We start from the raw sequence: 144,179 nt of genomic DNA on the forward strand, positions 1-144,179 counted from the left end.
CCACCTGGTGTAGTGGTTTTGTTGTTCACCAAGGACTAAACTCCTGTTAGTTCAGTTATATTAGGAGCACTGGTTCTGGCTTAGGTGAGTTTTCTGCTTTCTGCAGTAAGAGAATTTGCAACACATTATCATGCTCTAATATATTCCCCAACATTGAGATAAGAACATTTATAAATATTGTGTTTATTCAAGTGAATTTGTAAAATGAAGGCATCAACACAGCCATACACATTTTTGAATCCTTTATTTACATCATACAGTACATGTGTCTATTTCCTAAATGGAAAGTTTTGGTGAGTTACAAATGTACTTAGCATATTCTAATGTGAATTAGAGTTTACCACAGTGCACTGGGGATCCTATTAAAATGCAGATTCTGTTCAGTTCTGGGATTGGGTGGGTGTCTGCATTTCTAACAAGGCATTAGTCTATGGGCCAAGGGATACATATTTCAATAACAAAGAAGTAGAACTCAAAGACAAGAACTCTTGGAGGACTTGGAACTGAATGGGTTTTATAGCAATTACAAGTTCTTCTAGGATAGCAAGAAAGTTGACAAGCCTTTCCAATCATTTCCTGGTTAGTAGATAACATCTAACAGGTTCTCATAAACTCATGGAAAATAAATAATAATGATCTAAGAGAACAAACACATTATTCTTCCATTTTTACGGAATATTTTGTCAAATATCCAGTACATGGTACAGATCAGGTTTTAACCCAGGTTAACTGACCTAAAGTTGATCTAAAATGACACATAGGTCAATAAACAGAGGGGACCCTAAAGCAATGTTTATAGCAGGTGTCAAGCCTGAGAAGAAGGTATCCACACAAAATTGATCTTTATACATTCCATGCACACATCCATTCTGAAAGTAGTTATATACACATTAAAAGTGATAGAATAGAAAATTATCAGGATGACTAAGAAATATATTTAATGAGGGGTTCGCCAGATGACTCAGTCTGTTAGGTGTCCAACTCTTGATTTTGGCTCAGGTCATGATCTCATGTTTCCTGAGTTTGAGCCCCATCTCAGGCTCTGTGCTGAGAGTGTGGAGCCTGCTTGGGATTTTCTCTCTTTCCTCTCACTCTGCCCCTCCCTCTCTCTCTCTCAAGAAAAAAGAAAGAAAGAAAGAAAGAAAGAAAGAAAGAAAGAAAGAAAGAAAGAGAGAAAGAGAGAAAGAGAGAAAGAGAAAGAAAAACATTTTCAATGCCATGAAACTCATAAATCTAGTTATAGATGATCATGCTTAGGTCTTTCACTCGACTATCAACACAAACACATAGAATTATATAAATAACACAGTATTTGTGAGTCTAGTATGATTAGGGATGCAAGAAGAAAAATGTTCACCTTCAGCACAAAGACTGCATGTTTTTTATTTTTTTAAATGTTTATTTATTTTTGAGAGAGAGAGACAGAACATGAGCAGGGGAGGGGCAGAAAGAGAGAGGGAGACACAGAATCCAGAGCAGGCTCCAGGGTCTGAGCTGTCAGCACAGAGCCCAATGCAGGGCTTGAACTCATGAACCATGAGATCATGACCTGAGCTGAAGTCGGATACCTAACTGACTGAACCACCCAGGCACCCCTAGATAGTTTTGATAAACATCAAATAAAGGCTGGTTCCTCCATTCTGTTTTTCAAGTGTTTATTTATATTGTGAGAGATGCATGGGCTATCAGGGTGTGAAAGGTGGAGGGGCAGCGAGGGAGAGAATCCCAAGCAGGCTCCAGTCTGTGTCTGAGCCACCCAGGGGCCCATGGATGATACATTTTAAAGGGTCTCCTGACTGCCCTTATATCTCACTAATAGTTAATGAGCTGAATCATAAGCACCAAAGAAATCTTGCAGAAGTAGTTTTACAAGTAGAAAGCTAAAGTAACATTTGTAATTGAACTCTCAGTACACCTACCCTTCCCCTTGAACATACATATAAGCTCCAAGCAGCCAAAGTACGGTTCGTTCTGCCCACGGGTCCTGTCCCTGTGCTATTTCAGTAAATTCCCTGTCTTGTACCATACAGTAACTCAAGAATAGCATCTTGACCATAGTACTCAATGATCCCATAACATACTAGTTCTTGGAAAGCTTTTTAAAAATTATTTTTGAAAATTCTTACTTTATTTTTTATTGAGCGAGAAAGACAGAGGGCACAAGTGACTGAAGGTGTGGGGAGGGAGAGAAGGGGAGGGAGGGAGAGGGGGAGGGAGGGAGAGGTGGAGGGAGGGAGGGAGCAGGGCACAAGTTCACCTGAAGTGGGGCATGCGCTCAACTGAAGTAGGTCTTGAGGTCACACCAAATGGGACTCAAATCAACAAACCGTGAGATCCTGACCTTAGCCAAAGTCATATGCTTAAGGGAGTGAGCCACCTAGGTGCCCTGAATTCTTTTTTTCTTTCCTTTAGACATTTACTTATTTTGAGGAAGAATGAGCAGAGAGAGATAATTCCCAAGCATGTTCCAAGCCAAAAGCATACAGCCTGACATGGTCCTCTATCTCATGAACCATGAGATCATGATCTGTACCGACATCAAGAGTTAAGGCTTAACTGAGCAAGCCACCCAGGGGTCCCTCATTGAAAGCTTTTGTTTCAATCATTATTTGTGCTCTATTGTATTTCAGGATTTTAAGACACTCAAACATGCTAATTGTGTGATTTGTCTTTTTCTGAATATCCAAAAAGTAAATACAGGAATATGTCTGTGTCATGACTATGGAGTGAAATAAAAACCTATGGGATGAAGGAGCTCCTGGGTGGCTTAGTCGGTTGAGCGTCTGACTTCCTCTCAGGTCATGATCTCATGGTTTGTGAGTTCAAGCCTCACATCGGGCTCTGTGCTGACAGCTCAGAGCCTGAAGCCTGATTCAGATTCTGTGTCTCCTTCTCTGCTTCTCCCCTGCTCACGCTGTCTCTCTCTCAAATAATAAATAAACATTAAAAAAAAAAACCTATGGGATGAAGGTCTGTTTGATTTAGAACCTCTACTCCCAGAAGTCAATAGCTCTACTACATAAAGGTGAGGGGCTTCGTTGCCCAATGGAAACTGATGTGACATGGGCCAAGAGCAAATGCTCAAAGTATCTTGAGGACTTTTTGCTGAAAGAGACTTTTTATTAAAGCACAGGGATAGGATCCAGGGGAAGAATTGCAATGTGATTGGGAGGAACCACTGATTATATACTTCTAAGGGGGAGGGGGGAGGGAGCTGTGGGGGAAGCCGAGCTATCCCAGTCTGATGGCAAGGCCCAGGCTGTGGACAGATTGGTGACTGCAAGGCGGCCCACCGACAGTGAAGCTTCTTGTACTCCAGGTTTTAGGTAATTTGGCCTTACTAAAAGTACCTGGGGGTATTGTCTGTTGGGGAACTGCCCTCGACAGGCCCCCTGGAAAAAGAACCATTAGGAAATAAAATAAGGTTCTGCAAGAAATTGTGCAGCCCTATATTTAGCCCTTGTCATCCCCTATGGAGACTCCTCTATGTACAGGAAGGATAGCCTCATACATTTGCCAGCAAAGGAGGCCAATAAAGGAGAGACATATGGATTTGAAAGCCTCACTCTGGCAACTAAGGACTGTATCTACAGGCACAAGTCACTCTAACCCTAGTCCCACTTGGCCCCCAGGAGGCATTCCAGATGATGATAATGATTGAACCTAGTAGGTTAAGGTAACAGGATGGTTCATTAGTTCCTAGGTTCATTGTCTCTCTGAGAATCTATGAGGCATGGGTTTCTAAGGCTTTTTTGGCCCCTTCCCCGCACCTCGGATGGAGTCAAACACATTGTTCTTCTGGCTTCAAGTGGTTCAGGAAAAACAACTAGGAGGTCATGTCCCTGTAACTGTTCCACTTGAGGTGTTGAGAGATAGATGACCTTTCATGAAAACAGCAAAGCAAATGCTTTATAGATTATAGATAAACATAGACGCATAATGGAATAATGTAAGAAATTAAACAACAATCAAAGGGTATGAGGGAACATTATGAGAAAATCGCCATGCTATTTCTTAAAGGTTGATCACACATAGGAACATTTTCAAAATTAGGTAATGTTAGAAAAACATAGATGACGTATGCTACAAGGAAATCACTAGCAAATATAATGCCACGTTTGCTACAATAAATCGGTCAGTTCAACACACTGCTGTTGTCCGTGTCCATTTTTATTTTTTGTTTTTATTTTAGTTTTTTATTTTAGTTTTGTTTTATCTTCACTTTCTCCCCAATGCCATTCATCCTTCAGGAACCCTGGTTGCTGGAGCTGGACTCCAGCAGTTGGGGGTGGGAGGGGGAAGGGGTGGAAATAATAGATGTTTCTAAAGGATTTTTATATGTTAAGGACTTACAGGATACTGGAAGTCTGGCTATTGTCAAGCTAAGGTTGCTTTTGCCTCTATAAAAGCATTAACATTAAAGCAGTTGTGAATTCCTTGAGGAATATCTTCCTCTGCCAGCCTCAAGTATTTGTCAATGGGTTGCAAGTTGTAAGAAAACTTATTTTTATCTGCATTTCTTTTGCCTTTGTTTTCCTCATCAGAAACTACAAAGAAGTGGTTCCTGGGTGGCTCAGGCAGCTAAGGGTCTGACTAGATTTCAGCTCAGGTCAAGGTCTCATGGTTTCATGAGTTCCAGCCTTGAGTCTGGGTCTGCACTGACTCTGTAAAGTCTGCTTGTGATTTGCACACTCTCTTTGCAACTCCCCTGCTCCCGCTCTTTCTCAAAATAAACAAACTTTAAAAAAAAAATACAAGGAAAGAGAAACTAGGAGAAAGAAGGTTCCAATTTAAATGTGATGGTGTCTGGAAATCGCTCAGGGAATCTGCCTAAAATCATTACAACAGATAAGAAGGAAAATATGAACGTTACGGGGGGGGGGGGGGGGGGGTAATCTGGCAGAAAGCCGAAAGCCAAGTAAAAACAAAAGGTAACATCAACTGTAAGGAAACAAATTGATATCAGTGCCTATAGCTCTGGACATGGGATCACTGGTATGTTCTTGAGACCCACAAACAGTAAATCAGAATATAAACAACTTCGAGGATACAGTGGATTTATACAGACTTCAATCACATATACTTTCCATTTCCTGTAATATCTAGTATATCTTAAATAGAGTATGTTTTCCACATATTAAAAAGCAAGAATTTCTTTTTATAGAATGTTCCAAGTTATTCTGTGCCTCATATCCATCTTGTGTATTTGTGAGTTTTCATAATCCTACTCTACCCAGAGCAGAGAAAGCATTCAGATTAGACCTAAATGGGAACTGTTTTCCTTGAGTGCTATCCCAGAACCAGCAAAAGGACACTTGGATTCAACACCTTCCCCTCTGGATCCGTCACAAAGGGACTATTTTCAATACTTGCAGGAATTTAATTCTAAGTGACAACTGTTGTTGCCCTACTGGAAGCCATGTCGGAGAGAAGGGAGAGAAGTCTATGGGATATGGGGGAGGAGTGTTCTAAAGACATAACCTAGATTATCATTTCTGAAAGGTTAAGTATTAGGTGAAAACATAAAGCAGAACCATCAGAACTAGAAAGAAAGAAAGAAAGAAAGAAAGAAAGAAAGAAAGAAAGAAAGAAAGAAATCATTGGCTTTTTTTTTTTTAAATTTTCTTTCAGAGAGAGAGTGTATGTGCATGCAAACAGAGGAGAGAAACAGAGAGAGAGAATGGAATCTTAAGCAGGCTCCATGCTCAGCACTAACCCCGATGCAGGGATGGATGGCAGGATCCTGGGATCAGGACCTGAGCTGAAATGAAGAGTCTGATGCTCTCTGAACTGAGCCACAAAGGTGCTTTGCAATTTCTACATGCATGGAATTTCCTGAGAAAAAGAAAACTGGGCCTCTAGCCTGGGAAGCAAGGCTTACCTGAGAACAGGCCATTTCTTCTTTCACCTCCTCCATTAAATTTCTTTCTCAGAAGATCTTTGTGGAGAAATCACGGCTGAATGAGATGTCTTTAAAGCCACCAACACAGCCTCTGCACCTATAAACTGCTCACCTGCAGGCAGCACTTTGAAATGCAAAAAAAAGGCCCAACTTCCAGTCCTTTGTGTCCTGAGCTATTCAGAAACTATGAGCTTCTACTTGGGGACAAATTTCTGAGTTTCCCTTACCTTCTTTCAGGGGGCCTCCCCTCCCACAGATGCCCACAAATTCTGCTTGAGCATAGGAACAGTGTGCTACATGGACCTGACCCTCCCCAACTCCTATGGAGGAGACCCTGTTACCTCCCCTTGAGCAAAAGCCTGCACTCAACTCTCATAAATTAATGGGAAGACTTCCTGCTTAACTCTGGGCCTAAGAATTATGATAGGAAAAGATAGGATTCTGGAAGCAGAAAGGGAAAGATTAGGACATGAGGTCCCTGGGTGGGGAAAAACACATTTTAGAACAAGGCTGGGAGTGTCCAAACACAGCAAACCCCTTCAGGCATAAGGTTTCTTTTAACACTGTAACAAACACTACCTACTCACCCCCAGGTTTCCCTCAAGAGTTTGACTAAAAGACCTAACTAAAAATAAGTAATAGACCCAAGACTTAGAACCCCCAAGAAACACTATGGCCATAAACCACCCCTCATACAATGGAAACACACCAATAAAATGTCCCCTCTCTCTAAACAGAGATTTTCTACCACACTTACTTTCTTATATTCTAATAAATTTTTTCCTGTTGCTCATTTTGTGTCCACCTCTTCATTCTTTGAAGTGAGAAGACCAGGAATCCCGGGTAGTGAGGGAAAAAATCCTGCAACAGAATTCCCTGGAGCACTTCAATAGCACAACACTGTGGTTTCCACCCACTTAGTTGAGGGAATCTGGGGGGGGAGGGCAGCAGCAATGATCCTTCTTGAAACTCCACACGTGATCCTATTGGGAAGCATTTGGGGAAGTGACCACGCAAAAAACGGTCACCAAGTCTGTGGTTGTTATCCAGATTTAAATCCTTTCCCTCTCCACTGATCAGTTTCTGGAGATTTATACATTCTCCCTCTTTCTGCTTCACAGAGGAAGAGACCCTTCTAAATGGCACTTTCCGGCTTTCCCTTATACATGCAAATGTCTCTTACAAAAGGAAACTATACTTTTATAAGTTTCCTTTGTAAGTACAAAGTCGAACGAAAATCAAAATGGCAGCATTAAACCATCAGCGAGGCTTGTTATTAAACGTATAACTTCTTTTTCCCTTTTGGAAAACCCCCCCCCCCTTATGTCTTCTTAGCCTTAAAAAAAAATGTTTTTTAATGTTTATTTATTTGTGTGTGTGAGAGAGAGAAAGAGAGAGAGAGAGAGAGAGAGCGCTGGGAAAGAGCAGAGAGGGAGATATGGCTCCAAAACTGACAGCAGAGAGACTGATGTAGGGCTCGAACTCACTGTGAGATCATGACCTAAACCAAAGTAGGATACTTAACTGAGCCACCCAGGCGCCCCTCTTAGCCTTTTTTTTTTTTTTTTTTTTTAATGAGAAATCGAGGACCACACTGAAAACATGATGAACAAGGCTGGTAGGGCATACACAATTCCTGTCAAAACCGGATGGATCCTTTATTTCCCTACACCCCACTGGCCCCTTCCTGGAGGTGGGCTTGCAGTTCTGAAGGCCCTAACCTGCCTCAGCCTCCTCAGCCCCCCAAAGCAAGAAAGCTACTCTTTCTCTTTATCTTTATCTCTTTATCTCTTATTTTGACTCTGAAGCACCAAGGTCAGTTTTCAATGGAATGAATGTGTAAGAGAGGAACATATTTTTTCTTAATTTGTTTTCTACTCTTTGGCTAGTTTAATAATTCAACTGACAAGACAGTTGCACAAGAGAAAAAGTATTCTTAATTATAGGAACATCAATTATTTGAGGCTCAAAGACAGGGGATTGATGTTTATGTGCCATTGTGACTTAAGGAGAAGGGGGTAGGGATTCAGAATTTCAAAAAGGGTCAAGTACATTCACAAGAAAAAGGAAAGAGTAAATTTTGCCAAACAAATATTTGCCATGCCAGGCCAGTAGCTCTTTATAAAAAGTTCCTCTCTGGTATTAGCTCTTTTCTCAAAAGAGGTCCCTCATCTAATTTATATTTGGTATAGCAGGCTCAGAAATGGAAGACATCTCCCTTTGCTGCAGCAGAATAATCCTAGAGAAAATTCTGTTTTCACACTGGGTTCCTTCCAGCTTGTCTCTTGGCTCAGGAGGGAGACCCTGAGGAGAAAGCAAACCTGAGGGGAACAGGAACTACTCCCTCAAGCCACAAGGACTGCCCTGAACCAGAAAGACCCCACCCCTGATCGAATCCTAGACAATTACATATTTAATCTGCACTGTCTACCTGCAGGTACCCACTCACTTTTGCCCCCGTTTCCCTTATATAAACCTGTGTCTCCAGCACATTGGAGACAATCTGTGAGACATTAGTCAGCCATCTTCCCAGTGTTGACCTCTCTGAAATAACTTCCTTTCTTAACTCACCACTTCTCATCTCTCTGCCTTTGGATTTTATGTATGTCAAGTGGCTGAACTTGATCTGTTTGGGACCCCAGAGACAGGCGCTCTTGCACCCCTTCCTGCACACCAGGTAGCAGAAGAGAGATGAGTGGTGGCAAAACCAGAATAGGATTTTTGTCAGCAAGGCCAATACTGAGAAGGCAGTGGACTAATGTCTCAAACACGGTCTCCAAACTGCTGAACATTCTTCCAGGTTCATACAAAGAAAATGTAGGACAAAGGGTGGTGGTACATGCAGATGGTGAAGGTCAGGCCGATCACTGCATTGTTGTCAGGGATGTGGGGTCTTGCTCTTTCAGGGCAGTCCCTATTGCTGGGGGGAGAGGGGGGGGAGTTTCCTTTCCCATCCTGGGATGCTTTGCCTGCTGGGGCTTCTACAGGAGCTAAAAGATGAGCTGGAAAGGAGTGAATCAGGAAATATAGATGAAGGTCAAAGTGGAGACAGTTGAAGGCACTGCTGGGTCCTCTTTCCATTTCACAACGCCTATGTATATTTATTTTTTAAAACTTGAGTGACCATTAGATGTTCAGAAATGGAAAACAGGGGGCTCAGTGGGTTGGCTCTTGAAGTTACCATGGCATAAATTTGGAGAGTCCACATACACATGGACATTCCAAAGTCAGGCAGGCAAAATGAGGTATAGCTCTCATCCTGAACTAAGGAGAAGGGAGTAGGAGTCTGGGATTTCAAAATAAAGAAATGCATTGACAGACTGAATAGGAGAGGAGCAGGTGTTTGGTGAAGAGGTTCAGGACAGTCACTCCCATCCCCACCCAGAATGTCCCACTTTGGCATGTGGATTATTCTGAGCTGAAAGTACTTGAAAGCCCCCATGGTCTCAGGGGAAAGGTTTGTTCTTCCCTTCACCATACAGAAGAATCTAAATTGAAGGTCCTTTCCAGAATAAAGGTTATTAATGAATAAATTTTCTCTGAGCGACTCATCTCTATGGTAGGGCAAATGTCTCATCACTAAACTTCTACTCTTCCTATCACCCTGTGAAGTACATTCCTTTCCTTGAAATCCCAGGCACCTACCCCCTTCTCCTCAGTTCAGAATACCTGTATACCTCATTTTGCCTGCCTTAAAATGTCCATGTCTAGGTGGATTCCTTGTACACATGCCATTACACTTGATTTTCTCCTGTTAATCTGTCTTCAGTCAATTAGACCCTTGAAGGGGACATAAATTCTTGCCATGTGACATAGGTAATTAGATGTTTGCTCTGCCATACACATGGATCACTCAGATAAAATTTATCCTGGGTAATAATCCTTGTTTTGGAAAGGGCACACAATTTGGAATCCTGCATGTAGTTAAGGAAGGTACCAAAGTTTCTCTGGAGCCCACAGGGTCTTGACTGCCTCCAGCTCCAAATAATCCTAATATGCCAAAGTGGCACATTCTGGTGGGGCCTGTCCCAACCCCTTTCAAAGCATATTATGTAATGAGAAATTATGAGATTAAGGCACCAAAACATACAGCATTTCCTTCAATGTATCTGACTTGGGGTTTCAGCAAAATATTAGCGCCTACCATTGAGACATGGGAGGAGCAGTGAGCCAAACCTCTGACCTCCTTTAATCTGTTCAGTGAGGGGAGAGCCCAGGGTAGGGCCAGACCTGGAAAAGCTTAACAACAGAGGGTTCTGGATGAGCTGTAGAGGCAGAGGGCTCTAGGCTACTAATCTCCCTGCCTGTGGGATATTGTCAGTTTTGTCTCTCTAAATTTGTCTAACAAAAACTTTGTACAATTCTACTCTACTTAAGTCAATCCCCTATTTTATGACATGAAATGATAAGTGATTTAACAAACACTTAGAGGTTTCTGGGACAATACTATAGTTGGCCCTTGAAACACAGGTTTGAAGTGCATGGCTCTTTCTGCATACAGTTTTTGTTTGCATAAACACAGAATACTGTAAATGTATTTCCTTATGATTTCATTAATATTTCTCTACCTTACTTTTATTGCAAGACTGTGTGTGTGTGTGTGTGTGTGTGTGTGTGTGTATAAAATACAAAATGTGTAATTGACTATGTTATCTGTAAGGTTTCCAGTCAACAGTTGTCGGTTAAGAATTATGTTTTTGAAGTGTCATAAGTGATACAGGGATTTTTCACCTGTATAGCGGTGTTGGTGCCTCTAACCACTACATCGTTTAAGGGTCAACTACATTTTATTCTTTACAAGGTAAACAAATACAAGTATTACTACTACTAACAACTAGTTTCTTTGTGGATGGCCTTCAGGGGCCACCTTTGTACTCACAAAACCACAGAGAAATGAAGTCATAACCCCCCATAAATCATCCCTTCCTTGCAGTTACCCCAAAACCTTAAATTCAACCATTTAACGTTTATTTATTTATTTTTGAGACAGAGAGAGACAGAGCATGAATGGGGGAGGGTCAGAGAGAGGGAGACACAGAATCTGAAACAGGCTCCGGGCTCTGAGCTGTCAGCACAGGGGCCCGATGCGGGGCTCGAACTCACGGACCGCGAGATCGTGACCTGAGCCGAAGTCGGCGCTCAACCGACTGAGCCACCCAGGCGCCCCAAATTCAACCATTTAAACATTTGCTCTGTGAGACTGGAAGTCTCTCAATTATAGAGGTCATGGCACTTCATCTGTTTTTCTAATAACCATATTAAATATAAACCATCACTTTCTCTATCAGTTTGCATCTCCAAACCTCCTCAGAGTTTGTCACGGTACCTATAAACACATTTTAATCCTGACAAAAACATCAAATTCCATATTACAGATTAAAAAAACAAAAAACAAAATAAAACAAAACAAACAAACAAAAAACCCCACCAAACCAGGGTTTCTCAAACCTGAATTGTATAAAACTTGGGAAAGAATGAAAAACTGATACAGAGCAAAGGATATTGCAGGGAGATAATGATTATAAATTGCTATTTTGGATAACATCCTTGTGGAGGAAAAAAAAAATAATTGACATTAGTGAAATAATAATTCTGTAATTCTATAATATTAAGGTGCCTTGTTAGTTGTATGTTTTGTCAAAAGTACCAGAGCAATGTCCGACGTCAAGAACAGGGAACAGGATGAGGAGTATATGAGAACTGTGTTCTCTCTGCCACACTTCTGCAATATTAATTTCTTACATTAAAAAAATTCACATTAAAATTATAACTTTATAGGGTCCCCTGGACTGCCCAGTCTATTAAGCCCCCGACTCTCTTTTTCAGCTCACTTCATGATTTCACAGTTCAAGAAACAGAGCCCACCCTGGGCTTAAAGGCTTTGTCATAGTCTCTGCACTTGCTGGGTTTCAACCCAAGGATATACACTCTGATGTGAAGGAAAGTCTGAGCAATGGTTAAAGGCTTCAGCAAATTCTTTACGTTTCCAAGGTTTCTTCCCAGTATGAATTATCTGATACCCATGAAGGCATCAACTCCAGGTATAGACTTTGCCACATTCTTTACATTTGTAAGGTTTTTCTCCAGTATAAACTCTATGATGTGAAAAAAATGTAAGTACTGGTGAAGGGCTTTGCCACATTCTTTACATATGTAAGGTTTTTTCTCAGGTTGGAAACTTTTTTTTTAATGTTTATTTATTTTTGAAGGAGTGAGAGACAGAGTGTGCGTGGGGGAGGGGCAGAGAGAGACACAGAATCTGAAGCAGGCCCCAGGCTCTGAGCTGTCAGCACAGAGCCCAAAGTGGGGCTCCAGCTCACAGACTGCGAGATCATGACCTGAGAAGAAGACGGACTCTCAACTGACTGAGCCACCCAGGTGCCCCTCAGGTTGAAAACTCTTGAGCAAGTTGTGAAGGCTGCTTAAAAACTTTGCCACATTTACTACATTTCTAAGTGTTCTCTCCAGTCAGGAAACAATGACATTTAATAAAGTTTGAGCTTTGATGGAAGACTTCCCCAGATTTATTTATTTTATACTCATTCTCTAGAAACCGAATGCTCTGTTTATTAGGATTTGATGCACAGTTAACCTTTTTCCCAGATTCATTTCATTAAGTTGTCTCCATGGTAAACACCTTGGTAGTTATTGAAGACAGAGTCCTCACTAAAGATCTTCCCTAATTCACAACATGTGAAAAGTTGTTCCAAACTCAGTATTATGTGATCTTATTGAACAGCAATGCTTGGATAAAGACCTTCTCATAATTATCAAAATTAGAGACTTTGGAACAAAGAGGTATTATTTATTGGTGAAACAATAAAAAACCCTCAAAAAGAATACCTCAAACTGATCATATTTAGAAATTTTATCTTCACTTTTAATTTTCGAGAAATCAGAAATGTCGGAATAATTGATCCAATCCTATATTTGAAATGGTTGCAATGGTTACTTTTGGCATGCACTTGGTGACTTTCTAGATTTTTCAAATTTCCTGTCAGAGCATATACATGTTTAGAAAATGGACTTGGGTCTTTGTATTCATAAAGACATTGTTCCACAAAGATAGCTGTCTTAAAGTGGAATTCCCCCAAATGTTTTATATCTTCAAACTTTTTTTAATGTGTGTGTGTGTTTGTTTGTTTGTTTGTGTATGTATGTATGTATGTATGTATTTAGGAAGCTAAGGCATAAAGAGAGGAAGAGAGAGAATCCAAGGAGGCTCCACACTTTCAGTGCACAGCTTAACACAGGGTTCGAATCATAAACCATGAGATCATGACCTGAGTCAAAACCAAGAGCGATACTTAACTGACTGATCCCACCAGGTGCCCCTCATCAATCTCTTTAGGCAGTAAGGATTTCATTGTGGGTAAATGCCCAGTTTGGTTCTATCCATCATGATACTCCTTCTGCTCTTCCTTCTCCCCTTCACCTTCCCAATCTTTCATTAACTGTGAATTCTCAAAAGTCACATATCTTCCCAATAGCACCTCATGGAAAGAATCTCCTTTGCCTGTCTTTGTCAACAAGCCCAAGGCATAACTGAAAGATACCAAATAAATGATCCCACAACTGCACTTGCATCAATATACGGTAAGGTGCTAATGCAAAAACTTAATACACATCACCAGACAGCAGACATGAGAAATAGGAGGCACAGAGACTTTGCTCCCCCAAGGAGAAACAGACTGACCAAATTGCCTTTTCAAGTGCCCCAGAATCCAGTTGGGAGAACAAAGCACTTCCAGGCAAGGACAAACTGAAAAAGACTCACATCAAAGAGGAAAGAAAAGTTAGTGACACTTTCCCCCAATAGCTCTTCTAGTACTCTACCTAGTACTCCATGGCAAGATTATGAGAAAATGCTCAACTCTGTGCAAGAAATAAGACATGAGTGACCTGTGTAAAGATCTGGCTCTTTTGTAGCTACCTGAGGGGACTGGATCCTGTCATACAGGACACTGAGGGCTCAAGGAATGGAAGCATATTATGAAAGCATTATGCTGGCTGCTCAGAAAAAAAGCTGAGTATTTCTTCAAACACCAGAGACTGCAGAACTTAAACCAAACAACAGGAGAGAGAGGTGAATCATGTGCTCTAAATAAGACCCAACACACACTTTCTTAACTGGGTAATTACAAAAGCTCATACTTTATACATCCTCAGAATATGTTTCATAGGACCCAGGATTTACTAGCACAGCTTTTATTTGTGTTCTCCTTTACAAGGCAAGTTCATAAAGCCTGGGACCAGAGGCTGGGTTTTAAATTCCCAATTCTCAGTGAAAGATCATAAGGCATAGCAAGAAACAGAAAAATGTGTTCCAATTGAAGGAATGAAGAAAAGCTCCAAAACTTACCATAAATTTATACATAACTATTCATTACCTGACAAAGAACTCAAATTAATCATCATAACCATGCATATGGAGAATGAAGAGAGAACAAATGGGGAACTAAATGATATCAGAAAAACTATGTATGGCCAAAATAAAATTCAAACTAACAGAAAGTATGCAAAACAATGAAACAAAATTAGGAGCTAAAGAGTCCAGTAAATACATTTTAAAGACCAGTAAAAAGGGGGTGCACGACTGGTTCAGTTGGTACAGCATGCAACGTTTGATCTCAGGGTTCTGGGTTTGAGCCCCATGTTGGGTATAGAGATTACTTTAAAAAATTATATGTTAAAAAAAAAATAGTAGGGGCACCTGGGTGGCTCAGTCGGTTAAGCGGCTGACCTCTGCTCAGGTCATGATCTCCTGGTCCATGAGTTTGAGTCCCACATCGGGCCCTGTGCTGACAGCTCAGAGCCTGGAGCCTGTTTCAGATTGTGTGTCTCCCTCTCTCTCTGCCTCTCCCCCGTTCATGCTCTGTGTCTCTCTGTCTCAAAAATAAATAAACATTATTTTTTTAAAATAGTAAAGGGTTAACAAAAGTCTTAATCAGAAAAAAAAAAATCAGAGAACTTAAAGGTCACTTGTTTTAAATTGTCCACTGAAGGACCAAAGCAAAAACAAACACACAAAAATTAACAAAGGACAGAGTCCAATGAACTTTTGGAACACTAACAAGTGAACCAATATACATATTAAGACGACCCCATATGAGAGGACAGTGAAATGGAACAGAGAGCTTACATGAAAAACTAATGGCTCATAATTCCCATATTTGTGGAAAGAAAAAAGCCAGAAGCTCAGTGAATTTTTATGCAGGATAAATGCCAAGTCTTAAATTTATATCTTAAATTATAGTGACACACTATAATTAACTTATCATAAATCAGAGGTGAACAGAAAACTTTGAAACACTATGAGGAAAGCAACTGATCTTGTCCAACAGATCCAGTGTAAGATACTAGCAGTTTCCCCACATACCTTGTAGGAAGCAGTGCATAGGATAATATATTCAAGTACTGAAATATCAAAAAATATCAACCAAGGGGTGCCTTGGTGGCTCAGTCAGGTAAGTGTCCAGCTACAGCTCAGGCCATTATATCAAGGTTCCCAAGATTGAGCTCCATTGTCAGACTCTGTGCTGACAGCTCAGAGCCTGGAGCCTGCTTCAGATTCTGTGTCCCCCTCTCTGTCTGCCCCTCCCCCACTCATGCTCTGTCTCTCTCTCTCTCTCTCAAAAATAAATAAACGTTAAAAAAAAAAAAAGAAAGAAATGGAGAAAGGAAGACTTTCTCAGGAAAAACCACTAGAAGTTTAGCAGTAAACTGGCTCTATAAGAAACATTAAAGGGAGAGTCTTGTTAAAATACGATTCTAAAAGTAACTGAAGTGTAATGAACATATAAAACTCTGCTCAATATATTTAAACCAATATAGAAACCTGGAGTTCGTAATGAGGAACCAAAAATAAGTTTTATTTCTGTGACAGAGTATTTTAAACAAATAATAAAAGCATAAAAATCACAAACCCATGTCATAGAGTATACAACATAAAAAGCAGAATTTAGGATATTGGTAAGACAAAGTAGGTGCAGTGGTGAACATGATATGTCTGAGAGATTTTAAGTCCTTCTCATGGTAACCACAAAGAAAATTCCTATAGAATACAGAAAGCAGATGAGAATGTCATTAAAGCATATTATTACAAACATCAAAGAAACAAAATGGGATACAGGAAGAGAAGAAAAGTGTCATAAAATAGCCACAACAAGTACAGAAAACTATTTAAAAAATGGCAATAGTAGTGGTTCCCTTTCAGTAATACTTTGATTGTAAATACATGAAAGTGTCCCAATGAAAAGATATAGATTGGCTGACAGTAACAACAAACTCCTACAATCTCTTGTCTATAAGAGATTCACCATAGATCTAAGATCACACACAGGATTCAAGTAAAAGTATGTAAAAAGACATTGCGTGCTAATGGGAGCCAAAAGACAGCATTGGTGTGTCTATACCAATACCAAATGACTAATGCCAAACAAATACACATTAAAGGTTAAAAATTTTCATGACAGAGGCTCCTGTGTGGCACAGTTGGGTAAGTGTCCATCTCTTGGTTTCTGTTCAGGTCATGATCTCATGGTTCGTGGGTTTGAGCCCTGCCTAGGGTTCCACACTAACAGTGTAGAACCTGCTCAGGATTCTGTCTCTCTTCTGCTCTCTGCCCCTCCCCCGTTCTCTTCCTCTCTCCTTTTCTCTCAAAATAAATAAACTTAAAAAAATATTTTAAAAAGTATTTAAAAAAATTTTTAAATGTCATGACAGAAAAAGGACATAATATAAAGACTTGAAATTACAGGACACTATAACAATTATAATTATGTGGGAACCTAACATCAAGATCCCATACAGGTGAAGTACAAATGACAGAATTGAAGCAAGAAATAAACAGCATCATAAGAGTAGCAGAGGTCAACACTCCAGTTTAACTGGATAGAAGGACCACATTCAACTTCAGTAAGAAGCACCCTGAAGCAACATTACAGACCAATTTCATATAACAAACATAAACAGATTGCTCCACCAAGGAAGAATATATTACACAATAATCTCCATTGAACATTGATCATCCTGTATAGATGATAGTATACAAAACCAGTGTTAAGAAATTTGGAAAGATTAAAATCATACAAGCATGTTTTTTGGCCACCATGGAATGAAACTAAGTTTTAAGAACAGATGGAAAATTGGAAATTCTACAAACATTTAGAAACTGAACAATATGCTCTTAAACAATCAATGAGTCAAAAGATATTGAAGAAAAGGACCAGAAAATGCCTTGAGCCAAGTGAAATGACACACAATATACTCAAACATATGGAATTGAAAGAAAGTAATTCTAAGGAAATAGTGGAGTGAATAGACAACCTGTGAAATGGAAGGAAAGTTTTTACAGAGCATTTAGAGCATAAGGAGTTAATATCCAGAATATAGAAAGAACTTGTGCACCAACAACCAAAAAGCAAATAACACGATTTAAATTTGGAGGGAGGATAGAATGAGCACCATCCAGTGATGATATACAAGTGGCCAACCATATGAAAGAGACTCAAAACCATTATTCCTTAGAGAAATACAAATCTGACCACAGTGGGTTATCACATTACACCACTTCACATCCCACTATTAAACAAATAAAAACAACACATGTTGGAAAAGATGTGGAGAAATTGGAACCTTTATGCACTGCTAGAGGAAATGGAAATGATGCAACCACAATGGAAAACAAGATGAGAGTTTGAGAAAAAAAATTTCAATGGTATTATCATAAAATCCAGCATCCCACTTGTGGGAATATAACCAGAAGAATTCAAAGTTGGGTCTCCAAGAGAGGTCTTATTCAGAAAAGCCAGTAACAGGAGAAAGCAACAGAAATGTCCATGGGTGCATGAATAAAGAAAATGTAGCATATACACACAATGAAATAATATTCAGCTTTGAAAGAAAGAACACATCTCGTCACATTATACAACATGGCTAAAATGTGATGACATTACACTAAGTGAAATAAATGAGTCAAAGAGACAGATACACTGATTTCACTTACTTAATGTAATGTAGTGAATCTCATGAAGAAAGAAAGGAAGGAAAGGACAGAAGGAGAAAGGAAGAAGATGCACTTGGGGCTTAGAATACATACAAATGTGGAAGTGGCTGTTTAACAGGTACTGAGTTTCAGTTTTGCAAGATGAGAAAATTCCAGAGACTGGTTTTGCAACAACATAAATATACTTAACACTACATTTTAAAATGGCCAAAATGGTAAATTTCATGGCATATGTTTCAACCACAATTAAGAGTAAACCATAAAACTTAAAGTTGATACAAAATTATGAGTTTAAAAAAATTACCTTCAATGGGGCACCTGGTTGGCTCAATTAAGTGTCCGACTTTAGCTCAGGTCATGATCTCTCAGTTTGTGAGTTTAAGCCACTCATCACGCTCTGTGCTGACAGCTCAGAGCCTAGAACCTTCTTCAGATTCTGTGTCTCCCTCTCGCTCTCTGATCCTCCCCCACTCATACTCTTGTCTCTGTGTCTCTCTCAAGAATAAATCAACATTAAAACAAAATTAAAATATTACCTTCAAGAGGTATTTCTCTCACAAAGGGCATACACATTCATCCATAAATAGATTATGACCTTAATTTTGTTGTAACAACTCACCAAGATAGGAAAAAACCACTGACCACTAACCAAGAAAAGAAACAAGGTAAGTCATGACCAAAGAATGTATGGGTAATATTTATACAGACAAATACAGAAGTAATTTTATTAGGAATCTGCCATATGTCAATTGCCATTTGAATTAAACCCTAAACTGTCTTCAAACGTATTCAGTTGAAAATTGTTATCCACAAACATAAAACATAGATAAGAAACAAAAACAAAATTAAATTAATGTTGTGGAATCTATCATACAGAAGGAAGCATGGTTACAGAATTGTCAGACAAGAATAAGAGAAATTTTAACCATCAAAATCCTGAATATCATAGATATTTATTGATAAAAAGGATCCCACTACAACAAAACAAAAACAAAAACAAAAAAAACCCTTCCACTTCCAAATATTATTGATACAATAACAAGGAGTGGAGATGAGAATTTAAGAAGTAGTCAATACCATTTAATGTCACTATTTAGAGTTGTCACTCATCATCAGTAAAGGATGATGGTACCTTAAGAACGGGGACACTAAATATCAAGATGAAACATCGGGAGGACTTTTATCTCAACATCTACAAATTCCCACTTCTTTCCCCTGCAGCAGGGATCTGAATTCCAGTCATGCAACAAGTAATCTTCCAACAGACGTTCCTCCAAGGAAGGAACAAAACCCCAGGTTTTGGCCAGCATAGAGCAGTTTGAGCTCCAGTATAGTTTCATGTAGAAGATAGACTATGAAGTGTCAGACACTTCCCTGTACCTCAGTATAATGTTAAAATCTCCACCCATAGAGGGGCACAGCCTTCATTAATATAACATAGGACACACGTTTAGGCTTGTTTCCTAAGTACACATGGGCTTGAGCCTGCCTTATTCCTACCTTTACATAGGATGACAAAACTCCCCTTTAAGATATTCATCCTAACCCTAAATAAAAAGAAGCCACTCACCCCTGCTCTTCAATATACAACTTTGAAAGTTATTCCCCTCATCTCCTTATTTGTTGAAAATAAAGTTTCCTTTGAGCGACAATTCCACCTAGTGTAGTCTCAACGTGTAACTCACGATGGAGGAAATTCGCGTTAGTTCAGATACAGGAAGTCAGCCCCACCCAAGAAGAGGAGGTTTCCATATTTTTGTAAGCTCATATCCCTGTACAATTCCCACTGAGGGAAGCTCAGGCATTCCCACTCCCCCTGAGGGAATTCTATGGCCACATCCCTAAATATCAGCAACCCCTGCAATAAATGCTACAATTGCCAACTGGCCACTGGCAGTGTTCATTACGATACCTAAGATGAAAGGAAAGAGCTGGGACAAGTGGTCCTGTCTTAAGTGAGTTTCTTGCCTTACTCAGTAAGATAATTTTTAACACAGCTATATACTTTCATATATTCTCTACCTTTGAGATAAGAAGATGGCATAATATTCACAGAACCACTATAAACACTCTATTTCTCCAAGATCAACTGTAAACTGAAGGCATCAACAGAGGCACATGCATATTTGAGGACTTGCATTTACATCATATAGTATAAGTTGTATACATTTCTTAGATGGAAAGTTTTAGTGGGTCAGAAATATTATCGAATTCTAATGAATTTCACAACAGTGATTTGGAGATGGTATTAAAATGCAGGCTCTGATTCAGGAGTTGGGATGGGAACTGAGTCTGCATCTCTAACAAGGTATTAATTAGTCTATGTGGGAAGGTATTCACTTTTGAATAACAAAGGAGCAGAAGAACCAGGAAAGAATTATCAGAGTACATGAAATGAATGGGTTCTATAGCAATTATAGATTCTACAGGTTAAAGCAAGAAAGGCAACACCAATACATTCTAAGCATTAATAATTACTAGATTCTAAAAGTTTTCATAGATGAACACACACACACACACACACACACACACACAAATAATCTAGGGGATGAAACATTTTTTCCCTTTACAGAATATTTTTTCATACTTCCAGTAAATGTAAAAAACTAGATGTTCTTAAATTAACCATTTTATTTATTTATTTATTTATTTATTTATTTATTTATTTATTTGAGTCAGAGAAAGTGGAAATGAAGAGAAGGGCATACAGAAAAGCTGAGAATCTTTTTTTTTTAATTTTTTTTAAACATTTATTTATTTTTGAGACAGAGAGAGACAGAGCATGAGCAGGGGAGGGTCAGAGAGAGAGGGAGACACAGAATCTGAAACAGGCTGCAGGCTCTGAGCTGTCAGCACAGAGCCCGACGCGGGGCTCGAACTCACAGACCGTGAGATCCTGACCTGAGCTGAAGTCGGCTGCTTAACCGACTGAGCCACCCAGGTGCCCCAGAAAAGCTGAGAATCTTAAGCGGACTCCACACTCAGTACAGAACCCCACGCGGAATTCCATCCTACATCCCTGGGATGACCTGAGCCAAAATCAAGAGTCAGACACTCAACCTACGGAACCACCCACGTATCCCATGAAAGTGAATTTTAACCTGGGTTCCCTGACCTAGAATTTATCTAACAAAAAACATTAATCAATAGACACCAATGTAAAATTACATTCATAGCAGGTTTCAAAACTGAGAATGGTGATAAAAACAAGAAGATATCCACACAAAACTGATCTACCTTTTACATTTTATGCACATATGTAAACTTTCATTTTATCTTCAAAAATTCTGAGGAAAAATATACACCCATGTGTGGCTTGAGCTTACAACCCTGAGATCAAAAGTTTCATGCTCTACTGACTGAGCCAGCCAGGCACCCCTGAACATATCTAAACTTTTCAAAAGGGCAATATACACATTGAAAGTGAGAGCAAAATGTTGTCTTGGTGACTTAAATTAAGAAACATTCTCCCAAAACAATACCTCAATGGCATAAAACTTATAATTCTATTTGTGGATGATTATGTTTCTGTCACTTAATCACACTATGGACACACACGCAGAGTGATATAAAGAAAATAGCTAATATTCCTGAGTCTTGTATTTCTCTGTAATTTTTCATTTCAATCAGCATTTGTGCTATATTGTATCTTAAGATTTTGACACTCTACCCTGTTAACTATGTGATCCTTGTTTTTTTTTTTTTTTTCCTGAAAATACAAAGAAGAAAAGAATGTCTGTCACATGAGTAAGAAATACAATGAAAACTTACAATTTGGAACCTCCCTGACACAGAACCGCCTCTCCCAGAAGTCAGTATCTCTAGTACACAAGAGAGAGAGAGAGAGAGAGAGAGAGAGAGGAAGCCTTCACTTTCCAGTGGAAACTGCAAGCAAAGAGAAACTCAGAAGAAAGGAGTCTCCAGTTTGAATGTGATGGCTTCTGCACATGTCTTAGTAAATCCATCCAATCCATAGGAATGACTAAGAGACATATTCACATTATATAAGAGGAATGTGGCAGAGAGCACCAAGCCAAGTAAAAGAAGTTAACATTTGCTTCAATGAAGCCAATTGTTATCAGTGCCTGAGGCACACGGAAGGACGCATTATCACACCCCTGTTCTTGTTGCTACCCAAAAGTAAATCAGAATAGGAATCTAATTGAGAAAAAACAGTGGGTTTATAAAACTCGCAAGCCACAAATAGGGCCAATTCCCCCTTAATGTTGAGCGTGTTGTAAATACAGCATCTTTTTTTTCTTTTTCCCCTTGCATCCTGGAGAGCAAAGCTGTTTCATTTCCAGAACTTTCGAAGTTATTTTGGGCCACATGTCCATCTTGTTTATTTGTGCATTTGCATAATCCTAGTCCACAAAGAGCTGATAAAGCATCCTAATGTGACTTAAATATGTTCTGTTCTCCTTGACTGATACACCAAAACACAAGCCCATCTACTCTAGGAGTCTCAGATTCAATGCCCTCCCCCACAGACCTCTCCCAAAAGGAACATTTTTAAAAGTTGCAGGACAGTAATTCAAAATGACAGTTTTCATGTCCTATTGGAAGCCAGTTTGGAAAGAATGGCGAGAAGGCTCTAGAATAAAGCAAAGAAATGCTCAAAAGAGATAACATTCAATATCATGTTTTAAAAGTAGGTGAAAAGACTCATAAGACAGTAATATCAGAACTAGAGAAACAAATTTTTGCAATTTTTGAATGCATAGAACTTCAGGAGGAAAAAATGACACATAGCCTCTAACCTGGGAGGCAAGGCTTACCGGAGAACCAGCCATTTCATCCTCTTCCTCCTGTGCCCTAGCTTTCTTTCTCAGGAGATACTTGTGGGGAAGTCACGGCCAGCTGGAACGTGAGCATTTGCTTTTAAGGTAAAGTCTCTTCACCTGTTAACTACTCATCTACAGTCAGGACATTGAAATACTAAAAAGGCCCAACTTCCTATTCTTTTCTGTGTCAGGAGCTATTCAAAAACTATGAGCTCCTACAAGATCAATTCTCCCAGTTTCTCTTTCCTGTCTTCATACAGCCTCCTCTCCAACCGACATCCACACAATCTACTACAGCATAGGAAATCTGTGCTGTGTGGACCTGACCCCTCCAGACTCATGTAGAGGAGACAGTGTTATGTCCCTGTCCCTGTGTTAAGGAGCAAAGCCAGCACTCAACTCTAATAAGTTTCTGAGGGGCCCTCATGTTTTACCATAGCCTCACTTAGAATCACCTGGAGCACTTAATTAAAAGAACCCTGAGGCTCCTATGGAGACCTATTGGTAGAATCTGTGGGCAAGGTTACCAGTGATGATTATATTTAAAACACCATGTTATTCTAATGGAAAGACTGAGCTCAGAATCAAGTAACTAAGGCTCCTTGAGCTTTAGTGTGCATAGAAATTATGTATTCCAGAAATCCACTAGGAAATTATAATGTTGCAAGTTTGGGGTGGGAGCCAAGAAGTAGCATCCTAGAAGTTCCATGCTAGTCGTAGTGTCGCACCACATAGACCCAGAATCAGTAGCACTAAGTGACAGAAAAAAGACCCAGCACACCTGAGCCCAGGGACTCACCATCTTGTCTCCACACAAGCACTCTTGGTTCCCAGTCCTGAAACATCACATTCCTTGCTGGTCGATTGAAAGTTACCAAATGGTAAAGAAGGCAATAATGTCACTCAAACCTGAGTTCAGTTACTCCATGCTAAAAAGACAGTACTCGAGAGACAAGTGTTGGTGATGTTAACCTTAAAAGTAGACACTGACAGTCATTTTATCAGCAAAATATGGGATTATTCAGGAATAAATCAGAATTGTGATCCTGTACAAAAAAGCTACAGCAAACCCTACTTATGCCTGGGGAACAAAGAAGAGACAAAATTTAAAAAAAGAAAAGAAAAGAAAAGAAAAAGAAAGGATAAACAGAGTATGTTGTGAAGGTTGTAATGAACTAAAAGTCCTTTGGAGTAACCTGGTAGTTTGACGTGTGGTGGCTTCATTGTTGGTTCTATTGCCCAGGATGATGAGGAGAGAGTCTCTTTCTGACTGGAGAAGCAGAGTAGTATCTGGGCACAAGGTTTAGCCCATTTCAGGTCAAATCCATTTTTTATTTCTGGGTATACAATTAACCACGAGTGGGAGGCCTTAAGACCTCCCCTTGCCAAAACCACCCAAATCGATTTTGGTGAGGTTTCCCATTACTAAGTTTCACATGCCCCTTTTTGATCAAGATCTTTCCTTGAAAGGATCACTTATCAACAGTCAGGTTCTTTATGTTTCATGGTTTTGTTCCTCAGGGCCAGGAAGGACCTTTCCTGGTTGTCATGTCTCAGGTCACAGGGAAAGTACTCGGCAGCTGGAAACCACTGAAGCCACACATGAGTGATAGGGAGGGTTAGAAGGGAAAAACTCTCCAGTGCTCCCATCTGAAGTTTGTATCTTCTCAAGGCTGAGTATTTAACCAGCATCAACTAATGCAACACATCTTTCTTGTAAAAGATTGATTAACAGCAATTACAGATCAAAAACAAATGACAATTTGCAACTGTATGTTGGATATAAACCAGGATCTTGGGTCTGAAAGTAGCCATCTGAAAATATTTATTAGCACTTATCTGGACTTAGGGAAGAAGCATTTCTTTCTATGAAGGCAAGAATAGTATGGCTCCTGAAAATAACCTTTTAAACTTCTTATGAGGCAAAATAGTGTAATATTATGTGAAGCACTGAATTGAACAATTTAGCATATTTGGGAACATATAATACATGTATAAAGATGAAGCACCAGTTAATGAAAATTTGCAGGATTGCACATGGAACATTCTCCAGAGTAGACCACATACTGGGACACAAATCAGTCCTCAACAAGTACAAAAAGATTGAGATCACACATGCATATTTTCAGACCACAATGCTATGAAACTCGAAATCAACCACAAGAAAAAATTTGGAAAGGTAACAAATACTTGGAGACTGAAGAACATCCTACTAAAGAATGAATGGGCTAACCAAGAGGTTAAAAGGAAATTTAAAAACTTCATGGAAGCCGATGAAAATGATAACACCACAACCCAAAACCTCTGGGATGCAGCAAAGGTGGTCATAAGAGGAAAGTATATAGCAATCCAGGCTTTCCTAAAGAAGGAAGAAAGATCTCAGATACACAACCTAACCTTAAGCTTTAAAGAGCTGGGAAAAGACCATCAAATAAAACCCCAAACCAGCAGAAGACAGGAAATAATAAAGATTAGAGCAGAAATTAATGCTATTGAAACAAAAAAAAAAAAAAAAAAAAAAAAAAAAAAAAAAAAAAAAACAGAACAGATCAATGAAACCAGAAGCTGGTTCTTTGAAAGAATTAACAAAACTGATAAACCACTAGGCCAGTTTGGCCACAAAGAAAAAGGAAAGGGCCCAAATAAATAAAATCAAGAATGAAAGAGGAGAGATCGCAAACAACACAGCAAAAATAAAAACAATAATAAGAGAATATTATGAGCAATTATTTGCCAATGAAATGCGCAATATGGAAGAAATGGACGAATTCCCAGAAACATACACTACCAAAACTGAAACAGGAAGAAATAGAAATTTTGAACAGACCCATAGCCAGTAAAGAAATCAAATTAGTAGTAAAAAATCTGCCAAAAAAACAAGAGTCCAGGGTCCGATGGCTTTCCAGGGGGAATTCTACCAAACATTTAAGAAAGAGTTAACACCCATTCTCTCGAAGCTGTTCCAAAAAAATAGAAATGGAAGGAAAACTTCCAGACTCTTTCTATGAAGCCAGCATTACCTTGATTCCAAAACCAGAGACCGCACTAAAAATGAGAACTACAGACCAATTTCCCTGATGAACATGAATGCAGAAATCCTCAACACAACAAGATATTAGCCACCTAGATCCAACAATACATTAAAAAAAATTACTCACCACGACTAAGTGAGATTTATACCTGGGAGGCAGGGCTGGTTCAATATCCACAAAACAATCAATGTGATTCATCACATCAATAAAAGAAAGGACAAGAACAATATGATCCTCCCAATAACTGCAGAAAAAGCATTTGACAAAATACAGCATCCTTTCTTGATAAAAAACCCTCAAGAAAGTAGGGATAGAAAGATCATACCTCAAGATCATAAAAGCTATATGAAAGACCCAATTCTAATATCATCCTCAATGGAGAAAAACTGAGAGCTTTCTCCTTAAAATCAAGAACAACACAGGGATGTCCACTCTTGCCACTGTTACTCAACATAGTATTGGAAGTCTTAGCCTCTGCAATCAGACAACACAAAAAAATAAAAGGCATCCAAATTGGCCAGGAGGAGGTCAAACTTTCACTCTTCGCTAATGACATGATACTCTATATGGAAAATCCTAAAGATTCCACAAAAAAACTGCCAAAACTGATTCATGAATTCAGCAAAGTTGCAGGATATAAAATCAATGCACAGAAATTGGTTGCATTCCTATACACCAACGGTAAAGCAACAGAAACATAAATCAAGGAATTGATCCCATTTACAATTGCACCAAAACTTATAAAATACCTAGGAATAAATTTAACCAAAGAGGTAAAAAAAATCTATACACTTAAATCTATAGAAAGCTTATGGAGGGGCGCCTGGGTGGCGCAGTCGGTTAAGCGTCCGACTTCAGCCAGGTCACGATCTCGCGGTCTGTGAGTTCGAGCCCCGCGTCGGGCTCTGGGCTGATGGCTCAGAGCCTGGAGCCTGTTTCCGATTCTGTGTCTCCCTCTCTCTGCCCCTCCCCCATTCATGGTCTGTCTCTCTCTGTCCCAAAAATAAATAAAAAAACGTTGAAAAAAAAATTTTTTTAAAAAAGAAAGCTTATGGAAAAAATTGAAGACGACACACAAAAAAAATGGGAAAATAGTCCATGCACCTGGATTGGAAGAACAAATATTGTTAAAATGTCGATACTACCCAAAGCAATCTACATATTCAATGTAATCCCTATCAAAATAACACCAGAATCCTTCTCAGAGCTAGAACAAATAATCCTAAAATTTGTATGGAACCAGAAAAGATGCCGAATAGCCAAAGCAATCTAGAAAAAGAAAACCAAAGCAGGAGGCATCACAATCCCAGACTTCAAGCTATACTACAAAGCTGTAATCAAGACAGTATGGTACTGGCACAAGAACAGACATTCAGATCAATGGAACAGAATAAAGAACCCAGAAATGGACCCACAAACGTATGATCAACTAATCTTTGACAAAGCAGGAAAGAACATCCAATGGAATAAAGACAGTCTCTTCAGCAAGTGGTGCTGGGAAAACTGGACAGTGACATGCAGAAGAATGAACCTGGACCACTTTCTTACACCATACACAAAAATAAACTCAAAATGGATGAAAGACCTAAATGTAAGACAGGAAGCCATCAAAATCCTTGAGGAGAAAACAGGCAAAAATCTTTGATCTTGACCGCAGCAACTTCTTATTCAACACGTCTTTGGAAGCAAGGGAAACAAAAGCAAAAATGAACTACTGGGACCTCATCAAAACAAAAAGCAGAGAAGATTTTTGCAAACGACATATCAAATAAAGGGTTAGTATCCAAAATCTATAAAGAACTTATCAAACTCCACACCCAAAAAAACAAATAATCCAGTGAAGAAATGGGCAAAAGACATGAATAGACACTTCTCCACAGAAGACATCCAGATGGCCAACCAACATCATGATGCTCAACATCACTCATCATCAGAGAAATACAAATCAAAACCACAATGAGATACCAGCTCACACCTGTGAGAATGGCTAACATGAACAACTCGGGCAACAAGAGATGTTGGCAAGGATGTGGAGAGACAGGATCTCTTTTGCATTGTTGGTGGGAATGCAAGCTGGTGCAACCATTCTGGAAAACAGTATGGAGATTCCTCAAAAAACTAAAATAGAACTACCCTAAGACCCAGAAATTGCACTACTAGATAGTTATCCAAGGGATACAGGTGTGCTTTTTTGAAGGGATACATGCACCCTAATGTTTATAGCAGCACTACCAACAGTAGCCAAAGTATGGAAAGAGCCCAAATGTCCATCGATGGATGAATGGATAAAGAAGATGTGGTATATGTATACAACAGAGTATTACTCAGCAATCAAAAATAATGAAATCTTGCCATTTGCAACTACATGGATGGAACTAAAGGATATTGTGCTAAGTGAAATTAGAGAAAGACAAATATGACTTCACTCATATGAGGACTTTAAGACACAGAACAGATGAAAGTAAGGGAAGGGAAGCAAAAATAATATAAAAACAGGGAGGGGGACAAAACAGAAGTACCTCATAAATAGGAGAACAAAGGGTGACTGGAGGGGTTGTGGGAGGAGAGATGGGCTAAATGGGTAAGGGGCGTTAAGAAATCTACTCCTGAAATCATTGTTGCACTATATGCTAACTGATTTGGATGTAAATTAAAAAAAGAAAATTAAAAAAAAAGAAAATTAAAAAAGGAAAGAAAGAAAGAAAGAAAGAAAGAAAGAAAGAAAGAAAAAGAAAGGAAGAAAGAGGAAGAAAGAAAGAAAGAAAGAAAGAAAGAAAGAAAGAAAGAGTTTGTTGGTTATTGGGTAAAATAGAAATGTTGGGCGTTATGCCAATTGGAACTCAGCTTGAGGTATAGCTTTGCTTTGATACTTAACATTTTAGCCTCAGAGTCTGCATCAAGAAAAAAAAAACATTGTGCTGAATTGCTGTTAACTTATAGATATTATTTATATAGTACCTGACACAAAAAAAATTATTGAATAAGAATTATTATAATAATAACATTGGTATTGACAGAGAAAAAATTTTGCAGGATTGGTAAACGTTCAAAGACATTTTAACATGGAATTGTTATCTCAAAATAACTGTGTTGAATCACATGTGTTGTCCATAATACTCTGAAAAGTTTTACATTTACAAACCATGCATTGGGATAAAAATCTATAGTTAGTTAATAGTTTCAGTAAAAGAAAACAGTTTGATTTCTATGACATCTAATCATTCAATAATGCATACTAAATCATCATGAGGCTTTTTCTTAAAAGGTCATAATCCAAAGAGGGTTCCCACTTTTGCAAGAGATTGGGAACTGCAGATCAAAGCCATTTTCTTTCCACACAAGGGACAGAAGAGGCAACTGGGAGAAAAGATATACAGGCCCTGTCCATACATCTTGGGAAAGCTGTCTTCCCAGATGTTGTCTGTTTCAATTCCAGGAAATCCACCCCTTCAGATCACCAGATGGTGTGCAGGCCTAGTTAGGCTTTGGTGTTTTCTTTAGACTTGTCACGTCAAGTCCATTCCCTGGGGTTTGGGAGCACAAGGTTATTCAACAAGACCCCATGATTATTTCTTCAATAGCTTTAACCCGAGGGCAGTGGCAGGAATGGCTCTGGGCCAGGGGGTCCCAAGAAGCCACAGAGTCCAGTTGATGGCTATAATACCCTATGGGGCAATGTCGGCCCCCATGTTTTTGGTTGAGCACTCCAAGGACATTCCCTTCCCTATCATATACAATGAGGATAAAGGGGAGTTGACAATTAGGATGTTCAAGGGTAGAAGCATTTTTTTACTTTACTTTGAAGTCTCAAAGGCTATGTCATCCTCTCCTTTCCAAATAATAGGGTTAGGTTTGTCTATTTTAGTAAAGCATATACAGGCTGAGACCTAAAAGAGAAGTTTGGAATTCAATTTTGGCAATAACCAGCAGAGTCTAAGAAATCCTCACCATGGGTGCTAGGCTTAGGTTTGGAGACATTAAGGATGGTTTGATGTCTACATGGATCCAAATCTAGTCCTTGCTCTGAAAGCAGGTACCCTAAATATCCAACCTGAGCATGAACAAATTGCAATTTTTTTTGAGACTTTGTCTCTTTAAGGGCAATTATTTATTTATTTATTTATTTATTTATTTGAGAGAGGGAGCTTGAGTGAAGGAAGGGCAGAGATAAAGGGGGACAGAGGATATGAAGCAGGCTCTGTGCTGACAGAACAAAGCCCGATACGGGGCTCAAACTCACAAACCATGAGATCATGACCTGAGCCAAAGTCAGATGCTCAAAGTCAGATGCCAGGTGCCCCAATGGCAAAAGTTTTAACAGATAGCTGATGTCTTCATCTGAAGAAGCTTGAGAAGGGAGCAGAGAAGAATATCATCTACACATTGTAACAAAGGAGAACCTACAGAAAACTTTATGTCATTCAAATCAGTCTTTAAGTTTTGTGACAAATAGGACGGACACTCTGTGTAACCCTGAAGATTACTGACCAGGTGTATTGCCATTCCTTCCAGGTAAAACCAAAATGATGCTGGCTTTCCTCGTCAACCGGAATACTTAGAAATGCATTGCATAGGTTAATTTCACCGAAACCTTTGGTTTCAGTGGGAATGGATTTCGCTAGAGAATGAGGGTTGGGAACTCTCTGTTATCTATTGCTCAGACTTTCTGGACAAACCACCCTCCTCAGACATCAGGTTTTCTCACAGCTAAAATACAGGCATTACAGGGAAAGCGTTAGAGCATAAGGAGGCACTTAGCCTTGTAATCCTCTACTATAAGCAAGTGCGCTGAAGAGTTTCTTTGTTTAGAAACCTTTTTTTTTTTTAGGATAGTGATTAAGTCTAGACACAGATTTAGGGGGATCTGTTTGAATCTGGATGGTAGGTGCACTGTGGATTGTGCCAATAACAGGTGAACATTTTCCTCATTAAGAGGATGGTAGCTGATCCAATAGGAATAAATGATCAGTACCACTACCCTCAGCTAAAGTGCCACGAGAGACAAAGCATAGAAAATATGTTGAAGGGTCATTATTTCACCTTGTTTCCACTTGTGGTTCCTACTGTAAAACTCTGATTACAGAGTATGGCACTTTATTTGGCTTGGTATTTGAATAACACAGATGTGTTCCTGTTTACATGTAGATATTGATTTACTTCCTCTGTTCTGGACATTAATTCCACAGCGGTTGTTATGAGTCCTTTGAAGAACGTTAGGCACCTGACCCCAATGTGCACCATTATAGGTCCACGTCCTTCATCTCCTCTGTACTCTCTTCCACATCCTTCCACTATAACGTTAACATACTTTCTCATTTATCATTAAGTACCTTAGGAGTATTTACTGAAAGATGTGCATCAATCATCTCATTGAATGTGGTAAGTCCCTCCTCTGGTTCATGTTGTTCATAGTCTGCTTTGGAAAATAAAGGCTCTGTCCTGTGTTTGCCAGAGATACTGGTATTTGAAGTGGAGACTGTAAGTCAGGGCTCAGTCCTGCAAGTTGCCATTTTAATCTGCATACTCTTCCTTATCACCTCTCTGTTGCTGCAGATAGAGAAAACGTGCATATATATGTTCCACTCCCTTAAAATTGTAAAATATAACTCAGCTCAAAAGTTAAGTGAGACAAAAAAAAATTGAGTGGTAGAGGAGACCACAAACAATAGCTATTTTGGTTACATCACTGAGTGTGTTTGTGTCTGTGGTATGCTACAAGACACAAAAAACCTTTATCTACCAGCAGATATAGAAATTTTATGCCACTGAACACATTTCTTATTTTCAATGATAAAAAAAAGTTACTGTCTCATTTTTATTCTTTTCTAATTTAATGTGTAACTTTTGTGTTTTGTGTTCACCTTCACTTACACGCTTCAGTTGATCAGTTCTGTGGTTTGATCATGTTCTATTAACATTGTCACTTTAAAACGTGCTCTGGGCCTTCTTTTAGGATTATACTCTGTGTGTTCCTCTTAGATGAATTCAAAGTCTGACAATCTGGAAAAAAAAAACACACTAAACTATTACTGAAGTTTTGCCAAGATATTTTTGAAAGAGAGAACAGTTCTATGGTTCTCATAGGTTACTGGGCATTTATGGATGAATTTGAAAATAGTTAGAATGGTATATAGTAGTTAGTAAATGTTCAAGAATTATTTCTTTTCTTGGTGTTAGAGGTTGTAATTTCCACAATATTCTTTAAATTCATAGTCATCCATGATTTTTGCCATTTCATTTTTTTTTATTTTTGGAGTTTAAAAGTGTGGCTTTTTAAAGAACACCCTACTAAAGAATGAGTGGGTCAACCAGGCAATTAGAGAAGAAATTTAAAAAATATATGGAAACAAACAAAAATGAAAATACAACAATCCAAACGCTTTGGGACGCAGCGAAGGCAGTCCTGAGAGGAAAATACATTGCAATCCAGGCCTATCTCAAGAAACAAGAAAAATCCCAAATACAAAATCTAAAAGCACACCTAAAGGAAATAGAAGCAGAACAGCAAAGGCAGCCTAAACCCAGCAGAAGAAGAGAAATAATAAAGATCAGAGCAGAAATAAACAATATAGAATCTAAAAAAACTGTAGAGCAGATCAACGAAACCAAGAGTTGGTTTTTTGAAAAAATAAACAAAATTGACAAACCTCTAGCCAGGCTTCTCAAAAAGAAAAGGGAGATGACCCAAATAGATAAAATCATGAATGAAAATGGAATTATTATAACCAATCCCTCACAGATACAAACAATTATCAGGGAATACTATGAAAAATTATATGCCTACAAATTGGACAACCTAGAAGAAATGGACAAATTCCTAAACACCCATACTCTTCCAAAACTCAATCAGGAGGAAACAGAAAGCTTGAACAGACCCATAACCAGCGAAGAAATTGAATCGGTTACCAAAAATCTCCCAACAAATAAGAGTCCAGGACCAGATGGCTTCCCAGGGGAGTTCTACCAGACGTTTAAAGAAGAGATAATACCGATCTTTCTCAAGCTATTCCAAGAAATAGAAAGGGAAGGAAAACTTCCAGACTCATTCTATGAAGCCAGTATTACTTTGATTCCTAAACCAGACAGAGACCCAGTGAAAAAAGAGAACTACAGGCCAATATCCTTGATGAATATGGATGCAAAAATTCTCAATAAAATACTAGCAAATCAAATTCAACAGCATATAAAAAGAATTATTCACCATGATCAAGTGGGATTCATTCCTGGGATTCAGGGCTGGTTCAACATTCGCAAATCAATCAACGTGATACATCACATTAATAAAAGAAAAGATAAGAACCATATGATCCTGTTAATCGATGCAGAAAAGGCCTTTGACAAAATTCAGTACCCTTTCTTAATAAAAACCCTCGAGAAAGTCGGGATAGAAGGAACATACTTAAAGATCATAAAAGCCATTTATGAAAAGCCCACAGCTAACATCATCTTCAATGGGGAAAAACTGAGAGCTTTATCCCTGAGATCAGGAACACGACAGGGATGCCCACTCTCAACGCTGTTGTTTAACATAGTGTTGGAAGTTCTAGCATCAGCAATCAGACAACAAAAGGAAATCAAAGGCATCAAAATTGACAAACATGAAGTCAAGCTTTCGCTTTTTGCAGATGACATGATATTATACATGGAAAATCCGACAGACTCCACCAAAAGTCTGCTAGAACTGATACATGAATTCAGCAAAGTTGCAGGATACAAAATCAATGTACAGAAATCAGTTGCATTCTTATACACTAACAATGAAGCAACAGAAAGACAAATAAAGAAACTGATCCCATTCACAATTGCACCAAGAAGCATAAAATACCTAGGAATAAATCTAACCAAAGATGTAAAAGATCTGTATGCTGAAAACTATAGAAACCTTATGAAGGTAATTGAAGAAGATATAAAGAAATGGAAAGACATTCCCTGCTCATGGATTGGAAGAATAAATATTGCCAAAATGTCAATACTACCCAAAGCTATCTACACATTCAATGCAATCCCAATCAAAATTGCACCAGCATTCTTCTCGAAACTAGAACAAGCAATCCTAAAATTCATATGGAACCACAAAAGGCCCTGAATAGCCAAAGTAATTTGGAAGAAGAAGACCAAAGCAGGAGGCATCCCAATCCCAGACTTTAGCCTCTACAACAAAGCTGTCATCATCAAGACAGCATGGTATTGGCACAAAAACAGACACATAGACCAATGGAATAGAATAGAAACCCCAGAACTAGACCCACAAACATATGGCCAACTCATCTTTGACAAAGCAGGAAAGAACATCCCATGGAAAAAAGACAGTCTCTTTAACAAACGGTGCTAGGAGAACTGGACAGCAACATGCAGAAGGTTGAAACTAGACCACTCTCTCACACCATTCACAAAAATAAACTCAAAATGGATAAAGGACCTGAATGTGAGACAGGAAACCATCAAAACCCTATAGGAGAAAGCAGGAAAAGACCTCTCTGACCTCAGCCACAGCAATCTCTTACTCGACACATCCCCAAAGGCAAGGGAATTAAAAGCAAAAATGAACTACTGGGACCTTATGAAGATAAAAAGCTTCTGCACAGCAAAGGAAACAACCAACAAAACTAAAAGGCACCCAACGGAATGGGAAAAGATATTTGCAAATGACATATTGGACAAAGGGCTAGTATCCAAAATCTATAAAGAGCTCACCAAACTCCACACCTGAAAAACAAATAACCCAGTGAAGAAATGGGCAGAAAACATGAATAGACTCTTCTCTAAAGAAGACATCCGGATGGCCAACAGGCACATGAAAAGATGCTCAATGTTGCTCCTCATCAGGGAAATACAAATCAAAACCACACTCAGATATCACCTCACGCCAGTCAGAGTGGCCAAAATGAACAAATCAGGAGACTATAGATGCTGGCAAGGATGTGGAGAAACGGGAACCCTCTTGCACTGTTGGTGGGAATGCAAACTGGTGCAGCCACTCTGGAAAACAGTGTGGAGGTTCCTCAGAAAATTAAAAATAGACCTACCCTATGACCCAGCAATAGCACTGCTAGGAATTTACCCAAGGGATACAGGAGTACTGATGCATAGCGGCACTTGTGCCCCAATGTTTATAGCAGCACTCTCAACAATAGCCAAATTATGGAAAGAGCCTAAATGTCCATCAACTGATGAATGGATAAAGAAATTGTGGTTTATATACACAATGGAGTACTACGTGGCAATGTGAAGGAACGAAATATGGCCCTTTGTAGCAATGTGGATGGAACTGGAGAGTGTTATGCTAAGTGAAATAAGCCATACAGAGAAAGACAGATACCATATGGTTTCACTCTTATGTGGATCCTGAGAAACTTAATAGAAACCCATGGGGGAGGGGAAGAAAAAAAAAAGAGGTTAGAGTGGGAGAGAGCCAAAGCATAAGAGACTCTTAAAAACTGAGAACAAACTGAGGGTTGATGAGGGGTGGGAGGGAGGGGAGGGTGGGTGATGGGTATTGAGGAGGGCACCTTTTGGGATGAGCACTGGGTGTTGTATGGAAACCAGTTTGACAATAAATTTCATATATTGAAAAAAAAAAAAGAAGTGTGGCTCTTAAACCAAAGAATGGTATCTAGTACAAGCTTTGGAGAAATGTAGAAACTCAGACCGTTCTGCTTATCAAAATTAGAATATGAATTTTAACAAAATCTTCAGTTCTTTGTCATAACTGGAGAAGTACACATCCAGCTCAACATCTCTTTTCCATAATCCTATGCCTGTCTTTATGTCTGTAGTACATTATCTTGTTATATGGCTTCGTAATATGCTTTAAATCAGGACGTGTGGTACCACCAATATACTCTTCATTTCCAAGATTACTCTAGTTATGTGTTATCCTGTGACATCCATATGAATGTTAGAATGATCTTTCTACCGAGCACAGCATTGGAAATTTGATAGAGATGTATTGCTTTCAATGTTATGTTATTGTTTATTCTGATCTCTATATTATTTATTTCTGATTTTTCTTTGTTATTTTCCTCCTCTACTAAATTTCTGCTATGATTCTTCACTTCCTAGTGACTTGTGGTATAATTTTAACTTTCTTTTTCTTAACTCAAGGTTTTAGAGCATAAAAAAACCTGGAAAATGGAAAGTCCAGTAGGGACAAATAGCAAAAATAAACAATACAAGTGATGACCAAAAATTAAAACAACATAAAAATAAAAATAATGATTCTTTATGGTTTTCTATAAACTACATCATCTGTGAACAGAGATAGTTTTACATTTTCTATTGGATTCCTTTTATGTATTTTTTCTTGCATAACAGTTCTGAGTAGAATATCCAGTACTATTTTGAATGGAAGTGATGAAGTCCTTTCATTACTTTATTTCTGATCATACAGGAGAAGCTTTCAGTCTTTTGCTATTGAATTTGTTTAATTTCAGCTTTTCCTACATATATGGCCTTTACTAGGTTGAGGTAGTTTCCTTTTCTTCCTATTATTCAATGTATATATATATATATATATATATATATATATATATATATATATATAATTGTTTTCAGTTTATTTATAGAGAGGGAGAAGAAATACAAGGGGCAGAGAGAGGGAGAGAGAGAGAGAAACCCCAAGCAGGCTCTGATGCAGGGCTCAAAATCACAAACCACAAGATCGTGACCTGAGCTGACATAGAGTCAGAAGCTTAAGAAACTGAGGCACCCAGGTGCCCCTATTGAGTGTTTTTAATCATGAAACGGTGTCCAATATGCTCAATTCTTGTTCTGCACTTATTAATACAATAATGTCATGTTCGTTTTTCATTCTGTTCATGTGCCATCTTAAATTTATAGATTTCTGTATGTTGAAACACCCTTGAATTCCAGGAAAAATTCCCACTTGATTATGTTGTAAAATAATAAAATGTACTTTTAATTGTTTGCTTTATATTGCTGTGAACTTTGTATACTATTCATCACAGGTAGTAGTCTGTACTCACCTTTGCTTTTAATGTCTTCCTTTGGCTTTGCCAACCGGGTAATGCTGATGTCCCGGAGAACGTTTGATAATTTCTCTTCTCTTCACTCCTTGGAAATGTCTGAGGAGTTGTGAAATACTTTCTCATTAAATGTTTTTTGAATTATTCAGTGAATTCATCTAGCATAGGACTTTCTGTGTTGGGAGTTCATTTATTACTTTTTCACTACAATTACTACAATTTTATTACTACAATTACTTAGTAGTTGTAGATCATTTGAAATTTTTTTTCTCTAATTTCTCCATGATTGAGTCAGGTAGGTTATACCTTTTTTGAAATTTATATACTCCTTTTGATAACTATTTGTAGGCATAAAATTATCCATCGTCACCTCTTATAATTATTTTTCTTTCTAGGGTATTAGTGATACTGTGTCTGCCTTCACTTCTTCACTTCGGCTTTCAGTTGCTTTTCTTTCATTCTTACTTGATTTAAACATAAGTTTTGTTGATCTTTTCTGAAAACCAACTCTTCCTATTGTTGATATTCTCCTGTTTCTGCTGTATCCTACTTTGTTGATTTCTATTTTATGTTACTATTCTTTCCTTCTGCTAATTTTGGGCTCACATGGTACTTTTCCTGATTTTGTGAGGTATAGGAAAGTCATGTGTGCTAGAGCACGTCAACATTATAAAACTGTCTATTGGGCCATGAGGTCAGTACATTGTGTGCAAGTTTATGTGTCCATGGAGGAATGATGTCCTCTTGATTATTTCTCAGCCATATTGCTGAAGTTCTCTGATTTCAGTTTTGTGTATAAGAAATTTTAATATTTATCTGACAGTAAAAAAGTGGAATGAGTTTGCTTTTCTCTTCTTATCTTTCAGTTCTATCTTCAAATGGCATCCAGAGCCTCCTTCCAAAGATGTGCATAGAAACTTCTTTCCAAAGAATGTCAGTGGGTAGATATAAACATAGTACCCCTGAGAACTTACACTTAATGATAGACTGGAACAATGTTGAGATAGAATGGGGGCATCAAAGATATCATAAATCACATATCCAAACAGAGACAACCACCCATAATAAGAATCTCACCGCCCATAATGGTGAAGGATATAAAACATTTTGGAACCCCCCCCCCCCCTTTTAAGTCCGTAACTTCTGCAAAACAGTGTATTTTTATTAGGAAAGGCTCAAATCAAATGGTCAACATACACATTTGCAGAACAAAAACTTGGAAAATCTGGAAAGTGACCTAGTCCATGCTGAAAATAATTACTTGTAACATTTGGACAATAGGATTGCGTTGACCTTTGAAATATTTCTGAAAATCAGAGATTTAAAAATGAAGAAAATAGTGGTAAGTGGGGTCCCCATCCATTTGAGGGGTCCTTCACTGAGCAGTTGACCTTCCAAGATAACCACAGCATTTTCAATGAAAACACAATGGCTCAATGCAGTGAATCTGAAAAAAAAAAAAATTAACCAGGGTTCAAATGTTAATAAACATCTGAGGACTCATTTTCCAGAGAACCATTATGAATGTAATAAACATAGGGAAGTCTTTTATCAAAGCTCCAACCTTGCTATACAGAAGAGTATACATATGGGAGAGAATCCTAATAAATATAAATGGATGTGGGACAATTCTTAACCCATCCTCCAATGTTGGTGATTATCAGAGGATTCATGTGGGAAAAAACCCATTCACATGTAGTGAACCTGAGAACATGTTTAGTCAGACATCAAGACTAAATATAAATACAACACTGGTACTGGAGAGAAAAGGTACATTTGTCAGAAAAGTGTCAAATCCTTTAAGTGTCACTCAAGACTAATTCAACATCAGTGAATGCATACCAGAGGAAAACCTTACAAATGTGAAGAAAGGGGTAAATCTTTAAGTATGGCTCATCACGATATGGACACAGGCGAATTCATCCTGGAGAGAAAAAATACAAATGTAAAAAATGTGGGATGGCATTTACCCAGCACTTAACTCTTACTCAACATCACAGAATTCATACTGGAGAGAAACCTTACCAATGGAAAGAATGTGACAAGGTGTTTAATCACTGTTCAATTTTTACTCAGTATCACAGAATCCATACTGGAGCAAACATTACATATTTAAGGAATGTAAGAAACCTTTTTGGACTGCTCACCCCTTACTTCACATCTGAAAATTTATACTGGAGAATGAACATTGAATTCTAAAGAGTGTGGCAAGGCCTTTAAGCAATGCTAAACCCTGATTCCTGATCAGAGATGGTTTAATCAGGAGGATTCTGCAAATATAAAGAATTTGGCAAGCCCTTTATTCAGACGTCAAGCTTCATTCTACTCTGTCACTCTTCTCTTCATTCACCCTATCACAAAATTCATACTGGACAAAAGACTTACAAAAGAAAGAATAAGGGGCGCCTGGGTGGCGCAGTCGGTTAAGCGTCCGACTTCAGCCAGGTCACGATCTCGCGGTCCGTGAGTTCGAGCCCCGCGTCAGGCTCTGGGCTGATGGCTCGGAGCCTGGAGCCTGTTTCCGATTCTGTGTCTCCCTCTCTCTCTGCCCCTCCCCCGTTCATGCTCTGTCTCTCTCTGTCCCAAAAATAAATAAAAAACGTTGGGAAAAAATTTAAAAAAAAAAAAAAAAAAAAAGAAAGAATAAGGTAAAACTTTTAGAAGTAATCAACCTTACTCAGCACAGCACAGAGTTATACTGATGAGAAACATTACAAACGTAAAGAATGTAGCAAGCCTGTAGCTGGAACTCACAACTTGCTCAATATCATAGCTGTGTTACAGGAGAGAAGTTGTCATGCTTTTAAGTGGAATTGGATCCTTAATAAATATCCCAAAGTGCACAAGAGATGTAAACCCTACAAACATAATGAATGAGGAAAGTCCTTTATGTTAAATGAACACTTTAGCAAACACCAGAGAGGGCATACAAAAAAAAAAAAAAAAAGTAGCTTGAAAGCTATAAATATTTATAAAAGTATTTAATTGAACATCAGATGTCAATAAATGTCACAGATTTCACAGTAGAAAGCAGTGTCATTCACTCTATTCAGACATTACATCAAATACTCATTATAAGGAATAATACCAAGCTAAATACTTACAAAATGTATATGTGATCATGTTTCAGAAGATTAAGTGAATCAATTTTTGCATGGATATAATTAATTTCAATATGTGTTTTTCTTTTTCTCTCATCGACACTATCTGACACTTGTGGCTAGCAAATATTGATGCATTTCTACTCTGTTTACTTTTTTTTTTTAATTTTTTTAGCGTTTATTTATTTTTGAGACAGAGAGAGACAGAGCATGAATGGGGGAGGGGCAGAGAGAGAGGGAGACACAGAATCGGAAGCAGGCTCCAGGCTCTGAGCCATCAACCCAGAGCCCGACATGGGGCTGGAACTCACGGACCGCGAGATCATGACCTGAGCCTAAGTCGGCCGCTTAACCGACTGAGCCACCCAGGCGCCCTCTCAGTTTACTTTCAAAATTCATTCATTTCTAGTGGGTTTGGAAAATCATGTGGCTGATTGTTGCTGCATTAAAGATATGACATGTCTTTCTTCTCTAGGTGGGACTCATGCGTAATTTTCCGTGGAAGATGAAGGAAAACACTACACACAGTATATAAAGAAAATCTAAATGCAGATGCTGTTTGTGGTTATAACATTGATGTGAGTTATCATGAAATAGGTGTTCCAAACATCATTCTTCTCTCTGTATTAAAACTAAAAATCTTCTTGAATATTATATATAAAATAATTTGCCAACTGGTCTTTAGGGAAAAAGGTCGCAGTGCAGTAAAACATACTGGTGTGTATTCATCATAGCAATAGTTAGAAGGAGAAAATGCCAGTTGGTGTGGTTGAAATGAAGAAATCCTCACAGATATCAGAAAGAAGATAGCCAACTCTTCCCCCAAATGGGGTAAAATTGTATATACACGTTAAAAAAATTTTTTTAATGTTTATTTTTGAGAGAGAGAGAAAGACAAAGTGCAAGTGGGGGAGGGGCAGAGAGAGAGGGAGCCACAGAATCAGAAGCAGGTTTCAGGCTCAGAGCTGTCAGCAAAAAGCCCAATGAGGGGCTCAAACTCATGAACCAGGAGATCATGACCTGAGCTGAAGTCAGACACTCAACCGACTGAGCCACCCAGGTGCCCCTGTACACATTGTTAAAGAATGATGTCAGGCCTGAAACTTATGGAAATCCGTATTCTCATATCATGCTATCAACAGACAAATAAATCATTTTGGAAGGCTTGTATTCTGTATTTTGAACAATAATAGAGTGATTTGAAATGCATAACTTAATCTATGTGTGAACGTAATACATTTTAATTAATAAACCATGATGGTTCTTAATGTGTTAACATGGATGTGTACAGAATGAAGTGTTATCCCACCACCAGTGATAACCTACCTCATTTTATTTTGGGTTGTAGGAAAGGGATGGAAAGGAAGAAAATGTGAAGAACTGTTTGGAATGTAGGGAGGGGACCCGAGGTGGCTCCCTTTCCTAGCTCCATCACAGGCAGCTCTTGGTGGCATCAGATAATGAATAAATGTCATGGAGATAAGGAATTGGCAAATGTTTGGGGTTTCTAAGGATTAGGGAAGTCCCATTTCTTCTTCATGATTTAATTGAATTCCTGTGTGTTACTGAGGACAAGATGTCACTGGATGATTACAGTGATTGCCCAGGCCTTGATCAGTGGCAGTTATGGAGGAGGGCATATTGGATGATGCAATCATTGTGGGCACAGCTTCAAAATGTCATATGTTATGGTAGATATTGGAGATGAAGAAGCCTTCTGGACACAGTAATAGGCAGAATCAGCAAGGCATGTGCTGTGGTTCCATTAAGCATTGGTATCCCAGGAACATAACCCCACCATAGGTTGGATCCATCGGAGATGAGTGGCGTTTCAGGGAATGAGGCACTGCTGTGAGGGACCTTCCTTCCTTCAGTCAGGGCCAGAAGACCTCTTCACATTTTCTTTAATAGGTCTCATCTTTCATCTTTCTGAGGACATTGCCATCAGCATGTTTTACTTATATTTCCATCCCACAACACAGGCAAAGAGGTCTGTGATGCCTATGTAGCTGGAATCAAAAATGAGGAAAACTAGAACTGGAGATCTGGAGAGAACTAGGAATTAAAACAAGTAGAAGTTATTTTTCTAGCTCTAGGGAGTCAGTTCTATAACCTGGGACAAGTGTGTCTTGCTCCACATGCAGAATTCATGCCAATTCTTCATCCTGTTTTCTAGGTCTTCCCGGGGGGCTACAATATCACTCCTATTGGAATGTTTCTCCTATTGATGGCGTATCTATTCCACCACCAGCACTGTCACATGTGCATGGTCACTCCATAGAAAAGATCTAAAGGACACCCCCCAGTGATTACTGGGGGCATTTACCTTTAGTAGGGGCCATGGTGGAGTGCTTTAGAGTCCCTGGGCTGAGTCCAGATTGGGCCATTCAAACTAAAACAGGTTTAGGTAAGTTCTGTGGGAGTCTTCTGTAAGGGACGCATGAGGGGGAACGTCATGGGAACCAGGGGAGAAGGTTGATTACAAGGGTGGATTGGGTATGTCATTTCAGAAGTTATATTAACTGGGGCACTGGGTGGCTCAGTAGGTTAAGCATACGATTTCAGCTCAGGTGATGGTCTCACAGGAAGTTTGAGCCCCACCCACACAGGGCTCTGTGCTGACAGCTGAGAGCCTGGAGCCTGCTTCGAATTCTGTGTCTCCCTCTCTCTCTCTCTGCCGCTCCCCTGCTCATGCTCTCTTGCTCTCTCAAAAATAAACATTAAAAGATATTTAAAAAATAATAATTTATATTAACTTGTGACTCTGCATGGTGCTGTCTAGGGAATGCACTAGTGAGAAGGGCTGGTGTCAGTTCAAGGTCCTTTCAAAACTACTGGCTACAAAAAATAGATGCCACGTATCACCATCATGGAGTCCTTGAGCTAAAGGGTCAATAATACCCCTATATAATCTGTAATATATCCATTGTAATATCCCACTATTCCCAAGGATGATACAATAAATAAACTGGGGGAAAAATAATCACAGATTATTTGAACTTTAAGGTATACACTAAGTATATTGTTCTACTCCATTAGAAAAGAGGTGATGGATACCATCCTTTTCCTACAACCTTTAATAAAATGAGATAGGTCGCACTGGTAGTGTGATAACACATCCTTCTGTATACATCTGTGTTAACACTTTAAAAAACATTTTTTTAATTAAAACATATTAAGTTCACACATAGACTAAGTTATCCATTTGAAATCCACTCTATTATCATTGTTCAAAATACAGAAAAAAAGGTCAAAAAGTATTTGTTGATATAATGATGTGGGAATGGTGATTTCCATAATTTTAAGGCCTGAGGTCATTCTTTAAAAACATGAATACACAGGGGTGCCTGGGTGGCTCAGTCGGTTGAGCGTCCGTCTTCGGCTCAGGTAATGATCTCTCGGTCCGTGAGTTTGAGCCCCGTGTCGGGCTCTGTGCTGACAGCTCAGAGCCTGGAGCCTGTTTCAGATTCTGTGTCTCCCTCTCTCTCTGCCCCTCTCCCTTTCATGCTCTGTCTCTCTCAAGACTAAATTTTAAAAAATATTACAAAAAAAGTCAAACGATATGTTGGAAAAACTTCAGTAATAGTATAGTGTGATTTTCCCCCTAGAGTGTCTGACTTTGAATTCGTCTAAGAGGAACACACAGACGACTATCCACAGGCAACCCTAAAAGAAGCTTCAGAGGAGGTTTCAAAGTGATAATCATAATAGAACATGATTAAACCACAGAGCTGATCAACTAAAAGATGTAATTGAGGATAAAACACAAAACACAAATATCAGAAATTAAGTTTAGAAGTATAAATATGATAAGGTAATCTTTTTGTTATCATTGAAAATAAATGTTTTCAGTGGCATAAAATTTCTGTATCTACTTGTGGATGAAGTTTTTGTCTTATCAGCACACCACATAGACACACACAATGATATAAATAAATAGCTCTTGTTTGGGAGTCTCCTCTATCACTGAAAGTTTCTGTATCATTCACCTTTTTTTTTTTTTAATGTTTATTTATTTTTGAGAGAAAGAGACACAGAGTGCCAGCTGGGGAGGGGCAGAGAGAGAGGGAGACACAGAATCTGAAGCAGGTTCCAGGCTCTGAGCTTTCAGCACAAGGCCCAACACGGGACTCAAACTCACGAACCGTGAGATCATTACCTGAGCTGACGTTGGCTGCTTAACCGACTGAGCCACCCAGGCACCCATTCGTTCATCTTTTGTACTGAGTTATACTTTACAATTGTAAGGCAGTGGAACATGTATAGTGTATGTTTTCTTTCTCTGCAGCAACAGAGAGGTGATAAGAAAAAGCATGTCTGTGACAGGAGTGCAGAATAAAATGGAAACTTGTAGGACCAAGGCCTGAATGACTTACAATCTCCACTTCAAACACCAGTATCTCCAGCGAACACAGGACAGAGCCTTTATTTTCCAAAGCAGACTACAAATAACATGAACCAAGAAGGGACTTAGTACATTAAATGAGCTAATAGATGCACATCTTTCAATAAATCCTCCCAAGGTACTTTTTGATGAATGAGAAAATATATTACCATTTAGTGGAAGGGTGTGACAGAAAGCAGAGGAGATAAAGCACACTGGGGTCAGGTGCCTAATGTTCTCCAAAGGACACATAATAATTGCTGTGAAATACATGTCCAGAGCAGAGAAAGTAAATCATAATCTACATGTAAACATGAAAATATCTGTGTTATTCAAATAAAGTGCCCGTGCCCTGTAAGCTCTATTAGTGCATTCCGTCTTTGTCTTTTGCATGTGATCAGAAGCTTCATGGGCTCCTCTTTGCATTTTCATCAGCCCAATCACAAAGACTTGGTACAGAGTCCCTGCCATGGGAGGTTAACTCATGTACAAGAACTGGGGAACTCTGATCTCCAGGTTTTCCCAGAAGAATCCACGTCAACAGAAAGCTTTCATGAGACATGTGGCCATTATTACATACACTTTAATGGTGATGGGAGCACACTGCAGGAAAAACAATTTAAGAAGTTCTCACAGAAATTACTGTTGTTCCATGTATCCTCTGGGCTGCTCAACCTGTGAGGGCTCCAGACTCTGTTCTCCTATTCACTTCTCTACCCTGCTGGGCACACTCTCCTCCCTCCCATACTCTCTCCTTTCTCCAGCAAGTTTATTCCACTGTGTTACAGAGAAATTTATTTTCCTCAATCTATATCCTACTATAAATACCTAGGATGACCTTGATTTGGAGAGTAGGTTAGCTTTCTTTACAGGCAACTTCTTAAGACAGTAGTTGAACCTATACATGTATACGCATATTATATCTATTTTGTAGTCTCTCTTTTCTATTAAAGTATACTTGACATACAATGCTATGTTAGTTTGGGTGTACAATATAGTGATCAACAACTCTGTAGATTCTACCATGCTCACCACAAGTGTGGCTACCATCTGTCACCATACAGGGCTATCATATCATTGAGTGTATTGCCTATGCTGTATCTTTTATCCCTGGACTTATTAATTCCATTTCTGGATGCCTATACTTCCCATTCCCCTTTACCTATTTTGCCTATCCTCCCACCTCATTTATTTCTGGTAAACAGCAGGTTGTTCACTGAATTTATGGGTCTGTTTGTTTTTTATGTTGTTTCTTGCCATTTGGGGCAACGTGGATAGATGCAGAAGGAAATTATGCTGTGTGAAATCAGTCAAAGAAAGACAAATACCATATGAATTCATTTACATGTAAAATCTGAACAACAAAACAAATGAATGAGCAAAAGCAGAAACACACCTAGAAATACCTATTTTGTTTTGAATACAATCTCAAGAACTATGAAAATTCCAAGGTTACACGTTTTATAATGTAACAAGTTAACCTGTAACAATTTTCCAATCCTGTCAGAAGACAGGAGACTCCCAGATCAAAGTCCAAGGATCTTATGGCTCATGACACAGAAAACACCATAAACATCTTGATCACACTAATTTCACTTGCCAGTTCCATACCCATAATTCATACAGAAAGATGCTGCACATACAGTGGGTTTACATCACATCTATGAGACTCCGAGCATAGGAAACCTGATATCTTAAAGGAACATCCAGGATATCTTCCCAAACCTTTGCCATTGGTGGAGACATTATCCAATAAACACATCTGTTCTTTAACCAGGAGCAAGATGCTCTCACAATATTCCAAAGGTTTTTATACACAAATATTAATGGAAACACGATTAGAATAAAAACTTTCTATGTCTCTATCCATAACACATGGAGAAACTGAAACACAGAGAGTCTTCTCACAACAATATCCATCACTCAGTTCGGCCCCAGCTTGATGCCTGCCTAATTTTTCCATGTGTAAACCACCTCTTCAAATAGTCATTCCTCTGACACAGGATGTGGGATAAAATCTGTTCAATTTAGGTCATGAAACATTTTATAAGGCTATGATCATCAGGGTATAGTAGAGTAGCATCAGGTTACCTGTAACATCCACTGCTGCAATTTCTCTATGGGTCTTGCATTCAACCAGGTAAAGAAATCCCAATATCCATGAGGGTATACTTTAAATTTCTATAGTGAGCTTTCTAAGGTAGATGGGTACAGAAACATTTCTGCAAAGGCAGACAATTTACATGTGTCTGATGAGAGGATTTTGTACACTTTTCCCAGACAATGCAGGTCCTCCATATGGTGGAATTGTGGCTCATTACAACAAAAAGTTTGAAAATTTGGAAACGAATGACAGTTGGGCAGAGAATTATGGAAGAGGTGGTCACAAGCCATCAAGGGGAATATTAAAAAGAGCAACATAGGCATAAAAGATGGAGGTGATTATGTCAAGTGAAACAGAGGTGGTCACAAGGAGAAAAATATTTTGGGTGGCTCTGAACTAAGGGGAAAATATGAAGGAAACACTGCTCCTATGAATTAACTTGTTCTACTGCTTGTGCCTGTACTGGATGCGAACTGAAGGAACTTGATCATGAGCTCATGACATGATTTCAAGTGATAACACCAATGCCGTATATAACAAATGTATGATTTTGCTGTGATATCCACAATAGTACCCAAAATACGTTTCTCTTCATGATGTTTTGGCTTCTCATTGGGCAGGGACATACAGAAGAAAATTAAAATCTCAATGTACTTGGAAGGTTTTATTTTAACATTCTTCCAACCACTGTCCATTAGGACTAATGTGAGTGGACTGGAAGATACCCAAGACATACACTGCAACACAACAGACACACCCTACCACTCTGTAAACATACCAAAGAAGTGTATATCAAAACTCATGGCAAAAATCTTTTCACCAAAAGCTGTCACTGTTGGCAAGACTCCTTTAGAGACCCATGACCTATGACTTGACTATACTCATGTGTCTGGCAATGAAATCCGTAGAATTGAAACTACACCCAGTGAAGTAAGATAATGGTAAACAGCTATCAGTTTGCCAAGACTCCAGGCTACATTCTGTAACATGAAGATTATTGCTATTGCCAAGCCCCTGGAGGCCCCTCTGCTATGGGAATAAAGGAATCATCATTCATCTGAACAAATAAGGCCATCGAAGTTCTTTGACATCAAGACACTGAGTGTGTGGTTCTGGGAGAGTGTTAAACATCACTAGAAGCAAGAAAAGATGGAGAGAAATCACAGAAGACTGCTCCATGATTATGATGTTATTAATTCATGTGAAGAAATGACTTGTGCAAGCAACTGAAAATAAATCACAATACAGTATTTTCAGAATATGTTTCACTTTCTAGTAAACTTATTGGGGAAAAAAAAAGAAAAGGAATAGAAAATCTCAGTCACTATACAGACCACACAACACATTGATTTTTAATAGATTTCAAATCGAAATTGTAAGGATAATTAATGATATTTTTAGAAAAACACAGTGGATTCTATCTCTGTTGTCTAAGTATAAGAGAAGACCTCTCAAAATGATAAAAGAGGGTCATCTAGGTGGCCCCAATGGTTGAGCGACTGACTCTTGATTTTGGCTGAGGTCATGATGTTACAGTTCATGAGAATGAGACCGGTGTGGGGAATCTGTTCTGACAGCATGGAGCCTGTAAGGGATTCTCTCTCTCTCTGTCTGCCCACTCCCCACTATGCTCTCTCTCTCTCTCTTCAAATAAATAATCTTAAAAATATATAATAATTCATAATCAAAATGTAAGACACACTAGCCACAATGGGGAAAATGACTAATTGGATTACATTAAAATAAAGTAAGTCTCAACATTAAAAGCTGAAGAGATAGAGGTAGAGTGAGAGGAGACAAAGGTCTCATTCTCAGCATATATATAGAACTACAAAGCCTGACGGAAAGGGTATCACAGCAGAACAAATGGGCACAGTAACTAACTAGATACTTTGAAAAAGAGATTACCTAAAAGTTAAGGCCCAACTCCATAGTAACAGGAAGTAACAAGAAAAAAGATGCTCAACATCACTCATCATCAGGAAATGCAAATGAAAACTATGTTGAGATATCATGTTACACCTGTCAAAATAAAAAACATTAGAGAAACAACATGTGTTGGTGATGATGTGGAGAAAGGGGGGGCTCTCATACACTGTTGGTAGGAATGTAAACTGGTGCAGCCACTCTGGAAAACAGTATAGATGTTCCTCAAAAAATTAAAAATAGAAGTAATTACCCAATGATCCAACAATTGCACTACTAGGTATTTACCCAAAGGATACAAAAGTACAGTTTTGAATGGATACATGCACCCCCAATGATTATGATACATTATCAACAATAGCCAAACTATGGAAAGAACCAAATGTCCACTGGCAGCTGAATGGATAAAGAAGATGTGGTATGGTGTGTGTGTGTGTGTGTGTGTGTGTGTGTGTGTGTGTGTGTGTGTGTATTACTTAGCCATCAAAAAGATGAAATATTGCCATTTGCAATGACATGCATGGAGCTGGAGTCTACTATGCTAAGTGAAATAAGTCAGTCAGAGAAAGACAAATACCATATGATTCCACTCATATGTGGAATTTAAGAAACATAACAGATGAACATAGGAGATGTGGGAAAAAGAAAGAGGGAGACAAACTGTAAGAGACTCTTAATGATAGAAAAAAAACTGAGGGATGATTGAAGGAGGTGGTTGGGACATGGGCTAGATGGGTGATAGGTATTAAGGAGGGCAATTGTAATAAGCAGTGGAGTTGTATGTTAAGTGCTGAATCACTGAATTCTACTCCTGAAAACAACATTGCAGTGTATGTTAACAAATTAGAATTTAATTAAAAATTAAGGGAGTGTGCCTAAGTGGCTAGGTCTATTAAGCATCTGACTTTGGCTCAAGTTAGGATCTCCAGGTTTTTGAGTATGAGCCCCACAATGGGCTCCTCACTGAAACTGCAGAGTCTGCTTATGATTCTCTCTCTCTAGTTCTGTCTGCCTCTCTCTTTCTCTCCTTCTCAAAATAAGTAAAGGTAAAAAAAACTTTACAAAAACTAAAGGAAATAATAAAGAAAAAAATGTACACTTTATTATAGGCAGCAAGTTCTAAGTTTTAAATGTTCTACCTCCCCATGGCATTAATTTATATAGGAATTCTACGATACAAACAGACACATTAAATTATTTCAACATGGAGGAATGGAATACATAGAGGAGGAATTTCTACTTTTAGTTAATACAAGATAAATGAACTTTTGAAGTGAGGTAATAGGTTAGATTTTCTCATTTCAGGGAGGTGCTTTGTTATCTGATGAAATTACTGAGTCGTAATTTTGTGCGATTAAGATTAAAGCCTCCATAACATTGGAAAGCATAAACCAGAAAACACGATATCTGTCTCCAGTGTTCCTGGCATTTCTGCACCAAATCTCAATATGCCCACCACTACTTTGACATAGTTTCCAAGGACACAAAACAGAACTTAGAAAGGGCTTAACATAGAGTTCCTCAGAAATATGGAGATTCCTTCTGAGGCCCTCAAAACATGGAAAAGCTCTCAGATTATGGAGGCTGACCCACTCCAAGGGGAGTCACCTGGCCCTAACTGTAGATGTGATGGACCATCATTGGAGCTGAAGGAGAAGCTGAAGGACAGATGTCCTTCTGTGAGAAGGAGAAAAAGAAAATGAGGCTTCTCAAGCTAACTTCCATTTCAAAGAGACTACTTGAATCACATTTTAAGGTCTATCTTCCCCTTTAATAGTTGGACCTCACCTCTGTCATCTACTTCATTCATGCCCACCTACCTGGGTCTGTGGCCTCTGTCTCCTTTCCCTTTACATCCCGAGGCTCCTTCTTTTACTGCAAAAAGATGACCAGGGCTGGCTTTGACACAACAAGACTTGTTTATTAGAAAAAAGGAACATGAGTATGGTTGGAAACTCCAACTTCTGATATACTATTGTGCTTAGTAGGGAAAAGATGACACTGTAGAATTCTATAAAATTATTTCCCAAATGATGATGCCCAATAGACCCTTTAGAACACGCAGGAGGGATTTCTGATGTTTAGATCTTGATCTCTACTTCCAAAGTATCATCACAATAATGAGTAGAAATTGGAATTTAAGACAGGGGAAATAACATTTTATGCCATTCAATATTTAGAATGGCCATTAATCTACAGAAATAAGATGTTACCTTAAGGAAGTCAAAGCTAAAGCAGAAAAGGAAACATCATGAAGGTATTCGTCTACATCTAACAAACCCCTACTTATTCCCCACAGTGCATGGATGTGAATCCCAGTCATGCAATGAGGAAAGCTTCCAAGAGACAGTCTTCAAAGGAAAGAACAAAACCCTGAGTGTGGTTTGGGACGTCTGGAAGGAGTTACACTCACCCAAGAAGAGGAGGTGTCCTTAGTTCTCTAACATCACATCCCTGTACAGTTCCTGCTGACTGTGGTTTAGGAATCTCCACTCCTTCTGAGAGAATTCTGTGGCCACATCCCTGAATGTCAGCAGTCCCTGCAATAAAAAACACAGTTACCGGGGCGCCTGGGGGGCGCAGTCAGTTAAGCGTCCGACTTCAGCTCAGGTCACGATCTCGTGGTCCGTGAGTTCGAGCCCCGCGTCGGGCTCTGGGCTGATGGCTCAGAGCCTGGAGCCTGCTTCTGATTCTGTGTCTCCCTCTCTCTCTGCCCCTCCCCCGTTCATGCTCTGTCTCTCTCTGTCTCAAAAATAAATAAACGTTAAAAAAAAAAAAAAAACACCACAGTTACCAAGTGGCCAGCAGTAGAGTTCATATTGGTACCTAAGATGAAAGAGGGAGGTAATGTCACCAGCTAGACCTCAAGATGTGATCTTCATACTAATCTCTTATGCCCAATGACATTTGTCCCACATTTTAGTTATCATCTTCTTCCCATCTTATCTTTTACTTCAGGCAAAAGACCCCATGGGCATAGCCTCCTGTAGTAGAAATGGAAACTACATTAAAAAATGTAGTGACTGCCCTGAGGAAAAGCTTGGGCCCATTGGTTTCAGCTTAACCCTTGACTCAAACCTATGGGAATAGACCAAGTTATAACCCAGGGAATGACAGACAGTTACACACACCACATTATAATACTAAACTCTCCACCCAAGGAGGAGAACAAACCTCATTTACATAAGATGCAAAGTATTTAAGTAACTGTTGTCTTAAGGTGCTTTTGCAACCTTGTACCCAACTCTTCATAAATGACAGAACACCTCTTTCTAAATATCCACCCTAACCCCAAGAAAAGGAAACCATCACCCCCTTTCTCTGTGCAATTCTGGTTTGGAAGTTATCCCCTCTGATCTCCTTAATGATTAAAAATCAAGTTTCCTTTCTGTGACGACCCCAGGTGGTATAGTTTCTATCTATGACTATTATATTTCAGGGTTTTAAGACATTCAAACATGTTTCTTTTCCTGAAAATACAAAAAAGTAAACAGAAAGGTTTTTCTCTCTCTGACCTGAGTGTGGAGGAAAATACAAACCTACAGAATGGAGATCTAATTTAGAACCTCCACTCCCAGAAGTCAATATCTCTACTACTCCAAGGTGAGAGGCATCATTGTCCAATAGAAACTGATGTGATGTAGGCTGGGAGCAAAGTGTCAAGAAAGCATTCTTGAGACATTTATGGTGCAAAAAAGATGTATTTATCAAAGCATGGGGACAGGACTTGTGAACAGAAGACCAGAATTGTCCACATGAGAAGCCATCCATTATATACTTTAACATTGGGGAGGGGGGCTGGCAGAGATAAAGTTAGTGAACGGATTTTCATATGTTAAACAAGATACAGGATCCTGAAGGTCTGGCTGTTATCAAGCTAAAGTTGCTTTTTACTTGTAGCAAATATTAACATTAGGGCAGTTGTGAATTCCTTGAGGAATGTCATACTCTGGCTGTCTCAAATATTTTTCACTGGGATGCAATTGAAGAAAATTTACTTTTCTCTAAATATCTTTGGCCCTTGTTCTCAACAGAAACTACAAGCAAAAGAAACTGAGAAGTTCTGTGTAAACATGATAGTTTGTCACATTAGTAATCTACCTAAGATCCTTAGGAATGACAAGAGGGATAATATGAATTTTATAGTGGAGGAATCTAGCAGACAGCATCAAGCCAAGTAAAAGAAGGTAACAACAGCTGCAAGAAAATGAATTGATATCAGTGCCTAAGACACACCGAAGGACACATTATCACTGGTGTGTTCTTATGGCCGCCAAACATCAAATCAGAAGATACATCAAATTATGAGAATACAGTGGATTTATACACCCTTCAAACACATATAGTTTCCATGTCCTGTAATATCTAATATATTTTAGTTTTTTTATTTTAATGTTTATTTTTGAGAGAGAGAGAGAGAGAGACAGAGACAGAGACAGAGCACAAACGAGGGAGGGGCAGAGAAGGAGGGAGACATAGAATCTGAAGCAGGCTCCAAGATCTGAGCTGTCAGCACACAGCCCAATGCAAGGCTCGAACTCACAAACCATGAGACCATGACCTGAGCTGCAGTTGGAAGCTTAACCAACTGAGCCACCCAGGTGCCCATTGAGAATGTATTTTAAACAGACAATCGTTTTAAAATTTGAAAGAGCAGGATACTGCATCCCCCACTCCCACCTTTTTTTTTTTTGAGAATTTTCTGAGTTAGTCTGGCTCTCATACCCATTGTATTTGTGTATTTTCTTAATCTTGTCAACACAGAGCTAATAAAGCATACAGACAGTACCTAATTAAGAACTTATTTCCGTAGCCATCAAAATCCTTGAGGAGAAAGCAGGCAAAAACCTCTTTGATCTTGGCCACAGCAACTTCTTACTCAACACGTCTCCAGAGACAAGGGAAACAAATGCAAAAATGAACTACTGGGACCTCATCAAAACAAAAAGTAGAGAAGATATTTACAAACGACATATCAGATGAAGGGTTAGTATCCAAAATCTATAAAGAACTTACAAACTCAACACCCAAAAAACAAATAATCCAGTGATGAAATGGGCAAAAGACATGAATAGACACTTCTCCAAAGAAGACATCTAGATGCCAACTGACACATGAAAAAAAATGCTCAAAATCACTCATCATCAGGGAAATACAAATCAAAACGACCATGACTTAGTACCTTATATCTGTCAGAATGGCTGGTATAACATCGTTAACAACAGATGCTGACGAGGATGCAGAGAAAGAGGATCTCTTTTGCATCGCTGGTGGGAATGCAAACTGGTGCAGCCACTCTGGAAAACAGTATGGCAGTTCCTCAAAAAATTAAAAATAGAACTACCCTATGACCCAGGAATTGCACTACTAGGCATTTGTCCAAGCGATACAGGTGTGTTGTTTCGAAGGGACACATGCACCCCCATTTTTATAGCAGCACTGTCAACAATAGCCAAAGTATAGAAAGAGCCAAAACGTCCCTCGATGGATGAACGGATAAAGAAGATGTGGTATATATACACAATGGGGTATTACTAGGCAATCAAAAAGAATGAAATCTTGCCATTTGCAACTATGTGGATGGAACTGGAGGGTATTGTGCAAAGTGAGATTAGTCAGTCAGAGAAAGACAAATATCAAAGACTTCACTCATATGACGACTTTAAGACACAGATGAACCCAAGGGAAAGGAGGCAAAAATAATATAAAAACAGGGAGGGAGACAAAACATAAAAGACTCATAAATATGAAGAACAAACAGAGGGTTCCTGAAGGGGGTGTGGGAAGAGGGATGGGCTAAATGGGAAAGGGACACTAAGGAATCTACTCCTGAAATCATTATTGCACTACTAATCATTAGTATGCTAACTAATTTGGATGTGAATTTAAAAAAATAAAAAATAAAACAAGCTAAAATTAAAAAAAAAAAAAAAAAAGAACTTATTTCCTTGACTGAAATCCCAGGAACAGACCCCATCAGCAATAGGAATCCTTGATTCCACAACTTCCCATGTGGATCTGTGACAAAGGCAATGTTTCCAATAAGTGCAAGACTTTAAGTCAAAGTGACAAATGTTGATGGCCTATTGGCAAACAGGTGGGAGACAAGAGAGAGAAAACTCTGGGCCTTTAGAGAGGTGCTCTAAGTGTCATTGAGTATTGCGTATCATTTATAAGAAGACTTTTAAAAATTAGGTGAAAATATGAGACAGAAACATCAGAAGGAATCAACATTTGCAATTTCTAAATGCATGGAATTTCAGGAGAAAAAAATGACAGGGACTTTTACCTGGGACACCAGCCTTATTGTAATAGGTCAACTTATAAGATATCAGAAAGTTTATTGTATATAAGTTTGGCTTAAACTCACCTTTCATGAATAATTGAGATAAAAGGCTTATTGTAGTTCCCTATTAGGGTTATCAGAAATTACCAACCACCCTATCTCGCTTCTGTGACCTCGCCTGCTTGCTAAATAGATAACTTAGGATGCAAAACGCTCCCCCACACCTTCTACCAAGATCTGGCCTAGGCAAGACCAACATATAAAAAGTCACCTACTCACTGCCCCAAGGTATCTCAGGTGGCTAACTATGATTGGTCATTTTAAACCCTTTTAGGACAAAGACCTTTAAACTGATAGGTTCCCACCAAAACTAATGTCTGTGTGTCACAATATAATTGGCTACCATGAAATGTTGTAAATTGTAATTGGTTAACCAAATAATGATGTATTCTGACTTGCTAAAATCCATATAAGCTCACTGCTACCTTTGTTCGGGGCCATTCTCTGCATTTTTCTCCTTAAGATCAGGAGATCAGGTTTGGCCTGGCCGTGAATAAAATCTTGCCTCACTTCTATTAAGCGTCTGGGGGTTTTTTCGACAGCACCCTGTTTCATTACCTGAGAACTGGCCATTTCTTCTTTCACCTTAACTCCTAGATTCCTTTCTCAGAAGGTATTTGTGGAGAAATCACAGCTGCATCAGGAGAAAATGCCTTCAAAGCCACCAGCTGACTCTCCTCACCTGTAAAGTGCTCACCTGCAGACGGGACATTGAAATGCAGAAAACGCCCAACTTCCTAGTCCTTTGTGTCCTGAGCTTTTCAGAAACTGTAAGTCCCTACTTGGAGAACAATGCCTGAGTTTTCCTTCTCTACTTTCAGGGGGCTCCCTTCCACAGAAGTTCACAAATTCAACTAAAGTATAGGAATAGTGTGCTGCATGGACCTGAAGCTCCCAGACTCAAGTAGAGGAGACCCTGCCTGTTACCACTCCTTGGGCCAACGCCTGCACTCAACTCTCACAAATTAATGGGAAGTCTTCCTGCTTAACCCTGGCCTCACTTAGAATCACCCGGAGCACTTAATTAAAACAACAGTGTTGTTTCCACCCAACAAGTTGAGGGAATCTGAGGAGGATGGCAGCAGCAATGATCCTTCTTAGAACTCCACACGTGATAGATCCTATGGGGGAGCATTTGGGGAAGTGACCAAGCAAAGCACAGTAACCGTGGCTATGGTTGTTGTCCAGATTTACATCCATGCCTTCTCCACTGATCAGTTTCTGGAGATTTGCACATTCTCCCTCTTTCCTTTACACAGAAAGAAACACCCTTAAATGGAGTTTTTCCTCATGCTTGCAATGTGTCTTACATAAGAAACTTATACTGGGTTTCTAGCTTTTTTTGGTCTGTTTTTTCCTCAAAATAACAATGTTGGGGGCACCTGGGTGGCTCAGTCGGTTAAGCATCTGCCGCCTTTGGCTTAAGTCATGATCTCAGGGTTCACGGGTTCAAACCCCACATCAGGCTCTGTGCTGATAGCCCAGAACATGGAGACTGCTTCATATTCCGTGTCTCCCTCTCTCTCTCTCTGCCCCTCACCCACTGGTGCTGTCTCTCTCTCATAAATAAATATTTTTTTAAAAAAATTTAAATAACAAGACATATTTTTGGCTGACAAACTGCACCCCTTCAGTATGAATTCTGTGATAATGAGTAAAGGTTGAAGAGTGATTAAAGACCTTACTACATTCTTTACATTGTTAAGGTTTCTGTAAAGTAGAAATTTTGTGATGTCAGGTAAGATGTCAAGGGTCCATTAAAGACCCGGTCACCTTCTTTACATTTGTAACGTTTCAATCCAGTATGAATTCTGTGATGTTTAATCAGGTGTGATTGTTGGCTAAAGGCCTTGTCACATTGTTTACATTGGTAAGATTTCTCTCCAGTATGGATTCTGTGATATCAAGTAAGGTTTGAGTGCTGGGTAAAGGCCTTGCCACATTCCTTACATTTGTAAGGTTTCTCTCCAGTATGAATTCTGTGATGTTCAGTAAGAGGTGAGTGTTGGGTAAGGGCCATACCACATATTTTATGTATGTAAGGATTCTCTCCTGTATGGATTTTCCCATGTCCATTGAGTGATGAGCCATACTTAAAAGTTTTACCACATTCTTCACATTTGTAAGTTCTCTCTCCAGTATGCATTTGCTGATGTTGAATTAGTGTTGAGTGCCAGTTGAAGGCTTTGCCACATTCCTTACAAATGTAACCTTTCTGTCCATCAAGGATTATTGTGTTTATATTTAGTGTTGATGACTGACTAAACATGTTTCCATGTTCATTGCATGTGTATGGTTTTTTTCCCACATGGCTCCTCGGATGATCACCAACATTGGAGGACCGGTTAAGAATTTCCCCACACTCAGTATATTCAGAAGGATTCTCTCCCAAATGTATTCTCTTCTGTCTAATAAGGTTTGAGCTTTGATAAAAGACTTCCGTACATTTAGTACAGTCACATAGGTTCTCTGGCAAATGAGTCCTTAGAAACTTATTAACGTTTGAATTCCTGGTTAAATATTTTCCCAGATTCACTACAATGAGCAATTCTGTTTTCATTGAAAATGCTGTGGTTTTGTTCTAAGGTCGACTGCTCAAGGAAGGACCCCTCAAATGTATACCACTTACCATTTTTGTCTTCCTTTTTCAGTCTCTGGTTTCGGGAATATTTGACTGAAAGGTTAATGCAATCCTATTGTCAAAATAGTACAAATAAGAATTTTCAGCATGGACTAGGTCACTTTCCAGATTTTCCAAATTTTTGTTCTGCAAATATGTCTGACCATTTGAATTGAGCCTTTGATTATAGAAACACACTGCCTTGCAGAAGTAGTGGACTTAGAAAGGGGGGGGGGTTTCCAAAATGTTTTATATCCTTCACTGTTTGGGGCAGTGAGATTCATATAGTGGGCAGTTGTCTCTGTTTGCATATGTGCTCCATGAGATCTTTGATGCCATTGTCTCTCTCCAAAACTGTTCCAGTCTATCATTAAGCGTCCATTCTCAAGGGCACTATGTTTTTCTCGGCACTATGTTTTTCTCTACCCACTGACACTCTTTGGAAAGAAGTTTCTCTGTACATCTTTGGAAGGGGGCTCTGGGTATCATTTGAAGATACAGCTGAAAGGTAATGAATAAAAGTAAAATCATTCCACTTTCTGCCGTCAGATGAATACAATTAATATTTCTTATACACAAAACTGAAATCAGAGAACTCCACTTCAGGAAAAAAGAATCATTAGTTTTTCTACTTCACTCGAATTGTATCTGAATTTAAATCCAAATATTTTTTTTTATAAACTTATTGTTGGCATATTTTACAACTTTGATGATGTTTGTTTATTTAGAAATGAAAGGTTTTAGGGTGTTTGGGTGGCTCAGAGGGTTGAGCATCTGACTCTTGGTTTCAGCTGAGGTCATCATTTCATCCTTTGTGAGTTCCAGCCCCACATCCCGCTCTGCACTGACAGTGTGGGCCCTGCTTGGAATTCTCTCATCTCTCGTTGCCCCTCCTCCATTCTCTCCCTGTCGCTCAAAATACACGGAAGAATAAAAACCATAAATTAAATGAAATGAAAGTCTTTGCTTGTTTGATTTTTTTAAAAATTGTGTGTAATAATGTCTTCTAAGTGCTATATTCATAACGGTTTTCATTTAGAGCATTCCATGGTTGATATTAATGAATATACTTTACAATTTTACTGTCCATGAAGACATGCCAATAATTCAAAATGTTCCTTTTCATGGGTACACAGTCACAGTTTAGTATTATATCTACAGAGGCATCTACGTGGCTCAGTAGGTTCAGCGTCTGATTTCAACTCAGGCCATGAATTCATCATCCGTGAGTTGGAGCCCTGTGTTGGGCTCTGTGCTGACAGCTCAGAGCCTGGAGCCTGCTTCAGATTCTGTGTCTCCCTCTCTCTCTGCCCCTCCCATACTCACACTCTGTCTCTCCCTCTCAAAACTAAATAAAAAAAAGATTAAAATTTTATAAAAAGCAAACAGTTTATAATTATAGCCACAAAAGGGCTCATGGGTGGTGGATTAGTTGGTTAAGAGTCTGACAGTTGATTTCAGCTCAGGTCATGATCTCACATTTCAGGAATTTGAGTCCTGCATGGGGCTCTGCGGTGACAGCGCACAGCATGCTTAGGATTCCCTCTCTCTCTCTCTCTCTCTGTCTCTCTCTCTCTCCTTCTCTCTGTTCCTCCCCTCCTTGTGCTCCCTCTCTCAAAACAAAAAAATAAAGTTATACTAGGTTTCCTTTAAATAATTCACCTTATGTAGAATTTTTTGGGTTATATTTTGTCTTATTTTGGTTTTGCAATTCCATAATAATGTGTTTCCTTTTGTATAGGACTTTACACAGCATTCTTTTTCAACTTCAGCTTGAAGTGTGGTTTTGTTTTTACCTGTGTATTTTGTTACAGGGTGACAATTTTCGACTCATTACATTTTCAGACAATGTCAGTGTAACTCAAAAATGAATCAGCTGTGTGCCCTTTGCCAATAAAATGATCTAAGCATTCATGTGTAGAAATATTACCCATGATACTTTGTGAATCGTCCTGTGCTTTTCTTTCCTGGATTAGTCGTCAGTGAATGTTGTCTCATATCTATGTGAGTTGTCATAATAATAGAATTAATTTCATTATCTATTTATTGGTGGATGTATTTTGTACATATTTTCATTGCAGTTTCTTTAGAGATTACTTAAAACATCTTAAAGGTGTAACAAAACATTATATTCAGCACAGAACTTAACAGAGGGGTTGAACTCACAAACTGTGAGACCATGAAATCAAGAGACAAAATCAATAGCCATACTCTTGACCAACTGAGCACCCTGACATCCTATGTACCCCTAATATTAAACTGTGACTGTGTACCCATGAAAAAAGGAACATTATCAATTATTGGCATGTCTTCATGGATGGTAAAATTGTAAACTATATTCATTAAAATCAACCATGAAACCTCTAAGGAAAACTTGTACAAATTAAGCAGCTAAAAGACATTAAATAGTGTATTATGTTACTATATCCCTCCAATGACACAGAATTTAAGGGTATAATCCATTCTTTAGAATCAAGCATACAAAAATCTTTCCTTTCTTTTAAGTTTTTTCAAGTGTATTGAAAGAGAGAAAGGGAGAGAGAGACAGAGACAGAGACAAAGAGAGAAAGTAGGAGGGGCAGAGAGAGAGGGAGAGAATCCCAAGCAGGCTCCATGCTGTCAGGACAGAGCTTGATACAGGGATAGAACTCACAAAGCATGAGATCATGAGCTGAAGTGAAATGAAGGGTCAAATGCTCAACCCCCTGAGCCACCTAGGTGCCTCAAAACCTTTCATTTCTTCCGTGATCAGACGAGATCGGGTGCGTTCAGGGTGGTATGGCCGTAGACTAAAACCTTTTATTTCTAAATAAACAAACACCATCAATGTGGTAAACAGGCCAACAAGCACTTTACAAAAAAAAAAATCTTTGAGATCAAATTCAGATACATTCTGAGGGAAGTAGAAACACTAATGATTCAGTTTTCCTGATGTAAAATTACATTTATAATTAAAACATTTTTCTCTAAATATAGGAATTTTACTGATAATCTACCTCATTTCTTATAAAGTACATACCCATGTCATATCAGAACTTTTGATCTAGGGATACATGAGTGGCTCAGTCGGTTGGGCATAAGACTTCAGCTCAGGTCATGATGTGAATTGTGGGTTTAAGCCCCATGTCAGGCACTGTGCTGACAGCTCAGAGCCTGGAGGATGCTTCAGATTCTCCCTCTTTCTGCCCTCTACCTCTCATGATCACTTTCTCTCTTTCTCAAATATAAAGTTATTTTTTTTAATTTTGATCTAATAAATCATAAAGTAATCTCATATATTAACTAGTAAGAAAGTGAAAATATATATGACAAAGTCACAGGAACTTCATATTATACAAGGCAAAATTATACAATGACTAAACTATTAAGAAATAATCTAACAATTGAGACTTTATTATAGGCTGTGAGTTTTAAATTCTAAATGTTCTATCTCCTCTATGGCATTAATTTGTGTAGGAATTCTAGGAAAATAATAGGTGCTTTAAATTATTTCACCATTGAGGAACAAAACATATAGAGCGGAAATCTCTTAGTTTAGTTAATACAAAAAAAAATGAACTACTCTTACTTTTTACGTTTATTTTTATTTATTTTGAGAGAGATAAACACCAAGTAGAGGAGAGGTAAAGAGAGAGAGGGAGATGGAATTCCAAGCTTGCTCTGTGCTGTCATCACAGAGGCCTGTGCGGGCCTCAAACTCACTAACTGTGAGATCACGACTTCAGCTGAAATCATATGCTTAACCAACTGATCCAACCATGCGCCCTCAAAACTGAACTTTTGAAATGAAATAAAGGGTTACGTGTTCTCATTTTAGGGAGGTGCTTTATTATTTGATGAAACTAGTGCATCTCAATTTTGTACGATTAAGATTAATGCCTCCATAAATTTGGAAAGCATAAACCAGATAACATGTGGTATCCCAGTGTTCCTGGGATTTCTGTGCCAACCACCAATATGCCCACCACCACCCTGACACACGTCTCACACAAGGCAAATACTCAAAAATGAATTAACATAGACTTCCTCAGAAATGCAGAGATTTCCCCAAACACTCAAAACAATGGAGAATGAGTCAGATTATGGAGGACCTCACTGTGGACGTGAAGGACCTACAGTGGAACTGAAGGAGAATCCTTAGAGAATGTAAGAGCATGATGTGTTGGAAAGCAGAAGTCCACTGTGAGAGGAAGATACATAAAACTAGGTTTTTTCAAACTAATTTCCACTCAAGGAGGGCTGCTCAAACCACATTTTCATGTCTATGTTCCTCCTGGACAATGGCACCTCACCTCTGTCATTGGATTCATTCCCACCTACCTGGGTGTGTAGCTACTGTCTCCTCTCTCTTGATATCCCAGAGCTCCCTCTTTTGTTCCAAAAAGATGACCAGATCTGGCTTTGACACAACAAGACCTGTTTGCTAGAAAAAAGGAATAGGAGTATTGTTGGAGATTTTACTTTTCAACTGGACTCAGTGGAGAAGAGAGGACATTGTACAATTCTGGAAAATGATTTCCCAAATGCTGTTGCCCAATAGCCCCTTTAGAACACCCAGGATGGTTTCCAAGGTTTACATCTTGATCTCCACTTCCAAGTATTACCACTACCATAACGAGTAGAAATTGGTATTGAAGATGGAAATACCATTTTATGGCACTCAATGTTTAGAATTGCCATTAATCTAAGAAATGATGAGGTTAGTCTAAGGAAGGGAAAACTAACTTGAAAGAAACCATCATGAAGGTATTTTTTTACATCTAAAAACTCCTACTTCTTTCCCTTTTATAGAGATCTGAATCCCAGTCATACAAAGGGGAAGCTTCCAAGAGACAGTCTTCAAAGAAAGGAACAAAACCTGAGTGTGGTTTGGGAAATCTGGAGGGAGTTATCCTCACCCAAGAAGAGGAGGTGTCCATAGGTCTCTAACATCACATCCCAGTATAGTTCCTGCTGACTGTGGTTCAGGCATCCCCACTCCTCCTGAGAGAATTCTACGGCCACATCCCTGAAGGTCAGCAGTCCCTGCAATAAATACCAGTTACCAAGCGGACACAGAAGGAGGTCATCAGGATCCCTAAGATGCAAGGGGGAGTTCATGGCACCAGCTGGAAACCACCTTCAGTGCTTACCTGCAGGTGCTCACTGACCTTAGTCCCTCAGTTTACTTAACCTCTTCTTTCCACCTTACCTTTTACTTCAGGCAAAACACCCCATGGGCATACTGTCATGTGGTGGAAACAGAAAGCATCCAACAAAAGGTAATGACTGCCCTGAGGAAGAGTTTGGATTGGCTCAGTTTGAGATTAACTCCTGACTCACACCTAAGCACATGGATAATAGAGTAAACCACGGCAGTGAGTACAGTTACCTTCACCTCATGTATACATATACATATATACGTATACATATACGTATATACATATATGTATACATATATGTACATATATGTATATGTACCAACAAAGGTAATGACTGCCTTGAGGAAGAGCTTCCATTGTCTCAATTTGACCTTAACCCCCGACTCACATCTATGCATATGAACATTAGAGTAAGCATGAAGTGAGAACAGTTACCTTTATCTCATTATATATATATTTTAAGTTTATTTCCTGAGAGAGAGAGCACAAGTATGGGTGGGGCAGAGAGAAGAAATCCCATCAGGCTCCATGCTCAGCATGGAGCTTGACTTGGGGCTTGATCTTAAGACTATGAGATCATGACTAGAGCCTAAATCAAAAGTCAGAAGCTCAAGGGACTGGGACACCCAGGAGCTCCCTTTTACCTCATTATAATGCTAAAATCTCCACCCAAGGAGGAGCACAAACCTCATTTACTATGTAACACACTGAATGTATAGAGCTGTTTTCTTAAGGCTCATGTACAACCTTATCCCCAGGCTCATTTTCTAAATATCCACCCTAACCCTAAATAAAAGGAAACCATTCTGGGGCACCTAGGTGGCTTGGTTGGTTAAGCATGTGACTCTTGTTTTCAGCTCAGGTCATGATCTCACGGTTTTTGAGTTTGAGTCCCACATTAGGCTCTGTGTTGACAGAGCAGACAGTGCAAAGCCTGCCTGAGATTCTCTCTCTCCAACTCTCTCTGGCCCTCCCCTGCTCTCTCTGTCTCTCAGTATAAATAAACTTATTTTTTTTTTTTTAAAGGAAATGATTCCCCGTTCCTCTGTGAGTCCCTGCTTTTGGCATTATTCCCTGTGATCTCCTTATTTCCTGTAAATCAATTTTCCTTTGTCTGACATACCCACTTGGTATAGTTCTTTTGTGATTCACCAAGGACTGTATTCCTGTTTGTTCAGTTGTATTAGGAGAACTGGTTCCTGCTTAGATGAGTTTCTTGCTTTCTGCAGTAAGATAATTTGTAACACAGTATTATGCTCTAATATATTCTTGAATTTGAGGTATGAACCGTTATAAATATTGTGTTTATTCAAGAGAATTTGTAAAATAAAGGCATCAACACAGGCATACACATTTTGGAATCCTGTATTTCCATCATACAGTACATGTGGTGTCTATTTCGTAATGGGAAGTATCAGTGAGTTACAAATATACTTAGTATATCCTAATCTGAATAGAACTCACAACAGTGCCTTGGAGATCTTGTTAAAATGCAGATTCTGTTCAGGAGTTCTGAGATGGGGTAGGTTTTTGCATTTCTAACAAGACATTAGTCTATGGGACAAGGGATACAAATACTTCAATAATGAAGAAGTAGAACTCAAATTTGAAAACTCTTTGAGGACTCGAAGCTGAACAGGTTTTATACCAATTACAAGTTCTTCTAGAATAGCAAGAAAGGCAACAAGGCTTTCCAAGCATTTCCTGGTCAGTAGAGAGCATCTAACAGTTTCTCATAAATTCATGGAAAATAAATAATACTAATCTAAGAGAGGAAACACATTATCCTTTTTAGTGAATATTCTGTCAAGCATCCAGCACTTGGTATGGATCAGATTTTAACCCAGGTTAACTGACCTAGAGTTGATCTAAAAGGACACACAGATCAATATACACAAAGGACCCTAAATCAATGTTCACAGCAGGTGTTAAAACCTGAGATGACTGATGGAAAGAAGAAGGTATGCACACAAAATTGATCCACGTTTATACATTCCATGCACACATCCATACGTTTTGAAAGGAGTTATATAACATTAAACTTGATAGACTAGAAAATTATCAGGATGACTAAAAACCAATTTCAATGAGCAGTGACCGGGTGGCTTAGTCATTTAAGTGTCCAACTCTTGATTTCAGCTCAGGTCATGATCTCAAGGTTCGTGAGTTCATGCCCCACCTCAGGCTCTATGCTGACAGTGTGGAGCCTGCTTGGGATTGTCTCTCTCCCCTCTTTCTCTGCCCCCCCTTGTCTCTCCCAAAATAAATTAAAAAAACAACCAACCAAAAAACATTTTGATGGCATGAAACTCCTCAATCTAGTTGTAGGTGATAATGCTTAGGTCTTTGACTCACACTACGAACACAAACAGAATGATATAAATATAACAGTTTTTTTTTTTTTTTTCTGACTCTACTATGATGAAGGATACAAACAGAAACATGTTCACCTTCACCACAGAAGTCTGACCTAGGGACTGCATAGTTTGGATAAGCATCAAATAAAGACTCGGTAGTGCATTCAATTTTTCTTTTTCCATGTTTATTTATATTGTGAGAGAGAGCATGGTGTAAAAGGGGGAGGGGCAGATAGAGGAAGAGAATCAAAGCAGACTCCAGGCTGTGACTTAGCCACACAGGTGCCTCTGGATGCTGCATTTTTAAGTGTCTCCTGAATGTTGGTATGTCTCACCAATAGTTATTATTGAACTAAATGATAGCCACCAGAGAAATCTTGCAGTAGTTTTGCAAGTATCAATTTAAAGAAAAATTTGCGATTGAACACCCTTTGCAACTACCCTCCCCCATGAACATATAAGCTTCATGCAGCCAAAGTACAATTCTTTCTGCCCACGGGTCCTGTGCCTGTACTATTTTGGTAAATTCCCTGTCTTGTACCATACAGTACCTCAAGAACAGTATCTTGACCATAGTGCTCAGTGATCCCGTAACATAGTATTTCATGGAAACCTTTTTTTTTTTTTTAGATTTTTAATTTATTTATTCTTTACTGAGAGACAGAAGGCATAAGTAAGGAAGGGTGGAAAGAGAGACGGAGAGAGACAGAGAATCCAAGGAGGCGTGGAGAGGGAGAGGGAGAGGGAGAGGGAGAGGGAGAGGGAGAGGGAGAGGGAGAGGGAGAGGGAGAAGGGAAGAGAGAGAGAGTTAGTTAGTTGTGGGACGCGAACTCATGCACTGTGAGATTGGTGACCTGAGTTGAGTCAGATACTTAACCAACTGAGCCACCAGGCACCTCGAAAGCCATTTTTTAATTTAATGTTTATTCATTTTGATAAAGAAAGAGTGAATTCAAGGGAGGGACAGAGACAGAGAGAGAATCCCAGGAGAGCTCCCACTGTCAGCATGTAGCCTAACATGGGGCTCTACCTCACGAACACTGAGATCATGATCTGCACCAAAATCAAGAGTGTAGACTTCATCGACTGAGCCACCCAGACACCCCTCATTGAAAGCTTTTGTTTCAATCATCAATTGTGCTCTATGGTATTTCAGGATTTTAAGACACTCAAACATATTAATTATGTCATTCTTCTCTTTCTGAAAACACAAACAAGTAAATAGAAAAGTAGGTCTGTGTCATGACTATGAAGTGAAATAAAAACCTACAGGATAAAGGTCTGATTGATTTAGAAACTTTGCTCCCATAAGTCATTACATCTACTACACAAGGTGAGGGCCTTCATTGCCCAGTGGAAACTGATGTGAGGTGGGCCAGGAGTAAATAAATGCTCAAGAAACTATTCTTGAGACCTTTTTGGTGAACGAGGCTGATCTTATTAAAGCACAGGGACGGGACATGTGGGAAGAATGAGCTGCAGTGTGATTGTGAGGAGACATTCATTATATACTTTAAGTTGGGGGGGGGGGTTGGAATAAAGATTCTGAAGGGATTTCATAGGTTAAAGAGGACTCACAGGATCCTGGAAGTCTGGCTATTGTTAAGGGAAGCTTGCTTTTCCCCTCTAGAAAAGCATTAACATTAAAACAGTTGTAAATTCCTTGAGGAATATCTTCCTCTTCCAATCTTAAGTATTTCTCAGTGGGTTGTAAGTTGTAAGACAATTTAATTTTACCTACATTTCTTTTGCCTTTGTTTTCCTCATCAGAAACTGCAAGGTAGGGGTGCCTGGGTACTTAGTCAGTTAAGCCTTTGACTCTTCAGCTCAGGTCAAGGTCTCATGGTTTTGTGAGTTTGAGCCCTGAGTCATGCTCTGCACAGACCCTGTGGAGCCTGCTTGGGATTCATGCTTTCTCTGCAACTCCACTGCTCCTGCTCTGTGTCTCTCAAAATACATAAACTTAAAAAAAGAAAGAAACTACAGAGAAAGAGAAACCAGGAGAAAGAAGGTACCGGTTTAAATGCGACGGTGTCTGGAAATCGCTTGGGAACTCTACCTAAAATCATTACAACTGATAAGAAGGAAAATATGAACTTTACTGGGGGGAAATCTGGCAGAGAGCCAAGGCCAAGGAATACAAGGTAACATCAGCTGCAAGTACACCATTCATATCAGTGCCTAAGGCACACCTCAGGACACACGATCACCAGTGTATTCTTGTGACCCCCAAACAGTAAATCAGAATATAAACAACTTTAAGAATACAGTGCATTTATACAGCCTTCAGTCACATATAGTTTCCATGTCCTGTAATGTCTAGACTATTTTAAAGTATATTTTCCACATCCTAATGAGCAGGAATATTCCAGGTTATTCTGTGCCTCATATCCCTCTGGTGTATCTGTGCATTTTCATAAACCTTCTCTACCCAGAGCAGAGAAACCATCCAGATCAGACCTAAATGGGAAGTGTTTTCCTTAAGTGCTATCCCAGAGCAAGCAAAAGGACACTTGGATTCAACATTTTCGCCTCTGGATCTGTCACAAAGGGAATATTTTCAATACTTGCAGGAATTTAATTCAAAGTGAAAACTGTTGATGCCCTACTGGAAGCCAGGTTGAAGAGAAGGGAGCAAAGTCTCTGGGATATAGGGGAGGAGTGTTCTAAAGACATAACCTAGAATATCATTTCTGAGAAGGTTAAAACTTAGGTGAAAACATAAAGCAGAACCATCAGAACTAAAAAAAAAAAAAATCATTGCCTTTTTTTCTTTTTTTTAATTTCTCTTAGAGAGAGAGGATGCATATAAATGGAGGACAGGGAAACAGGGACAGAGAGGAAATCTTAAGTAGGCTCCAAACTCAGAAGGAAGCCTGATGCAAGGCTGAGATCATGACCTGAGCCCAAATCAAGAGTCTGATGCTCTCAAATGGCTGAAACACCCAGGTTCCCTGCAATTTCTACATGCATGGAATTCAGGAGAAAAAGATCACAGGTCCTCCGGCCTGGGACACAAGGCTTGAGAACTGGCCATTTCTTCTTTCACCTCCTCTTCAAGATTTCTTTCTCAGAAGACCTTTGTGGAGAAATTCCAGCTGAAGTAGGAGAAAATGTCTGTAAACACACCAACACAGCCTCTCCACCTGTAACCTGATCTCCTGCAGGCAGGGCTTTGAAATGCAAAAACGGCCCAAATTCCCAGTCCTTTGTGTCAAGAGCTATTCAGAAACTGTCATCTCCCACTTGGGCACCAATCTCTGAGTTTCCCTCCCCTGTTTTCAGGGTGCCTCCCCTCCCCACAGGAGCCCACAAATTCTGCTACAGCATAGGAACAGTGTGCTACATGGACCTGACCCTCCCCAACTCCTGTACAGGAGACCCTGTTACCTCCCTTTGAGGAAAAGCCTAAACTCAACTCATAAATTAATGGGAAACCTTCCTGCTTACTCAGGCCTAACTTACAATTTTGATAGGGAAAGATAGGATTCAGTAAGCAGAAAGGGAAGGATTAGGACCTGAGATCCCTGGGTGGGGAAAACACTTTTTGGAACAATGCTGGGAGTGTCTGACCACAGCAAACCCCCTCAGGTGTAAGGTTCCTCTTAAGGATGTAACAGTTACCACCGACTTCCCCTCAGGTTCCCATCAGTAATTTGAGAAATAATTTTGTATATCTTTTGTAATATGCTGTCTTCTCTGGTAAACATAATGCTTGAGTTGAAATCCTAGATTCCCCAGCAAGACTCATGTTTTTTGCTTTGTTTGTTTTTTTTTTGTTGTTGTTGTTGTTGTTTTTTGTAAATAGGTCTTGCTGTCTCTGGATCTGGTCAAGATTTTTGGAAAAGGAAAGAGCCCTGGCATGTGAAGAGAAAGGAGACAGTACCCACACACACAGGTAAGTGGGAATGAATGCACCAGATGACAGAGGTACGGGCCAAAGATCAAAGGAGAAAACTTGACCTTAAACTGTGGTTCGAAAGCTCTGCTTCAGTGGACTGATTCTGGAAACCTAGGTTTACTTCTGTGGTGTGTTTATTTCTCTGGTGAACAGAGGTGGTCACAGAGGGACCTATCCTGTCTCCCTCTTGTCATGTTCCTACATCCTCTAAAGAATTCCCTTCTGTGCCAATGTCTTCCATGGCATTCACAGTGAAACCCAAATGCCTCTCCATGGCCAGTGAGGGTCTGTGTGATCTGGAGGCTATTCCATTGCTTTTGGGTGGCAGGTGAAAATCTCTACACATAGGCAGTTTCTAAGTGGAGGCCCCAATGTGATTTATTCCTCTCCCACTTTTGGGTACCCTTGTCTGTTGCAGACATGCACAAATACTGGTACATCAGGAATGTGTGGGTAAATTGAATCTCCCATGTCAAATAGTATATAGAGCAGCTTTCCCCATAGAGGTTTCCCTATTGACCAGACCCTGTCCCCCATCCTCAGAAATCTACCTGGGAGCGTGGTGCTTGGGTGGCTCAGTCAGTCAAGCGTCCAACTTCGGCTCAGGTCATGACCTCATGGTTTGTGGGTTCGAGCCTTGCTTGGACTCTCTGCTGACAGCTCAGAGCCTGCAGCCTGCTTCAGGTTCTGTCTCCCTCTCTCTCTCTGCCCCTCCCTGGCTCACTTGCTTGCTCTATCTCTCTCTTAAATAAACATTAAAAAAAAAAAAAGTACCTGGGAGCCTCAGTGTTCACATTGGCCTCACAATGGAATACGTTGGGCCACTTCATTAATACCTAATTGATGCTAGGCCCCATCAAGAACTAAGTGCCAAAATCTTTGGGGTGTGGGACGCTGGAGATGGTAGTGCAAAAAACTACACAGGGTATCCCAACGGGAAGGCAAAGCTGAGAACTTTTCTAAACGTTGCTTGTCAAAATTTCATGTATATACCAATCACTTCAGGTTACCATTAAAAAAGATTCCAGGGCCCCACACTCAGATATCATGACTCCCTAGGACTAGACTAAGGTCATTAGTTTGTACTTTTTTTTTTTTTTTTAATAATATTCTTTTTTTTTTTTATTTTTTAATATATGAAATTTACTGTCAAATTGGTTTCCATACAACACCCAGTGCTCATCCTAGTTTGTACTTTTAACAGTCATTGAGGCTGGTAACCCAAGACTACATTTCCAGTAGCACTAAGCTAGAGAAAGCAGAAGAGCACACCCAAGCCCCTTACACCCAACCATCTTATCTCAACATAAACACTGCTGTTGCCAGTGTGAAGATTAACAGCTTCTGGAAAGATGGCCTTTTCTGCTCATCCCCTGCAAGTTGGAAAGGGACTAGATAAGGCAGGGGTGTCTGAACAAGGCTGTTTGGGGTACATAATAGGTACTCATTCTCGAATGTCTACTGAGCATCTTTTCCATGGTCTAGGTATAGGAGGATGCAGTCTGTCCAAGATACTGTGCAGGGAATCAGACATATATTACGTGGGCTAATCTTTCTAAAACCTTGGGAATTGGGTACTGCACATTCCTTTGTTCCAGGTGGGTTTTGGATGCTCGGTGAGCCTTCCTGGGTTTAGAGATGGCTTCTCTTCTTTTGCATCATCAGTAATCTTGAAACAATGTTGGATTTAATGGCACAAATATAGAGAAAAGATTGGGAAACAGAAAAGAAGGGTGGATTAGAGGGATATTTAATAGGCCAGTAATTTTCCTTACCTATTTGGTTAGTTTTATTAAAGAATTCTTTTAATGTTTATTTATTTTTGAGAGAGAAAGAGACAGAGACAGAGAGAGAGAGAGAGAGAGAGACTGAGAGTGGGGGAGGAGGGGCAGGGGCAGTGAGAGGAGACACAAAATCTGCAGCAGGCTCCAGGTTCTGTCAGCACAGAGCCCAAAGTGGGTCTCCAACCCACCAAATGTGAAATCAAGACCTAAGCAGAAGTCAGCGGCTTAACCATGTGAGCTGAGCCTCCCAGGCATCCCCAGGTGCCCAGTGTTTGGTTAATTCTAAATGTGGACTTTCAAAGGATGTCCCAGGAATGGAAGATGGGATGCTTTGGGTTACCTTGGAAGCACTGTTTTAACCAGCTAGGTGAAAAGGATTCACCAAGTTGTAAGTGCTTGACTCTCCTCTATCTGAGTCTGAGCCTCAAGAAATTTTGAGCATCAACTTGGGCCACCCAGTAGGTGGAGCTGCCGGAAACTCTGTCCTCTGAGCTGTTCTTTGAAAGGAGGATCAGGGACTGACTGTAGAGGCATGGAGGGCAATATCAGGGCCCAACAGGTCATCTTTGACAGAATCTGAAGGGAAAGTTCTCTGTTGGGCTTTGCAAGCTGCATTTAGGCAGAGGGTCTCTTCCCAGTGCAAATTCAGGGGTAGCTGAGCTCTGTGCCCAGTGTTAGGCCCGAAGTATGGATCAGGAATGGGGCTGGGGGTGGTGTGTCAGAAGGGCCACTGGAGGTGGGATTGATGGGTCTGGTTGAGCCAAGATGCAAGGCTGGTGCTGGGGAGCCCTGGGCAGGTGAAAGGAGAAGCCGGTGACTACAGGTTTAGTCCCAAGAGGGGAGGTCTGTGCTACAAGTCCCCTGTGCGCATGTGCCGCACTTGGTGGCAACCTGTCTGCGCAGGCGCGGTGGGGAGCCATTACCAAGAGTGAAGTCTGGGCAAGTGAGGGCAGAGTTTTATTGAGGTCTAAGGTGCACGTGCAAGAGTGAGCAGCGAGGGGCAGGGAAAGAGGTCACACTGACTCTTAGGCCCACGATGCAAGTGGGCAAAATGGAAGGTGATACTGTGTGGTGGTAAATGATGAACTGATGTACATTCACATTTTCAAGGGTTAATTTGACCGTTTAATTGATCTATTCAGATGACTGAGCATGTCCACTTGTAGGAGGTAGTGATAAGGGTTTTACAGAGTAGGTGGAAGCAAAGGAAGGAGAGTGTTTTATTGCATACACCTTAAGCATTTCCTTGATTTTTGGAAAGCCTAGTTGACTGTAATTGCTTGTTCTTAAGTTAATTTTTGTCCTCTCCAGTACAGTGACTGCGAATTACGTCAAGGTTTCCCTACAGAGGCTTTGGTGGCATTAGAACCACCGCAGGCTATGGCTTCCCTATTTCATTTAACTGTGGAAACATGGTTGGTAGGATATTATGTGGTGTTTGTTTTAAATCCATTAGCAAGGGACATTTAGAAATAGTCCATTCAGTATAAGAGTGCAGTCATGATGATGCAACAATCTCCATAACCACCCAGTTAAGTCACATGTTTTCACCTCAAAGATCACATTTCATGATGTGTGTGATAGGAAGAGACAGACACATTCAACTATGTAAGCGTATAAACAAGAAACTGTTGGAACAAGGACGTTTTGTTTATAATTACCGTGGTATATGATGCGTTTTGGTTTTTGTGAAATCAATTTTTACTGGTGTGAAAATACCACCCTCATGTAGCATTAAGAAAAGCAATTTGAGAATAAGTTTGATGTGACAATATTTATAGAAACATTGAACCAAGCACAAGATACTTTAGTGCCTGTGTGTTGCTCAATTTCAAGGGCAATTTCACATACACTCTGAATTTGCCTAAGAGGGAATATCCACCTCTACTTGAAAAATAGTTATCTCCGAAGGTCTAGCTATTTTTGATTGACAGGAATTAATGTTACTTTTTATTTAAATATTTTATAAGCATATACTTTATAATTTTCATATTATAATACATGATATGCCTAAGGTAGTTGTTTTCTATCACTACCATAACCAGTCATCATGATTTTATGAGCGAATGTTAACACAATTGTGTTGTTGTTAAGTGTGAATTTCAGTGGACATGGCTTTGCTTTCTGTTCAGGGTCTTGTGAGGTTAAAAATCAAGGTTTCATGAGGAAAATATCTTCTGGGTCACCACATTCATTCCCTTATCTTTATGTATGCACAACCACTAGTCTGCTTATTTACGTTTTTTTTCCTACTTTTATTCAGAGAGAAGTTGTACACCTTAGTCTAACATAATGTGTCACTTAAGGATTTGATACATGTATATATCGCAAAGTATTTACAATAAACCTAGTTAACATCCATCACCTCACAGTTAGAAATTTCTTGGGTGTGATAAGAAACCCAAGAAAGCTACTCCGTTTAGCATCTTTCAAATAGGCAATACAGTATTGTGAATTAAAGCTAGCATATACCTTATATACATACCACATTATCTACTTTTCTGACAGGGGCCACAAATGGTTTTCAAGTCTTGGCTTTTAGGAATGTTGTGCTTTTTTTGAGTTTTCACACACTTGAGATTTTTACTTTGTTTTGTACTTCTAATTGGCTTTTGGTTTTATGGCATTGTGTTTGAAAGAGATACTTCCTGATTTTTTCTTTTAAGTTTGTTCCTTTGGAGATAAAGAGCACCAGAGTAAGCATATGAGGAGGGGAGGGATGGAAGGAGGGAGTGAGAGAGAATCCCAAGCAGGCTCCACCCTGTGATTGTGGAGTCTGATGGGGGGCTTAAACCCAAGAACTGTGAGATTGTGACCTGACCAAAGTCAAGAGTTGGACACTTTTGAGCCACCCAGGCACCCTGCTTCATAGGATTTCAATCTTAAATTTATTATGATTTTGTGACCCAACATGTAACATATATTAGACAATGTTCCATATGTACATGAGAAGAATGTGTTTCCTGCAACTGTTGGATGGAATGTTGTAATACACCTACTTAATGGCATTGAAGTCTGATATTAATTGATTTTCTGTCTGGATACTCTACTTATTATGGGAACGTGCACAATTGAAGTCCCCTGCTAATATATCTTGTCTTTTTCTCTATTCTTGTCTGTTAATAGTTGCTTTATATTTAGGTGCTTTTGTGTGGGATGGACAAATATTTACCGAAGTTCTATCTTTGTGTTGAATTGATTCTTTTATTTTCTATTAGTTCTTTTAAAAAAAATTATGTTTATTTATTTTTGAGAGCAAGAGAGACAGAGCTTGAATGGGGGAGGGGTTGAGAGAGAGGGAGACACAGAATCTGCAGCAGGCTTCAGGCTGTGATCTGTCAGCACAGAACCCAATGTAGGGCTTGAACTCAGACCACGAGATCATGACCTGAGCCCAAGTCAGCAGCTTACCTCACTAAGCCACCAGGCACCCCTCTATTTATTCTTTTTTTAGGGAAAGCTGGTTATATTTCTTTAAAAAAACTATAAAAGATATATATATATTTAACAAACAAGATTTTAAAAATAAATAATGTACCAAAAGTTGGCCACATCAACACAATAATCGGATGCACAAAAAGATTATTAAGTAGCTCAAGGAGTAAAAAGCAATAAACACAATTAAATGTCTTGTCAATGCAGACACTACATGGATATACAAATCTATTGCTTTAAGGTAACACGGACAAAATCTAAATGCATGCATTAGCTACCTTTCTCCAACATGAAAGGATTCATGTTTTCTATTTGGTGAATACATATATGATGTATAAAACCTTTAGTAACAGGTACGGAGGTCTACAAAGTGTGAGCCAAGTAGAATGTAAGGTTTTCATCTATCATTTCAGAAAGAACCCAACATGAAATAAATCCACCAGCACAAGTATTGCAAAGGTGATCCATAAAAAGTGATGATTGGCAATTTCATACAAAGCAAAGTCCTCAGAATTGAATATTAGGAATTTTACAGAGAGGTATTCTGGTAACCTGCCTGAAAGGACCAATAACTTATTTGGGGGCTTAAAACATGAGATAACAATGTAAAGTAAATGACATGTGAGATGAAAAAAATGCAGTGTTCTTACAGCAAGAGGTTAGCAAATGGAATACTGTGGGAAAGATTTATTAGCCTCTACAAGTTGGTTTTCAGAAACCATTGGTCACTTGTTACAGTACAGTACCCACATTTTCATTGCAACAGTTGTTATTCTACACTCATCAAAACCTGGAAGCAATAGGTGTTTCTCAAAGTGTCATTCAGAGTTCTTTTTTTCCCCCAACCCTCAAATCACAGGAATATGTCTTTGAATATCAACTAGCCATTTAGGAGACTCCTAAGATACAGATGTTCATAAACATTACACAAGCTACAATTCAGATACCTGCACAAACACCACCAACATTAATGGAAAAATGTGTTGGTTTTCAAAGTGTTAAACACTATATGAGTTACACGAACACTCTTGGTGTCCTTCCCAAAAAATGGGTGAACACCTTATTGTCATTCTGCCAAACACCACATAACTAAAAACGCTGCATGAGGTGACCCCTCTATTTTGTAAGGACATGCACTGTGACTTCTTACAGTCTTGGGCTTAAAGTCTGTTTTGTCTGATGTAAGCATGGCTACTCCACATTCTTTTGTTTTCCACTGGCATTGAAGATCTTTTCCACACCTGCGCTTTCAGCCTGAGTGTGTTCCTACAGCTGAAGTGAGTCTCTTGAAGGCAGTACATATCCTTTGTTTGTGTACTTCTTTCCCTTCAGCCAATGTATCTTTTGGTTGGAGAATTTAGTCCCTTTATATTTAAAGTAAGTATTGACACAGGTATGGATGGAGTTACTCTTGTCATTGTTTCCCATGTTTTTAGCTCTTGTAGAATTACTTGCCCCTTTCTTATCCGTTTGGTCTTCTTCTTTGTGATTTGTTGATTTTCTAAAGTGGTGTACTTTGATTCCTTTCGATTTGGGTTTTGTGTGTCTACTACAGGTTTTGCTTTGTGGTTACCAAGAGGCTTTAAGGAGACATCTTTTTAAAATCTATTTTGTTAACACCTTAATCTTGCATACCAGAACCCTTTGAGACCTAAGGTAATTCTTAAACAATGTCAGTGTACAATCCTATGCCATGTCAGGGAAGAGTTAGTTACTCTCTTTCTGATATCTGTGAAGGTTTCTTCCTTTCAACCACATCAACTGGTATTCTCTACTTTTAACTATATCTGTTAAGAAATTGTCTCAGTATGTGCCTGGACTGCACAAAACCAATAAGTAAAACATTTTATTTGTAACATTCAGAAACATTTTTAGTTTTAATAAATGTTCAAGAATGACGTTCTGAAAACCCATTTCATAATAACTTACATCAGTGTTAGAAACATAAACGACACCTCCATTTAAGTTTGTTCATAGATTCTACATCATATTGTCCTTCATCTTCCATGGAAGATCAGGTATGCAGGAGTCCCACCTACGAGGGAAGGGCATCTGATATCTTTGATGCAGGAAGAATCAGCCACATACTTTCAACACCCACTGGGAATCAGTGAATTGTCTGAAGTGATTTGAGGGCACAAATAATTATTACTTGCTAGTCAACATCTTAAAGAGGGCCAAGGTAAAACAAAACCATATTGAAATTACTTACTCCTATGCAAAACACCACCCCCTTCTCTATTTTCCGGCATACCCGCATATTCGTTATCGAAGTGTTCAACTTTGTTTTATCCCATATGGTTAAGTATTTTTATGGAGATAATGTCTGAATAGAGTGGCCAATGTACTTCTTTCTACTGTGAATTCTGTGACGTTGTCGTTCAGGTAATTAGATGACTATATATATATCTTTCAGGTTACTTTCCTCTCGGTATGGTTTTGTTTTCTGAAGTGTATATTTAAAAAGGTCTTTCCTTCTTCATACATTATCCCCAAGTAGGCATTTGGGGATACTGAGTCATGATTGAATTCCAGTTAAAGGTATGGCCACTCCCTTTACATTTTATAGTTTTGCTCTTGTATCATAACTGTGATATTGAGGCAGTTGTGAGATCCAGCTAGAGGTTTGCCACATTCATTACATTTGTAATGTCTCTGTGTAACAGGAACTATGGTAATGAGTAAGGCTTGAGCAGTCTGAAACGTTTTTTACCACATTCTTTGTAAGTTTTCTCTGCAGTATGAGTTCTGTGATGTTGGATGAGACTTGAGTACTGATTAAAAGGCTTGCCAAATTCTTTGTATTGGTAAGATCATCTCCAGTATATGTTCTCTGATGAAGAATCAGGGTTTACTTGTAAAGCATTGCTTTACTATCTTAACAATTTCCAATGGGTATCAATGGGTATCATTACTCTTCAGTATGAATTATCTGATGTGGAATAAGAGTTGAGGAATCCTTAGAAATTCTGTCACAGTCTTAACATTTGGAAGATTTGCTCTAGTATGAATACTATGTTAATAAGTCAAGGATGAACAGTGAAGAAAGGTTTTCCCACATCCTTTACATTGGTAAGGTTTCTCTCTGTTATGGATTCTGTGATGTTCATTAAGATGCGCCTGGTGGGAGAAGGTCTTCCCACAGTCTTGACATTGGTAACCTTTCTCTCCAAGATGGATTCTGTGATGTACATTAAGATGTGCCTCGTGGGGGAAAAGGCCTTTCCACATTCATTACATTGGTAAAGTCAGTCTTCAGCATGAATTCTGTGATGTTTGGTAAGGCTTGACTGTCGTGGATATGCCTTGCCACATTCTTTGCATTGGTAAGGTTTCACTCCAGTATGAATTCTGTGATGTTCTGTAAGGGCTGAGGGCCGGATGAAGGCCTTGCCACATTCTTTGCATTGGTAAGGTTTCTCTCCACTGTGAATTCTGTGATGTGCCTTCAGGGCCGATTGCCAGTTAAAGGCTTTGCCACATTCCTTACATTGGTAAGGTTTCACTCCAGTATGAATTCTGTGATGTACTGTAAGGGCTGAGGGCCGGATGAAAGCCTTGCCACATTCACTGCATTGGTAAGGTTTCTCTCCACTGTGAATTCTGTGATGTGCCTTCAGGGCCGATTGCCAGTTAAAGGCTTTGCCACAATCTTTACATTGGTAAGGTTTCACTCCAGTATGAATTCTATGATGTTTGCTAAGGTTTGAATATCGCGTATAGACCTTGCCACATTCTTTGCATTGGTAAGTGTTCACTCCAGTATGAATTCTGTGATGTTCTGTAAGGGCTGAGAGCCAGCTAAAGGCGATGCCACATTCTTTACATTGGTAAGGTTTCTCTCCACTATGAATTCTGTGATGTGCCTTAAGGGCTGATTGCCAGTTAAAGGTTTTGCCACATTCTTTACATTGGTAAGGTTTCTGCCCAGTATGAATTACTTTATGTTGTTTAAGGTATGATTTCTGGTTAAAGGTCTTGCCACATTCATTACATTTGTAAGGTTTCTCTCCAGTATGGACTCTGTGATGTACATCAAGATGTGATGGGCAGTAAAAGGCCTTGCCACATTCATTACATTGGTAAGGTTTTACTCCACTATGAATTCTGTGATGTATCTTAAGGACTGATGACCAGGTAAAGGCCTTGCCACATTCTTTACATTGGTAAGGTTTCACTCCAGTATGAATTACTTTATGTCGTTTAAAGTTTGATTTCTGGTTAAAGGCCTTGCCACATTCTTTACATTGGTAAGGTTTCTCTCCACTGTGAATTCTCTGATGTAACATAATGGCTGAGTGCCAGTAAAAGGCTTTACCACATTCTTTACATTGGTAATGTTTCCCTCCAGTATGACTTCTGTGATGTACTTTAAGGGCTGAGAGCCAGCTAAAGGCCTTGCCACATTCTTTACATTGGTAAGATTTCTCTCCACTATTAACTCTGTCATGTGTCTTGAGGACTGAGTGCCAGATAAGAGATTTAGCACATTCTTGACATTTGTAAGGTTTGAGTCCAGTATGAATTCTGCGATGTTTCAAGTTTGAGAAGGACCCAAAAGCCTTGCCACATTCTTTACATTGGTAATGTTTCACTCCAGTATGAATTCTGTGATGTTTGGTAAGGCTTGACTGTCGCGTATAGGCCTTGCCAGATTCTTGGCATTGGTAAGGTTTCACTCCAGTATGAATTCTGCGATGTTGTGTCAAGTTTGAGAAGTTTACAAAGGCCTTGCCACATTTTTTACATTGGTAAGTTTTCTCTCCCGTATGGATTCTGTGATGTCTCCTAAGGGCTGTGCGCCAGTTAAAGGCCTTGCCACATTCTTTGCATTGGTAAGGTTTCTCCTCAGCATGAACCGTGTGATGTTCAGAAATTTGTGAATGATGCCGAAAGGTCTTACCATATTGTTGACGTTTGTAAGGTTTCTCTACAGTATGAATTCTTTGATGTCCTGAAAGGGAGGAGAGCCAGATAAAGGACTTGCCACCTTCTTTTTCTTGGTAAGTTTTCTCTCCAGTATGAATTCTTTGATGTCCTGTAAGGGTGGAGAACTGGTTAAAGACATGGCCACACTCCTTACATTGGTAAGGTTTCTATACAGTATGAGTTAATTTATGTTGAATAAGGGTTGAGACAATTTAAAGGTCTTGCCACATTCTTCACATTTGTAGGTTTCTGTCCAGCATGCAGTTGCTGGTGGTCAAAGGCTTTGCCACATACGTTACCTATATAACTTTCCTCTGCTGTACCAGTTGTCTTACCTGTACTGAATCTTGATGAATGACTAAACATGCTCCCAGGTTGATTATATCTGCAACGGTTTCTTCCCACATGAATCCTCTGATGATCACCAACATTAGGAAACTGGTTAAGAATTTTCCCACATTCAATATATTTATAATGATTCTCTCCCTTAGGGATACTCCTCTGCATAATAAGGTTGGCACTTTGATAAAAGACTTCCCCATATGTATTACATTCATCATCATTCTCTGGGAAGGAGTCCCCAGATACCTTTGGTCTTCACTCTCCCCAACCTTGTTCCAGTCTGTAAGTGTACATTCTCAAGGGAACTGTGTTTATATCTACTCATGACCCTTTTTGGAACGAAGCGTCAATGCATGACTTTAGCAGGAATGTCTTGGTACCATGTGAAAATATACCTGACTGAGATCAAATAACAGAAAAGTAAAATCATTCCAGGGTACTACTCTCAGATGAAGGACTGACAACTTCTAATATAGAAGCTTAAAATCAATCAGAATATCAGGAAGACAGCTAAGAAGAAATCATCAGGACTTGCTTCTTTCATGAACACATAAACTTGCACACAAGGAACTGACAACATAGCTTAGTAGAGAATTCTGTAGCATCTCTTGGTGTAGTACAAATCACGTTCTTGTATCTCAGAAAATGAAGAAAATCACCCTATGTGCCATGTGCTCAAAATTAGCAGAAGAAAGGCAATTGAAACATAAAACAGAAATGAAAACTATAGAATAAAGCAAAAATTGGAAAAATCAACAATAGAAACAGTTGTTCAGAAAACCCCCTAAAATCAACAGATGTATGTCTAATGAAGCCAGAATGATAGAGAAGACTAACTAAAGTCAAGTGAAGAAGTGAAGGCAGACACAGTATAACTGATCCCATAGAAATAAAAATAAATCCAGCCCACGATAATTATATGGCAAGAAGTAGATACCAAAGAATGCTTATGAATTTCCAAAAAGATAAAACCTACCAGGACTCCATCATGAAGAATTCTGTCTGTCTGTCTACCTACCGAACTAGCTACCTACCTACCTATCAATCTAGGGTCTTTAACACACCATAGAGATATTGGGTACCTGGGGAAAGAAAGGTGCATTTTGGCACACTGTTCAAGTTCATTTGGAGAGTAGAGCAAGAGCCCAGGCATGTACCACAATGGAATTTTGATGTCCTCCCTTACACCCTTGAGAATTGTACAGTACTCTTGTGGTCACAAAGCAGCTCCTGCCCAAGATTTTGAGGGAACGATCATTCTCCTCTTTTCCACATCCCCAAGAAATCATTGTTACAACAACTGTGCCTCTGATTTTGAAGAACTAGACATAGATAGATTTCCTCGTATTTGGAGTGTCAGGAGCGGAAGTTGGTACAGCTCCACAGGGTAAGAGGGCTTGATTATTTACAACGGGTGGTCTGCCTTGCACATTTGGTCCTTGCAGGCCTGTCATGGCAGAATCATTGGTTGCCAGGGCCAGAGGCAATACTGGGGCTCAAGCCTCCATCGTCTGGGGAGGGGCTCATTTGAGATGAGGTTGACTGTGGGCAAACAGCATCTCATTTCCATGTAAGAGCTAGCCAGTGGATCCTGGTCACCTCATGGTGGTTTTCTATGGCTTTGGGCACATTTTGAATGTAACGGCATTGGGCAAGATTTTTTGAACACCTGCCAACAATTGCAATATAATGAGAACTGTGGTCTAAGGGGAGAATACTAGTTGTTGCTTTATTGGAATAAGCTATTTTCTTAGGTGACACTAATATTTACACTGACTTTCAAGTTTTTAATAGATCCTAAGGATGAGAATCTTAAAATGATAGAAAAGTCTCCCTCCTATCATTTAAAGGATTATAAAATTATTATCTGTATAATTATCCATGTATCCACCTATTAATACTCTACCAAAATACAAACCTTTCTTTCCTTAGATACTCTCCAAAAGTTTTTTTTTTAAATGCAATTATAAATGCAGATTATTTTCCTCCTTCCTTATAGTTGGGCATTATTCCACTTCATTGGTTTTCTACCAAAGGATTTTGGGTTGTTCCCAATCTTTGGCTTTTACATAGGGGTGGTGAATACTTGAAAGTCACTGTTGTGCAAGTTTGCAAGTACTGTGTAGGTAAATTTGAGGGAAAACTGTTAGCCAAGAGATGAAAAAGTATACATAATTTTGCTAGATATTACCAAATTGCCTTCCACAGCTACGTAGATAATTTCACCCCCAATAGCAAGCACGCCTGTTTCTCCCCAAGGTCACCCAGAATGATTGGCACTATTTTGCTGATCTTTTAAGGCACATAGTCTGAGTTCAGTATTTCTGGCTTGAGTCTGCTTCATAGGCCAGCAGTTGTGGCTCTCTCAAATTTCCCTCAGCTAGTGCACCCTTCCCACAATCACTTGGCAATGAATGTGTGTGCAAATGTAAACTGGAGAATCGGGAACCCAAATTCTGCAATGTGAATGAAACACACAAAAAGGTCTTTGCCTTTAAGGAGCACCTGGGTGACTCAGTAGGTTAGCATCAGACTCTTGATTTTGGCTCCTTTCATGATCTCATGGTTTGTGACATCCAGTCCCTTCTCGGGCTCTGTGCTGTCCATACAGGGCCCGCCTGGGATTCTCTCTTTCCAAAAACAAATAAATATTAAAAACAACAACAGGGGTGCCTGAGCCCCTCAGTCGTTTGAGCAATTGAATTTGGCTCAGTTCACAAACTCGTGGTTAGCCAGTTCAAGCCCCACATTCAGCTCTGCAGGAGGAGAAGGAAATACCAAGGAAAAATCAGAAATTCATAAAATAGTTGGGACACCTGGGTAGGTCGGTCTGTTAAGCATCTGACTCCTGATTTCAGCTCAGGTCATGATCCCAGAGTTGTGGGATCAAGTCCCAGGTAGGGCTTCACTCCCAGTGAGTAGACTAAGATTCTGTCTCTCTTACTTTGGCCCTTGCCTCACTTGCATGTGCTCTCTCTCTCGCTCAAAATAAATGAAAAAATAAAACTAAAAACTTAAAAATTAGAAATAAGAGAGCAGAATAAACAATAACATGGAAAATAATGCCCAGGTTTTTCAAAACAAACAAAATTGGAAATTCTTCAACTACATTAACTAAGAAAAAACGAGAGACAACTCAAACACCAAATGGAGAAATGGAACAGAAACCTCACAACAGATAACCACAGAAATACATAGTGTGATAACAAATCACTATCAACAATTATATACTAACAAGTTAGGCAAAATTGTAAAAAAATGTAATTTTAAACAACGCACAAGTTACCAAAATTGAGAAAAGAATCTTGAACTCAAGAAATAGGAAATCTTCTTAGACCCTCACAAAAAAATAAGTTGAATTTGGAATAAAAAACCTCCCAGCATAGGAAAGCCCACAACCTCTTATCTTCATTGGCCAATTCTGACAAACATTAAAAACAAAACAAAATTTAGGACAATCTTCATGAAAATCTTAAAAGTAGAATAGAGGGAACCCACTGAAAATAACCCTAGGAGGCCAGCATTACCCTAGTACCAAAGCAGGATAATTGCCACACAAGAACAAAATACGTGGTTTGTCCATCCTAAGTATTGCTACTCTGGCTTTCTTTTGACCTTCATCTGCGTGAGAAAGGTTTCTCTACCACCCGCACTTTCTTTCTTTAAGTGTCTTCAGGTCTATATGGAGTCTCTTGTAGGCAGCATATAGATGGGCCTGGGGTTTATTTTTTTGTTGTTTTTGTTTGGTTGGTTTATTCCATTCAGAGACTCTATGCGTTTTGATTGGAATGTATAGTACATTTTTATTGCAGGTGTTTATTGATAGATATATATTTATTGCCATTTTATTACTCGTTTTGTCATTGTTTCTAGAAACTTTCTTGATCCTTTTTCTGTCACTTTTGGTGTCTTCTTTGCACTTAAAGATTCCCCTTTGACATTTCCTGCAGGGCCAATTCAGTGGTGAGGAATTCCTTGAGATTTTGCTTGTCTGGGAAACTCTGTCTCTCCTTCCCTTCTGAATGACAGCCTTGCTGGGTAGAGAATTCCCTGCTGCCTATTTTTCCCAGTCAGCACGTGGAATAGATCATGCCACTCCCTTCTGGCTTGCCAAGTTTCTGTTGAAGAATCACCAGGTAACCTTATGGTTCTACCTGATAAGTGAAAGATATCTTCCTGCTTTGAAGAGTTTTTCTTTATCACCATATTTTGTAAATTTAATTCGAATATATCTTGGTGTGGGCCTGCTTTTGTTGATTTTGACGGGAGTTCTCTGTGCCTTCTGGATCTTACTCTTTATTAAAAAATTTTTTTTAAGTTTTTCTTTATTTTTGAGACAGAGAGAGACAGAACATGAGCAAGGGAGGGGAGAGAGAGAGAGGGAGACACAGAATCTGAAGCAGGCTCCAGGCTCTGAACTGTCAGCAGAGAGCCCGATGTGGGGATCAAACTCATGCACTATGAGATCATGACGTAGCCAAATTCAGAGGCTTAACTGACTGAGTTACCCAGTTCTATTTTTAATTTTTTGTGTGTGAAGTAACCCTTACACCCAACATAGGGTTTTGACTTCCAGCCAAGCATTGAAGAGTTAGGTACTCTACTGCCTAAGCCAGCCAGGCATCCCTCCATTTACATTGTCTTTTCTGTAGGTACACATCAACATTTCATGGTGTGCTTACCACAGAATAACAGGTACTGAGAAATGAATTATTATCTTTCAATTGAACCAATGTGAAATGTGACTATCACATGCTACCCAACGTTATCTTATCAGTTTCTACAACTGATAAAAATCCTCTTTCCCCTCAAGTCAGGATGGGTGACAAAGACCATGGGCTGTAAAACAACACAGGGACATCTAACCCCAAAACCGCATGGGCTCTGTGAAGCAGACATCCTCGCTACTGGTGACCGGTGATCTGGTACCCAACTAATCTGTGTCTTGCACACAGGCCAGAGCACAGGACTAGCCTCATCGTGGGGCTGCATGGAAGTCAGGGAGGTCCCTGCTGGCAGGGAGTCAAGATACCTGGGATGTCATCAATCTTAGGGATCAGAGAGGTGTTGGGGTTGTATACCTGGGATGCCAGTGCTTTGTGGAAACACCACACCCACCTTGCTGGTTCTGACTATTAGTGTTCAGAAGCCTGCTTCATCTTCAACTTCCTGTCACATGACACCTTAAAGCAGTGGCCACACTGTTTACATCCTCGTATTTCCCCTTTCCAGCTACTGCCACATATCTGGGCCTGGGAAAGGATGGTTACCTATGGCATCCAAAGCAACTGGTCCTGAGGACGGCCAAGGAATTCATGAACACATGAGGAAAGGATCTGACTTCCCTCAACCTAAGAACCTACCACATTTCCCATGTCCCCATGTCTGTCACATTTGTTCATTACAAGTATCTTCCTAAGACTTTACAGTGACCAAAGGAGGATTCCTACCAGATCTTTCCCTGCATTTCAAGAATTCTCCATATGTGCTTTTAGTAGGACCTATCGTTCTGGTCAAGGATAGCATCCTCATATTCTATCTGTCCTCACAACTCTCTCTATGCCAAGTGAATGAGAAAATCCTGTGGCCCATTGATGTTTTCCTTTTCCTCCAGGGAAGTGATGACCACATTGTATTTAAATCTCAGGTATGGCCTCCATACCGGTTAACAACCATTTCCCTTTGAATTAAAAGTTCCAAATCACACCTAAGAACCTACCAGAGTCTGTGCGGCTTATGTGGGAGTGGGAGAGCGGTAAAAATGGGATATCCACAACACAGCGTAGAAGGACAGCTGTGATGCCTGCATCACTGTAATGGAGATGAGAACATTAAAAAAACTGGAGATGATTTGGAAAGAAAACAAGCAAAATGTATCCTTCTCCATCCAGAGTCAGCAACACATCTTGGACGGTGTCCTCTCCCCACGTGAAGAATTCATGGCAATGTTTCAGCCTAGATGTTTTTCAGTATTCTTTGGGCTGCAGAATTATTCCTAATACAAGATTGTTTTCTCCCTATATGTAGAACATCTAGTAAGCACCAAGCAACGTCACATGCTTGGTCTCATCAAGTCAATGTTAAAACAACCCTTGACACATGAATCTGCAAGTTTTCACTCTGAAGTTTTCACTCTCCAAGTGGACAACTTGGAGGATACCACTTCCAAGAAGGAAAAAGAACAGTAACTAAAGAAATCTTACTTCGTGTTCTTCTCCAATTGAGAGAAGTGAAATGTATTAATAAAACTATACAGAATTTAGTATGTTCACTGTTGAACTACTCCCATAATCAAACTAATTTTGGAACACCATGTCATTTCATGCAAACCATCCTTAACATCCCTGGGTATACCTGATAAGCAGCAGTTCCTAAACATTTGAATGAGGAAGAGTATATGCTACATAACTAATAGGCAGGTAGACAAGACAGGATTTGCATGGGGAGATTCTCAAGCCATGATGCAGGAGATTTAGGAGAAATGAATCGAATACGATCTATAGAAAATTATTCCCATTTTCAATCTGTAACATTTTTGTTTACTACATAAAGCATCAATTTTGAAATTACCTCATTGGATCTAATAGTCCCTTTCCTTCTGAAGATATAGGTACACACACTTAAATATACACACCCCTATACTTGCACTTCTTTCGAGTTAGTTCTTTTATTCCAAACTACATCTTTAGCAGGACACCTGGGTGGCTTAGTTGGCTAAGTATCCAACTTCAGCTCAGGTTATGACCTTGCAATTTATAAGTTCAAGACTTATGTTGGTCTGTTCGCTGACAGCTCTGAACCTGGACCCTGCTTTGGATTCTATGTCTCTGTCTCTTGCTGGCTCTTTCCTGCTCATGCTCTGTTTCTCTCTCTCTCTCTCTCTCTCTCTCTCTCTCTCTCTCAAAACTAAATGAACATCAAAAAAGATTAAAAACAAAAGAACAAAAAACTAAAACGTATCTTTAGCTTAATATAACATACTGTATTCTGTGCGTATCCAAGCCATAAATATTTGTGTTCTGTATACTCCTAAAAACAACATAAGCGGAGAAAAAGAGTGTAAAATGTTAAAAACAATAAATGATAATTCTGTACATATGGCTTATAATTATAGTTGTAATAACTTTGTTCCCTTAGGAGTTAAACAGAAACTGCGGACATTGGATTGTGAGCCATGGTTGAATAAAAGAAAACAAAGAATGTGAAACAATAAAGTTTGCTACTCACAGATCCCACAGGATGTACCCAATATGCCTTGAGGTCAGGGCTGAGTGAAGACAGAGACAGTGGCAGGAACTGGGGCAGATGCCTTTTGTAGGGTCTACAGTTGGAGTGCTTTGCACTTCCTGAGCTAAGTCTAGAATGTACAAGTCAAACCCACATGAAAAGAGCATGGTGAACTCTGCAGGGCTCTTCTCTAAGGGATGCTGAAGGTAGACACACTGGGAGTGGGTGCTCTTTCACAAAGGTTATTGGGGAAGCCCAAACAGGGACTACTTTGAGACTTTGAGGGCATTATCTACTCTATTGGCTGCTGGGTCTAGCTAGAGTCCCTTCAATCCCCCTGTAGCCAGTCTGGTTATACAAAATGGATCCCATGGCCACAGTATCAAGAAATTGAGTAGCTATGCTCTAGGGGCAGCTGGGTGGCTCAATCGGTTGAGTGTCCCAACTTCAGCTCAGGTCATGATCTCACAGTTGGTGGGTTTGAGCCCCGCATCAGGCTCGGTGCTGACAGCTCAGGGCCTGGAGCCTGCTTCAGATTCTGTGTCTCCCTCTCTCTCTGCCCCATTCCCCACTCATGCTCGGTCTCTCAGGAATGAAAAAATGTTGAAAAAAATAAAAAGAAGAAATTGACTAGCTATGCTCTCAAGAATACTTCCGTGTCATCTATATTAACAGCACCTTAATGTTCCAGCAGTCACAATAAGGAAGTTAGAATACATAATCTTGCGGAGAATAGTTATTAGGGATATCATCCCACTGCTTTCCCAAGCATGAGTGACGCTTGAACAATGCAGGGGTTCAGTGTGGCCACCCTTCATGCCATTGAAAATCTGTGTATTACTTTGACTCCCCAACACTATATTTTAATAGTCTACTGGTGACAAGGAACTTGATCGAGATCGATTAATGTATATTTTATGTTATATGTATTATACATGGCATTCCTATAGGAAAGTAATTTCAAAAAAGGAAAATGTTAAGAAAATCAGACGAGAAAATAAATTTCTGTACAATGAACAAACCTGACTATAAATGTACCCACACAGACCAAACTCATGTTGTTCAATGGTCAAGTGCACTTTGTGTTACTGTTTACCTACAACCTTAATGAAGGTGGGGCAGGCTAAGGTTGGTGTAGGGGAACAGTTCATTCATTAAGACAGTGTTAACACATTAAAATCTATTCAGTGTTCTTAATCAAAATGTATTAAGTTCAAACACATGCTAAACATACCGTTGCAAAACCACTGTACGATCCTTGGTCAAAACACCCATTTCAAGCATTCAAGAACTATTCTGTTCCTCTGATATAAGAATCTGTGAGTTGTGCTTTCCATGCTGTGCAAGCTGAGGCTCATCATTGAATAAATGTGGATTTACAATAATTTTACACCCTTTTATGCAAGAGTTAGCTATGCTTGCCTAAGATGTGTGAAAATCTCTATTTCAACTGCATAATATTCTTGACTTCTATCAATTGCTATTATGAAGATGCATGCAAATTTTAATCAACAGCTAACATAATCTCCTTGGAAAAAAACTGGCATATCTATTTAAAATTCAGAATGTTCCTCTATCTTACTTTTATTTACTTATTTTTTAAAAATTTTTATTATTTTAAAAGTTTATTTATTTATTTTGAGAGAGACAGAGAGAGCACAAGCAGGGGAGGAGCAGAGAGAAGGAGAAACAGAATCCCAAGCAGGCTCTGCACCATCAGTATTGAACCTGATGTGGGGCTTGAACTCATGAACTGTGAGATCATGACCTGAGCTGAGATCAAGAGTCAAACGCTTGACAGACTGTGCCACCCAGGCATCCCTACACTATCTTACTTTTAATGCAAATAATGATGTCCTGAATGATCACTTCGTGGTGACTTACATCACTGTTATAGATCAGCCACAAACACCATGTGAATGTAGACTTTCTTCATACCTTGTACATGACAATGTCCATTATGTTCCATGGAAAAGTTGGTATGAGTGAATTCCCCATCATACTACAGCCCTGCACGTCTGAGAGAAACAATCAAATCCTTTTGCATGCACACGAGCTAATAATATTTTCCACCCCCTCACCGCCAAAATTGCAATTATGGTCAAAAGAAAAAGGAGACGGTGACATTATTCCTCTCCAGACACACATCCATCTTCCCTTGATCCTTTCACGCAGATTAACAAACACAGTTGACCATGTTAGAACATGGGATTGAACAGTGTGCGTCCACTTATACACAAATTTACATATATTCTGTAAATCTGTTTTCTCTTCATTATGATTTCCATAATATTTTCTTTCCTCAAGCTTGCTTTATTATTACTGCATATAAAATAGGCCATGTATTAAAAATGGGTTATTGGCTGTTTTAGATGAGGCTTCTGGTCCACAATAGGCTATTTCCATGGGAAAGTACCTATGTTTTTAAATTTGGGGACTCGCAAGTTACAAGCAGATGTTCACTTGTGGAGGGGTTGGCACCCATAGCACCTCCATTGTCCAAGGATAAATAAGTGATCTGAATGATTTGACTTTGGATTTTCATCTATAATAAATACTGATTTAGAATCATGTCTCAAAAGTGGTATTGACTGCTTTCTGCTGAGAATTCTCTCAGTTTATTTAGATTTCACATTCCATTACACAGCTTGCCAACTGTTCACAGCTGTAATGTTTTTTATATTCAAGTAAGTTTGTTGTTTTTCAAATATACATTAAACACAAAGTTTTTCATTATTCATTACATTTCTGGGGTTTATATCCAGTGTAGTTTTCTGATGTTTTATGAGAGTTCAGTTGTGGGTAGAGTTTGCCAACATTCTTGACATCTGTAAGCTATCTCCTCAGGACGGTCTCATGTTGAAAGGTTTTGATGGGGATTAAATGCTTTGTCAAATTTTTTACATTGGTAATCTTTCTTTCAGTATGCACTCTGTGATGGTCACAAAGTTTGAAGTTCTGCCTAAAGCCTTTGCCACATTTTGTAAAACACCTTTCAGCCTTCTCCCCAGTATATATCACACCTCGTGTTGACAAGTTTTGTGGTACTGAAAGCCTTTGCCATATTGTTATATTTGTAAGCTTTCTTCCCATTATGAAATCTCTGCTGTTGAGCAAGTTTGAAGACTGGTTAAAAGTTTACCAGAGTTGCTGCATTGTTAAGTCTTCTCTCCAGTAAGGATGCAATGATGTGCCATTGGATTTGAGCTTTCATAAGACACTTTCCCACATTTATTACTTTTATACTGGATGTTTGGAAACGGAGTTCTCTGAAATTGAGGATTTGACCCTTGCTTCACGTTTCTTGCCAGATTCTTGGCATTGGGAAGTTGTATCTCCATACTAAACCCCTTGGTAATTATGGAAAATAGAGTTCTCACTAAAGGCCTTCTGAAGTTCACAACACATAAAAACTAGATCCAAATTAGGGACAATGTGATAACATTGAACAGTGATGTTTGCATACAGACTGTCTGGTTATTACCAAATTTAGAGACATTGGAAAAGGAGGGATAAGGCAAGGTAGAAGAATAATGAACCCTCTGAAAAGCCCTCTCAAAACAATCACATTTAGACACTGAAAAAGGAAGATAAAAATTCTAACTTTTAGAAACATTTCAGTGAATAAGTGAATGAAGGATTAAACGAATTTTATATTTGAAATGATTTCAATGATTAGTTTTGGCATGGATTGGTTCATTTTCCAGAATTTCCAAAGTCCTTTCAGAGAATATTTAAGAATAAAAATGAATTTTGGAGGGGCAGCTGGGTAGCTCAGTTGGTCAGATATCTGACCTCACCCCAAGACACCATCATCTCATGGTTCAAGAGTCCAAGCCCTACATCAGACTCTCTGCTGATAACTCAGAGCCTTTAGCCTGCTACTGAATATGCATCTCTCTCTCTCTGCTTCTCCCCTGCATGGACTCTTTCTCTCAAAAATGAGTAAAGTATTTTTAAAGATTTACAATAATGTATTTTAGTTTTCCCCAAACAAAAACTGAGGGATTCACCACCACTAAACCAGCCATACAAGAGACCCTAAGGGGGATTCTGTGAGTGAAATGTTGCAAGGACCACAAAGGACCAGAGACATCACTACAAGCATGAAACCTAAAGACATCACAGTGACTCTAAACCCATATCTTTCTGTAATAACACTGAATGTAAATGGACTAAATGCTCCAACCAAAAGACATAGGGTATCAGAATGGATTAAAAAAACCAATAACATCTATTTGCTGTCTACAAGAGACTCATTTTAGACCTGAGGAAACCTTCAGATTGACATGAGGGGATGGAGAACTGTCATGTTACTGGAAGTCAAAAGAAAGCTGGAGTAGCCATACTTATGTCAGACAAACTAGACTTTAAATTAAAGGCTGTAACAAGAGATGAAGAAGGGCATTATATAATCATTATAGGGTCTATCCATCAGGAAGAGCTAACAATTATAAATGTCTATGAGCTGAATACAGGAGCCCCCACATATATAAAACAATCACAAACATAAGCAGCCTTATGGATAAGAATATGGTAATTGCAGGGGACTCTGATACCTCACTTACAGCAATGGAGAGATCATCTAGACACACAATCAATAAAGAAACAAGGGCCCTGAGTGATACACTGGATCAGATGGACTTGACAGATACATTTAAAACTCTGCATCCCAAAGCAACAGAATATACTTTCTTCTCGAGTGCACACGGAACATTCTCCAAGATAGATCACCTACTGGGTCACAAAACAGCCCTCAGAAGTATAAAAGAATTGAGATCATACCATACACACTTTTAGACCACAGTGCCATGAAACTTGAAATCAACCACAGGAAAAAGTCTGGAAAACCTCCAAAAGCATGGAGGTTAAAGAACACCCTACTAAAGAATGAATGGGTTACCCAGGCAATTAGAGGAGAAATTTAAAAATATACGGAGACAAATGAAAATGAAAATACAACAATCCAAACGCTTTGGGATGCAGCGAAGGCAGTCCTGAGAGGAAAATACATTGCAATCCAGGCCTACCTCAGGAAACAAGAAAAATCCCAAATCAAAACCTAAGAGCACACCTAATGGAAATAGAAGCAGAACCGCAAAGACACCCCAAACCCAGCAGAAGACAAACAGTACAGATCAGAGCAAAAATAAACAATATAGAATCTAAAAAAACTGTAGAGCAGATCAATGAAACGAAGAGTTGGTGTTTTGAAAAAATAAACAAAATTGATAAACCTTTAGCCAGGCTTCTCAAAAAGAAAAGGGACAGGACCCAAATGGATAAAATCATGAATGGAAATGGAATTATTACAACCAATCCCTCAGAAATACAAGCAATTATCAGGGAACACTATGAAAACTTATATGCCAACAAACTGGACAACCTGGAAGAAGTGGAAAAATTCCTGAGCACCCAAACACTTCCAAAACTCAAACAGGAAGAGATAGAAAACTTGAATAGACCCATAACCAGTGAAGAAACTGAATCAGTTATCAAAACTCTCCCAACAAATAAGAATCCAGGACCAGATGGCTTCCCTGGGGAATTCTACCAGACATTTGAAGTAGAGTTAACACCTATCCTTCTCAAGCTGTTCCAAAAAAGAGAAAGGGAAGAAAAACTTCCAGACTCATTCTATGAAGCCAGCATTACTTTGGTTCTCAAGCCAGACAAAGACCCAGCAAAAAAAAGAGAACTACAGGCCAATATCCCTGATGAATATGGATGCAACAATTCTCATTAATATACTAGCAAATCGAATTCAACAGCATATAAAAAGAATTCTTCACCATGGTCAAGTGGGATTCATTCCTGGGCTGCAGGGCTGGTTCAACGTTCGCAAAGCAATCAATGTGATACATCACATTAATAAAGATCCTGTCAATAAAATGATACTGTCAATTGATGCAGAAAAAGCATTTGAGAAAATTCAGCATCTTTTCTTAATAAAAACCCTCGAGGAAGTCGGGATAGTAAGAACATACTTAAATATCATAAAAGGCATTTGTGAAAAGCCCACAGTTAATATCACCCTCCATGGGGAAAAACTGAGAGCTTTCCACCTGAGATCAGGAACACGAGAGGGATATCCACTCTCACCGATATTAACATAGTGTTGGAAGTTCTAGCATCAACAATGAGACAACAAAAGGAAATCAAAAGCATCAAAATTGGCAAAGATGAAGCCAAGCTTTCAGTACTCAGCAAAGTCGCAGAGTACAAAATTAATGTACAGAAATCAGTTGCATTCTTATACACTAATAATAACGCAACAGAAAGACAAATAAAGAAACTGATCCCATTGACAATTGCACCAAGAAGCACAAAATACCTAGGAATAAACCGAACCAAAGATCTGTATGCTGAAAACTATAAAAGTTTATGAAGGAAATTGAAGAAGATACAAAGAAATGGAAAAACATTCCATGCTCATGGATTGGAAAAATAACTACTGTTAAAATGTCAATACTACGCAAAGCAATCTACACATTCAATGCAATCCTAATCAAAATTGCACCAGCATTCTTCTCGAAGCTAGAACAAGCAATCCTAAAATTTTTACAGAACCACAAAAGACCCCGAATAGCCAAAGTAATATTGAAGAAGATGACCAAAGCGGGAGGCATCACAATCCCAGACTTTAGCCTCTACTACAAAGCTGTAATCAAGACAGCATGGTACTGGCACAAAAACCGACACATAGGCCAATGGAATAGAATAGAGACTCCAGAATTGGACCCACAAAAGTATGTCCAACTAATCTTTGACAAAGCAGGAAAGAATATCCAATGGAAAAAAGACAGTCTAACAAATGGTGCTGGGAGAACTGGACAGCAACATGCAGAAGAATGAAACCAGACCACTTTCTTACACCATCCACAAAAATAAACTCAAAATGGATAAAGGACCTGATTGTGAGACAAGAAATGATCAAAACACGAGGAGAAAGCAGGAAAAAACCTCTCTTACCTCAGCCGCAGCAATTTCTTACTTGACACATCCTCAAAGACGAGGGAATTAAAAGCAAAAGTGAACTATTGGGACTTAATCAAGATTAAAACTTGTGCACTGCAAAGGAAACAAGTCAACAAAACTAAAAGGAAACCGACCAAATGGGTAAAGATATTTGCAAATGACATATCAGTCAAAGGGCTAGTATCCAAAATCTACAAAGAGCTCACCAAACTCCACACCTCAAAAATAAGTAATCCAGTGAAGAAATGGGCAGAAAACGTGAATAGACACTTCTCTAAAGAAGACATCCAAATGGCCATCAGGCACATGAAAAGATGCTCAACGTCATTCCTCATCAGGGAAACACAAATCAAAACCACACTGAGATGTCATCTCATGCCAGTCAGAGTGGCTAAAATGAACAAATCAGGAGACTATAGATGCTGGGGAGAATGTGGAGAAACGAGAACCCTCTTGCACTGTTGGTGGGAATGCAAATTGGTGCAGCCACTCTGGAAAACAGTGTTGAGGTTCTTCAAAAAATTAAAAATAGATCTACCCTATGACCCAGCAATAGCACTGCTAAGAATTTACCCAAGGGATACAGGAGTACTGATGCATAGGGGTACTTGTACCCCAATGTTTATAGCAGCATTTTCAACAATAGCTAAATTATGCAAAGAGCCTAAATGTCCATCAACTGACAAATGGATAAAGAAATTGTGGTTTATATACATAATGGGATACTACTTGGCAATGAGAAAGAATGAAATATGGCCTTTTGTAGCAACGTGGATGGACTGAAGAGTGTTATGCTAAGTTAAGTCATACAGAGAAAGACAGATAACATATGTTTTCACTCTTATGTGGATCCTGAGAAACTTAATACAAGACCATGGGGGAGGGGAAGGAAAAAGAAAAAGGGAGGGAGGGAGACAAACCGTAAGAGACTCTTAGAAACTGAGAATAAACTGAGGGTTTGTGGGGGCTGGGAGGGAGGGGAGAGTGGGTGATGAGCATTGAGGAGGGCACCTGTTGGAATGAGCACTGGTTGTTGTATGGAAACCAATCTGACAATAAATATCATATTTAAAAAAATGGGAAGCAACCAAAAATAAATAAATAAATATTTAAAAAAATAAAACTTTCCAAAAATGGATTTTGGTCCTGGGATTCAAATAGAACTGACTTAAGGTGGGGTTTTCCCCCAAGTATTTTATACGCTTGATCTCTTCTGGCAATATGGGTTCCATTAAGGACAAATATCCCAGTTTGGCGATATCCATCGTAACCTCATTTCTACCTTTCTCTACCTTCCATCTTCATCCAAGTCATCACTGAGTGTAAATACTAAGAGCCACAACTTGCATTTGTTCCTACATCACTCTTTAAAAAGAATATTCTTTACCTGACTTTGCCAACAAGCCTATGGTGTTATGAAAAGACACAAGTAAAAGATACACAATCAGTTCTCTCACTTACTATCCTCACATGCATATATGTTAAATGCTAATATCCAAAATTAATACCCATCACAGGATATCAGCAGTGAAGAAATAGGGAGCATCAGGACGGTGGCTCCTCCATGGAGACACAAATGGACTAAATTACCTTGTGAGTGCTCCAGAAGGCAATTAGGAGAACCCAGCCCACACAGGCAAGTAGAAAAGAAGAAGAGAAACATCAAAGAGACAAAGTTTGTGACACTGGCCCACAAAGCTACTCACCCTTCCTGACGCTCCATGCCAACACTGTGTGAAAACTGTTACCTCTCATCAGGAGATGAACACAGGAGTGACCTCTATGTTCAGTGATCTGGCTTTTTTGCAGGTGCCTGAGGGACTTGTTTCTGTCATGCAGAACATGGAAGCAGAGGGAATGAGGGCACCCGCTGGATGCACTATGATGGATGCTGAGACAACAGGAGAGCTTTTGTTTACACACTGGAGAGACTACAGAGCTGAGGACAACAGAGGAAGGTATGAGCTCTAAAGAAGTAACTATACTTTCGTAAACTGGGAAATTCCAAAAATTCAGACATTACCAATTACTTGTGTTCTCCTGTACAAACAAGTTCATAAGCCTAAGCCCAGAAGCTGTTTTCTTAAATTCACTAATCTCAACAAAAGGCCACAAGGCCATAAAGAAATAGAAGAACTTGTTTCACTCACAGGAATGAAAGAAATCTCCAAAACTGACCTTGAATTAATTAGGAAGTATTAATGTTATGACCAAGAATTCAAGAAGAAAACATCATAAAGATGCCCATGGAGGAAGAAGAGAAAACAGACAGGTAACTAAATGAGAGCAGAACAACTATGCATGACCAAAATGTAAACCCAAAGAGGCAAAGTATAAGAAACAATCACCCAGAATTTGGGAGCTCAAGTGGAGAATCTCTGAATTTAAAAATATACAAAGAGTCAGCAACAGACTTGCTCAAGCAGAAAAAAGAAGTGGGCAATCTAAAGACCCCTTGTTTTAAATTACCTAAGAGGACCAAAGAAAAATGTGGAAAGAACAAAGTCTAGGGACACACGGGACACCGACAAGTGGAACAATGTGTACAATAATGGGACCCAAAAGGAGAGCATAGTGAAAGGGGGCAGAGAGTTTCCATGAAGAACTAAAGGCTTGTAGCTCTCTTGTATGTGGAAAGAAGAGACAAATTCACAAACACGGTAAATTCACAATAGGATAAGTATCTATGGCAGGAGACGGGTGAGGGACAGGTTGCTTGGTGATGGCTATTAAGGAAAGCAATTGTTATGATGAGCACTGTATATAAGTGATGAGCCACTGAATTATACTGAAATCAATATTGCACTGTATGTTATCTAATTAGAATTTAAGTAAAAATAGAAGAAGAAAAAAGACAAGACATGAACACAGTGACACGTTGTAATTAACTGACCAAAAATGACCAGTGAAAGAGAATTTTGAAAAGCTTGACAAAGGCAACTCATCTTGTACAAGAGAGCTCCTACAAGATTGTTAGTGGGGTTCTCGGTAGATGTTATAGAAAGAAAAGCATTGAACGATGTATTCAAATACTGAAAGATCAAAAAATATCCACCAAGAATACCCTACCTGGCACAGCTGTTTTCTATGCATGTAGAAATTAAGACTTTCCCAAGGCAAAACCCCTCTAAGTTTATCAGCAGATCTCTCCTACAAAAATGTTAAAGAATGTCCTTCTAGGGGCACCTGGGTGCCTCGGTTGGTCACGTATCCAACCTTGGTTCAAGTTATGTTCTCACGGTTGGTGAGTCCGTGCCCTGTGTTGTGATCTTGCTGAAGACTTAGTGCCTGGAGTCTGCTTCAGATTCTGTCTCTGTCTCTCTCTCAAAATATAAATAAACATTAAAATTGTTTTTTAAAAAGTCCTTGTTGAAATAAAAAGATTCTAAACAGTAACTGAAAAGACATAACATAAAGCTCTCTGAGAAGAATAAATATTTACACAATTATAGAAACCTATAGTGTTGTAACAAGGTAGGACAAGTCACATTTATTTCTGCTACAGACTTTTTCTTAAATAAAAGCATAAAAATCAAATCTAGGTAATAATAAATGCAATATAAAAAAAGAATTTATGATGTCATCAATATAAAGTGGGTACAGGTGCAGAGATGGTAAGTAGAAGAGTTTTGTATAAAATTGACACTATCAGCTTAAAACAGTGTGTTAGAGGCATGAAGGTGGCTCATTCGGTTAAGTGTCCAACTCCTGATTTCAGCTTAGGACATGTTCTCCCAGTTTGGGAATTCAAATCCTATGCTGAGGGTTGCTTCAGGGCTCATTTGGTTACGTGCTCAACTTCAGCTCAGGTCATGATCTTGGGGTTCATGAGTCTGAGCCCCGCATTGGGCTCTGTGCTGACAGCAAGAAGCCTGGAGATCCAGATTCTGTGTCTCCCTCCCTCTCTGCCCCTCCCCTGCATGGGCTTGGTCGGTCGGTCTCTCTTTCTCTCTCTTTCTCTGTCTCTCTCTCAGGAATAAATAAACGTTAAAAAAAAAAACAAAAAAAAAACAAGCCCTCTGTTGAGCTCTGCACTAGCAGCATGTATAAAGGTTTGTAATACCTTTAAGATGTTTTAAGTACTCTCTAAGGTAACCAGAATGAAAATACATACAGCCAATACATTCACCAATAAATACATGATGAAATTAATTCTATTAGCATGATAACTCACCTAAACAGGATACAACATTCATTTACCACTAATCAAGGAAAGAAATACACAAGATGAGTCACAAGTATGCATAGGTAATACTGCTACAAATACATAGATCCTTTTATTAGCAAAGGGCATAAGGCTGATCGTATCTGAGTTAGACTCACTCACATTGTCCAAAAATGTAATGAGTTGAAAATTGTCACCCTAAAACAAAATACACAGGTAAAAGCAAAATCCCACCTAAATAATGCCGTGGAAAGTTCCATAAAAAGGAAGCACATTACTATGGAATTTCAAAACCAGACAAAATGTAAACCAAAAAATTCTACATAAAAATGAGCTATTTAAAACAGGCCCACTATATATACATATTTTTTTTTAACCTTATTTACTTTGAGAGAGAAAAAGGTAAAGCATAGAAGGAACAAAGAAAAAATCCCAAGCAGTCTCCACAGTGTCAGCATAGAGCCCGATGCAGAGCTCAGACTCTCAAACCATGAGATCATGACCTAAGCCCAGGCACCCCTAGCTATAGCTCTAATTTTCAACTGTGACTGTGCACCCATGAAAAAGGAACATTTTGAATTACTGGCTTATCTTCATGGGCATTAAAATTGTAAAGAATGTTCCTTAAAATCAACCATGGAAACCTCTAATGAACTTTTGTGAATTAAGCACTTAAGACATTAAACAACGTGTTATGTTAATAGATCCCTCCTATCACACAGATTTAAGGGTATAATCCATTGTTTATTTTTTAATGTTTATGTATCAGAAAGAGAGAGAAAGGGCAAGCCAGGGAGACTCTCAGAGAGACGGAGGGGGACACAGAATCCAAAGCAGGCTCCAGGCTGTGAGCCCTCAGCACAGAGCCAGACACGGGGCTCAAAGTCACAAACCACAAGATCATTACATACACTGAAGTTGAAGGCTTAACCAACTGAGCTACCGAGGCTCCCCTATAATCCATTCTTTAGAATCAAACAAATAAAAACCTTTCATTTCTTTTTTGTAATTTTTTAATAAGTTTGAGAGAGAAAGCGAGTGGGGGTAGGGAGAGGGAGAGAGAGAAGGGAATTCCAAGCAGGCTCCACACTGGGTGCAGAAATGGTCTTAGGACTTAAACTCAAACCATGAAGTCATGACCTGAGCTGAAATCAAGACTCAGATGCTCAACCCTCTGAGTCACCCAAGTGCCCCAAAACCTTTCATTTCTAAATAAACAAGTTTCATCAAAATTGTAAAATAGGCCAACAATCACTTTATCAAAAAAATCTTTGGTATTAAATACATATACATTCTGAGAAAAGTAAAAAAAAAGAAAAAAAACAATACTTAATTTTTCCTGAAGTGAAATTACATTTATAATTAAAACTCTTTTTCTAAATATAGGAAGTTTACTAATTCTCTCCCTCACTTCTCATAAAGCACATGCCCATGTCATATCAGGACTATTGATATAATAAATCATAAAGGAATCTCATATACAACTACTCAAAATGAAAACATATGACAAAGTCACAGGAACTTCATATTATACAAGACAAAAATCATAAAAGGATTCAATTATTAAGAAATAAAGTAACAATTGAGATTTTATTATAGGCCATGAGTTTTAACTAATAATGGCATTAATTTATGTAGACTTATATGAATATAATGGGTGCTTTAAATTATTTCACCATTGAGGAATGCAACACATTGAGTGAAAATTTCTTATTTTACTTAATACAAAGCAAATGAACGTACACTTTATTTATTTTGAGAGAGGGATAAAGAGCAAGTGTGTGAAGGGCAGAGAGAGGGAGAGAGAGAGAGGGAGGGAGAAACCAAGTATGATCTGGGCTGTCAGCCAAGAGTCCTAAGTGGGGCTTCAGCTCAGAAACCCTGAGATCATGACCTGAGCCAAATGCAATGGACTCCTTTTTTTTTTTTTTTTTTTTAATTTATTTTTTTTTTATTTTTTAATATATGACATTTACTGTCAAATTGGTTTCCATACAACACCCAGTGCTCATCCCAAAAGGTGCCCTCCTCAATACCCATCACCCACCCTGCCCTCCCTCCCACCCCCCATCAACCCTCAGTTTGTTCTCAGTTTTTAACAGTCTCTTATGCTTTGGCTCTCTCCCACTCTAACCTCTTTTTTTTTTTTTTTTTTTTTTTTCCTTTCCTTCCCCTCCCCCATGGGTTTCTGTTATGTTTCTCAGGATCCACATAAGAGTGAAACCATATGGTATCTGTCTTTCTCTGTATGGCTTATTTCACTTAGCATCACACTCTCCAGTTCCATCCATGTTGCTACAAAAGGCCATATTTCATTTTTTCTCATAAATGCAATGGACTCTTAACCAACTGAGTCACCCAGGCATCCTGCACTTTCTTTTTTTTTTTAATATTTTATTTTTGAGAAACAGAGAACATGTGCCAGACGGACACAGAGGCAAAGGATCCCAAACGGGCTCTTCACTGACAGCAGAGAGCCTGATGCAAGGCTCAAAATCACAGACTAAGATCATGGCTTGAGTTCAACCCAGACGCTTAACCAACTGAGTCAACCAGGCAACCCAAGAAATGAACTTTTGAGGTGAAAAAAAAGGACGAGATTTTCTCATTTTAGGGAATTGCTTTATTACCTGATGAAATTACTGGGCCTCTATTTTGTATGATTAAAATGAAAGCCTCCTTAATCCTGGAAAGGATCAACCCGATAACTTGTGATGTCTCCCAGTAGCGTTCTTGGGATTTCTGCACCTAACCCCAAGATGCCCACCACTACCCTGACACACTACACACAAGAAGCAAAACCGAACTCAGAAATGGATTAACCTAGACTTCCTCAGAAATGCAGAGATTTCCCCAAGACCTCCAAGCAATGGAGAACCAATAAGGTTCTGGAAGACCTCACTATGGATGTGAAGGACCTTCAGTGAAACTGAAGAACAATCCTTTGAGAATGTAACAGCATGATGTGTTGGAAAGCAGATGCCCGATGTGAAAGGAGAGACCTAAAACTGGCCTTTCCAACCTAATTTCCATTCAAGGAGAGCTGCTCAACCACATTCTGAGGTCCAATTCCTCCTTCACGACTGGACCTCACCTCTGTCATCGACTTCATTCCCACCTACCTGGGTGTGTAACTACTGTCTCCTTTCTCTCCACGGCCCAGACATCCTTCTTGTGTTCCAAAAAGATGACCAGGTCTGGCTTTGACACAACAAGACCTGTTTATTAGAAAAAAAGAATGTGAGTGTGGTTGGAGATTCTAACTTCTGATCCACTATTGTGCTGAGTTAGAGCAGAGAGGACATAGTACAATCCTAGAAAATGAATTCCCAAATGCTGTGGCCCAACAACCCCTTTAGAACATGCAGGACAAATTTTCCATGTTCAGATCTTGACCTCCACTTCCGAGTACTACCATGACAATAATGAGTAGAAATCGGTATTTAAGACAAAAGAGATACCGTTTCATGCCACTTAGCCTTTAGAATTGTCATTAATGTACAGAAATGATGATGTTACCCTAAGGAAGGGAAGGTAAAGCTGAAAAGGAAACACCATGAAGATTTTTCTGTACATCCACAAACCCCTACTTCTTTCCCTGACTGCAGGGATCTGAATCCCAATCATGCAAAGAGGAAGATTCCAAGAGACAGTCTTCAAGGGAAGGAACAAATCCCTGAGTATGGTTTGGGAAATGTGGAAGGAGTTATCCTCACCCAAGAAAAGGAGGTGTCCGTAGTTCTCTAACATCACATCCCTGTACAGTTCCCACTGACTGTGGTTCAGGCACCGCAACTCTTCCTGAGAAAATTCTATGGCCACATCCCTGAATGTCAGCAATCCCTGCAATAAAAAACACAGTTATCAAGTGGCCACAGGCAGAGTTCATAATGCTAGGTCAAATGAAAGGGGCAGTTAATGTCACCAGCCAGACTCCAAGACCTGACTTTAATGCTTGTGCTTGTACCTACCAATCTTAGTTCCACACTTTACTTAACCTCTTTTTCTATCTTATCTTTTACTTCACAAAAAACTCCCCATGGGTATAGTCTCCTGTAGTGGAAACAGAAACCATCCAACAAAAGGTAATGACTGCCCTGAGGAAGAGCTTGGATGAGCTCAGTTGGAGATTAACCCCTGACTCACACCTAAGCAAATGCATAATAGATTAAACTACGGAGTGAGTACAGTTCCCTTCATCTCAAATATTTTATTTTAAATCTTATATCTTTGAGGGAGATAGAGCATGCCCAAGTGGGGGTGGGGCAGAGAGAGACAGAATTCCAACCAGGGTCCATGCTTAAAGTGGAGCATGATCTCAGGACTTTCATCCTGACATGAGCCTAAATTAAGAGTAGGACGCTCAATGGACTCAGCCACCCAGGAGCTCCCTTTTACCTCATTATAATACTAAAATCTCACCCAAGGAGGAGCACAAACCTCATTTCCTATGAAATATGCAGAGTATGTACACAACTGTTCTCTTAAGGCTTATGTGCAACCTTATACTCCACTTGGCATAAGATGATGGCCTCCCCTTTCTGAATATCCACGCTAACCCTAAATGAAAGGACACCATTCCCCCTTCCTCCGTGAGTATCTGATTTGCATCTTCCTCCCTGTGATTTCCTTGTTTCTTGTAAATCATTTTTGCTTTGCTCACATCCTCACCTGGTATAGTTTTTTTGTGATTCACCAACGACTGAACTTCTGTTAGTTCAGTTACATCAGGAGAACTGGTTCTGGCTTAGGTGAGGTTCCTGCTTGATGAGGTAAGATTATTTGTCACCCAGTATTATGCTCTAGTATATTCATTGCCTTGGAGGTAAGAACCTTTATAAATACTGTTTTTATTCAAGAGAATTTGTAAAATGAAGGCATCAACACAGGCATATACATTTTGAATATTGTATTTACATCATACAGTACATGTGCTATCTATTTCTTAAATGGAAAGTTCTAGGGAGTGACAAATGTACTTAGCATATTCTAATATGAATTAGAATTTCACAACAGGACCTTGGGGATCTTGTTAAAATGCAGATACTGTTCAGGAGTTCTAGGATGGGGTAGATGTCTGCATTTCTAACAAGGCATTAGTCTATGGGCCAAGAGATACATATTTCAATAACGAAGAAGTAGAACTCAAAGACAAGAACTTTTTGGGAACTTGGAACTGAGTGGGATTCATAGCAACTACAGGTTCTACTAGAATAGCAAGAAAGGCAATAAACCTTTCCAAGCATTTCCTGGTTAGTAGAGAGCATTCAGTTTTTCATAACTTATTGGAAAACAAATCATAATCTAAGACAACAGACACATTATTCTTCTATTTCCATGTGAATATTTTTTCAAGCATCCAATACGTGGTAGGGATCAGGTTTTAACCCAGGTCATCTGACCTGGAGTTGACCTAAAATGACACCTAAAATATACAGAGGGGCCCCTAACCAAATGATCATAGCAGGTGTCAAACCTGAAGGATGATGGAAAGAAGGTATGCACACAAAATTGATCACCTTTATACATTCCATGCTCACATCCATAAATATTCAAAGAAGTTGTATAGATATTAAATGTAGAAAAGTATACTGGTGACTAGGAAACATTTTCAATGAAGGACACCTGGGTGGTTCAGGTGGTTAAGTGTCCACGTCTTGAATTTGGCTCAGGTCATGATTTCACAGTTCACCAGTTCAAACCCCACCTCAGGCTCTGTGCTGACAGTCTGGAGCTGGCTAGGGATTCTCTCTCTCTGCCCCTGCCTCTCTCTTCCTCAAAATCAAACAAAACGTTTTCAGTGACATGAAACTCATAAAACTAATTGTAGATAATGGTGCTTAGGTCTTTTACTCACACTATCAACACAAACACACATTAAGATACAAATACAACAGTTATTTCTGACTCTAGTATGATGAGGGATACAATCAGAAAAATTTTCACCTTTAGCACAGAAAGCTAACATACAGTTGTATTATGTGGACATTTATCAAATAAAGGCTGGTTCCTACATTTTTCTTTAAGTTTATTTATATTGTGAAAGAGAGCGTGGATAAGCACGGTGTGAAAGTTGGAGAGGCAAAGAGAGGGAGAGAACCCCAAGCTGTGACTCCAGGCTCCAGGCTGTGACTGAGCCACCTAGGTATCCCTGGTTATTACACTTTTACAGGGTCTTATGACCACGGGTCCATGTCACCGCTGCTTAATATTGAACTGAATGGTAAGCACCAGAGAAATCTTGCAGAAGTAGTTTTACACATAAAAATTTAAAGAAACATTTGTGATTGAACACTCTGTGCACCTACCCTCCCCTTGAGCATATAAGCTTCATGCAGCCAAAGTACAGTTCTTTCTGCCCACGGGTCCTGTCCCTGGGCTACTTCAATAAACTATCCGGCACCATACAATGTCTCAAGAAATGTCTTGATCGTAGTACTCCATGATGTGCTAATATAGTTTTTATTTGAAAGCTTTTTTAAATTTTATTTTTTAATTATTACTTATTACTGACAAAGAGAGAGAGCAAGACAGAGAGAGGCAGGGTGGAAGTGAGAGAGGGCAGAGACAGGGAGAGAGAGAATACCAGGAGGGGCAGAGAGAGAGGGAAAGAGAAAGAGAGAGGCATGGCTCCTGTTCACCTGATGCTGGGCTCCAGCTCAGGATTGGTGAGATCATGACCTGAGTGGAAGTCCCACGCTTAATGAACTGAGCCATGGACGTGCCCCTCATTGAAAGATTTTGTTTCATTCATCATTTGTGCTCAGTTTTATTTCAGGATTTTAAGACACTCAAACATGGTACTTATGTGATTCTTCTTTCTTTTTCTGAAACACACAGAAGTAAATAGAGTATGCCTGTGTCATGACTATGCAGCAAAATAAAAACATAAAGGATGAAGGTCTGACTCATTGAGAACCTCGACCCCCAGAGGTCATTAATCTACTACACAATGCTGAGGGTCTTCATTGTCTGGTGGGAACTAATGTGAGGTGGGCCAGGGGTCAATGTTCAAGGAAATAGTCTTGAGCCTTTTTGGTAAATGAGGCTGTTGTGTAAAAGCACAGGGACAGGATCTGTGGGAAGAATGAGCTGCAGGGTAATTGAGAGGAACTGTTGATTATATACTTTAAGTTGGGGGGGGGAAGAAATATAAGTGTCTACAGGGATTTCATATGTTAAAGAAGACTTCCAGGATCCCAGAAGTCTGACTATGGTAAAGCTAAGCTTGCTTTTTGTCTCTAGAAAAGCATCAACATTAAGGCAGTTGTGAATTCCTTGAGGAGTATCTTCCTCTGCCAGTCTCGAGTATTTCGCCGGTGGTTGTAAGTTGTGAGAAATTTTAATTTTATCCACATTTGTTTTGCATTTGTCCTCCTCCTCAGAAACTACAAGGAAGGGGGGCCTGGATGGCTCAGTCAGGCTTCTGACTTTTGAATTAGACTGAGGTCAAAACCTCTTGATTTGTGAGTTTGAGCCCCCTGTCCCACTCAGTGCTGACCCTGTGTTGTCTACTTGGGACTTGGCTCTCTCTTGGCCACTCCCCTGCTCTCACTCTCTCTCAAAATAAACTTAAAAACTTAAATGAGAAAAAAGCTACAAGGAAAAAAAATACAAGAAAAGAGAAACTAGGAGAAAGATGTTTCCAGTTTAAATGTGATGGTGTCTGGAAATTGTTCAGGGAACCAGCCTAAAATCATCACAACTGATAAGGAAAATATGAACATTACAGGGGAGGAATCTGGCAGAGAGCACAAACCCAAGTAATAAAAGGTAACATCAGCTGTAAGGAAACAAATTGGTATCAGTGCCTAAGGCACACCTCAGGACACCGGATCGCTGGTGTGCTCTTGTGACCCCAAACAGTAAATCACAATATAAAGAAGTTAAGGACACAGTGGATTTATACAGACTTTATCGCATATACTTGCAATGTCCTAGAATATCTAGTGTATCTTAAAATAGCTTTTCCACATCCTCAAGAGCAGCAACATTCTAAGTTATTCTGTGACTCATATCCATCTTGTGTATTTGTGCATTTTCATAATCCTACTCTGCCCGGAGCAGAGAAAAAATTCGGATAAGACCTAAATGGGAATGGTTTTCCTTGATTGCTATCCCAGGACCAGACCCCATCAGCAACAGGACACTTGGCCTCAACACCTTCCTCTCTGGATCTGTCACAAAGGGAATATTTTCAATACTTGTAGGAATTTAATTTAAAGTGACAACTGCTGTTGCCCTACTGGAAGCCAGTAGGAGAAAAGGGAGAGAGGTCTGTGGGATATAGGGGAGGAGTGTTCTGAAGACATAACCTAGAATATCATTTCTGAAATGTTAAAAATTAGGTGAAAACCTGGGGCACCTGGGTGGTTCAGTCGGTTGAGCATCCGACTGCGGCTCAGGTCGTGGTCTCGCGGTCTGTGAGTTCGAGCCCCTCATCGGGCTCTGTGCTCAGAGCCTGGAGCCTGTTCCGGATTCTGTGTCTCCCTCTCTCTCTGACCCTACCCCGTTCATGCTCTCGTCTCTGTCTCAACAAAATAAACGTTGAAAAATTTTTAAAAAATTAGGTGAAAACCTAAAACAGAACCATAAGAACTAAAAAAATAAAATCATTGGTATTTAAATTTTTTTTCATTTAGAGAGAGAGCATGCATGCAAATGGAGGACAGGGACTCAGGTAGAGAGAGAAAATCTTAGGTAGGCTCCAAGCTCAGAAGGAAGCCTGATGCAGGGCTGGATAGCAGGTCCCTGGGATCAAGACCTGAGCCTAAATCAAGAGTCATATGCTCAACTGAATGAACCACCCAGGTGCCCTGCAATTTCTACATGCATGGATTATCCTGAGAACAAGGTGACAGGTCCTCTTGCAATGGACTCGAGGCTTACCTGAGAATTCGCCATTTCTCCTTTCCTCTCCTCTTCAAGAGTTTTCTCAGAAGATTTTTGTGGAGAAATCCCAGCTGAAGTGGGAGCAAATGCCTTTAAAGCCACCACTGCAACCTCTTCACCAGTAGCCCGGTCACCTGCAGGCAGGGCTTTGAAATGCAAAAAAGACCCAAGTTCCTCATCATTTGTGTCAGGAGCTATTCAGAAACTATGGTGTCCCACGTGGAGACCAGCCTCTGAGTTTCCTGTCTCTGCTTTCAGGAGGCCTCCCCTCCCACAGAAGCCCACAAATTCTGCTTGAGCATAGGAACAGTGTGTTACATGGACCTGACCCTCCCCAACTCCTGTACAGGAGACCCTTGAGCCAAAGCCTGCACTCAACTCTAATAAATTAATAGGAAGCCTTTCTGCTTAACTCTGGCTTCCCTTCACATTTTGATAGGAAAAGATCGGATTCAGTAGGGAGAAAGGGAACCATTAGGACCTGAGGCCCCTCGGTGGGGAAAACACATTTTGGAACAATGCTGGGAATGTCTGACTACAGCAAACCCCCTCAGCTGTAACGTTCCTCTTAAGAATGTAACAGACACCACCTACTCCCCCTCAGGAATTTGACTAAAGACCTAACTAAAAACTAGCAGTAGATGATAAAACTTAAAACCCACAAGGAGCAATATGGCCATAGACCACCCCTCCTGCAACGGAAATGAGCCAATCAGGAAGGGACAGCCCAGCACCTGGAGTTGTTAATCTAGTAAGTGTAGGACTTGAGAAGGAACAGGGGGGATGGGAAGGGGGGAGAGACTAGAACCTTATACCACAAAGGCCCTTATTGTCACTGGTATTCACATTCCAATGCCCCCCCTCTGTAAACAGAGCTTTCCTACCAGTCTTCCTCTCTTACACTCTAATAAACTTTTGCCTCTTGCTTATTTTGTGTCCACCTCTTTATTCTTTGAATTGGTGAGAAAACAAGTCCCTGAATCCTGGGTATTGATGTAAAAAATCCCCTAACAGAATCCCCTGGAGCACTTCACTAAAACAACACTGTTGTTTCCACCCACACCAGTTGAGGAAATCTGAGGGGGAGGGTAGCAGCAATGATTATTAATGCAAACTCCACACACGATCCTATTGGGAAGCATTTGGGAAGTGAGCAAGCAAAACACAGTAACCATACGTATGGTTAGTGTCCAGATTTAAATCCATGCCTTCTCCACTGATCAGTTTCTGTAAATTTACACATTCTCTTTCTTTCTGCTTCACAGAAGGAGACACCTTTACAAATGGAGCTTTCCCTGATATATGTGAATGAGGAAGTTTGGGGTGATAGTGGGGTGGTCCAGAGCTGAGGGCCAAGAAAGAATTCTTGAAGACATCTTTGGTGCACCTAGAGGATTTGTTTAATATGGGGACAGGACCCAAGGTTAAGAAGAGCTGTCCCAGGACCCTGAAGAGACCCTGAGTATATACTTGGGAATCAGGGGAGGCAAAGTCAAGGTGAAGTTTTCAAAGAGATTTCCATATGCGAAAGAAAACTCACAGGATATGGAGACCTAGCTATTGTCAAGCTAAAGTTGTTTTTCCCTCTAGCAAAGTATTAGCATTAAGACAGTAAGGAATTCCTGGCCAAACTTTTACTCTGCTTGCCTCAAGTAGTTGTCAATGGGCTGCAGGTTATAAGAAAATTTAATTTTATCTGCCATTTCCTTCAGCCTTTGTTTGCCACATCAATCCCCAAATAATTATCCAAATAGGACGCACTTTTCAAACTCCCATTGGCCACATGCGATAATTCGAATTGTTCATTATTTTCATTGACATTTGGTGTTACACTATTTTCTTTTTAAGCTATTCTAGAAAATATTGAGTGGTTTCTCACAGTAAATATCAAGTGGTCTTAATACTGTTGCCCTGGTGGCTGAAACAGAAATCGCTTAAAAGTATAAAGTTGAACAAAGTAAAACTGGCGGCATTAAACCATCAGCGAGGCTTGACTTTTAACCAAGTAACCTTTTTCTTCCCTTGGGTAAACCTCGACTCATCTCTTCTTAGCCTTAATTTTTTTTTTCTTAATTTTTGAGAGAGAGAGAGAGAGAGAGAGAGAGAGAGAGAGAGAGGGAAGGAGGGAGAGGGAGGGACAGAGAGAGACAGAGAGAGAGACACAGGAGTGGGGGAAGAGTAGAGGGAGACTGAGGATCTGACACAGGCTCCACACTCACAGCAGAGAGCCCGAAGTGGGGCTTGAACTCACAAGTTGTGAGATCATGACCTGAGCCAAAGTGGGATGCCTAAATGACTGAGCCACCCAGGAGCCCCTCTTACCCTTTTTTTTTTTTTTTTTTTTTTTTTAAATGAGACACCAAGGACCACACTGAAAACATGAACAAGGATGGCAGGGCAAACACAATAACTGTTGAACCCGGATGAATCTTTTATTTCCCTACAACCCCCCAGCCCCCTCCTCTGGGTGGGCTTGTAGTTCTCAAGACCCTAACCTGCTACAGCCTCCTTCACCTGTCAAAGCAAGAAAGCTATTGTTCCTCTTTATCCCAAACTCTGTCTTCACAGTGTATTTTGGCTCTGAAGTACACACGTCAGTTTTCAACAAGAGAATGAATGTGTAGGAGAGGAAAACATTTTTCTTCATCTTTTCTCAATTCTTTGGTGGTTCTAATAATTAAACTGACACGAGACAGTTCCACAAGAGAAAACTATTTAATTAGAGGAACATCAATGATATGAGGATCAAGGTCAGGCAGGTGATGCTTACATTCCATTGGGTCTTAAGGAGAAGGGGTAGGATTTAGAATTTCAAAAAGGGGGAAGTGCATTCACAGGAAAAAGGAAACAGTAAATGTTTGGCAAACCAATGTTTGCCATGCCGGGCAGGTAATGCTTTATAAAAAGTTCCCATCTGGTATTAGCTCTTTTCCATGTAGAGGTCCCTCATCTAATTTGTGGTTTGTCTAAAAGCCTCAGAAAGAGGTAAATCTTTCTCTTTGCAGCAACAGAATAATCCTAGAGGACATTTTAAGTTAAATGAGCCCCACACAGCAAAATACACACTGTAGGAAATCACATATATAAAATCACATATATGAATCATCATAATCAGGCTCATGGAGGAAGAAGAGAGAACACATGGGGAACTAAATGATATCAGGAAAACTATGTATGGCCAAAATAAAAATTCAAACTGACAGCAAGTATCAAAAAATTGCAACAAAATTTAGGAGTTAAAGAGTACCATTAAGTGCATTTTGAAAACCTGTAGAAGGGGTGGCAGTGCTTGGCTGGCTTGGTTGGTAAAGCATGCAACTCTTCCTCTCAGGGTTCTTGGTTTGAGCCCCATGTTGGGTGTAGAGATTACGTACATATATATATTTAATTTTTTAAAGAAGAAAAAAAATAGTAATGGGTTAAGAAAAGATTTGATCACGCAGAAAAAGGAATCAGACAACTTAAAGGCCTCTTGTTTTCAATTACCCACTGAGGGAACAAATTAACATTGGAATAGGACAGAGTCCAACGGACTTAGGGGACACCAAGAAGTGAACCAACATACACATTAAGGGCACCCCATATGAGAGGAGAGTCAAAGGGGACAGAAAGCTTACATGAAAAACTAATGGCTCATAATTCCCACATTGGTGGAAAGAAACAAACATACAAGAAGCTCAGTGAATTATTACACAGGATAAGTGCCGAGACATAAACACAGTGACACACTGTAATTAACCTATCATAAATCACAGGTGAACACAAAACTTTGAAACACTAGGAGAAAAACAACTTATCTTGTGCAGCAGATCCACTGTAAGTTAGTAGTGGTTTCTCAATACATCCTATAGGAAGTAGGCATAGGATGATACACTCAAGTACTAAAATACCGAAAAATATCAACCAACAATATTGTAACTGGTAACACCGTCCTTCAAAAATGGAGAAATGAACACATTCCCTTTCATTTCCTAGAAATGAAGACAAACCCTTACAAGTTTACCAGGAAAGTCTACAGGAAAAATTACAGGGAAATTCTGGTTAAAGTACAAAGAGTGTAGAAGTAACTGACCCAAAAGGAACATATAAAACTCTCTGCTTGATGGAAATACTTAAACAAATAGAGAAATCCGTCGTTTGTAATAAGGTACCACAAATCACTTTTATTTCTGTGACAGAGTATTAAAAAATTTAAAAGTATAAAAATCACGTATCCATATCATAGTGTATGCAAAATAAAAGACAGAATTTGGGATATCGGTAAGACAAAGGGGGTGCAGTGGTGGACATGGCATGTGTGAGAGGTTTTCAGTCATTCTCATGGAAACCACATATAAAATGCCTATAGAAGACATAGAAAGGATAGGAGAATGGTATCAAAGCATGTCATTACAAACACCATAAAAACATAATGGGACACAGGAATAGCGAGGAAGTGGCATAAAATAGCCACAACAAATACAGAAAACTATACAAAGTTGGTAGCAGTAGTGGTTCCCTTTCAGTAATACATTGATTGTAAAGGGATTCAAGTCCTCCAATCAAAAAGCATAGACTGGTGCAGTGAGTTAACAACAAAACCCTACAGTCTCCTGTGTATAAGAGACTCACAGTAGACTTAAGGACACACATAGGATGCAAGTAAAAGTGTGTCAACAGACATTCCATGCAAATGGGAGCCAAAAGAAGGCATAGGTGGCCATACTGTTATCAAACAAATACACATTAAGTGTCAAAAAGTGTCAACAAGAGAAAAAGGACATTATATAAAGTCATGAAATTACCAGGGCACTATAACAATTATATTTATGTGTGCACCTAGCATCAAGGATCCCATATATGTGAAGCACACATGACGGAATTGAAGCAAGAAGTAAACAGCATCATAAGAGTAGCAGAGGTCAACACTACAGTTTAACTGGATAGAAAGACCGAATTGCATTCCAGTAAGAAGTGCACTTAAGCAACATTACATACCAATTACACATAATAAACATCAAGAGACAGTTCCACCAAGGAAGAGCAGAATACACAATCTTGTCAATTACACACGGATCATCATCCTGTATAGATACTGTGCTAGTCTACAAAACAAGTCTTAAGACATTTGGGAAGATTGACATCATACAAGTATGTTTCTTGTCCACCATGGAATGAAACTAAGTTTTAAGAGCAGATGGAAAATTGTAAATTCCACAAACATTTTAAAGCTTAACAATATGCTCTTGAACAGTCAGATATGGAACAAAACGACCAGAAAATTTCTTGAGCCAAGTGAAATGACACACAATATACTCAAACATATGGAATTCAGACAAAGTAATTCTAAGGAAACAGAGGAATGAATAGGCAACCTGTGAAATGGAAGGAAATTTTTTGCAGAGCACTTAGAGCAGAAGGAGGTAATATCCACAATAAAAAACTCGTTCATCAACAACCAGAAAGCAAATAACACGATTTAAATTTGGAGAAAGGATAGAATGAGCATCATCCAGTGAAGATATACAAGTGGTCAACCATATGAAAGATACTCAAAACCATTATTCCTTAGGAAAATATAAATCTGACCACAGTGAGTTATCACATTACACCAGTCTACTTTGGACTATTAAACAAACATATGTTGCAAAGGATGTGGACAGACTAGAACACTTACACACTGCTAGAGTAAACACAAATGGTGCAACTACACTGGAAAACAAGATGAAGGTTTGTCAAAAAAAATTAAATAATATTATAAAATCCAGCATCCCACTTGTGGGTATAAAATCAGAAGAATTCAAAATAGGTTCTGCAAAGACATGTGCACAAGTAGATTGCTAGCAGCATTATTCAGAAAACCCAATAATAAGGAAAGCAATAGGAATGTTCACAGGTGCATGAATGGGTAAAGAAAAACCACCATATACACACAATGGAAGAATATTCAGCTTTGAAAGAACCTATCTCATCATATTATACAACGTGGCTAAAATGGGATGACATTATGCTCAGTGAAATCAATGAGTCACAGAGACGGATACACTGATTTCACTTACCCGACTAATGTAATGTAGTGAACCTTATGAATAAAGGAAGGAAAAAAGAGACAGAAGGAGGGAGACAGAAAATGTAGTTGGGGCTGAGAATAGATACAAACGTGGAAGTGGTTGTTTAAGAGGCACTGAGTTGCAGTTTTGCAAGATGAGAAAATTCCAGAGATTGGTTTTGCAACAACATAAGTATACTTAATGCTACAGTTTAAAATGGTCAGAATGGTAAATTTTATAGCATATGTTTCAACCACAATTAAGAGTAAAATATAAAACTTAAAGTTGATACACAGTTATGAGTTTTAAAATATTACCTTCTATTTAAGACGGCATTTCTCATACAATGGGAATATACTTCCATACAGAAATAGATTATGACCTTAGTTCTACTATAACTATTCACCCAAACAGGATAAAACAACCACTGATCACTAACCAAGAAAAGAAACAAGGTAAATCATAAGCAAAAAATGTATGGGTAATATTAATATAGACAAATATACAAGTAATTTATTGGCAATTGACATATGGCTGATTCCTATTTGAATTAAACCTTAAACTGTTGTAAAATGTACTGAGTTTAAAATTGTTATCCACAAGCAGAAAACATAGATAAAAAACAAAAACAAATTTAATTAATGTGGTGGAGCCTATCAGACAAAATGAAGAATGGTTACAGAATTGTCTAACAAGAATAAAAGAAATGTTAACCAACACAATCCTGAATAAATCATCGATATTTATTTAAAAAGCATTCACTAAAAAGAAAGAAAAAAAAACCTCCACTTCCAACTATTATTGATACAATAACAAGGAGTGGAAATTAAAATCTAAGAAGTAGCCAATACGGAGAACCCAGAAAAGGACCCACAAACGTATTACCAACTAATCTTTGACAAACCAGTATAGAATATCCAATGGAATAAAGATAGTCTCTTCAGCAAATGGTGCTGGGAGAACTGGACAGTGACATGCAGAAAAATGAACCTGGATCACTTTTTACACCACACACACAAACAAACTCAAAATGGATGAAAGACCTAAATGTAACATGGGAAGCTATCAACATCCTTGAGGACAAAGCAGGCAAAAACCCCTTTGACCTTGGCTGCAGCAACTTCTTATTCAACACGTTTCTGGAGGCAAGGGAAACAAAAGCAAAAATGAACTATTGGGACCTCATCAAAATACCTTTTAAATTTTTTTAACGTTTATTTATTTTTGAGACAAAGAAAGACAGAGCATGAACGGGGGAGGGGCAGAGAGAGAGAGGGAGACACAGAATTGGAAGCAGGCTCCAGGCTCTGAGCCATCAGCACAGAGCCCAACGTGGGGTTCGAACTCATGGATGGTGAGATCGTGACCTGAGCTGAAGTCGGACGCTTAACCAACTGAGCCACCCAGGAGCCCCGGGACCTCATCAAAATAAAAAGCTTCTGCACAGTGAAAGAAACAATGAACAAAGCTAAAAGGCAACCAATGGAATGGGAGAAGATATTTGCAAATGACATATCAGATAAAGGGTTAATATCTAACATCTATAAAGAACACATCAAACTCAACATCCAAAAAACATATAACCCAGTATAGAAATGGACAAAAGACATAAATAGACACTTCTGCAAAGAAGACATCCAGATGGCCAACCGACACATGAAAAAATGGTCAACATCACTCATCATCAGGGAAATACAAATCAAAGCCACAATAACATACCACCTTACACCTGTCAGAATGGCTAACATTAACAACTCAGCACATAAGAGATACTGGCAAGGATACCAAGAAAAAGGATCTCTTTTGCACTGTTGGTAGGAATGGAAGCTGGTGTAGCCACTCTGGAAAACAGTATGGAGGTTCCTCAAAAGATTAAAAATAGAATTACCCTACCACCCAGCAATTGCACTAGTAGGTATTTAGCCAAGGTATGCTGTTTTGAGGTATGCTGTTTCGAAGGGACACATGCACCCCCATGTTTACAGCAGCACTATCAACAATAGCCAAAGTATGGAAAGAGCCCAAATGTCCATCGATGGATGAATGGATAAAGAAGATGTGGTATATCTATACAACTGAATATTAGTTGGCAATCAAAAGAATTAAATCTTGCCATTTGCAACTATGTGGATGGAACTAGAGGGTATTATGCTAAGTGAGATGAGCCAGTCACAGAAAGACAAGTACCATATGAATTCATTCATATCAGGAATTTAATATACAAAACAGATGAACATAAGGGAAAGGATGCAAAAATAATATAAAAACAGGGAGGGGGACAAAACAGAAGAGACTCATAAATATGGAGAACAGAGGGTTACTGGAGGGGTTTTGTGTGGTTAGATGGGATAAATGGGTAAGGGGCATTAAGGAATCTACTCCTGACGTCATTATTGCAGTATAGGTGAACTTGGATGTAAATTAAAAATGTAAATTAAACTCTTTCCGTAAGAAAAAAAATAATAAACCCAGAAATAATCCCAGAAAAAAATGTTTTTAACATTAAATAATAAAAAAAGAAACTATGGGTCCACCTAATTCCCCAAAGGACTTACCTTTAAAGGAGCAGGTTTTAATAGGTTCAGGAGAGAAGAAAGCAGACGGAACTTAAGGGAACAGGAAGGTGCAGCAAAAGGTAGAATGAAAGTGGAGGAAAAGAAAAAAAAAGTGGAGGTGAGGGGAGAACAGAGGAAGATGGCACTGGAGGTGGGGCCTGAGCACAAGGTGGCTTTGGAGTGTCTGTTGACAAAGTAGATGGGGAAGGGGAAGAACAGGTCACAGAAGCTCTTTTTGGTCATTATAGTTTGCTTATCTTTTCTGTTTGAAAACTGTATGTAGGAAGGAGGCAATGTTCCATTTCTGATAGTGCTTGAAGCCGGAAAACATCAATTAAGATAGGAATCCCATTCAGTTTTGTCAACTTTGTACCTTGGTCGTCGTGCAAGTCATCTTTGTCAACAATAACTTGGGAAAGATCAAAGAAACCAGTAATGGCCACAGAAGATCTAAATTACTTCTAGCTAAGTCAGTTCATTTATGAACAAACATCCAGGCAGAAGGAAAGTATTTTTTTAAATATATATATTTTAAATTATTTATTTTGAGAAAGACAGACAGACAGACACCAGCCACCTGTAGGGGAGGGACAGAGAGCAAGGGAGAAAGAGAATCCCAAGCAGGCTCCACAGTGTCAGGGCAGAGACTGACAGGTGGCTTGAACTGACGAATCATGAGATCATGACCTGAGCATAAGTCAGACACTCAACGGACTGAACCATGCAAGTGTCCCAGAAGCAAAGTATTTTTTAAACATCAGGAAGGCATCTGTTCCATCAGCTGGAATAGAGAATTAGGATCCATGAACAAGATCAAGTCCAACCCTTGCTATTGGGTCTGCAGATGACTACCAGTGGTATGCAGAAAGATCTCCTGCCATATCCCCTGACTCCATTTTAGTGAGGTATCCTATTACCAATTTTTACCATTGGAAAGGAAAATTTGCTTTGTTCAGGAGGCTGGCATTACAGGAATAAGGTAAACTTATGTCCAAGACTATCTACAAAGTCACCTACCAAGCAGGGAGTATTGAAGGGGGAGGCACACAGAACTAGTGAGCACTGACATGTAGGAGAAGCAGTGCTACAGTGCTTAATCAACAGGATTAATATAATTCTCATCGTACTGAGAATGATTCTCAGATCCCAGACAGCATCAGTTCCAGAAGAGCAAGGGTTGTGAAAACCATGGGCTTTCTGGCTAAATATTGGGTGGACTGTTTGAAGCAGTTGTACTTGCTGCTTCTGACTACTGAATTGTGACCCCACTAATTTCTAACAGGTACAGAGCCCAGAGCATGTGACTACCCTAATCATGGACTAAGTGGCAGGAAGGAGGTATCTGTCACCTAGAATCAGAATCCCTGGAGTCACCCATCCATCTATAGTGGACCCAACCTATGGTGGGGTTATGTACCTGGGATACTTGTGCTTTGAGGAATCACAGCACACACCTTGCTGATCCTGCCTGTAACATTGTCCAAGAGGCTTCTTCACCTTCAACATAGAGTCTGCCATGTGACATTTAAAAAAAATAATCTTTTAATGATTATTATTTATTTTTGAGAGAGAGACAGAGAGAGAGCACATGCACAAGTGGGGGAGGGATAGAGACAGAGGGAGACACAGAATTCAAAGCCAGCTCCAAGCCGTGAGCTGTCAGCACAGAACATTAAGCAGGGCTCAAACCATTGGGCCATGAGATCATGCCCTGGGCCAAAGTCTTAAGCTTAACTGACTGAGCTACCCAGGAGCCCGAGGATTAAGAAATTCTTTTAATGTTTTTTGTTTTTAATTTGAGAGAGAGAGAGAGCATGAGTGGGATGGGGTAGACAGAGAGGGAGACACAGAATACAAAGCAGGCTCTACGCTCTGAGGTGTCAGCACAGAGGCCAAAGCAAGGCTCAAACTCAGGAAATGCAACATGATGACCTGATCCAAAGTTGTATGCTTAACTGACTGAGGCATCCAGTTGCCCCTGGGTGCTGTATTCTTAAAGTGTCTCATGACTGCATCTATATCTGATTGATTATCAATATTGGACTGAATGATAAGCACCAGAGAAATCTTGTAATAGTAGTTTCAGGAGTAGAAATTTGAAAACAACATTTATGATCTAATACTCCCTGCATGACCCACCCCCTTGGGCACTAAGTATATAACCATCATCTTCATACAGCCAAAGTGCAGCTCTTTCTGCCCACAGATCCTGTCCCTGTGCTACTTGAGAGACTTACTAAGTTGCACCATAAAACATCTCAAGAATTCTTTCCTGACCAATGATTCCACAACAATTTTGTGACCTAACCACCCATTTGATAGCCAGTCACTAGAAAAGCCAATACTCAACAGGAGCTTCATTGAAAAGGAATAGGAGCTCTTTTTAGGAAGCTGGCCACTTGGGAAGCAAGCAGACTCTTGTCCAAAATCCAACTTCAAGGTTTCTGCCTGATCAAAAATTTTTTAAAGGCACTTTAGGGCAGTTAAGCAGTAAAAGGGAAGGACAGTAATGTGTAACACCTCTTGACTGTGTGTAGACCCAATTCAGGCAGCTACGAACATTACTGGGTGCTGGAATGTTGTGTATTGGTGCCACAGGGGGAGGCTGGGCAAGAGGGTTTGGGACCAAAGTCTAAGAAACAATGCATGATATACACATCTACAAAGAAAGATTTGGTTAATCAATTACACAGGCCACAGGTGCATGCTAAAACTTAATGATCCCTGGGGCACCTGGGTGGTGCAGTCCGTTATACATCTGATTCATGGTTTTGGTTTAGGTCATGATCTCACAGTTCCCGGAGCCTGAGCCCCACCTTGGACTCTATGCTGGCAGAAAACAGCCTGCTCAGGATTCTGTCTCTCTCCCTCTATCCCTCCCCAACTTGCAATCTCTTTCTCTCTCAAGATGAAAAAAGTATTAAATTTAAAAACAAACAAACAAAAAAAAACGTAAAGACTGCTTACTTGGCTAGAGGGGCTGCATTATGGCTTCAATGTAACGTAAAAAACAAACAAATAAACAAAAACAAAAGGCCCTCTAAGTTTATTGTTGCTGCAAATGAAGGACTTCCTTTTCTGTTTTAAATTTATGTATTTATTTTGAGAGAGACAGAGACTGCTCAATCAGGGAGAGGCAGAGAGAAAAGCAGAGAGAAAGAATCTCAAACAGGCTCCAGACTACCTGTGCAGAGCATGATGTGGGGCTCATACTCACAGACCAACCAGGAGATCATGACTTGAGCCAAAATCAAGAGTCTGATGCTTAACCTACAGAGCCACCCAGGTGCTCCAGGAGTTCCTTCTTTTGTGAGGCTGATATGGTTACCAAGAATAAATTAGGAGGGACAACTGTACCAGAAAGAGAGCTAATTCCAGAGATTAACTGTTTATATCATAAGACGTTGGTGCCTGGTGTGGCAAACCAGTATGTACAATCAGTTGCTCTTTGCTTTCTTCTGTATTGAATATCTTTCTCCTGCTCTGAAATTCTAAATTCCTACTGCCTTCTTCAATGTCCCCATGTTATAAGCATCAATCATCTTTGAGACTCCTATCTTTAAGGTTCCCATAATTAAGAAATAATTTTTTTGTCTTGTGAATCTGTCTTAAGTCAGTTTAATTACTAGACCAGCCAAAGAATAGAGAAGGGAGCAAGAAAAAAGTTTTCCTCTCCTACACTTTCTGTTGTGGAAACTGACCTCTGTGCTTCAGAGCCAAAACATAATTAGAAAAATAGTGGGGAGTAAAGAGGAACAACAGCTTTCTTGCTTTGTCAAGCAAAGGAGACTGGAGCACATTAGGGCCTTCAGGACTGCAAGCCACCCAGAGGGAAAGGCTGGGGGGTTATGTAGGGAAATACAGGGTCTAGCTGGTTTCAAGAGGAATTGTGTTTGTGCTACTGAAGTAGTTTGAAGCTTTGGCCTTCAGAGCCAAAAAAGAATTCTTGACACAACTTCAGTGCCAAAAGATGGTTTTATTAAAACATGGGGACAGGTCCTTTGGGCAGAAAGAGCTGCACTGAGGTTGTGACAGGTGACTCATTATAGGACTTCAAGTTGGGGATAGTGTAAGTTGATGGGGTTTTGGAGTGGGGGTGGGGGTCCAGAGCCAAAGGCCAAGACAGAATTCCTGAGACATCTTTGGTGCAAAAGGGTAGTTTTATTAAAGCCCTAGGACAGGACCCCTGGGCAGAAGGGTTTCCCCAGATCCTGAGGAGAGACAGGTTATATGCTTAGGAGTTGAGGGAAGTAAAGTCAAGGGCAAGTTCCCAAATGGATTGTCCTATGCTAAAGATTCATAGGATACTAGAGGCCTAGCTATTGTTAAACTAAAATGGTTTTTCCCTCTAGCAAAGCATGAAGACAGTAGGGACTTCCTGGAGAAATGATAGACTCTGCCTGCCTCAACTACTTGCCAATGAGCTACCAGTTATAAGGAAGTTTAATGTTATCTACCATTTCCATCTGCCTTTGTTTCTTCCATCATAGGTCTCTAAGGAATTTTTGGAAGCAAGGTTTCCAGGAACTTAAGGGGGCTAGCTACTGCTAGGAAAAGGTCATTCATTACTTTTTAGAAAAAACTCAGTCATGAGACCCTTCAAATGTATATCCATGGGCCAGATGTTTGGAGTATGACTGCCAAAATATATCTTGGGGGGTAGAGAAAGGAAGTTTGCAAGGGAATTTTTGTATGTTAATGTAGACTTACAGGATCCTTGAGATTGGGATACTGTTAATCTAAGGTGGCCCATTCCTCTTACCAAAGAGTCATCATCTAGGCGTCTGAGCTCCCAGAGGAAGGTCGTTCTGCCTGTTTCATGGACTTGTCAATGGTCTGGAAGTAGTAGGAAAATTTAATTTTTCTTTTGCCTCTGTTCCCCACATCACTGCTGGTCTTGTTCATCATGTTTTCAAGGTGGTGCTGGCTTCCTCAAGAAAAAGGCTAAGAAGGAGGAGGGAAATTTTGCAGTAGAGAGGAAAAAGGTTATTTCAATATCAAGCCTACTGATGTTTGAATGCATCCATTTTGACTTTTGTTCAACTTTACACATTTAAGTAATTTCATTTTGAGTCACCAGGATAACTGTAGTAACACCATTTCATATTTTACAATGAGAAGCCACTCAATATTTTCTGGAATGACTAAAATAAAAAAAGATAACACCAAATATCCAAAAAATGTTAAGGAATTAGAAATCGTCTATGTTGCTGAGAGGAATGTAAAAAGTACCTTTACTTTGCAAAGTCGTGTGGCAATTACTTTTGAAAATACAAATTTCCGGGGTGCCTGGGCAGTTCAGTCACTTAAGCATCTGATTTTGGCTCAGGTCATGATCTCACACTGTGTTGGTTAAAAACCCACATTGGGGACTCTGTGCTGGTAGCTCAAAGCCTGGAGCCTGCTTCAGATTCTGTGTCACCCTGTCTCTGTGACCTCCCTTGCTTGTGCTCTCTCTCTCAAAAACAAAAACGTTAAAAAAAAAAAAAAAAAAAAAAAAAGGAGGGGCACCTAGGTGGCTCAGTTGGTTAAGCGTCTGACTTCAGCTCAGGTCAGGATCTCGTGGTCCATGGGTTCGAGCCCCACGTCAGGCTCTGGGCTGATGGCTCAGAGCCTGGAGCCTGCTGATTCTGTGTCTCCCTCTCTCTCTGCCTCTCCCCCGTTCATGCTCTGTCTCTGTCTCAAAAATAAGTAAACGTTAAATTTTTTTTTAATAATAATAAAAAATAAATAAAAAATTAAAAAAAAAGAAATAAAAAAAGGAGGTAAACAATTCCCTACTGAAGGGGAGCATTTTATCACCCCCACATACGTCTCTTTGTCCATCACTCAACTCTTTTTCATCACCACTGAATTCATACTGGAGAGAATCTTTACCAATGTAAAAAATGTGGCTGGGAATGCAAGCTGGTGCAGCCACTCTGGAAAACAGTATGGACGGGGCGCCTGGGTGGCTCAGTCAGTTAAGCGTCCAACTTTGGCTCAGGTCATGATCTCATAGTCTGTGAGTTCGATCCCCGCATCGGGCTCCATGCTGACAGCTCAGAGCCTGAAGCCTGTTTTGGATTCTGTGTCTCCCTCTCTCTCTGACCCTCCCCCGTTCATGCTCTGTCTCTCTCTGTCTCAAAAATAAATAAACGTTAATAAAAAAAAAAAAAAAACTTTTTAATAAAAAAAGAAAAAAAAAGAAAACAGTATGGAGTTTCCTCAAAAAACTATAAATAGAACTACCCTACGACCCAGCAATTGCACTACTAGGGACTTATCCACAGTATACTGTTGTGCTGTTTCGAAAGGACATATGTACCCCCATGTTTATAGCAGCACTATCAACAATAGCCCAAGTATGGAAAGAGCCCAAATGTCCATTGACAGATGAATGGATAAAGAAGATGTGGTATATATACACGATGGAGTATTACTTGGCAATCAAAAAGAATGAAATCATACCATTTGCAACTACATGGATGGAACTGGAGGGTATTATGCTAAGTGAAATTAGTGAGAGAGAAAGACAAATATCATATGACTTCACTCCTATGAGGACTTTAAGAGACAAAACAGATGAACATAAGGGAATGGAAACAAAAATAATATAAAAACAGGGAGGGGGACAAAACAGAAGAGACTCATAAATATGGAGAACAAACTGAGGGTTACTAGAGGGGTTGTGGGAGGTGCAATGGGCTAAATGGGAAGGGGCACTAAGAAATCTCCTGAAATTATTGTTGCACTGTATGCTAACTAATTTGGAGGTAAATTAAAAAAAAAAAAAAAAAAAAAAAAAAAAAAGAATGTGACAAGGCCTTTACCCACCACTCAAACGTTATTTAACATCACAGAACTCATACTGGAGAGAACACTTACCAATGTAAAGAATGCAGTCAGGCCTTGAACCAGAACTCAGCCCCTTCCTGAACATCAGACAATTCACACTGGAGAGACACCTTACAAATGTAAAGAATGTGGCGAGGTCTTTAACTATCCTTCACACCTTATTCAACATCACAGAATTTGTCCTTGACAAAAAGCTTACCAATGCAATTTGTAAAGTGTTTGAAAACTGTTTGACATTTACCACATTGACCACAGAATTCATACTTGAACAAACCTTACAAATTTAAGGAAGGTGAGAAAATCTTTGTGGACTGCTCACCCCTTACTTCACACTGGAGAATTTATACTGGAGAATAACAATTGAATACAAGAGAGTGTGGCAAGGACTGTAAGGAATGCTAAACCCCGACTACTGACCATAGAATGTATAGTGAGAGAGGATTTTGCAAATATAAAGAATTTGGTGATCCTGTTAATCAAAGGTCAAGATTCACTCTACAACACAGAATCCATATTGGAGAAAAAACTTAAAAATGTCAAGGTGTGGTACAATTTCTAGGACTGCTGAACCCTTACTCAGCAGCAGATAGTTTACACTGAGGAGCAACATTATAAAGGTCATGAATGTGTCCAGCCTGTAACTGGAATTCGTAACTCGCTCAACATCATAGCTTTCTTACAGGATAGAAACCAAAACATGTAGAGAAAATTTCAGTGCCTTTCACTGGAACTCGATCCTTAATATCCCAGCATGCACACTAGAATTAAACACTACAAACATATTGAATGAGAAAAGGCCTTTGTATTAAAAGTACACTTTAACAAACACCAGAGAAGCATAAAAGTAACTTGAAAGCCATAAATACTTGGAAAAGTATTTAATTTAACATCATGTATCAGTAACTGTCACAGAATTCAGAGTAGAAAGGACTATGTCAGTCATTCTATTCAGACATTACATCAAAATATTCATTGCAGGGACGAATACAAAGTTAAACACTTAGAAGGCAGCAAGCTGTGGTTGTGGAGAAGGGCAGAGAAAGAGGACCACACAGGTATGCCCAAGGAGAATGTTTCCCCATAGCTAGTGGCTTGGGAAACAAGAGAGTTGAACTTTGTGAGTTCTTTCAACCAGCATGGCTTTATGCCTAGAGTTTTAAAGGTCAGCTGTAGACAGGAGGGCATTGCAGTGTTCCTGGGGAGAAGGCAGGCATACAACTGTGAGGTGGGGCAGACAGGTTAGAAACAGAGATCTGAAGATCACTGGGGGACACACTGGGGTGAGATTATCCACTATTCTAGGAGACTTACCTCAGAGGCAACATTCACAGAGATACCTGTCTGAAAAGAAAGGAGTTGGGGGGCACCATTTCCTTCCCCCCCCCCCCAGCATAAACACAGGGCCCCTGAGCAAAGCATCTCAGCATGGTCCCTGGTTGTCTAAGTTGGTTACACACAGCCCCACTCCCCCACCGCCACCTCCATGTTGTGGTGGGAGTATCCTTCTTAATCAAGCTTCCCTCAAGCCCAGCAACGTCAGCCCCTCTCCAGAGACCTGCACAAGCCCCTGGCCACACCATGTCTCTGGATTAGACAGTCTTGCAGGGCCATAGTTCTAGTGGATTCGGTGTGAGGTATGATTTTGCAAACAGACCTCAGCACACCCCGTGAACACTCACCACATTCAGTCCAGGCATGAAACACTGTCTACAGCAGGCAAGGAGAGCATCTGCAGATCACTGGCCTGCAGTGCGGCAACAGAGCTAACTTTTTGAACATACAGAAGAAAGCCGACACTTAGAAAAATTGCCAAGATAGAAGAATGCTTCCATAACGAAAAAACAACATATGACCTCGGCCAGAGATTTATGCAAAAACAGTTGTCAGTAACATGCCAGATAGAGAATGGAAGACAATAATCCTAAGAACTACTCACTGGGTTGAGAAAAGAATAGGAAACATAAGGAGACCCTTTCCCCAGGGGTAAAAGAGTGAAAAAACAACCAGAGATGAAAAATGCAATAAACAAGATTAGAAATCAGCTTCCTGCCATGAAGAGCAGTCTGGAGGAAGCAGAGAGATGCATTAGTGACCTACAAGACAAAATAATGGAAAATAGTGAACCTGAACAAAAGAGAGAAAAGTGTTCCAACATGAGAAGAGACAGGGAACTCTGACTTCATCAAAAAGAATGACATTTTAATTTTAGGAACTCTAGGAGCAAAAGGGAAAGAAAAGTTATTTCAAGAAATAATAGAAAACATTCCTACTCTGGGGAAGGAAACAGACACCAAATTCAGAAGGCACATAGTATTTGCATCAAAATAAGCAAAAGCAGGCCCACAATGAGACATGTTTGAATTAAATTTGCAAACTACGGTGATAAAGACAAAAAACCTTAAATGCGGCAAAAGACAAGCAGTCCTTACTTGCAAAGGAACACACATAAACCTAGAAATTTCTCAACAGAAACTTGGGAAGCAAGAAGTGTGTGGCATGATATATTCCATGTACTGAATGAAAAAAATCTGCAGCCAAGAACTCTATCCAGCAAGGCTATTCTTCAGAACAGGAGAGATAAAGAGGTTCCCAGAAGGGCAAAAACTAAAGTAATTCCTCACCACTGACACAGTCCCATGAGAAACGTTCGAAGGGAATCTTTGAATGCGAAGAACACACCAAAAGTGACAAAGACTTGAGAGGATCAGAAAAAATCTCCAGAAACATAGACAAAACAAGTAATAAAATGGCAATAAATGCCTATACATCAATAATACTTTGAAGAAAAGGTACACTCCCGTCAAAACACATAGGCTGTATGAATGGATTAAAAAGCCCAGACCCATTTACATGTTGCCTACAAGAAACTCAAATTAGATCTAAAGATACCAGCAGACTACAAGTGAATGGGTGGACAGACATGTTTCATGCAAAAGGAGGCCAAAAGAAAGAGTACTGACACTTACATTGGACAAACTAGACATTTTGTTCCTGTATTAGGCTTATCATCCTTTGCTATCTGGGTAACTGGCCTCATAGAAGGATTTTCAATGTTTTCCCTCTATTCCACCATTTGTTAGATTGTGATGAACACTGTCATTTATCATTTTTTAAAAAGGTTTCTTAGCATTGGAGCACCTGGGTGGCTCATTTGTTTGAGTGTCCGACTTCGGCTCAGGTCATGATCTCACAGCATGTGAGTTTGAGCCCCGCGTCAGATTCAGGTGCTGACAGCTCAGAGCCTGGAGCCTGCTTTGGATTCTGTGTCTTCCTCTCTCTCTGCCCCTAACCCACTCGCATTCTTTCTCTGTCTCTCTCAAAAATAAATGTTAAAAAAATATTAAAAAAATAAAAAATAATAAAAAATAAAAGGTTTCTTAGCATTGACCAATGAAGGCATGTGGTCTTGGGCTTTCATGTGTGGGAGGTTTTTTATTCCAAAGTCAACTTTCATTCTTGTGGTCTAAGAAGATTTCCTATTTCTTGGGTTCAAGATTCTTATTTCAATTAGGTAACTTATGCATTTTTAGGAATTACCTTTTTCCCTACTTTACGGGATTTCTTACCTTATAATTGTTCATAATAATCTGTTATCGCACTATATACTATTTGAGGTATAGTTTTATCATTTTCTCTTCCAACCATTTTCTCTTCCAAAAACCAACTCATTTGGATTTTGAGTCTTCTCTCCTGTTTTTATTCATGTAGTTAACTCAGCGTCTATTATGCTTATTAAAAAAAAAAACAAAAAAACAAAAAACAGAGCACCATTTTCAATGTTATTTTATTATTTGGTCTGTATTTTATTTATTTCTGATTATTCCTTGTAATTTACTACCTCTACTAAGTTTCACCTGTATTCCTTTTTCCCCCCAGTTCCTTGTGGCTTAATGTCAAGAACATAAAGTTAGGGCACCCAGGTGGCTCAGTCAGTTTACTGTCCAATTGTTGATTTCAGCTCAGGTTATGATCTCATCCTTCATGAGTTCGAGCCCTGACTCAGGCTCTGTGCTGTTAGTACAGAGCCTTCCTGGGATTCTCTGTCTCCCTCTCTCCCTCTGCCCCTCCACTGCTCTTTCTCTCCACCTCTCACACTCTCAAAAAGAAACACTGACAAAAGAAAAAATGGTGGAACAAACAAATTGATTCAAGCATTGGTAGTATAAAAATTCAAAAATAGAGTGTCTACTAGATCAGATTAGCAGAAGTAAGCAATACAAGTGATGACCAAAACAAACCAGTAACAACAAAAATAAAAAACAAAGGATTCTTGGGGTGCCTAGGTGGCTCAGTCGGTTAAATGTCTGACTTTGACTCAGGTCATGATCTCATGGTTAGGGAGTTTGAGTCCTGCATTGGTCTCTGTGCTGACAGGTTGGAGCCTAGAGCCTGCTCTGTTTCTGTGTCTTCCTCTCTTTCTCTACTCCTCCCCCACTCACACTCTGTTTCTTGCTCTCCCTCAAAAATAAACAAAAACATTAAAAAAATTAAAAATAAAAGTCATGACATCCTTTAAAAAATTAAAAAAAGAGAAGTAGAGAATATGAATTAATGTGGTAGAAATGAAGAAATCTTCATAGATATAAAATACTAGCTAAGTCTTACCTAAAATGGCATGGGATTGTACATTCACATTTTTTTAAGAATTACCGGAGGCCTGAAAGTGTGTTAGTATGGAGAATTAAAGAACTAACAACTTAAAATGCAGGGTCATAAGTAGGTCATGAGGTCATAAGCCTCATGGTAACCACATATCAAACTCGTGTTCTAGATATGTGAAAGAGGAAAGGATTGAAGTATACCGCTATAGAAAGACCTAAATGTGAGATAGGAAACTCAAAATCCTACAGGAGAAAATAGGCAGCAACTTCTCTGACTTAGGCTACAGCCACTTCTAGTGAAGATTTCTCCAGAGGCAAGGGAGAAAAACAAAACAAATAAAAACAAAAATGAATTATTGGGACCTCATCAAGATAAAAGGCTTCTGCACAGTAAAGGAAACAATCAACAAACCAAAAGGCAACCGAGGGAATAGGAGAAGATATTTGCAAATGACATGTGGGATAAGGGTTAGTATCCAAAATCTGTGAAGAATTTACCAAACTGAACACCAAACAAATTACCCAGTGAAGAAATGGGCAGAAGATATGAATAGACATTTTTCCAAGGAAGACATCCAGATGGGTAACAGACACGTGAAAAAAGGCTCAACATCCCTCATCATGAGGGAAATACAAATCAAATTCACAATGAGATGTCACCTCACACTTGTCAGAATGGCTAAAATTAACATTAAATTTGCTGTAAAATTTAATTTGTTTAAATTTGTAAATTAAAATTAACAACAGCATACAGAGAAAGGAGGACACTTTTCCAGTGTTGGTGGGAATGCAAATTGGTGCAGCCATTCTGGAAAACACTGTGGAGGTTACTCAAAAAATGAAAAATGGAATTACCTGCAGCCCAGCAATAGCACTACTAGGAATGTATCCAAGAGATACAGGAGTGCTGATTCATAGGGGCACATGTACCCCAATGTTTCTAGCAGTGCTATTAACAATAGCCAACTTATGGAAAAAGCCCAAATGTCCATCAACTGATGAATCAAGAAGCCATGGTACACACACACATACACACACACACACACACACACACACACACACACACACACTGCAATACTACTCAGTGATCAAAAAGAATGAAATCTTGCTATATGCAACAATATGGATGGAGCTAGAGAGGATTATGCTAAGTGAAAGAAGTCAGTCAGAGTAAGAGAGATCATATGGTTTACCTCATTTGGAATTTGAGAAACCCAAAAGATCAAATAGGGGAAGGGAACGTAAAAGGAGATAAAAACAGAAGGGAGGCAAACTACAAGAGACTCTTTAACGCATAGAACAGAGTGAGGGTTTCTGGAAGGGAGGTACGTGGGGGGATGGGTTAAATGAGTGATGGGCATCAGGGAGGGCACTTTTTGGGATGAGCATGGGGTGTTATATGTAAGAGATGAATCACTGGATTCTATTCCTGAAATCAATACTACACTGTATGTTAACTAACTTGAATTAAAAAAAAAAAAATAACCAAATAAATATAAAGGGATTAAATTCTCCAATCAAAAGATACATATTGGCTGAATGGAAAGAAATACAAGATACAACTCTACAGTACCTTCAAGAGACTCGCTTCAGCTTTGGGAACACAGTCAGACTCAAAGTGCAGGTAAGGAAAAAGACATTCCATGCAAATGGAAATAAAAGAAAACACAGTAGCTATGCTTACTTTAGACAAATAGACTTTAAGTTAAGGGCAGTATTAAGATGCAGCAAAAATGCTTATAAACTAATGGGTCATTTTCTGCAGTGTTTTTAGCTATGTGGTGTTGGGAAGAATGACAGTAAGGCTTTCCCAAAATTTGTGTTTGGAAGGATATGAATAGGGTGTTTCTGTAACTCATGTAGTACTTACCACTTCTCAACCCAACACCTTTTTCCCCCCATAAATGTTGATGGTGTTTCACCACATACCTCAATTATAGCTTGAGTCAAGTTGATGAACATCTGTATCTTAAGAGTTCCCTAAATGATTGGTTGATGTTCAAAAACCTATTACTGTGATTTGAGGATTGGGGAAAAAAAGAACACTAAATGACAATTTGAGAAGGACCTATTATTTCCAGACTTTTAGGTGTGTGGGAAAATATTGTTGCAAAGAAAGCTTCGTCCTTTACTGTAACCAGTAGCCAATAATTTATCAAAACCAACTTGTACAGGCTAATAAACATTCTACCATAGTGTGTTTTCTAACCTCTTGCTACTGTACATTGTATATTTTATCACTCATATGTTGTTAAATTACCTTGTTATCTGGCATTTTAATCTCCAAATAAGTTAGTTGTCCTTTCAGCAGGTTATCATTAAACTCCTCTGTGCACCTTGTGGTATAAATTTTTGAGCAGCTTTTCATTGGGCAGACATTCCAAAAAACGAGCAAATACCAAAGGTTTTATCCAATCAAGCTGTCCTTCCTTTGCTTCCACATCGTCTCTGTAAAAACCTTACCACTATCTGCTACTAATGGAACGTGCCTAGCCATTTGAATAGATCAATTAACCGGTCAGATTAAGTCTTGAAAATATGAACATATATCAGTTCATCTTTTAACACCGCACAGTACCACCTTTCATTTTGAGCACCTTTCTCCCTGGCCTGGACAACTTGCCCACTCGCCACTTGAGCATAAGACTCAATAGGACATCTTTCCCTGCCCCTTTCGGCCCACTTTTGCACATGCACATTAGACACCAATGTGACTCTGCTCTCACTTGCGCAGACTCCACTCTCGGCAATGGCTCCCCACAGCACCTGCGCAGATGGAGTTTCCCACCAAGTGCTGCACATGCGCACAGAGGATTTCCGGAACACACCGCCCCGCTCAGGAGCTAAACCTGCAGTCATGTGCTCCTCCCTTTGCCAGCCCAGAGTTACAGAACGCTAGCCTTGAACCTTAGCTCAACTGTCCATACACCGGAGTTCACAGTGGAGGCCAGCTGGGGCTAGAGTCTACAGACAGAACAGTCATCCCTCGGACCAGTGTTACCACACCCAGAGTTTTCGATCCTTTTCCCATGTCTGCCTTCAGTATCATCAAAACTTCACACAAGCACGCAAAGAAAATCCCCATGAACCCGTCAAGCTGGGCACCTCCCACAATGAAGGGAGCCCGAGCAGATGGGGAGCAGGGACTGGCCATCCAGGAGCATCCTGTGTAATAGAAACGCTTAGGTGTCCATCAGTGCTACCACTGCAGGGGACCTTCTGACATCCTCAGATTCCTGTTTCATACCTTGGGGCTAACATTCTGGGCAAAGACCTCAGCTGTCCCAGGATTTGCATCTGGAATAGTCCTTGTCTACATGGTGCTTGGGGAGCCTGATAGACAATTGTCCCTTCAGGTTCTCTCGAAAAGGACCTGTTCCACCACAAAATTGACCTCTCTGGCCCCGGTGCCAGTCCCTGATCCTCTCTTCTCAGGACAGCTCAGAGAGCAGAGTTCCTAGCAGCTCCACCTCCTGGATAGCCCATTGATATCCACACTTTTCTGAGGCTCAGACTCAGATAAGGGAGAGAGCAAAGGACCTAGAATTTGGGGAGTCCGTTTCACCTTTCTGGTACCAACAGTGCTTCCAAGAGGACACATAGCATCCCACCTTCCATTCCTGGAATGTCCATTGATTTTCAACACATGAAAATGGATCAAATATGCAAATGCAAATGATAGATGCATCAGATTTCCCTCAGAGGTTCTACTCCACCCTTTCTGTCTCCTATCTGCTCTCTATATTTGTGCCTCCACATCCAACATGGCCTTCAAGAGTACTGATGTTGAAAGACAATACAAACAATCTCTACTCCCAAGAAGGCTCACCCTGGATCCAACCTTCCTAGAAAAATGAACATAGTGTACACAATCCCCAGGGTTTTACGAAGATTAATTCACACAATATACGTAAGTTTCCCAGCCCAACGTCTTGAACACGGTGCATCCTCATACACTTGCAGCATACATAAGATACTCAAGAAACATCCCTTTCATGGATGAGTACACATGTACCCCAAAGAGCTGTGCTCAACCACCGCTGCCTTAGCTTTTTCTTTCCCAACTTGCAGGGGATGTGCATACAATGCCATCTTGTTGAGAGTAGTAGTCTTCACTGGGAACAGGGTTTGTGTTGAGATAGGATGGCTGGATAGATGGGACTCAGGTGTGCTCTTCTGCACTCTCTAGCTTTGGGCAACTGGAGATGAAGTCTGGGGATAGTAACCTCAATGTTTGTTATAAGAACAAATTAATGATCTTCATCCAGACTTGGAGAGACATGATATCTGAGTGTGGGCCCCAGAATCTGTTTTTAATGGGAACCTCAAGGGATTTGTGTATACATGAAATTTTGACAAGCAGTGTTCAAAATGTCATTCTTAGCTTTGACATCATATTGTGAAGCCCTGTGTAGTTATTTGAACTACCTTCTCTAGGGTCCCATCCCCAAAGATTCTGGCACTTAGTTCTTGATGGGGCCCACCATCAATTAGGTCTTAAAGAAGTGGCCCGATTATTCCACTATGAGGTCAATGGAATTGCTGAGGCTCCTAGTACATTTAAGAATACAGAGTGCCAGGCAATGTCGAAGGCTCTATGAGGAAGGCCGTACTGTGTAAGTTTTCATAGAGGATGGTCAGTTTGCCTCACATTCCTGATGTTGTGCCACACTTTGTGTGTGTCTCTAGGAGATAAGGGCACCCAAAACTGGGACAGGAGTAAATTACATAGGGAGAATCTCAGTGGAGGCCCCAATGTGTACAGGTTTTCACATGTCCCCAAAAGCAAGTCAGATCCCATAGAGCCTCAGGGGACATGGGGATGCTTTTGGATTTCTTTGGTGAATGCCATGGTAGACATTGGCACAGAAGGTAAGCCTCAGGGGATGCAGCAGCATGGGAAGACCATGACAGGAATGTGCATCCATGACCACTAGAAAAATACACCTAGGCTTTTTCAGAATCATTCCCTTCAAGCAGAGCTTCCCAGACCACATTTTAAGATTGAGTTTTCTCCTTTGACCTTTGACCCTCACTTGTGTCATCTGCTTCATTCATTCCCACTTATTTGGGCGTGTGGTTACTCTCTCCTGTCCTTTTTTGCACAAGGTCTCTTCCCTTTTCCAAAGATCATGCCCGAATCAACTCTAGAGACAGCAAGATCTATAGATAGGAAAAAAGATACGTGACCCTTGCTGGAGAACCTACAATTTCAAATCCAGCACTGTGTTCTATAGAGAAGAGAGCACATTTCATAAGCTAATAGAAAACTAATTCTCCCAACGCTGTTTTCCTGATGGCCTCTTTAGAACACTTAGGAAGGCTTTTCAATACTCGGTTCCCTAACTCCACTTCCAAGTAGTACTGAATCAAGAATAATAAATATTGGGGCACCTGGGTATCTCAGTGGGTTAAGCATCTGATTTCAGCTCAGGTCATGATCTCACTGTTCCTGAGTTCAAACCCCACATTGGGCTCTGCACTGACTGCATGGAGACTGCATGGCATTCTCTCCCTCCCAGTCTCTCTCTCTCTCGCCTCCACCCCCACATACACACATGCTCTCTCTCCCAAAGTAAATGAATGAACTTAAAAAAATAAGATTTAACCAAAGAATAAAGAATGTATATCAGATTTTAAGATGGTGACAATATCCTATGCCATTTAGTTTCTAGAATTATCACTAATTCACAGTGAGGGTAACAGAGAACCTCAAAGAAGGGGAAAGTTTAAGATACAACATCATGAATAGTTCATTCCCTACACAAACAAATGCCTAATTATTTCCCTGAAATGATATCATTTGGCATTTGTGCCAAGTTGTATTATAGAATTTTAAGACCTATGAACATATACTAGTTATACTTGTTACTTTTTTTTCAGCAAAAGTTAATAATGAAGAAAACATCTGCTACACTATGCAAAATAAAATTGAAACTTAATAGATTAAGGACTGAAAGAGCAGACCTAAGCCGGCTGACTAGTGACTATGTCCCCGACATGGCCGCAGAAAGAAGTTCCTGCTCAAACCTCAGACCACGCCTCCTCCTCCCCTTGAGTAACTTACATTTTCTAAGAAAGCAGGCTACCAATTGATGCATTCTTCCAAAGTCTGAGGTGCGAGGAAGGGGAGTGTGAGAGGTGTGGAAAGTGTGAGTAGAAGAGGAAGGGCTTCTCTCAGGTAGGGGCCAGAGGCAGGAGCCCTCAACCCTGTCCAGGCTTAGAATGACCTGGGAGCATTTTACCCCTCCCCAAACCAATTAATCAGAGTCTCTGGGGATGGTGTTTGGTGCTAGGTATTTATATAGCACAGCAAGGCTGACAGCCAATGGTTAATAGGTGACCAGTGAGAAATGCTCTGTATACACTGAGGCCAAACATGTTAGAGATCCTCAGACACAGTGGTTCTTAAACTTCAGGTGCATCAGAATCTCCTGGAAGACTTGTTCAAACACAGACTGCTGAGCCCCACCCCCAGAGTTTCTGATTTAGGTCTGTGACCACCAGGCCCAACATTTGCATTTTTAACAAGTTCCAGGTGACGCTGAGAATTGCTGATCTGGGACCACACTTTGGCAGCCAATCGGCTGAGTCCACGACCCTTCCCCAGCCAATCGGCTAAGGCCATGGTCCCTATAAAACTTTTGTGATTTTTGAAACTTGCTCTCTTTCTCTGGTATCTCACTTCTGCGTCAGTGCAGGTAGGAGATTGAGCTCGAGCTAGCTTGAATAAAAGCTATTGGCTTTTGCATCGGACTCGGCTCCCTGGTGGTCTTTGGGGATCATGAATTCTGGGCATAACAAGGACCAATATAAAACCTTTATTTGCAAAGACCAGGATCTCTAGTAAACAAAGAGACTTCATTTTCTAGGGGAATCTGTCAGAGAGACCCTGATTCATGTGAACAATGTTAACATCAGCTGTAGTGAGACAAATTGATATCAGGGGCTTCATGCATGTAGACGGACTCATCATTGATGTGATAGAGTTTGCAAAGGAAGAAAAAACAGCAACGAAATCATACTAGGATAGGAATCATGAAAATATAGAAGATTTTTGCAAATTTCAAGTCACAGATTCTTCCCATGTCCTCTAGTTTTTAATGCCTTCTAAATAGTCTTTGAAACAATCTAGACAGCAAAGCTCTTTTTCAGAACATCAACTTATTTGGGCCCCAAAGCTAGTTGATTTGCCTTTCATGCTTTGTGTGCGTTTTTTTTTAAGTTTATTTATTTTGAGCAAGAGTGAATGGGGGCAGGGGAGAAAGGTAGAGAATATGCCAGACAGGCTCTTCTGACAGTGAGCAGCCTGACACAGGGCTCACTCAAACCTTGGGATAATGACCTGAGCTGATATCAAGATTGCACTGCTTGACTGAGCCACCTGGACGCCCTGGTTGTTCAGGTTCTTAATCAGTTTACATAGAACTCGTGCCACACACAGACAGTATATGAATATATAATCTCGTCCTTTACTGGGGTCTTCAAACCTGACATATCTCCCATGAGAAACTTGGGTAGCAACACATTCCCATAATCTGTCACCGAAGTGTTATTTTCAATAATCTGCAGGTCATGAATTCATGGCAGGAATTCCTCATATTATATAGAAAGCCTGGTTGTAGAGAATGGAGAGAAGACTCTAGGATCTAACACAGGAATGTCCTAAGGAGCTAAATTTTACTATTATGAAAGGGATAAATACTAGTCCAAACATATTTATTAGGCAGACCCAGGTAGAGAAGTAAACGTTTGCAACCTCTAAAAACATGGCATTTCATTAAGTAATGAGGACACAGCTTCTAAGCTAAGTCCTGACCAAATTTACCTCAGAAACAGCCATTTCTTCCTCTTTCTCCTCTTGAGTGCTTTCTGGTGTGATGTTATATGAAGAAATCACGTCTGTAGGACTTTCAAGGCCTCAGCCTCTTCACCTATTCTTATCACCTCAAAAGTATAAGAATCTTGAAATTCAGAAAAAGCTGCCTTCTCCTTGACTTTGTCACAGGAAAGATTCAGGAAAACTGAGTTCCTGTGTGGACATTTACCTGTGAGTTTCTCCTAACGGGTTTCAGATGTCCTCCCCTCTCACAGACAGCCACACATCATGCCATAGCTCAGGGAACATGGGCTGCACTGACCTGCCCCTTCCAAGTCCACGCCAAACAGACTATCATCATCTCTTCTACTGAAAGGCGAATGCAACCCTCCCAAGTAGTTTGCGAATCCTCGTGCTTCACCTTGGTCTCACCTGAGAATCACCTGGAGCTCATAGTTAAAGCAGCACTGGTGTTCTCACCCTGATCAACAGACAGACTCTGGCAGAGGGCAGAGGTGATGCTGGTTCCTAAAACTCACCAAGGGATGTTTTTCGTAAATCCAGGCTGATAAGCAGTTCTGTGCTTTGAAGTTTTCATGTGCATATAAATCATGTGGTCTCCAGGGCCCATAAAAGAAACGGTGATTTTGTAAGTTTAGAATGGGGTCCATGAATGGGCTGGCGTCTTTCACCAGTTCCTTGTTAGTGCAGATGCTGTTCCCCGAGACCCATTAGTAGCACCTCACGAGCCAATGCAGGCACAGCACACTTGAGCCCCCCATCGCCACCATCTGACTCAACACAAACAACTCCTGCTTAGTTTCCAGGGAAGACTTTCCACTTACGTTCTTCTTTTGTGAGTTTACTTTTGGTTCCCAGCAAAGACCACCATCACCATCCTTCAGAACACTTTACATTGCACTAGGTCGCTTTCAGATTTCCAAATAGTTGTTCTACAGGTATGCATGTTCCACCATTTGATTTGAGCTTTTGCTGACAGAAACATACTGCTTTAGTAAAGTACTGGACTTAAAAGGAAGGTTTTCCAAAATGGTTTATATCCTTCACCAGTTTGGGCAGTGAGATTCTCATTACACACAGTTGTCTCAATTTGGGTATGGCCTTCCTGATACTGTTGATAAACTTCACTCTTCCCATCATTGTCCTGGTTTATCATTCAGTGTAAATTCTCAAGGGCACTAGGTTTATATCTACTCATTGACATGTGTTGACAAGAAGCTTCTAAGCACGATGTTGTCAAGAAGCTGAGGGTGCCATGGGAAGTTACAGCTGAAAGATATCAAATAACAGAGAGGTAAAATTCCACTTATTACTCTCACAGAATGTGCTGACATCTAATCTACATCCATAAAATCACTCAGAGAATGTCAGCAATGTGGCTGAGAAGGAATCATGAGAACATCATTCCTCCATAGACACATAAACTTGCACATGATGCACTGACCACATAGCATAATAGATAATGCTATAGTGTTGTGCCATAGCACAAATCACTTTCTTCTACCTCAAATACTCAGGTCAAATACCATATGAACCCAAAATTATCAGCAAGAAGGAAATTCAAACATAAAACAGAAATGAACAAAGTAGGAAACAGCAAAACTAGGAAAATATAAAGAATAGAAACACTTGGTTTTCAGAACAAATGAACAAAACTGACAAACCTTTAACTAAATCAGGAAGGAAAGGGAGAAAGAAGACAACTACAATCGAAGTGAAGAATTGAAGGCAGGCACAGTATAACTGATACCATAGAGATAAATATATCGCAAGAGGTGACAGTAGAGAATTACATGCCAAGATAGATATTGAAAAATGAGAATAAATTTCAGAAATATAGAACCTATATGGACCCCCTTGTGAGGAAATATTTTTAAAAATCTCCACTGATCTACATATACTAGGTAGATGATAAAAAATTAATTAAAATCAAAAACAAAAACAAAAAACTTCCCAAAAAGTAAAAGTATTTATCCAGATGAATGAACTGGATAATCCATACAAACATTGAATGAGAAAATTGTTCAAATCTCCTCAAACATTTCCAAGGAGTAAGAGAAGGGAGATTAAGAACACACTCTCTGGGGGCGCCTGTGTGGCGCAGTCGGTTAAGCGTCCGACTTCAGCCAGATCACGATCTCGCGGTCCGTGAGTTCGAGCCCCGCGTCAGGCTCTGGGCTGATGGCTCGGAGCCTGGAGCCTGTTTCCGATTCTGTGTCTCCCTCTCTCTCTGACCCTCCCCCGTTCATGCTCTGTCTCTCTCTGTCCCAAAAATAAAAAATAAAAAATAAATAAAAAAAAAAAAAGAACACACTCTCTGTGACACCAACATTAATAAGTTACCAAAACATAGGAAGACATTGTAAGTAGAGATGAAGAAAATAATTTAAAAAATAGTATTTTAAACCATAAGCAAGTGGGAATTCTTCCTGAAATTCAAGGGTGTTTCAGCACATGGATAACCATCTGTTTAAAACTGCACATTAAACAATGAAGATCAAAATGACATGATGTTAAGTGATGCAAAACAGGAAGTGAGCTTATTGGACATAATTTTATGGTTAGAAATACTCAATAAAGCAAGAATGGAAGGAAACAACCACGACCTGATAAAGGCCATTTATGTACGGAAAGCTGAAATCTCACATATTCCATAATAAAATAAATCTCACATATTCCATAATAAAAGACTAAAAGCTTCTCCCATATGAACAGAAACAATGTAATGAAGTCACGTCACCATTTCAATTCAACACAGCAATGAATAGTCTGTTCAGAACAACTGGGCAAGAAAAAAATAGATTAAAGGCATCGTAAGTGGAAAAGATAAAACAAGGTTTAGAGAGGGAAGATGGCGGCGTAGGAGGACGCTGGGCTTACCGCGCGTCCTGCTGATCACTTAGATTCCACCTACACCTGCCTAAATAACCCAGAAAACCGCCAGAGGGTTAGCAGAATGGAGTCTCCGGAGCCAAGCGCAGACGAGAGGCCCACAGAAGAGGGTAGGAAGGGCGGCGAGGCGGTGCGCATTCCATGGACTGGCGGGAGGGAGCCGGGGCGGAGGGGCGGCTCACCGGCCAAGCAGAGCCCCCGAGTCTGGCTGGCAAAAGCGGAGGGGCCGGACGGACTGTGTTCCGACAGCAAGCGCGACTTAGCGTCTGGGATGTCATGAGTTAACAGCTCTGCTCAGAAAGCGGGAAGGCTGGAGGACAAAGGGAGGGAGAGCTGCCGAGCCCCTGGACGACAAAGCTCAGTTTGGAGGGGAACAAAGGCGCTCACCAGCGCCATCTCCCCCGCCCATCCCCCAGCCAAAATCCCAAAGGGAACCAGTTCCTGCCAGGGAACTTGCTCGCTCTGCGCAAACACCCAACTCTGTGCTTCTGCGGAGCCAAGCCTCCGGCAGCGGATCTGACTCCCTCCCGCTGCCACAGGGCCCCTCCTGAAGTGGATCACCTAAGGAGAAGCAAGCTAAGCCTGCCCCTCCCGCCCCCGTGCACCTTGCCTACCCACCCCAGCTAATACGCCAGATCCCCAGCAACACAAGCCTGGCAGTGTGCAAGTAGCCCAGACGGGACACGCCACCCCACAGTGAATCCCGCCCCTAGGAGAGGGGAAGAGAAGGCACACACCAGTCTGACTGCGGCCCCAGCGGTGGGCTGGGGGCAGACATCAGGTCTGACTGCGGCCCCGCCCACCAACTCCAGTTATACACCACAGCACAGGGGAAGAGCCCTGCAGGTCCTCACCACTCCAGGGACTATCCAAAATGACCAAACGGAAGAATTCCCCTCAGAAGAATCTCCAGGAAATAACAACAGCTAATGAACTGATCAAAAAGGATTTAAATAATATAACAGAAAGTGAATTTAGAATAATAATCATAAAATTAATCACCGGGCTTGAAAACAGTATAGAGGACAGCAGAGAATCTCTTGCTACAGAGATCAAGGGACTAAGGAACAGTCACGAGGAGCTGAAAAGCGCTTTAAACGAAATGCAAAACAAAATGGAAACAACGACAGCTCAGATTGAAGAGGCAGAGGAGAGAATAGGTGAACTAGAAGATAAAGTTATGGAAAAAGAGGAAGCTGAGAGAAAGAGAGATAAAAAAATCCAGGAGTATGAGGGGAAAATTAGAGAACTAAGTGATACACTAAAAAGAAATAATATATGCATAATTGGTATCCCAGAGGAGGAAGAGAGAGGGAAAGGTGCTGAAGGGGTACTTGAAGAAATTATAGCTGAGAACTTCCCTGAACTGGGGAAGGAAAAAGGCATTGAAATCCAAGAGGCACAGAGAACTCCCTTCAGACGTAACTTGAATCGATCTTCTGCACGACATATCATAGTGAAACTGGCAAAATACAAGGATAAAGAGAAAATTCTGAAAGCAGCAAGGGATAAACGTGCCCTCACATATAAAGGGAGACCTATAAGACTCGTGACCGATCTCTCTTTTGAAATTTGGCAGGCCAGAAAGGATTGGCACGATATCTTCAGTGTGCTAAACAGAAAAAATATGCAGCCGAGAATCCTTTATCCAGCAAGTCTGTCATTTAGAATCGAAGGAGAGATAAAGGTCTTCCCAAACAAACAAAAACTGAAGGAATTTGTCACCACTAAACCAGCCCTACAAGAGAGATCCTAAGGGGGATCCTGTGAGACAAAGTACCAGAGACATCACTACAAGCATAAAACATACAGACATCACAGTGACTCTAAACCCATATCTTTCTATAATAACACTGAATGTAAATGGATTAAATGCGCCAACCAAAAGCCATAGGGTATCAGAATGGATAAAAAAACAAGACCCATCTATTTGCTGTCTACAAGAGACTCATTTTAGATCGGAGGACACCTTCAGATTGAGAGTGAGGAGATGGAGAACTATTTATCATGCTACTGGAAGCCACAAGAAAGCTTGAGTAGCCATACTTATATCAGACAAACTAGACTTTAATTAAAGGCTGTAACAAGAGATGAAGAAGGGCATTATATAATAATTACAGGGTCTATCCATCAGGAAGAGCTAACAATTATAAATGTCTATGCGCCGAATACCAGAGCCCCCAAATATATAAAACAACTACTCATAAACATAAGCAACCTTATTGATAAGAATGTGGTAATTGCAGGGGACTTTAGCACCCTACTTACAGATATGGATAGATCATCTAGACACACGGTCAATAAAGAAACAAGGGCCCTGAATGATACATGGATCAGATAGACTTGACAGATCTATTTAGAACTCTGCATCCCAAAGCAACAGAATATACTTTCTTCTCGAGTGCACATGGAACATTCTCCAAGATAGATCATATACTGGGTCACAAAACAGCCCTTCATAAGTTTACAAGAATTGAAATTATACCAAGCATACTTTCAGACCACACTGCTATGAAGCTTGAAATCAACCACAGGAAAAAGTCTGGAAAACCTCCAAAAGCATGGAGGTTAAAGAACACCCTACTAACGAATGAGTGGGTCAACCAGGCAATTAGAGAAGAAATTTAAAAATATATGGAGAAACAAAAATGAAAATACAACAATCCAAACGTTTTGGGATGCAGCGAGGCAGTCCTGAGAGGAAAATACATTGCAATCCAGGCCTATCTCAAGAAACAAGAAAAATCCCAAATACAAAATCTAACAGCACACCTAAAGGAGCTAGAAGCAGAACAGCAAAGGCAGCCTAAACCCAGCAGAAGAAGAGAATAATAAGATCAGAGCAGATATAAACAATATAGAATCTAAAAAAACTGTAGAGCAGATCAACGAAACCAAGAGTTGGTTTTTTGAAAAAATAAACAAAATTGACAAACCTCTAGCCAGGCTTCTCAAAAAGAAAAGGGAGATGACCCAAATAGATAAAATCATGAATGAAAATGGGATTATTACAACCAACCCCTCAGAGATACAAACAATTATCAGGGAATACTATGAGAAATTATATGCCAACAAATTGGACAACCTGGAAGAAATGGACAAATTCCTAAACACCCACACTCTTCCAAAACTCAATCAGGAGGAAATAGAAAGCTTAAAAAGACCCATAACCAGCGAAGAAATTGAATTGGTTATCAAAAATCTCCCAACAAATACGAGTCCAGGACCAGATGGCTTCCCAGGGGAGTTCTACCAGACGTTTAAAGCAGAGATATTACCTATCCTTCTCAAGCTATTCCAAGAAATAGAAAGGGAAGGAAAACTTCCAGACTCATTCTATGAAGCCAGTATTACTTTGATTCCTAAACCAGACAGAGACCCAGTAAAAAAAGAGAACTACAGGCCAATATCCCTGATGCATATGGATGCAAAAATTCTCAATAAGATACTAGCAAATCGAATTCAACAGCATATAAAAAGAATTATTCACCATGATCAAGTGGGATTCATTCCTGGGATGCAGGGCTGGTTCGGCATTCGCAAATCAATCAATGTGATACATCACATTAACAAAAAAAAAAGAGAAGAACCATATGATCCTGTCAATCCATGCAGAAAAGGCCTTTGACAAAATCCAGCACCCCTTCTTAATAAAAACCCTTGAGAAAGTCGGGATAGAAGGAACATACTTAAAGATCATAAAAGCCATTTATGAAAAGCCCACAGCTAACAGCATCCTCAATGGGGAAAAACTGAGAGCTTTTTCCCTGAGATCAGGAACACGACAGGGATGCCCACTCTCAATGCTGTTGTTTAACACAGTGCTGGAAGTTCTAGCATCAGCAATCAGACAACAAAAGGAAACCAAAGGCATCAAAATTGGCAAAGATGAAGTCAAGCTTTTGCTTTTTGCAGATGACATGATATTATACATGGAAAATCCGATAGACTCCACCAAAAGTCTGCTAGAACTGATACATGAATTCAGCAAAGTTGCAGGATACAAAATCAATGTACAGAAATCAGTTGCATTCTTATACACTAACAATGAAGCAACAGAAAGACAAATAAAGAAACTGATCCCATTCACAATTGCACCAAGAAGCATAAAATACCTAGGAATAAATCTAACCAAAGATGTAAAAGATCTGTATGCTGAAAACTATAGAAACCTTATGAAGGTAATTGAAGAAGATATAAAGAAATGGAAAGACATTCCCTGCTCATGGATTGGAAGAATAAATATTGCCAAAATGTCAATACTACCCAAAGCTATCTACACATTCAATGCAATCCCAATCAAAATTGCACCAGCATTCTTCTCGAAACTAGAACAAGCAATCCTAAAATTCATATGGAACCACAAAAGGCCCCGAATAGCCAAAGTAATTTGGAAGAAGAAGACCAAAGCAGGAGGCATCACAATTCCAGAATTTAGCCTCTACTACAAAGCTGTATTCATCAAGACAACATGGTATTGGCACAAAAACAGACACATAGACCAATGGAATAGAATAAAAACCCCAGAACTAGACCCACAAATGTATGGCCAACTCATCTTTGACAAAGCAGGAAAGAAAATCCAATGGAAAAAAGACAGTCTCTTTAACAAATGGTGCTGGGAGAACTGGACAGCAACATGCAGAAGGTTGAAACTAGACCACTTTCTCACACCATTCACAAAAATAAACTCAAAATGGATAAAGGACCTGAATGTGAGACAGGAAACCATCAAAACCTTAGAGGAGAAAGAAGGAAAAGACCTCTCTGACCTCAGCCGTAGCAATCTCTTACTCGACACATCCCCAAAGGCAAGGGAATTAAAAGCAAAAGTGAATTACTGGGACCTTATGAAGATAAAAAGCTTCTGCACAGCAAAGGAAACAATCAACAAAACTAAAAGGCAACCAGCGGAATGGGAAAAGATATTTTCAAATGACATATCGGACAAAGGGCTAGTATCCAAAATCTATAAAGAGCTCACCAAACTCCACACCCGAAAAACAAAGAACCCAGTGAAGAAATGGGCAGAAAACATGAATAGACACTTCTCTAAAGAAGACATCCGGATGGCCAACAGGCACATGAAAAGATGTTCAACGTCGCTCCTTATCAGGGAAATACAAATCAAAACCACACTCAGATATCACCTCACGCCAGTCAGAGTGGCCAAAATGAAGAAATCAGGAGACTATAGATGCTGGAGAGGATGTGGAGAAACGGGAACCCTCTTGCACTGTTGGTGGGAATGCAAACTGGTGCAGCCGCTCTGGAAAGCAGTGTGGAGGTTCCTCAGAAAATTAAAAATAGACCTACCCTATGACCCAGCAATAGCACTGCTAGGAATTTACCCAAGGGATACAGGAGTACTGATGCATAGCGGCACTTGTGCCCCAATGTTTATAGCAGCACTCTCAACAATAGCCAAATTATGGAAAGAGCCTAAATGTCCATCAACTGATGAATGGATAAAGAAATTGTGGTTTGGGGCACCTGGGTGGCTCAGTCGGTTAAACGGCCGACTTCGGCTCAGGTCATAATCTCACGGTCAGTGAGTTCAAGCCCCGCGTCGGGCTATGTGTTGACAGCTCAGAGCCTGGAGCCTGTTTCAGGCTATTCCCTCTCGCTGACCCTCCCCTGCTCATGTTCTGTCTCTCTCTGTCTCAAAAATAAATAAGACGTTAAAAAAAAATTAAAAAAAAAAAAAAAGAAATTGTGGTTTATATACACAATGGAATACTACATGGCAATGAGAAAGAATGAAATATGGCCTTTTGTAGCAACGTGGATGGAACTGGAGAGTGTGATGCTAAGTGAAATAAGCCATACAGAGAAAGACAGATACCATATGGTTTCACTCTTATGTGGATCCTGAGAAACTTAACAGAAACCCATGGGGGAGGGGAAGGGAAAAAAAAAAAAAGAGGTTAGAGTGGGAGAGAGCCAAAGCATAAGAGACTGTTAAAAACTGAGAACAAACTGAGGGTTGATGGGGGGTGGGAGGGAGGGAAGGGTGGGTGATGGGTATTGAGGAGGGCACCTTTTGGGATGAGCACTGGGTGTTGTATGGAAACCAATTTGACAATAAATTTCATATATTAAAAAAAAAAAAGCAGTTTTTAATAAAGCATGTAGTCTCCTGGGCAGGAAGACCTACACAGTCATTTTGAGAGGACATTCATTTTATACTTTTAATCTGGGGAGTAAAGACAAAGTTTCTAAAGGAATTTTCATACATTAAAGAAAATGAATAGGATCTTGCAAGTCTGGCTATTGTCAAGGCAAAGGGTCTCTTTACCTCTAAAAAAGCATTAAATTAAGGCATTTCGGAATTCCTAGAGGAATGTCATTCTCTGCAAGTCTCAAGAATGTATCAGTTGTGCTTCAAGTTGAAGGAAAGTTAACTAGAGAAAGCATGAGTGGGGAATAGAAGAGAGAGAGGAGAGAGGAAAAATACCAAGCAAGGTCCACAATGTAAGCCAGGGAGCCAACGGGGATGGAACTCATGAACCACAAGGTCATGACCTGAACCAAAGTTGGCAATTAGCCAGTTGAGACACCCAGGTGCCCTGATTTTCACTTAGTTCAGACTCCATGTGATTCCATACAGTTTTTTTTTTTCTGTGCAATTCTTATTTAATTCAACAAAATATCCTCCAGTTTCTATGAGCTACACCCAGGCATCTCTATGATGGACCACTTTGGCAGGAAGATTAGAGTTAATAAGCAATCAAAATTAAGCGATTTCATGAAAAATGTTTACTTTTCCCCACTCTCTAAAAATAATATACATAGAAAAGCTGCCCAGGATGAGAGCAATCACCATACATGACCACATTAGGATAGAAGCTAGGTATGGTCGACAGGGAGGAACCCACTAAGGACTATGTGAACAAAGGTTTCTGTCCTATTGTCTCAGAGTGGCCCACAAAATAATTGCTTACCAAATATGTACTTTTTCATCTTCCTGTGAATTACATTCTTTCTCTTGGAGGCCCCAGACTTCTGATTCTTCCCTCCTCCTCTTCCTTCTTCTCCTCCTCCACTGTCTTCTCCTCCTTGTCTCCTCTTCAAAGACATATA

General features: G+C 39.7%; 2 protein-coding genes and 1 pseudogene across 2 annotated transcripts; all 3 read right to left on the bottom strand.

Annotated features, from left to right (window-relative positions):
* Positions 1-8,704: 8,704 nt before the first annotated feature.
* On the bottom strand, positions 8,705-56,840 carry LOC144614665 (uncharacterized; annotated as a pseudogene).
* Positions 56,841-61,497: 4,657 nt separating this feature from the next.
* On the bottom strand, positions 61,498-68,864 carry LOC132689965 (KRAB domain-containing protein 5-like). Its single transcript, XM_060649847.2, has 3 exons — positions 68,793-68,864; positions 62,090-62,216; positions 61,498-61,607 (listed from the first exon to the last, which is right to left on the bottom strand). The coding sequence occupies exons 1-3, from the start codon at positions 68,862-68,864 to the stop codon at positions 61,498-61,500; spliced, it is 309 nt and encodes a 102-aa protein (XP_060505830.2).
* Positions 68,865-76,208: 7,344 nt separating this feature from the next.
* On the bottom strand, positions 76,209-119,862 carry LOC132675155 (uncharacterized). Its single transcript, XM_078438751.2, has 5 exons — positions 119,689-119,862; positions 106,340-106,488; positions 101,167-101,293; positions 100,573-100,668; positions 76,209-78,847 (listed from the first exon to the last, which is right to left on the bottom strand). The coding sequence occupies exons 2-5, from the start codon at positions 106,352-106,354 to the stop codon at positions 77,058-77,060; spliced, it is 2,028 nt and encodes a 675-aa protein (XP_078294877.2). The 5' UTR covers positions 106,355-106,488; positions 119,689-119,862; the 3' UTR covers positions 76,209-77,057.
* Between the last annotated feature and the right edge of the window lie 24,317 nt (positions 119,863-144,179).

The sequence above is a fragment of the Panthera onca genome, chromosome E2 (assembly GCF_046562875.1).
Source record: "Panthera onca isolate mPanOnc1 chromosome E2, mPanOnc1 haplotype 2, whole genome shotgun sequence".
Taxonomy (NCBI): domain Eukaryota; kingdom Metazoa; phylum Chordata; class Mammalia; order Carnivora; family Felidae; genus Panthera; species Panthera onca.

Excerpts from the sequence above, each read along its gene's own strand:
- LOC132689965 (XM_060649847.2), bottom strand. The coding sequence starts at position 68,864 with ATGGAGAGGCATTTGGGTTTCACTGTGAATGCCATGGAAGACATTGGC. Across the intron at positions 62,217-68,792 it reads AAGGGAATTCTTTAGAGGAT|GGACTGCTGACCTTCAGGGA; the intron begins GTAGGAACATGA and ends TATTTATTGCAG. Across the intron at positions 61,608-62,089 it reads TGGACACCTCCTCTTCTTGG|GTCTTGTTGTGTCAAAGCCA; the intron begins GTGAGGATAACT and ends TCTAGCAAACAG.
- LOC132675155 (XM_078438751.2), bottom strand. Across the intron at positions 100,669-101,166 it reads CGGACACCTCCTTTTCTTGG|GTCTTGTTGTGTCAAAGCCA; the intron begins GTGAGGATAACT and ends TCTAATAAACAG. Across the intron at positions 78,848-100,572 it reads GACAGTAGTTACACACCCAG|GACATCAAAGAATTCATACT; the intron begins GTAGGTGGGAAT and ends CCACCCTTACAG.